This window comes from Furipterus horrens, unplaced genomic scaffold (genome assembly GCF_987537825.1).
Source record: "Furipterus horrens unplaced genomic scaffold, mFurHor1.1.pri manual_scaffold_2, whole genome shotgun sequence".
Taxonomy (NCBI): Eukaryota; Metazoa; Chordata; class Mammalia; order Chiroptera; family Furipteridae; genus Furipterus; species Furipterus horrens.
This window is the reverse complement of record NW_028327172.1, coordinates 210,635,896-210,780,074: the sequence shown is the minus strand read 5'-3', so window position 1 is coordinate 210,780,074 and position 144,179 is coordinate 210,635,896. Positions and strand designations below refer to the sequence as shown.

The following is a 144,179-nucleotide window of genomic DNA, read 5'->3' as shown; positions in this document are numbered from 1 at the left end:
ATGTTGGTTGATTGAATAAATGACATTGAGGCTTAAAATATAAACCATTAGAACTCACCACTTAAGGTCTATGATTCTTACAAGTAAGATGGCATAATAGAGTACTGTGCACCTTTCCTTTGCTGAGAAGGGTTGTCCGCACGGGCTCCAGGCCCTTCAGCCCGCATGGGTTCAGCTGCCCACTACTGCCCACTGCTCTGCAGTCCTGGATGGCACACTCTAACTCACTGCCTCTTTTCCTCCAGCCTTTGAAAGGCCTTGTATGGATAGGACCTTCGATCGTTTGTTGTATGTATGCCTCGCTGTGGAATACTACATAATAATTTTGGAGAGACAAACAGAAGATTGTAAAGGTTTTCAAAAATCCAATTGTAGAATAACATGTTAGTATGATCTCATTTTTGTTAACACACACACGTCCTGGTATACTCATTAAATACAATGAGTGTAGTCATGGGTCAAACCTTTGAGACAAGGTTGCGGTTGTGAAAAATGTTTTCTTTATAAGGCATATGTTCTGTAATGTTTCAATTTTATTTACAGTCATAACATATTACTGTTATAATAATAAAAATAAGAATTATAAAGATTCAAAAGAAAAAAGAAAAACTATTGATTCTGCAAACAGGGACTGGATCCAAGATGCAGACCCAGGGTAGGTTTCCTGGGTACATAACAGAGAAAACATTAGCCTTTATAACAGAATATTACTCTCAATCTAAGTGTGGGCAGAAATGGGGTCAGCCATGTTCTCTTCAAACACAAAAGAGAGCAAAATTTTCCTCCTAATGGCTTTCAAAGTACTCTCTGACAGAAACAGACTAGGAAAAAAAAAACAGACAATGCCCATCAATAAGAAATTTTCACTATTTGATAGGTCGTTCATAGATTACAAGGATCTTAATGCCAGGAGTCCTCATATGAGTCCTGATATGAGGACTTATCAGATAAGTCCTCATATCATTTATGACTCTTGAATGCTTTCTAAGTTTACATAGATATCTGTGTTTAACAAGCTTGCTTTTAAAAGCATTTGTAAAGCATCTGTTAGGTGCCTGATAACCTACTGCTTTCTTTCACGTGCCTATTCTTCTGTTCTTTGTGTGTGTGTGTTGATTAACCTTATTTAGTACCTATCCCCCTCTGACAGCCCTTTTTATTTTTAGATTGGAAAACAGAGGTTCAGAGCAGTTAGGAAACTTGTCATATGTTCAGTCAGTGACCTGATTACCAGTCACCTTGACACAAGGTAAAACAGGAAGCATGTGTAGAACCACAGTCATGAGCAAACACGAGTGTGTAACCTCCTAGAGGACTCACCTTGAACAAACGGCCCCAAGTCTCCCAACTATTTGGAGCTGACCCTTCCTGATACATTTTGGAAATTGAGTTTCCAAACAAAACTCCAGAGGGTCCTTGAAATCCACACCCAGACTCCCTAGGAAACGTTCCTGGCATAGCGGGACTGGGAAATATCTTCCTTTGAGCTCTGATCCATTACGGTGACTATAAACTCGGGGAGTGATATTTAAAAGATGACCAGCTGTACCACAGTGAAATAAGGTGCTTTAACATTGTACCGACTTATCTAAAATAGTCCTCGTTTTACATATTATAACCATTTCCCATTAAGGCCATTCTGTTCATACTTTGGATTTGAAAGGTGGCACCACACTGATAGCTCAATTCCAATACCCCATAACGATGACGTAGTTGACGCCGGAGGAAAACAGAGCTGGAGTGTGGCTATGCTTCATGCTGCCACTGGGGGGCAGGAAAGCGCAAATAACGCCTCCAGCAGCTCCGAGCCTCCCCTGCTCGGGCTGCTTTGGGGGAACGTAGCTCTCATCACCGTACGCTACTCCGGTTTAAAATAAGGATAATGTAATCATTTCGGTCCTGCTCTGGAAACTGTCAGAGCTAATTTATTTCAGATGAAAATATACTGACTATTCACATACGCCTCCCAATCAGTCTTTTCAAAATTCCGGTTCTGCCCATTCAAGCGTGTGTTCCTCCAACGATGACTCAGAACGGGCTGCACGCCAGGCCCTGCGCTGGGACAAGCCCAGCTCCATGGCGGCCGCGGTCCCTGCGGAAACTGACATTTGATACCCACAGCCCCTGCTCGTGGGGCTTTCCCAGCCTTCCCCTCCCCCATCTAAAATCACAACCCTTCCTTCTTTCTCAGGGTTCCATTGACTTCCTTATTTTATATTTTTTTTGGGGGGTGTCTCCCCGCTCCATGAGAGCCGAAATCGGGTCTGCCCTGTTCATTGATGTATGCAACAGTGCCTGGCAAACACAGCGGCTCAAAAACATGCGGGGAATGAATAAATGTAATGTCACTGACCCACGGCAACGGAGGTGGTCGTGTTCGTCTCCAACTGACCCAGATATCCTCAAGTTGTTCCCTCGGGGGGGTTTCCATCTTCTAGTCCCGCAAGCAGTTGATGAGAGTGATGCCCCAAAGTAATATTATTTAACACTGGCACTCAAGGGAACTCGGGACATCCCCTCGACTGTCCTTTCACAGAAAATAGCATTGAAGTCAAAGCGGAGGAGAGAGCTTTGCTCAAGGCAAGGTAGATCTCGGATGGTTGAGTCAGGTTGCAAGCCAGGGCTCCTGACCCCAGCCCAGCCTGCTGTCTCCCTGACCGTTTCATTTTCCCTTCGTATCACCTCCTGAAACAATGAACTCCGTACATCGATCACCTGATCTGTGTAATAATTACATGGCAACTGGTGGAGAAGACCTGGGCATCTGCTTCCAGGATCTGCAAATCGACACTCTCGGCAGCACCTCTGGTCAGTCTCTGTGTGAGATCCACTACTTACCTCCAGCACCTACTTTGTGATCGGTCCTTCGGAAACACCTGAAGGATGTTTCATTTGTCCCTCACAGCAATCTATGTATGTGCTATTACTATCTCCATCTTACTGATAAAAACAAATACTAGTGGCATACATTGAGCCTACATGGTACTTAGCATGGACTCAGGATTATTCTAAGGGTGCCACGTTTACTAGCTCATTTAATTTCCTTAGCGACCTTGGCGGTAAGTACGGTTGTTGTCCCCTATTACAGATGTGGGCACGTAAGTCAAGAAAAGGTAAGACACTTGTCCAAGGCCACTGCTGTTTAATCACTGTGTTCTGCATCCTCGCAAAAGGCAGGGGCTCAGCCCCGGGCAGTGCACCGGCCCTTCTGACTCCACTTTTGTGTGTGGTTCTGCTATAATATCAGGCTGCAGGTTTGGACCAGAAATCCTTTTGTTAGAAAGTCATGGTTCTGGAACACAGCAGAAAAGAGGAGATATTGACATTGCAAACAATATGTCCTCCTCGGTGTATTCTGTTTAATTTGGTGTCACCTGCCAGGATCTTTGCAGGGTGCAGCTTCTGCGACACCAAGCTCTTTAAAAGATCACATTAACGGGCCAAGGGATGAGCTGGATTTTCTGTACCCACCCTTCAATCTGGGCAACCAGACGCTGGCTCTGCTGTGGGTACAGGGACTTCCTGGAACTTGTCCATTCCGGTCCAAACTGGACAGTTAAAAGGAGTTACCTCAAGGCCCCTTGGGAGTGGTGTTTCTGAGGACAAAGCTGGTTCACTCTCTTATCCTGTCAACCAATCTGGGCTCTGAGTCCTTCTGAAAGTCATCCAGAAAACAGTCTAAAAAGACGGACAGAAAGTAGATCTTTTGCTGGTTGGAGGTGATCTTGCTGATTGAACTTTGATATCTGGTATGAAACAAGTAAGCAGAATAGACACGGCTTACTAATCCTAAAACCTTAGTTCATCTCCGTATGTCTGGCCGGAGTTGTGAACCTACTGGTGAATCTCGGAGCCTCTTTCTGGTGGCCTAAAACAATGTGATGAACAAAGGCTTAAGAATTCAATGCACTAGGTGTATGAATCTAAGCAAATAACATTGTCTCTCTGAGCCTCAGTGTCCTCATCTGCTAAATGGGAATACCAATAAAGCCTTCCTCTCGGGGCTGTTGTAAAACCTGGCACTTAGTATATGCTCAGTAAATGATTGCATGCTACAAAAGGCAACAGAGAACCAGGTCTGAGTTCTGGTTGTATCTACTGCTAGTAGGTGGCATTAGACTGCTCACTTCCCTTCTAGCAGGGTGAAATGAGAAGATTAAAATGTCATCCACTCTAGGGTCTCTGACCTCTCTGCGGTGGTTCTCCTATCAGATGACTACACCCTCCCCAACATGCCTACACTGTTTTTCTAGAGGTTTCAGCAGAGATAACACCTCTGTGTGTTATCACCAGGATCTCTGGTGCCCATCACTGGTAGGAAGACAGTATTTACTGAACATCCACTAAGTGTCAGCATCTACTGTTCAAGACACTGTTCCTTTGTTTTCCCATTAACCCTCTCAGTAACGCTTGCTATAGACACTGCTATCACTAATTTCCAAATGAGGAAACAGGATTAGAGACCTTATGTGTCCTCCCCGAAGTCACACTAAGAATGGCAAAGTCTATACTTCTACTCAAGTATTCGTGTGTCTCAACTACCCCTGCCCCCAGATGATCTCATGATATTGGAAAGATGGGAATTCTCTTTCTATAAAGGTCAGGGGCCTTTGGTCTATGAAAAACTGGCAGCAAATACTGCCAGTTTTCCAGCTCCATTGTGAATGCTCAAATAGGAAGCAAATAAAAAGATTATTTCCCGGCCTTTGTGATGAACTGATTTACAATTTAACTTAGCCATATTGATCTTACAGAGTAATAAGCTTTTTAGGAAGAAACCCCATGATAAACAATTTCAAAGAGTCTTTGGCATTCTCCCCAGATGCAGTGGGCTCTGGATTTTTCCAGATTTTAGTGGATTACTCCAGCTGTGGTATCATTGGCCAGCTCATTGCACATGGCAGAAGAAAAGGCAGATATTAATTAGAACACAGAAACACAGAGGACAAAGTGAAATTGTCTTGCCTTGATTTTTCCCGTTATATTCTTTATGATAGCTCTTAGAGAAATGTCCAAAAACAACTGGGAAACAACCTGATGTTTCTCTGGTTTAACATGCCCTGAGCAGGAGCCAATGTGATGGATAAAAATAAAAATAAAAAAATTACCGAAAATGCACGTGGTTGTTAACTAATCAGTGGAAGCTTTTCCTATCTCAAAACTTGGACATGATCTTGCTGGCCACTGTACAAAGCAGAAACCTCTCTGTTCTTTCTTCATTGTTAAATCCCCCTCTAAAAATCCTCTTCGGAGGGAAAACTTGAATTTAGAAAGGTCATAAGTTGGAACCTATACCAAAAACAGGACCGGCCGCGAGAATAGACAATAATATCGCCACAGAGCTAATGGGGACAGCTTCCTTGTCCCCGTTTCTAACATGCTATTTTCCTATTTGGGTCATTTTGGTACCAGATGATTAGACATTAAAGCCAATCTCTTTCCAACACTGAAAGATGTTTTCTCAACCTTGGACACACATACACACACGTGTGCCGAGTAGAAAAAATAGTTAAATGTTTCTGTCTAAACATGTACTTCTTGGTATAATTTTATTTTAGAATCCATCAAATGTTTCCTATGAGAAACACCAGCCTAGGGATTCAAGGAGGCTGGTATGAGGCCTCAAAGTTTGGGGTACAGCCCCCAGGTCTCAGCGTCTGAACACAATAAAGGCTATTTTTTGTTAACGTCGCATTCCTGTGAACGTCAGCGGGCAGGGGGCGCTCTGTTTCGTTCAAGGACCCAGGCTCTTCCATCCAGGGACTCCTCTATCATTTAGGGACTCAGACTCGTTTATCTAGTGTCTCCAACATCCCCGAGGAACTCAGAACCCCCGTCACTGAATACACTGCATTCAAACAGCAACAAAAGGAGAGAACATTGAGGTGAGTGTGGGAGATGTTAGGGACCCGGCCTGGTAGTGGCTTGCGTCTCTGGTACCCACATTCCATCGGCGGGAACTCAGCCACGTGGCCCCACGTACCTGCAAAGGGGGCTGAGAAATGCAGTCCAGCTAGTGCCCCGCTGAGAAAAGGAAACAGAAGCCGATCGATGAGCGCATAGCAGTCCCTCTGTTAGCGAATGTGCTGTGCAACTGCTGTGGCGGGCTGGGCGTGTGACCGTGTCCTGGGAGAAGTTAATTGTGGGTGGCTTTTTGGTGCTGAGGACACTTAGATATTTTAAGCACTTTAATGACCCAGGAAACCAGTGACCTTTCACCTAGGGGTGAAGGAAATGTGGGCGAGGGATGAAGTACATACAGTTCAGAAATGAGACGAGGCTGGAAGGTGCAGGTAGATCCATTTTGCGCGGAACGTGGAGATTTTTGTTAAGGTTTGCTTTCTAGGAGGCCATCTTCAGGGTCGTGTTTGGGGGTGTTGTTTTCCGAAGGCGTAGAGGCAGTGTGTGAAGGCAAACGTCACGGAGGCCAGTTCTGGGGAAGCCGAAGCTGCTGTGAGCTCCAAGGAGAAAATGTGGAACCAGGAACAGAAAATTCAGTCAAAAGGGGTTAAGAGCCAGGAAAATACAGAATCCAAATAGGATTGAAGGCCAGGACCAGGAGGAGCCAGGAAATTCTGCCACAAACATTTATATTCTTCATTTTCTGAAAGATCATTGAGCACTTACGATGTTCCTGTTTCCTTGTTGGAGAATTTGACACTGAAGGGATCTCAGTCCCTGCTTGTGAGAAACCCCACATTGTCTTCGGGTGCATTGGGTGCACCCCCACATTGGGTGCATGGTAGCGTGTGGGCTTGTCTGACCTAAAGTCCGGGTCACGAAGACACTGACAAAACGGCAGCTTCCTTAGACTTCCGAAGTCGCCCCGGAGCCAGCCCACATCATGGAAACACTGAATCAGGGAATTTTGGAGTTGAAGGAGGAGGTCTTATAAATCACCTAGTCTAGCCTTTTTGTTTTGCAGCCGAAAAGGAAATCTGAGGCACTGCAGATCCCATCGGACTGTGTGTAGGTGAGTCCCAAAGACTCACATTCACATCAAGATCACACCGCCTGCCCCATTCCCTGGACGTGCAATCCAGTGCCATGGGAATGACAGAAGCTACTTCATTGCAACAATATCTATTGGTCCCCAACCTATGAGGCCTTTCCACTCCTTTAATGCCTTTTCCTTCAAACATGCTGCTACATTTCACTGACGTTTCCACCCAGGGGTCTTGGGTCCCTTCCCTACTGCTCTATGAAATGTGCATGACCTTTCTTCCACTTAAATATGTGTAATTAAAGTTTATCAAGCAGCTGCTGCATCTATTAGAGTCTCAGCAAGAAGGGAGCACACATCCAGATGGAGCCATTAAGAAAAATTTAATAAAGGACTCACGATTTTCCAAAGGCTTGGATGGGATTAAAAGAAAAAACAAAACAAACAAACAAAAAAAACGGTGCAGTGAATTAACCAGATCTGGCCACAAAGGGGAGCCATTACCATCTCTAGCACCCAGAAGGGGTGGGGCAGGGGGGAGTAGTCAACTCCAGGAGAGAGCCAAAGACGGAATCTGTGACTTTGGGGAGAAGGATTCAACCAACGCACTTGGACCTATCTGGGAGGGAGCAGAGAAGGGAAAACAGACCTCCCTCTTCTCACTTACCCTTGGCAGGACCTGACCAGAAATCAGAGGTCAAGAGAACCTACCTATGCAGCTGATGAAGGTCAGCTTCTTGGCTCGAGAGCAGGATGGAGAAGAGCCAGGTGGAGGGTGGAGGGGAACATGGAGAATACCCAGCCCTCCCACCGCGGCTGGACACTACGCCATCACAGAATTCGCAGGGCAGTGAGGGAGAGAGAAAAGGAACAGGTGCACACACTAATGGACTTCGCTAAGTGTGTGAAGGAAAGAGTGGTCACCATGAGAGGTAATTCTAAGGTCTTTCTGTGGGTCTTATATTCAAGCTTCACCCTGGCTGGTTTGGCTCAGTGGATTGAGCGTCGGCCTGCGAGCTAAGTGTCGCTGGTTCGATCTTCCAGTCAGGGCACATCAGAGAAGGAAAACTCTGACCCCAAAAAACCTCCGCTGCCTTGCGGCTTACCTCTTCAGGGGAAAGGCTAAGGGAGTAAACCCCGACAGAAAATCCGGAGCCGGAGTCCCTAAGGCGGTTCGACGTTGTAGTCAACACCGGCAACTCCTGCGGCGCACCTGAAGCCCAGCTGCATTGACTCCGTCTTTCCCTTGGACCCTTCAGCTGCGAAGAGAGGGGGGGTCTGCTGCATGGGCAACAGCAGACCCTCCATATCACCCTGCCCAGGCTCTGTAGCTTCAGCTTCACTGGAGAGGACACTCCAGCGTCATCGCAAGATGTCGATTCAACACGGGAGGAGACAGATACCGTGTCACTCCCGAGTCGGACTGCACAGCCATTCTCGGCGGTGCAGATAGACTCTTAAGAAGCTACACCATCATCTCTCGAGACGGACGGCTGCCGACGACGACATTCAAGCTGAGACCCGAATACTGAGAAGGAGCCAGCCAGATGAGGAAGAGCCTTGGACACACGGCATCTTTTCAGATGTCAGATTCCTGGAAGTTCATTTGAATTCCTATGCAATACATAGGTGTTAAGTCTTAGGAATTGCCTCCAGAAGGGCCTTGATCAAATGGGAAGAAGAGTGGCCTGAGAGTCAGAGAAGGCCATTTCACCAGCCCTGCCTCTTATCTTCCCTGTCCATGAGGCGTTGCCCAGGTCACCAGGTCACCAGGTCTTGTTTTGCTTTTTATTAACTATATATCTGTAAAATGAAGATGTCAGCTTATTGGCCTCCAAAGTCCCTTTCAATTCAAAAATCTGGCGTTGGGCATGGACTTTCTTCATCTTTTTAAAGATGGTTTTCTGCGCTTTTTCAAAATTCTGTTTTCTTGTAAATGAATGCCCTAGAGCAAATTATATTTTTTATAGATCTTCAGATGAATGACAATTGAGTGAGGTCTGTAGTGACAGGAACTGAGCTCCATGTACAGTTCTACAGGGATTAAATCATATTCTAAGGTATTTGGCCAAAGGACAAACACAAAGTCATAATAGTGAGGTTACAGGCTTTGGGTTTGAGGAAGAACGTGTTTTATAGGATCGAAGAGGATAGGATCACCTCTCTGGCCTCCTTCCAAAGCTCGATTGCCCTGTGGCAACCCCACCCTGCTCACACGCTCCGAGTCAAACACTGGGAAAGGCAATGCTGTCCCTGGTCAGCTCTGGCTTCACTGCATGTCCCCTTACATCAGCATGAAGTCTGTCCCCTGCATGTCCCCTCAGACTCCTGTCGTTCTGCTCTATGTCCTATGGCATGGATGTCTTTCAGAAACTCTAACTGCCATGCTTCCCCTTCCCTCCAGATTTCAAAACACCAATTCGTCGCTCTGGAACACCGTTCACAACTGCTCAGAGAGCCTCCAGCTCTCCCACTGCAGAGTGACCCGCCAGGGTTCAACTGAAACATCTTCTTCGTGGAGCAGCCTTCCCGCCCTCTTTGAACTGCCAGATTTCTTGTTGTCATTCATGCCGTACAGAAGTCTCTCACATGCCTCTGCTTTATTACCTGTCTTATCCCAAGTCTCAGCACCAGGACAGAGCCCAGACCTTGTCTGCTGCCCTTTGCTGGCACCTGCACAGTGAGGGAGATTTGGAGAATTTCCTCTTGAATTAAGGATGTTGAGAATACCTGGGTTTTGCTAAGAATTCTGGAGTTCACAGACTAGAGTAAATGCTAGAAACACCTTGCTATAGAGATTTAGATAAGTAACAGGTGCATCGTGGCCATGGGGTGTCTTTAGATGTCTGTCTCCCATCGCTGAGAGCACTAAATGGTGTGAGGGGAAGAATAGCCTCTCTGCTGACTGTCCGAGTGACTTTCTGTGTGTCACGCATTGTAAACAATGATATATTGTTCTGCCGAAAGCCCAAGCTTCTGTACAGTATCCACTGCAAACCCTATTTCGGTGAGAAAAGACTTCTGCATTCACATAACACACAGAGAGGAAGGTCACAGGTTCTGTGGATCTGTAGTGGTAGGCTATAGAAGTGTGTAGACTCTCATCATAAAATAAAAATAATACAAATCTATTAGAACCTTAAAAAAGCATGGTCAGGAATTAAAGAATGTGGAATCCAGAGGGCTGAATGATTGGTAATCTATGTTTGTGCAGTGTCTGGGGCCCCTCAGCATCCTGGAAGCCGCCTGGCTTTTTGCGCTGACTCGCACATGGGTGATTTCTGGGACCATAATGTTCCCAGTCTGTTGCTCTCTCTTTTTTTAAATTATGTTTATATCCTTAAGCAATGTCAACCAAACTTCCATTAGGCAGTGACGCTGGGATAGGAAAACCTTTCTAAAAGTCAACAATTTTTGGAACTAGATGTTAGATGTAATTAAGTGCAATGAAAAAGGCCATGATATTCCCTGAACGATGCTGCAGGGGGAGTTTTGGAGTGAGAAACACGTGAAATGAGTCATCCCATAACCAGGAAAGAAAAACGAGAAACTTGAGGGGGGGAAAAAGCTGGTTCCTTGGTTACAGGACGCACATGGCCAAGGTGCCCGGAAGACGCCCGCATTCCAAAAGCACACTTCCGGCCACTTTGTATTTAAGTCTGTGACAGAACCAGCCTCACGGGTTGCTATTTTAAAATCAGATGAGCTCATTGGGAACCCACCTCTCAATCAAATGGAACTACACAGATAAAATCTGGGATGATACACTTTAAAATATTAATGTGGGATTTGAGGGAGGGCAAATTATGTGCATCTTGTATTTTGTCTATATACATTTTCTTAGTTTTTAAAAATCAAGATGGCTGTAAATAAATGAGCAAAGTGTTGCATAGTGCGTTTGTGGGAGAGAACTAATGCAGAGGCAGTAGGCCGAGGAAGCCAGCAGCATCAGCACCGTCTGCAATATTTTCTTCATTGCCAGTTGTCATGGCCCTGACGCAGCACAGATGTGCTCGGTGTCCTTATTGTCGAATGGAACCTCATCACCACGAGCAGAGGTTGGCTCCTGAGGGTAAATGCTATTCATTATACACATCATTGAATGGGGACAGAAAAAGTAGAGAGCATTGGAGGGGAAAATAACCTAGGAGCTATGAACTGGGATGAGTAGGCAGTCACTTTACACGCTTACGTTCCCGAATACGTGAGAAGACATTTTATCTCCTTCGGCCAGAAGTGAGGTTCCCCCTCTAAGTCCATTATCTGAGACACGTCTATGACTGAAGCTTTCACATCAATGTCCACCTTTAAGATTAGAGTTTGAGGTATTCTTGTCTACATCTCTAACAGGTATCTCTGACAGCTGTCCAGTCTGTGAGCCTGAACAGAACTGGTTTCTAATTGCAAGAACATTGCTAGTTCTGGAGAGGGATGTGACCCTCTAGAGCAGCAGTTCTCAACCTGTGGGTCGCGACCCCTTCGGGGGTTGAACGACCCTTTCACAGGGGTCACCTAAGACCATCAAAACATATATATAATTACATATTGTTTCTGTGATTAATCACTATGCTTTAATTATGTTCAATTTGTAACAACAAAAATACATTCTGCATATCAGATAGTTACATTACGATTCATAACAGTAGCAAAATTACAGTCATGAAGTAGCCACGAAAATAATTTTATGGTTGGGGGTCCCCACAACATAAGGAACTGTATTAAAGGGTCGCGGCATTAGGATGATTGAGAACCACTGCTCTAGAGAGTCTTGGGGATGAAGAAGAAAACTGAAAGGAAAAAGAAGTCCTCTTGTGGGCAGATGTGTTGGGCATTCGATTTTGTCTACACAACCATTTCTTGAAAGGCTCCTCACTCATTCTTATCCCTAACTCCAGAGGTGAGCAGCTGACCAGCGTGGCCAATCGAAAATGCTTCCACTTTCCGACCACAGTGACAGGCTGGAGGATGGACATCTAAACTGGGCCAGGCCAATCAGTTACTCCACAGGTATTTTACTGAAATTACTTGGAAGGGGGTGCCGTCTTTCCTCTGGGATCGTGGTCCTGGAAAGTGTTACAATCTCAGAGCTGCCTGGAGCCACCTTAGTTTCCCCAGGAAGAGTGAAGCAAAGCCAAGGAAAAGAGAAACGGGCCTCAGAGCATCATCTGAGCACCTGGCTCAGCCTCCACTGGCCAAATGCAACCCTTGAACTTCTCAGTTACTGGACACAACTAATTTTCTTTTATGATGAAAGTCATTTTAATTGACCTTGAAGGTAGACGGAAAGGCTTTCCAGGGATGTGACTCGGGAGCAGCCGTCCATTTAATATTTCATACCCTGGAATCACAAGTAGGCACCATTTGTTTAAAAGAGTATAGCACTCAAGCCCTGGCTGCTGTGGCTCAGTGGACTGAGCGTCGGCCTGCGAGCCAAGTGTCGCTGGTTCGATTCCCAGTCAGGGCACATGACTAGGCTGCACGTCAGGTCCCCAGTTGGGGGCGCGAGTGAGAGGCAACCACACAGTGATGTTTCTCTCCCTTTCTTTCTTCTTTCCCTTCTCTAAAAACAAACAAATAAATACATTATTTAAAAAATAAATAAATAAATAAATAAATAAAAGAGTATAGCACTCAGAATTTTAAAGTCCAATCTGAAGTGGAATCTGATGAATCAGATTCTCATTCATCTCTGTTTTCCCAGCTCCTAGTACAATGCCTCACATATTCAGGACTGGATAAATGTTTCTGTAGTTCGTATGTGAACAAACGTGTTCTCAGCATGGCTCTTTTAGATAGATACTATCGTCCCCATTTTACTGATCACAACTTGCTGCCCTCAGAGCTTGTGTTAACTGGTCATGGCCAAGAGATGGCTCCGTGGGAGCACTAAGATTCAAATCCAGGTCATTAGAGTCCAAAAGTAAAGACCTTTGTACCGCACTCTTCTGCACAAACTGTGTGTTCCAGAATCTTCTTTAAAACCCCCCATTCTACCTCTGTAGTGTCTCACCGTAGAGATCTGGTGCTCTAACATTTCCAGCTTTTCGTTGTTTCTCTCCACGGGCCATTGGCAACAGCTACTCTCCGTCCCAGTTGTTAGCGTGTTTAAAGAATAATCTGCACTCTGCCCATCTCTGCATTTTTCAAAGGCTTTCTAATGCCCCCAGGATATACGCTTTCATGGTGCAGATGGATTACAGGCCTGCGATGAGGGAACAGCCTTATTGGTTCTCTTGTCATGAAGTCGTCTCTGTAGTTGAGAAGGTGCATCATGTTCAGAACAAAATTCCCACATTATGGGCTGCTGATGCAGACAATGCAAGAGCCTGCTTACTGAATAGGGTGTTTGTTTGTGTTTTGCCTTGGCCCTTGCAGGAAACAGATCTTTTTGGTACTTGGAAGCTTGGATTATGTCTTTGATGCAAAATTTACATGAAGAGAAACCTTGGACAATTGAGTTAGCTCAGAGCGTTGGCAATAACAGTTATAACAGCTACTCTCCCGAGGGTTTAGGTGCTGTGCTAGCACCCTCTGAAAATTATTGTATTTAACCCCGCAGGGGTCGTGCCTGCCAATGGAGGGCAAGAGGTCGCATGGGTGACATTGGTCATCCACTTTAAAAGTAGGAATTTAAATGAACAAACAAATTTTTTTAAACATTTTTTATGATAATCATCGAAGTGACTTCCATTAATTCAATTTTTCATACGATTATTTTGCATGGATGACTGTTGTCAGCCACGCGACCACTCGAGGGTTAATCCTCCAACAGCCCCCACAGTAGCTACAGGAATCTTCTGGTTTTACAAATAAGGAAACTGAGTCTCATATGGTAACTTGGCAAAGAAAATACAGCTGACATGCAAATCACAGTGGAACACGATTGAAAACAAGTGCGAGCAGTAAGGGCAGGATTCTAAATTATTCACACTGGTTATGTTTTATATACCGTCAGGGACAGGAGTGCTGCTGACAGTATATTTTTAAGTTTTTCTTAGATTAGTTCGATTCCAGCTCTCAATGGCAACAGGGTGTTAGTCAGCAGGTCACATCATTAGATTATAGGACAGTCTTAGGAAGTTAACCTTCGAAACCTCATTAGCATCCCCTGGCCTCCTACATTTGGAAATCTTTTCCCATATTAGAAGCATCCCATTTGCTGACATGCTAAGTAATTATGCTTTCGTGGGCCTCAATCCCCACGTTTGTTTTAGTTCTTCTTCTAAATCTGCAACATTCTATGACATCTTTGCAAATGTTCTTGAAAAATGTCTCCTCATGAAACAATAGCTCAAACTCCCCTCTTATATTACACTGATGGCAGAATAGCCCCCCTGTGGAGTACAGGTCCTCATTCGTGCTTTCTTCCAACACCCTCAGGCTAGCCACTCCTGCTGCTTCCTTCAATCATTCTTAGAAGAATCGCTTGGTGTGTTAGTATCAATGTACTATCGTGTCATTCTTCATTAAGACTTTTAAAAGATGCATTTATATGTATTTCATTTTTTAATCTCATGCAGAGAATAAAGCAAAACATTTCAATAGGAATTTCTTCAATCCAAAGTACAAGAAAAACTCCTATGGAAATCAACTCCTATTAAATATGGAATCATAGTTTTAAAATTTACAAAGCACCCAAAAATTGCAACTGTTAAAGTAAAGGGCCCGTAGACTCTGTCAATATGATAATTCATGTCTAAACTCGTAGTGATAATAGAAGAGTTTGAAAGGGACTTCAAAATAAGGAAAGCAAGACTTTAAAAATAAAATAGCAGGTATATTTTTAAATGAACCGAAAAAACCTAGAACTCAATCATTATAGTGGGTGAAATAAAAACTCATTAAGTAGTAGACCAGATACAGTGGAAGAGAGAACAAAACTGTAGAATAGATAGGGGGAAATCAATCAGAAAATGGCACAAAGAGATATAAGCAGATGGAAAATGTGAGAGTGAATTCACGAGATATGAAGGAAAGAAGGACAGAAGTGAGAAGAGAGAGGACAAGGAGAGCAATTTTGAAATAAATATTAGAATATTTTTCAAAATTTTAAAAAAAATTGAGTTCTCAAATTAAAACACAAAAGTATTCCCAAAAGAGTATACTTCTGAGCAGGGTAAATTTAAGTACACTCACTAATCACATGAAATTTGAAATTATATGACATCAAGGAAAATGGAAAATATTAGCCTCATAAAAGAGAATAGTCTAGCACCTTTGAAGAAGTGCAATCGTAAGTCAAATCCCCCCAGAAACCAAAGATAACAGAAAGTGCTCAAATAACTTTTACAAAGTGCTGAAGGAGATGAAAATCTCCTCCAATCTAGCTTTTATTCAAGAGTAAGAACAATATTAGTATATTCTCAAACCAAGATGTTCACTGAAAAACTTATAAAAGAATGTAATTCAGTGTATCAGTGAGGAATGCTTTTAAACAAAATTTTAGAACACTAACTGTAAATTAAACATGTAGTTAGTCTTTCTTCTCTAACAAGAAATCTAGAGCTAAACAGCTGCTGATTCACTTATTATTCATTTATGTATTCATAGAATAAAAAACTTACTGGGCACCCATGTATGTCTCCTATGTGCCTACCACATTGAACTTCCTTCTGTCCCGACCACCCTATTTGTAAGGAAATTAACCACTACTTTTGCACTCCCCAAAGCCCTTACCTTATTTTATTTTTATTTTTTTAGGGGGGCATTTATTTCTTCCTCTATAGTTATGTTATTTTATTATGTCTATTGCTTAATGTCTGTCCTTGTCTGCTAAATTATAAGCTTGAGGACAGGAATCTTTTTCTACTTTGCTTACTAGTAAATCCCAAATTGCTAGAGCAGCAACTCACCTTAGTAAGTGCCAGGTGTGCATGCGTGTGTGTGCTTAAAGAGTTGTCAGGTAGACATAAAATAAACCAAGTAAAATTTGATGGGATATCAGAAGTAGTCTCTCTGAGATTCTCTTGGTCTCTCCCTTATGCCTGTTAGTTCATGGTAACAAGCTTATGGCTTCGGGCCTAGACATCAGGCCTCTTTTTAAGACAGAAAAAAAAAAAAAAAGAAAGGTAGATTCTACAAATTTCAACTTATTTATAACTTCCCAGAACTGAGTCAGATTATTATTCTAGCTACAAAGACGGTTGGAAAACCAACTGCTTCACTTTTATGGCCTCTGTAATGGAGACAGCCATAGAAAACGGGTCCAGGTTGGAGCTTCGGTGAGCCAAGCGATGTCAGCCACATTCAACAAGAAGAGGAGGAAACCCAAGAGGAAGGAAAGGAATATAAGAAACAATAAAAAAAAAAAAAATACAGAAATATATCTCAAAAAGGAAATAATGGCAAAAACTATCTGTTTTTACAGTATGTCAAAGGTCATTGTTTATCCCCACAACCACAGTCGGAAGAAAGAGATGATGAACAAAAGGAAAGGAAACAGAAGACCAGAATGTTGGCGATGATAGCATGGCCTGTCTCATGAACACTGGAAAAGTGGTTTTTCTCAAACCTTTCCCCTCCAACCTTGAATTCACGCCCAATAGGACCAAGGCCCTTCATTACCAACAGGCAGAGGAATCCTTCCTCCTGCTTCAGATAAAGTTCCCTTGGCATCGGCAGCATAACAGTGTTAAGACAAGATCAGAAGGAACCAGCAGCTGAGATGGAAGACCATTTGACCACACGCTGGAGTTGACACCATTCTCTGAGCTGTGATCTGGCCTCGTTCAGGAGTGAACAGGCTGCAGCTGGGATTGGGTTTTACTTTTAATGGCTCTTTAAAACAATATTGAGAAGTTTCTACTCCCTACTGACCACTCCTCTCCATGGAGAGAGCCCAGGACAGGACTCTGTAGATGTCACAATTTATCAAGACGCCCTATAAATGTTACTTCCTTAATAGCCCTTATTAAAAGTCTGATTTTTAAAAGAAAGGAGGTTGACCTGTCAGGGAAAAGAAAAAGATGTTAGAGTGATGTTTGAAAAGACTTGAACCAGACCTTGCTCGAACTCCTTCTCTGTCTCTGTCCCAGAGTGTCTCCTGACTTGGTGCAGTGGCTCCCGTAACCTGACCCTGGCCACACCAGGAAAGAATGGAAAAGGGAATGGGAGGGAGAAAAGAAGGCCTGCACCCGACTTAGGACAGATCTATCTGAAGGCAATTTGCGTCAAGACTTAGATAAAAATGGACTGACAAGAGCAAGAAACCCATGTCAAAGCCAGACTGGGAGAAGGCAGAGCCAGGGATCTGCTCAGACGGCCTGCGGGGCCGCCAGCCATCCAGCCATCCAGCCGGAGTTACAGCAAGCCCGGCAAGGGCAGCTTCTCTAGCCATTCCTTTGAGAAACTGGGTCTAGGTAATTTCCTGATCGCCTTCTTTTTCTCATTAAACAGGAAGATGCCCTGCGGCCTCAGACACTGGCTTCTCTTTATCTGAGTGAGAGAATACCGCCCTTCTGCGGGGACACCAGGACCCCTGCCGACCCCCCAGAACGTGCTCTTTCTCAGAGGCAGAGGCCGCCCGCTCCACTGCACTTCCTATCCGGGCAGAGTCTGCTGCTGCCTCCCATGAAATCTACAGAACAGTCATTCCCTTTCCGCACATGCCCCCTCCACAGCAGGGGAAGGAGGAGATATTAGAACACAATGCAGCAGTGAGAGGGGCAAGGCTTTGAGACAACCTGCTTTAAAACCTAGTTTCTGAGTTTCTTCATTCTCAAGGATAATTCCCATCCATTCTGCAGTATTATTATGAGAACTAATGAAAGTGTATATAATATTCCCAGCACCATGCCCTGTGTGGACCAGGTGCCTAATAAATGACTCTTACGTATGTTGATGTCTACTTTACTGGACTGTACTCTTTCTTGTTACCTCACCAGCTTCACACACACACACACACACACACACACACACACACACACACACACACAGAATTCCCGTGTCCCATTAGGAGGACAAATTAAGGAAGTATATTTTGCTATGTTGATTCTGAGTTGCGTCCAAGTTTTACGCAGCAGAAAATGAAGTATGGATGGAAATGTAGTTCTAAGCCACACTGAAGACTGCCCAACCCTGCATAATATACTCATTTGCTTATTCATAGAAGAAAGAATAATGGACTAAGGGTCTGGATTTATGGGCTCATTTCTGCTAACACCATGTACTCTCTTCTTATTAAGAACATACAGTGCCCTGGGCATCAACTCTACATATCACACCTCATTGGAAGGTCCCCTCCCCAAAGGCGAAAAAAATATTTCCTCAGTGGGTGGTATTGAGAGAAAGAATTTAGCAACAGTTCTGTGCCCTTCTGTCGTTAGTGGAAACAGACACTCTCTGATCCTCAATTTCATGAGCTGAACAGGGGAGCACTTTGCCTTTCCTGAGAGGTAAGTCAATCTTAGACTCCACTGGGAACTGACCAAGGAAATGGAATTCAGTGAGGACATTTTAAGAAGCCCATGTGGAAATACAGTCACACACTTCTTTAATTCCACCTTGATGATAATAAAAATGAGGTTTTGCATTCCATCTGTGTAATGCTTGCAGCTATCTTCCAAGGGGTTCCATACGCCTTGGAGATGACAGCAATATTCAATGGTCCTTTCAAGCACCAACAACAGGCATTACCATTCTCATTTTAATATATGAAGAATCACTCTAGCCAGTATGGTTCACTTGGTAGAGCATCGTCCCATAAACCAGAAGGTAGTAGGTTTGGTGATCGATCGGGGTCCATGCGTAGGTTCTGATTCTATCCTATCAGGGTGTGTACGAGAAGCAACCAATCAATGCTTCTCTCTCACACTGATGTCTCCCTCTCTCTCTCTCTCTCTCTCTCTCTTTCTCTCTCTCCCATCCTTCCTCTCTCTCTAAAATCAATAAGCATGTCCTCAGGTGAGAACAAATATATATATATATATAAAATGTAATATTATGTATTACATGTAATATTATGTATATAAGTATAAATTCACGTATAATATATGAAGCATCAAAACTCAGTGAAGTTAAGGAACTTGTCCAGGGTTGCTGAAATAGCACATCATAAAAGTGAAATTGAACCCAGATCCCTTTAGTTTCAAAGCCTATGACTGATTCCCCCCTTCCTATGCTGTCACCCCAGAAAGTAAATGTTCCACCCTTGAGTTAACTTGAACTACTGATTTTTCTCGTCATAGAATAGTCTGGGGAACTAATTTTCCTCTCTGAAATCAAGAGGATAAACTAAACACCAAGTAAGTTCCTCCCCGAAAAAAAGATTTTTTTCTTCCATTCACATTATTTCTGCCTCTGTCTCTTGAGTGCTGTCTACAGGCTTTAAATGCTTGAAGGCAGAGGAAATTGTTTCTTCAAATAGTTTTATAGATAAATATAAAATATATACTCATAAATCTGTAGATTAACTGCTTAAAAAAATAAAAGCAGAACTCGTCTGGTTAACACGGCAGTTGCGAATGTAGAGTCAGAAGCTTTGGGCCGTGGTCAGCCAACATCTCATGAGATTTTGAGACCTCTTAGCACAAATACACAGCACCCTGAAACCCAACTCAGAATTCACTCACGTATCAGAATTATCATGAACTTTGGGGCCAAAAGGCCTGGATTTGAGTCTCAGCCACGATACTGATGAGCTATGTGCTCTGAACAAGTCATTTAATGCTTCTGAATCTCGATTGTGATCTATAATTAGGAATCTTACTACTTTGACAGTAGCTGTGATGCAAATTGTTTTGGAAAATATTAAAACACTGTACAAATGTTAGTCATTGGTATCCATAAGGTAGTATTTTTATTATTAATAAGCCTAGAGTATTTTACAAAAATTACCAGGGAATGCCTTCTTAGAGATGGTATCTCAGAGACCCAAAGAAGCTTTGTGAAAAATCAATGACTCAGGCCAAACAGGGATAAAGGCAAGTGGGGCTGAAGAAGCTGACCCCTGGCACAATGCTGAGATGGGTCTCCCTAAGGCTGAGTTATCAGCAGGGCAGGAACAGACCTTGCAAGCCCAGCATCTTCCCAATGGCTCCATAAAATGCTAATATACTCCCTGCAACTGGGAAACACATGTGTTTTTAATATCACCTTAGAGATGTTATTTTAAACAGCAAAATCACAAGAATTCATAAAGCACGGCCCTAAGCAGGCCATGGAGAAGACACTTGCTCACAGTATGAGACCTGAAACCCAAAGGCAGGGTAACAACTTGTTCCACCTCAGCTGACATTTGTCACTGATCTGTGCGGAGCCATAAATGACCTGGAGATTGCCATGATTTGGGGGTTACACATAAACTTTAGCAAGAAAGCACACTTGTAAATATGGAATCCAAAATAATGAGACACGACTGCATGTCTCTCCTGTACACCTGTTGTCAGTTAAATGACCCAAATGAGGTAAAATGCCTAAAACTTCAGATGTGAACGAATAAAGGACTGTCGAAGGTGACCCTAGATTTCTGACTGATCTGGAAAGACTCTGTTGTCATAATTGAAAGTAAGATGATAGAAAAGACTTAAGTCTGAGGCAGAAGGGAAATCATGAGTCTGCCTGTGGACATGGTAAGTATCAGATGCCTTTGACTCACCCTAATGGGGAGGTCGAGAGAAGAGGTTGGAAGGGAGACCTTGACTGATATAAATGCAAAAGTCATCAGCATATAGATGGTGAAATGGAAGCCACAATGATAATGAAGTTACTTAAGTAGAGACTGAGAAAATGATCTATGGTGGAATTTAATGAGTTCTGATTTGGACAGGACAGAAAGAGGAGAATAAGCCTGCAAAGAACGTCAAAAACAAGAAATGTATCATTAGAAACAGAAGAAAGAGACTGTTTAAGAACATGGAGTTTTTCTGATGTCAAGTGAGGTTGTAATTAAAAAGTACTCCTTGGATTTAGCAGCTTAGGGGCCATTGGTGTCTTTTAGCAAGCACCCTCTGGTCTAAACCAGGTTAAAGTGGCTGATCAAGAAATTGAAATGTTGATTATAGATGACCTGTTTGAGAAGTGTGCCTGAAAAGAAAAGATAGCAATAGGGCCATGGCTGGAGGGGATGAGCAGTAACAATGGCCATGAACCTCATCACTTCACTAGCTCACTTCTCTCAGAACAATGAAAGCATTCTAAATTGTATTGATTACATTGTCCTCAACTTCCAGCTACTTTAAACTGTACATCATTTTGAGTAACCAATCAGTCAGGTTTGGACAATAATCTGACACGTAGTAGGACCTGAATTTGTATTTGTTAAAGGAGAGACTGAGAAAGAGAGAAAGAGAGAAAGAGAGAAAGAAAGAAAGAAAGAAAGAAAGAAAGAAAGAAAGAAGGAAGGAAGGAAGGAAGGAAGGAAGGAAGGAAGGAAGGAAGGAAGGAAGGAAGGAAGGAAGGAAGGAAGGAAGGAAAGGAAGGAAGGAAGGAAGGAAGGAAGGAAGGAAGGAAGGAAGAAAAAGAAAGAAAGAAAGAAAGAAAGAAAGAAAGAAAGAAAGAAAGAGAGAAAGAAAGAAAGAAAGAAAGAAAGAAAGAAAGAAAGAAAGAAAGTAAAGAAAGAAAGAAAGAAAGAAAGAAAGAAAGAAAGAAAGAAAGAAAGAAAGAAGGAAAGAAAGAAAGAAAGAAAGGAGGGAGGGAGGGAGGGAGAGAGGGAAGGAAGGAAGGAAGAAAGAAAGAAAGAAAGGAGGGAGGGAGGGAGGGAGAGAGGGAAGGAAGGAAGGAAGGAAGGAAGAAAGAAAGAAAGAAGGAAACAAGGAAGAAAGGAAGGAAAGAAGGAAGGAAGGAAGGCACATTTAAGAGTTATGTAAGTTATGTACATAAATTTCTTTACTCAAGAGGTAGAGGAAATAGTGAGACAGTCAATTGTCAAAAAGAAACAGAGTGTGTTGAAATCACACTCTTTTTGACAATGATTTTCTCCTCCTAGGGAGAAAAGAATCTTTTGGGGAAAAATACCTCCAAATATTGTTAGTGTGGATAACTATTTTTATGATCATACCAAATAAAGTAAATTTTGCAAAACCAATTTTGGGTGGGACCAGCCTTTTAAAAATTATTTAAGGCAGTTGGAAAGAATTTTGCATCCAAGCCAAGTTCTTCAAAAGGTGCTAAGGTAATTTCTATCTCTTCGTGAGACACACCACTGTCGTAAAGGATCCAGAGGACTTGGTTTCTGCCCTTAATGACATTTCTGTGCTCCCTCAGGCTTTTCCTTCAGCACGAGTCTCCTGATCCCATTCGAGTAACAGATCATCATCTGAATTAGGGAAGAGCTGACTCACTCTGAAATAGCTAACCCGAGTGTGCTCGCCTGATGTTGAAAACTCACACCCTTTAGTTCTTGTTTCAAGAAATACGAGTCTTTGCACACGAACAAAAGATAGAGCAGCCAAGTTTTGTATTTTTGGTTCTGTCACTCTGAGCCTAAACCCCACAGCTTTGTTTAGGCAGAGCTTATCAAAATCGCCTCGGAATACTATGCTGACTTAGCTCAAAACATAAATTATTTTCATTGTGTTTTAACACGAAAATTAGGAAAACATTGTCAACTGGATAGAAGCGCATTCACTGTTTGGCCAGGTGATTTGGGCAGGTTAAAATCATTTTAAGATGTTTCAGTGTCTAATTTCTAGAGAAGGAAAATCAATCAGATTTAATGTCCCAAAAACTTTATTAAGAACTGGTGTGCTCAGGGCAAAGTCCCTTCAAGAGACTGATTTGCTAAGTTTTTAACATACAGTTATTTATCAACTGCCTGAGAAAAATACAATGCAAATGACCTATCTAGTTGTTGTTGTTTTTGCTTTAAGCAAATTTGATATACAATAGGGAAACACACAATGAGGAGATAAAAGAAGAAGCAACCGGTCACCTTAAGAAGAGCCTAGGAACTTAGCATTCTGCCTTTGACAGTCTCACACTGATTTCTGAACAGTTGATCTTTTTTGGTCCTTCATTCTTCATATCTTCTCTTAATTCAAGATGTTTAAACCCCCTCAGATGTGATGATGGAAACCTTTTCTTCAGTCTTGATCTTCATTTTCCCTACTAAATCAGCAACATTTGTGTAGTTCTGTCTCAGCCAACTCCTGGCCATGCTAGGAAAATACCAGAACTCACTAGTAAACCCAGCAACATCCACCTCCCCCTCTACATCTGTCCAATGACCTTCGCACCACTCTGAAAATCCTACAGACTTCTTGATTGCCATTCTTTCCAGGCTATTGCCAAGTAAATTTATGATTTCAAGTTAAATACTATTAATTATGAAGTTTTTGCATAAACTTTAAAAACCAAAACTTTAACATTTTAATAATAATGATAGTTAACATACTCCGTGAATTATAAGAGTCCTGCAAAAACAGGAGGACCCTCCCCAACCCAAATCTTGGGAAGAGATTGGATAGTATGAAAGAAAGCCTGCTCTTTCCCCCAAACCGAGGAAATATGTGAAATATAGACAAAGAACCCAGCACATACCCTCCTTGGAACATGCCTGTGCCCTCCTCTGAGGCACCTACTTTTTGGCTTCTTTTTTTCTAAATTCTAAGTGTCCCCAGAGACTTGCAACCAGGGAAGCAGTGGGCAGTGGCAGAGAACTCTTCTTTTGCCTCTATAACTTCTGTTCCTGGGTCTACACAGGCACCTATAACCTGCCCACTCTCTGCCTCTCTGAGGACATACTATCTCTTTTCACTCTATCAGGCCTTGCCACTCTTGCTTAACATCCTGCTACATATTTGTCCCTAAAATTTTTTTCCTACAACACTGCAGAAGAATCCTACTTCCAGACCATGTCTGGGCTGACCTGCTTTGGTCCCAGTCCTTGTCCTGCTCCTCCACCGCTGACATTATGATTAATTACACCATGCACAAACTCAAACAATATAAAAAGTTTTATTACTTACATAATAAGACTTTCTAGGGAAAGTAGAGCAAGCTTCCAAAGCTGGTTGAAAATGGCTTGAGAGAGCCAGAAAAGGAAACTACCTTGAAATTTTAGAGGTGGGGCCAGCTGAGGATTTCAGGGCTCGCACCAGTTCTCATGAGTTCCAGAAGAGGGACCACTTTGACTTTCTTATCAGTTAGCCTAGATGTGGGGCAGAAGGGGGGAAAAGTAAGGGTAAAACTTGAAAGGGGTTATCAGTCAAATATCAAAAATGGATTCGGATTTTTCTTACACTGTGACAGGTTCTGTGCAGAGGACTTTATGTGCCATCTCATTAGATTCTTTCCTCAACCTTGTGAAGTAGTTGATTATCCCCACTATACAGAGAAGGAAGTCAATGAGCAGAGAAGGAAGTCAATGAGCAGAGAAGGGCAAGTGATTCCCAAGACCAAACAGCGGAAGTACAGAGCCAGGATGTTGATCTGCATCTGTGGAATGACAAAGCCCAGGCATGCCTTGAGGTTCATTTTGACCACACAGCCAGGGCAGCCTAATCCAGCCTGACAATTGACAGGGTGATGACAGTCACAGCTGGCACCCTCAGACCATCAGTTTATGTTCTTGACAGTATGCACACTGAAATCATGCTTTCAGTAATGAACTTGGTGCGCCAGGATTCCACACTTGGGCAAAGAGGTCACAAAGAAAAGCAGAAAGATCTCAAATATTGAAATCAAAGAGCTCTTGGATTGAACCCACGTTTTTCACTTGAGTTCAGGAAAGTTACCTGCTCTGATCTTTAATGTCTTTAACCATGAAATGGGGGCAATAATGTACCTTAAAAATATTTATAAGGATTTTAGGAAATGTCAAATATCTAGTGCCTACTAGATGCTCATTGAAGTAGCTATGATTGTTTTTATTTCTAAGGACCTAAAATTGATTATTTTTAATGTAGCTTGTTAATTAACACAAAGAGCAATATCAGAATCTAGACCTTTCTAGTGTCTTTTTCCAGTGGACTTTGTCAAACATAAGACTTGAAAGTAGATGCTACATATGCCTACACATACATGTTAACAGTTTCTACAGGGTGTCGCAAAAAAATGTATCCATACTTCAATAGCTGGTAACTTGCTGATTTTTTGTTTGTTTTAGATTTAACCATTGAGGAATAATGGCTGAAACCAGATTAAATTTTTAACAAAGAAAGTTTACTTTGAAGTGCTATTGAAAGTACGCAAACGTGGAAGAAGTGCAGAGACAGGACTGACAGTGTGATGCAGTGTGCCCACACATGGGTTCCCTGGCCCTTTCTTTCTTGCAGGTACTGTAACTGGTCCCACTCACTTGAATTTATTGCAGGAGTCAGCCATGGCATGTATTCAACAAGATTCTCAGGATGAAGACTTTTATTTCCAACAAGGTGGAGCACCTCCACATTACCACTGTGATGTAAGGGCCTGTCTCAATGGGAACCTGCCGAACAAATGGATCAGGGGAAGAGGTCCTGTAGGTTACCCTGTGTGTTCACCAGCCCTCATACCACTGCACTTTTTCCTTTGGGAATTTCTCAAGAATAATATTTATGCTAAAAAATCTGAAACCATTGAGGAATTATGAGTAACCATTGAAAGAGAATGTGTCCAAATACCGAATGAAATGATTCTTGATGTTTGTGATTCCGTTGCTTCATGTTGCCAGCAATGTCTAGACCAAAATGGTCATCAGTTTGAAAACAGGCACTAAGTATAAAAAAGTAAATTTATGTAGTTCATTGTGAATGATGAAAGGGAATGGTATGCTAATAAATACAGACCTTGGGCCTAGACAGACACGCTGCATTTCCCTCCACAATTACAAAGGAATACAACTACTTCAAAACTAGAGACAACCAGAACTTCCAGAAAATTGAGCTGCATGGAAGTCCAACAAACAAATATATAAAGAAGAAATACTCATCCGGACAGGTAGGAGGGGCCGAGCTGGGGTGGAGAGGATGAGGTGTGGTAGTGACAGCAGCAGTGGCAGCGGCAGGCTGCTGGAAAGCCCAGTCACACATTTTAAAATTCAGGAGGGACACCTGGGGAGCACTCCCAGCACCAGACCAGACCATGCATCTAACAGTCTCAGCGCCAGGGAAAATAAAGCCTCATTGCTTCTGACTGTGCAGACCAGTGGGGGTTGGGGCAGAGGAAGAAACAGCTAGTCTCTCAGCAGAGTCCACTTGTTTAAAAGGCCCCAACTGTCCTAGAACACCCGCAGACCCACCCACTCTGGGAACTACAGCTAGGGCAACAACTAGAGGGGCGCCAGTTCCATACAAAGTGCGAGAAGTACCTGGAAAAGGGTTGTGTCTCTATCTAAGACACAGAAGCAAACAAACACAGGAGCCTGTAAAGATGAGGAGACAGAGAAGTATGATCCAAAAGGGGGAATGGATCAAGGTTCCAGTGGGAGAACTAAACGATGAGGAGATAGCCAACATAACAAACAAGGAGATAGCCAACCCAACAGATGCAGAGTTCAAAACACTGGTGATAAAGATGCTCACAGGTTTGACAAATATGCTTAACTATGGTAAATGCATAAGGGAAGAAGTGAAGGCTATGCTAAATAAATAGAAGGAAAATCGACACAAAATCAATGGTGAAGGAAAGGAAACCAGGGTTCAAATCAACATTTTGGAACATAAGGAGGAAAACAACAGTCAACCAGTACAGAATGAGGAAACAAGAATTGAAAAAAAATGAGGACAGGCTTAGGAACTTCTGGGACAACTTTAAACACGCCAACATCCAAATCATAAGGGTATCAGAAGGAGATGAGGAAGAGAAAGAAATTGAAAACTTATGTGATAAAATAATGAATGAAAACTTCCCATATTTGGTGAAGGAAATAGACATACAAGTCCAGGAAATACAGAGTCCCAAACAAGCTAGACCCAAAAAGGACATACCAAGACACATCATAATTAAAATGCCAAAGGTCAAAGGTAAAGAGAGAATCTTAAAAGTAGCAAGAGAAAAGCAGAGAGTTACCTACAAAGGTATGCCTATAAGACTAACAGCCGATTTCTCAAAAGAAACTTGCAGGCAAGAAGGGACTGGCAAGAAGTATTCAAGGTGATGAAAAGCAAGGACCTACAACCAGGATTACTCTATCCAGCAAGACTATCATTTAGAATGGAAGGGCAGATGAAGTGCTTCCTAGATAAGGTAAAGCTAAAGGAGCTCATCATTACCAAGCTATTATTATATGAAATGTCAAAGGGACTTACTTAAAAAAAAGAAGATCAAGAGTATGAACATTAAAATGACAACAAACTCACAACTATCAACAACTGAATCTAAAAAATAAAAACAAAATCCAACTAGCAAACCAGAATAGGAACAGAGTCATAGGTATGGGGATCATTTGGAGGGTTATCAGCTGGGAGTGGGGAGGAGGAGAAATGGTGAAATGGTGCAGAAATTAAGAAGCGTAATTGGTAAATACAAACTAGAAAGGGGTAAATTAAGAATAATAATGGAAACCTTGAGGCAGCCAGCCATAGGAGTGGGTTGAAGGGGGTGTGAGGGGCCAGTTAGGAAGATTGCACTGGAACCAGACCATGGAAAGCTTCGAATGGCAAACTGAGAAAAAGCAAAGCCACTTTCAAAGACCTAGGGCTTTATTTTGAGGAGGAGCTTACAGATTTTGAGAAGACTGATTGATAAGAATAACTTTTTTTTTAAGTATATATGTAAATATGAAGTTATATTATTCATCATTGCCCTGGCTGGTTTAGCTCAGTGGATTGAGCATTGGCCTGCGAGCTAAGTGTCGCTGGTTCGATCTTCCAGTCAGGGTACATCAGAGAAGGAAAACTCTGACTCCAAAAAACCTCCGCTGCCTTGCGGCATACCTCTTCAGGGGAAAGGCTAAGGGAGTAAACCCCGACAGAAAATCCGGAGCCGGAGTCCCTAAGGCGGTTTGACGTTGTAGTCAACACTGGCAACTCCTGCGGCGCACCTGAAGCCAAGCTGTATTGACTCCGTCTTTCCCTTGGACCTTTCAGCTGCGAAGAGAGGGGGGGTCTGCTGCATGGGCAACAGCAGACCCTCCATATCACCCTGCCCAGGCTCTGTAGCTTCAGCTTCACTGGAGAGGACACTCCAGCGTCATCGCAAGATGTCGATTCAACACGGGAGGAGACAGATACCGTGTCACTCCCGAGTCGGACTGCACAGCCATTCTCGGCAGTGCAGATAGACTCTTAAGAAGCTACACCATCGTCTCTCGAGACGGACGGCTGCCGACGAATGGAAAGAGTGAAACCAAAGAACGTATATGCATGACCCATGGACATGAACTAAGGGGGGGTGGGATTGCTGGGAGGAAGGGGGGTATTGGACAGAGGGGAGCAAAGAGGAAAAAACTGAAACTACTGTAACAATATAATCAATAAAATATACTTAAATAAATAAATACAGACTTTATAATCATTAAAATTGTGGATACATTTTTTTTTTTTTTTTTGCGACACCCTGTATTTCCAGATTAATGTTTATTAGCCCAAATGCTAGAAAAATGGCATCAGGTAGGCTCTCCAAAAGCTTTATGCTTCTGTTACTAAGCAGACCCTGAAAACTCTCTCCTAATCTAATCTAATTTAATCTAATCCCAATCTGTCCTAATCTAGTTATGGAAGACTGTTAAGAAGGGTTTAGTTCCAAATAATTTCCTCTCCCTCTCACTGGGTAACAACTCCTCAAGACAGATTTTGTGAGGTAGCCCCCATCTAATTTAAGAAGAAAATGTTGCACTTTTTATGAGTTTCCTATGAAGCACAGTCAGATAGGAGTCTCAGGAAGAAAGGTACTGTCAATGTCTGCAAATGAAGCTGGTTTCTCTGCAGGTGCCATATATTCCGAGGTGCACCTCCACTTTGGCAGCCTTGTTTCCATTTCTGTCTGGTCTTTCCAACACATACCACTTTAGTTGAATTTCTTGAGATGAAACTGCAAAATAATGACAAGAGATGACTCAGACAGACACTCTGCTGGGACGGGGAGAACTTAGATACCCTGAGCATGAAATTGCTCGTGGGAACATGGGTGAGGTCTCATCCTTCTCTGGGCTTCTTTAAAATAGGAATGATATTCTCTCATGCTTGTGGGTGCTGTGAGGATTCAGAGAAATGCAGAGAGAAAGACGTCTAGGCGATTGCTTGGCACCTAATCATATCCTGAGGCATGTTCCCTTCGATTGCAAGTCCCAGAAATCTAATCCAGACCCTAATGAAAGGTTCAGAGATGGACGTAGGAGCTAAGTAGGGCAAACTGGGGTCTTTACAGTGATCCCTCACTTATCATGGATATTATTGGCTCTCACGAACCTAACATCATTCCAAGGGTGGGTTCTCTGGAGAGCTTCAGCCCAGTCTTGGCTGATGAAATCAGTATCCAAGAGAGGAGGCCAAGACTGTGCCTTTTTTCCATCCTTCAGCTCTACCTTCCTTTTCCTGGCTTCTTTTCAACACAGGTTCTCTTCACATGGATTATAAGATGGCCGCACAGAGCCTTGGGCTCACAGCTCCCAATTCACTCACAGTACTAGAAGGAGGACTTCTCCTTCCTAATCCTATATATGAATCACAGTACAGTAGTCCCTCTCTGTATCGCAGGAATTTTTAAAATTTTATATTTAATTATTTATCGCGGATTTTTCGCTATATTGCGGGATTTTGCGGTACTGTACAGTAAATACTAAAATAAATGTAAGGTCCCTACTCCGTGGATTTTCACCCATGTGGGTGGGTGTCTAGAACATAATACCCGTGATAAGTGAGGGATCGCTGTAAAGACCCCGATTGGCCCTCCTTAGCTCCTATGTCCATCTCTGAACCAATCATTGTGGACAGGGGAGTATGGCGTTCTCATTGGCAGGAGACAGGTTAGCATCTCTCAGTAGAGGGCAAGGTACCTCAATCATAGAGTGGGGAAGACTGGTTTCCAAAAGGAAAAAAAAAAAAAAAAAACTCTTTACCTGCAAAAGAGAATGAATACACAGCACAGAAAAACTATAAGGCACACCCCCCTCCTTTAACTAGGCGAATGGATCACTAGTTAAGAGTGTTTCCCTTCATCGTCCCTATTGCCTGGATACTTCAAACCCCATCTGGTAGAGTGAGTTCAAGCAGATGCATGGAACGTGAGCCAGTACCCACGGACCAAACATAACGCCGGTATAAAATTTGCTGGTGGATTGCCTTGCAATTTCCTAAGCAGCTAAATACAATTTCTTCAGTGAACGGGATAAATGAAAGAGCAGGTTGCATTCAGCCAGAGAAATTATAGGGTGTTTTATTTAAATTATTTGAAAAGTAGTGCTGGCCTGCAATCTTATGGAAATTCACATAACACTTCTCTTCCTCTCATGAGCCGTTTCCTTCCCAATGGGCTTCAGTGGGTGAGTGATTGCATCCCTGCTGCCTTTCTGAGGAAGAATCTCAGCGAAAAGGGTCTTGGAACCCGTATTGTAATCATAGAACATTGTCTGCTCAGATTGATTGTAATGACTTACATTCAGTCCCTAACGCAAGCCTTTCCAAAAAGAAAAAAAAAAAAAAATTGTAAGGCTCTTTAATCTACAAATCAGCACATGGGTAAAGTTATAACTGAGGCTGAGTGGACAAAGGGGTTCTCAAAATTATTACGATTAACTTTCAAAAAGTTATGTAGCCCATCAGGAAAGCAATGTGACCCGTTGAGGCCCAAGATGGGTGGCTGGGTCTCCCCCGGCGGATAATGGCTGATGATGTTAACGTAAAACAGGAGTGGTGTTCCAGAGGACCTGGCTAGCACTCAACTTCTTACAGCAGGTCTAAGATGAACACAAAGACTGAACCACACTCTCTGTGAGCCACTGGAGTGTGTTGTCAGGAGCACATGTACACGTGTTGTGTAGGAGGGGGGCATTGTGCCAACAAGAGGGATCATGCACCTCGTTATCAGGGAAACATGCAAACACGGAGCCCTGAGACCAGTCCCTCAAAAGGAAAGATCAGGACAGAAAGATGGGAGTATGTGTCTCATGTTGTTCATAGCTTTGTCTTCGATGACAAGTCACAGATTAATTATTCCATGATGTTTTGTATCCCAGCAGCTCTTTGGCATGAGCCGAACTTCACTGAAATGGAAAAATAGGGCTCAGAGAATCAGTCCAGGTTGTCAGCTATGACTGATGGCTTAGAAGACACTTTGTAATATCCAGGTTACAGTTGGAATTGAATAACAAGCAAGAGGCAGCGATGGCGTCATTTGGGACCTTGAATTCCCATCAGCAAGTGAGCGCCAAACAAGAGATTGAGTTAAACATGTTTAAAGTTCTCAAGTTAATGTAAATACAAAAAATAAAATAATAGTAATGAGTCAGTGCCTTCAAAATGTCCTTTTACCTGGTAGGTAACTTGTGAATCTTTGTTACATAAATGAGAAGAATACGAATCTCTTTTCTATCATCCAGTGTCCCAGAATCACAAAATATTTTCAAGTTTAAACTAACTGGCCTTTAATAACATCCTTATGAGCTGCTGAAAAGGGCATATGGCACCTTTTCCTCTTGATAGCTGAGGAAACTGAGGTATAAAAACATTAAGTGATTCGAAGATAATATTCAATAAATCCTAGATAAGATGGAGAGAAAATACATCTCAAATTTCCCGCTTTCCTTGCAGAAAAGATTCCCATTTTCTCACTGTTTCTACCAGTGTGCTGCTTGGAAGATACTCTGGTACAACAGTGCTGTAAGAGCCTTGATTTTCAGTGACCTGGAGCAGACCTGTCTCTTGGCCCATTTAGGGATGTTGCCAAGAGAAATTTCCATTCTTTCTCATAAAATTAAATTTCTCCCTTTTTGGAGATTGTTTCATCTCTGATAAAAGCCCCTGTAAAATTGGCAACTTAGAGTGGATTTCTGGCTCAGCCAGATACTCTGGACAAATGCCAGAGCCCACCAGCCTGGTCCAAGATCAACCACCTCGCCCTCCACACCCTGGATCTGGATTGTCTCAACCTAGAGAACAGCGCCAAGCAGGCATGACCCGAGGGGAAGAGCCATGGGCTTCAAGAAGATCGAAAATAGATGTGACCTTGACCCCCATCTTTCCAACCTTACCTGCTGCAGAGAGAAATAAAGCAACCAGGTACCGTGCCTGAAATCATTGCCCTGACTGTGCTGGCTCACCGAGGACTCTGGACCTCCCCACGTTCACAGAGAGCATTTCTAGGGAGGGGCAGCTCATTCCATCATGGAAATGGTTTTCTTGGGCTGCAGGTTTTATGCTGTTGAACATGTCACTCTCCATCACCTGTATGTGCGATGGACTGGACATCCAGATTTAGTGAAGAGTGCTAATCTGTGATTTAAAATAAAAGCAGTCAATGTGTTTAGTTGTTGAAAGAAATTAACAGAAACAAAAGGAGTCAAGAGGTCAGGAGTTTTTTGGTTTTTTTTTTTTGTTGTTGTTGTTATTGTTATAGAAACACTAATCTAATTTCCTTTTGAGTAATTTTTTTATTATGAGTAGCACAATGGTTGAGCAGATGGTCTCATGCCAAATTATAGTTCTACCTTGGAAATTTGAGAAGCTTTAGACAAAACAGACATTTTCAAAATCCCTTGGTTCAAATACATGTTAACTGCATGAGCTTGGGCAAATGGACTCAGAGTCTGGATTTCTTTATTTGAAATGTAATCATTCAGATTTCCTAGGTTTGTTTGAGGAGTAAGTGAAATCAGGTTGAAAGTCTAACATAGTCCTTGGCACATATAAAGTTTCCAAGAGAAGCTGGTGGCATTTCTCTTCCATGAGCAAATGAATTATTTTTCCTCTGACCTGGTCTGGAGACAGATATGCTCCTGATAACACTCCCCAGAGGCTGTGTGATGAAACCAAGTCAGCCCCTCTCTGAGCCCTCTTTTCCTTCTTCATAATGAGAGAATGAAGTTCGACAATCTCTGTGGACCGTGCCATGTTTTGATTCTCCCCAGAGAAGATGTACCCCATGGCACTGCCCTCGGCAGTTTCTGTTCCCTCCCAGTTCTAGTCCCAGCCCCCCACATGTGAGTTATGGCTGTAGTTTTCTAACGCCTATGGCTATGATGCTGTCTCTTGTCTAAAAGGCACAAGAAGGGACCACACTGGCATCCCTTCATCATACGCCCACACAAGAACTCCAACTGAGACGGAGAACAGGGACTCGGCCTTCAGCTTCCACTTCAATGACTCTTTACTCCAAGGGGCTCAGGGACGAGGAAGAAGCTATATTGCTCTCAAACCAAGTTCAAAAAGCCACCCTCCCATTATTTCATTTATATTTCATGACAAGCATTTACTCTCCATAGACTACCTGGGACCACAGATCAGAACTGCTACCTTCCAGCTGTTCAACTCTGAGCAAGGTACCTAACCTCTCTGTGCCTCAGTGTCCACATCTGTGAAATAGACATTATAAGAGAACTTGCCTCATAGGGCTGTTGTCAAGATTAAGCATGTGATAGATGTAAAGTGTTTGCAGTAGCAGCTGGAATATGGTAAACATGCTCACTGTTAGCCTCGCTATTCTTTCTGTTTTTGTGGGTCTGTGCCCAAGTCTTTGTTGAGTAACCAACAGCTATAAAACAGCCACGCCTCCTACCATTAGAGAAGCTGCAGCCTCACAGGGCAGACGTGCGCCCACTGCACTTCAGTATGTGACCAGTGTGCCGGTCAGTCCTAGATCTCTCACCATGTGCAGAGTGCTGTGCTGGATGCTCGGGGCCCAGAGGTGGAAACCCCGTGGTCTTGACCGTATGGGGTCAGGGGAGGCATGGGAGGCACAGGCGGAGCTGGGCTGCCTCGATTTGAATCTCAAGTGCCAGTTGCTAACTACGTGTGCGGCCCTGAGCAATTATGTAAATCTCCACAACCTTCCATTCCCTCATCTGCAAGATGAAAAGGCCGATGGATGGCACTGACCTTGAGCTTTGGATGAGATACTAGACGTGAAACCCGGGCACAGGACACAATCCCAATCAACCTGAGGGGCTCCTGATGGGTACTTACAGCACAGGGTGGGCAACAGCCTGAGGGTGGTGGAACCCAGGTACCATGGGAGCACAAAGGAGGGACACCCAACTCACACAGGGATGGGAGGAGGTGCCAGTTGAGGTCCTTTGAGAGGAGGTGGTTTTGGAGGTGACTATTGAAGAGCAAGCCAGGGCTGGCTAGGTAGAGCATTGGAGAACATTCCAGGTCGAGAAATAACGAGATCCAGAAAATGTTCTGTGAATGTTCTCTGCAAAGCTTTCTTACTGTGGGGGGCAGGGGGGGGGCTGCAGGGTGAACAGTGTAGTCCAGGTCAAGGGAAATTGAATCTTGACATTGAAAAACTTGATCTTGAGTCAACAGTCTATGAAAGACCAGTCTAGTTCCAACTGCAAAGTCAAATCCTCTAGACTTGTTTATGACACTGGAACTTAGTTGGGGAGGATGGAAGGTCTGTCTTTACAGTGTCGTCATCCCTTGCCATCTGCATTCGGTATGAAGTTTGACATGGAAGAGAGACCTAAGGTAGCAAAGCTAGTTTTGTGTAATTGCAAACAGGACCCATGGAGTACAGAAGATGAAAATGCCCTTTGGATGTTCTTGATTCAATCATTCTGCAAAGTAAGGAGGTCTTGTCAAGAAACTGTTTTACAAATGCTATTAAAAAAAAAGTTTTGTGAAGAAAAGAACAATTGAATTGCTGGAAATGTATATGCATGCTTCTCTTTTAGGGTTTTCTAAATTTTTTAAGATTATTTTATAGTTTTTTTTTAAGTTTATTATTTAGTCAACTGTTCCTACAATAGCTCTAAGCAAGCAGATTGTAAAAATAATATTTTACTCATCCCTTTTTTTTCTGCTATGAAGAATCTGAAATACATTGTTTTACTAAATAGTAAATAAAGAAAGAAATGAACATGATTACTATCAGAGCACATTTGAACATTCAGAGTTCATAAATTTGTCATTCTTCCATCAAATGCTAATAAAAGCCTGCTGTCCCTGAAGCCCTTTCCTGTTCACCCTGAGGGATGCGAGGTGAATGTCACAATCGGAGGCCTATCACTTCACCACGGCGGCCTGGGGGGAAACTTAGGAATCACTTCACTGAGTGAATAGGTCCCTTCTTGCAACAAATATCTACCAACCACTAACAGTGGGCCTGTGAGCTGTGGCTACTCTGAAGAGCCTGGAAGACCATGCTAAGGATTTTAGACCTTATGCCAAGGATGTGTGTAGTCACTGAAGGGCTTTTGCACAGGATGCTAAAGTCAGAACTGAGAGAGAGAGGGATAAAAAAAGGAAGAGAATATGCTGCTATCAAATTCAAAAGTAGCGAATGTCCTCCCATAAATGTTTAGCTGTGCTTGTCTCTGTTGAGTTTTGTTTTATCTTTTAAATATCACAGATAAGAACTCAGTATAACATTACTGCATAGTTGTGAAGAACATGGACTCCGAGGTCAGAGAGACCTGCTTTTGAGTCCTAGCTGCGCCCCTTATTAAGACTGTGATCTTGGACAAGTAACAATCTCTTTGGGCCTCCGAGTTCACACCTGCAAAATGAGAGAGATAATGATACCATTTGCACAGAATTACAGTGTTAATGAAATGATATAATAAAGGTAAAACACTTAGCTTTAGGTATGGCATACGGTAACTACTCAATGAACACCGGATAAGCAGAACGTGATAGACATTGGGGTGCACAGGGCTATCCACTTATTAGGCACTTAATTTAAGACAAGGTCTCACAGGTTGCTGAAGCATGCACTTCCTCAATGAGCTTTATTAAGCCTCTACTAGGAATCAGGCACTAGTGTGAGGACAGGGGTCACAGCAATGACGAAAACAGAAGAACAATGATTTTACCTTCACAGAGCTTCCGTCTAGTGACACTACTTAATCCTCATAAGATGCCTCAGTTTCCTCATCTGTGAGACAGTAATCAGAGCTGGACTTTCGTCACAGGGCTCTAAGACCAATTAGAATATTAAAACAATACATGTAGTGCTTGAAACAGCATCCGGTACAGAGAAGAAGCTGTGGGAGGACTTGCTGTTAAAATAATCATTATTATTATTATTATTATCATGATTATTTTTTGGAAGGGAGGGATTATTATCTACCTTTGTATTTCTGGCACCAACTGCAGAGGAAATTGTAGAAGTCATTGCCCCCTTTTACAAAGAGGTAGACTGGTTTTATTAAAATAGCACAACTAGTAAACGCAGAGCCAGATCTCAAGCAAAATCTGTCTCCAAAATTGACACTTAACTACTACAAACAATCCCCAGATCCCTCTCCACCCATCTTTGAGAAAAAAGTTTATTTCATATATACTGACTTGTATAAACAATTATATCATGTGCTTCCTTTCCCAGAGTCCCTTAAGCTCTTAATAAATGGGTCTTCCTGATTTTGCGGTGATAAGTGAGAGAATTTCTACTCCCAGGCTAAGCTCACCAGCCTTGTTTCCAGATCAGGTAGGGCAGAGGACATTGCATCCTGTAAAACAAGGAAGGCAGCATCATCATAGGACGGGGCAGCTTGCTTTGATTTCCCATTTTGGGCCACAGAAGCCCACACGGTAGTAATTTTTATTTAAATGTTTTAATACAAACCAGTGAAACAAATTTGTAGTGCTAAAATGCAGGCAGGGATTTTTTTTTTTTTTTTTTTTGAAAAGTAACTTTAAAAGTCTGTAAATTTGTTGTTCTTTTTTTCTTCCACTAATGAATATTCTAGACTTTTTCTCTAAAGACAATTGGAATTCCTCTTTCATCTAAAGATTAACCCCTAGTCAGAAATTAAGTTTTTTTTTCTGAGAAAAGGGACAAAGAAGACAACCATCGATATCATGTGTGGCGGTTTCTCCAAGAGCTGAGTTCGAAGTGAGAGCTGAAAACTTCAGGGGCAACACAGAGTCGGGCAAAGGTAGATTTACAGATGTTTGTATGGAAAATAATACGATGATCGATACGCAATAGTATAAGAATGCACTTGGCGTTCTGTGTACTCACAACTCTAAACCTACTTTTGGCCCACCCTGTATATGCAAATGATATGGAAGGAAAGCTGAAAGATAAAGAAAAAAAAAATGGACTTGTATAATCTATGGCAGGGCAGGAAGGCGACCTAGATATACTTCCCTTAAGCCTTTGGAGTTTCTGTTTGAGTTGAATTCTAATGGCTTTGAGCTTTTTCAGAAACACCTAGAGAGATTTCTTCCAGACAGACAGAGCTTAGGATGCATACAGAAATTCAGTGAAAGCCATTAATTATTTCAGTTCCTAAAGTCCTTGTTAAAGTGTCTGGATTATCCTGGTGAGGGAAACTCTCCTGCTGCTTACAATGTGCCTGAAAACATATTAAAACAACAGGTCCCCTGCCCATCCCTGAATCCTATGGAAACAGAAGCCCAGGTGCAGGGGTGGGGCTAGGAAAAAATGTCATATTTCAACAAGACCATGGACAACTTTGAAGAAGACCAGGACATTCTATTTCCATCTTTCCTCACCAATCTAGTGGCCCGTTTCGGGGCAAGAAAACTGAGAAGCAGAGAAGAAGTGTAACTCGCTCTGGAATGTGGTATTTTTTTATTATGGTAAAATAGACATAACGTAAAATTTACTATTTTAACCATTGTCAAGTGCAGCATTAAATGCATTCACAGTGTCATGCAGCCATCACCACTGCCCATCTGCAGAACATCCTCGTCTCCCTAAACTGACGTTGCGTGCCCATGCCTTTCTCCCCCAGCTTAATGATGATGTGTCTTGGTGTGGTCCTTTTTGGGTCTAGTTTGTTTGGGACTCTCTGTGCTTCCTGGACTTGTATGTCTGTTTCCTTCACCAAATTTGGGGAGTTTTCCTTCATTATTTTCTCACATACATTTCTGGCACTACTATGGTTCGGATGTTGGCACATATAGAGTTGTCCCAGAGGTTCCTAAGCCTCTTCTTATTTTTTCAAATCTTATTTCCTCATTCTGTACTGGTTGACTGTTATTTTCCTCCTTATGTTCCAAATCATTGATTCGAACCCCAGTTTCCTTCCCTTCACCATTGGTTTTGTGTGGATTTTCCTTCGTTTCATTTAGCATAGCCTTCACTTCTTCCTTTATGCATTTGCCATACTTAAGCATATCTGTCAAGCCTGTGAGCATCTTTATCACCAGTGTTTTGAACTGTCCATCTGTTAGGTTGGCTATCTCCTCATCCCTTAGTTCTCCCACTGGAATCTTGACCCATTCCCCCTTTTGGGCCACACTTCTCTGTCTCCTCATCTGGACAGGCTCCTGTGTTTGTTTGCTTCTGTGTCTTAGGTAGAGCTGTCACACCTGTTATGTTATAAGGGGCGGAGCCTTAGGTACCGTCAGTACAGGGCGACCCATTTCACCAAGTTGTGGTGCTGTGTGGGGAGAGGGGTCTGAGAGGGAACAATACCACTTGCTCAGCATGTGCCCCTTTTTCAGGCACTTCTCCCACTTCCATATGGGACTGGCACCTCTCTAGTTGTTGCCCTGGCCATCGTTCCCAGAGTTGGTGGGTCTGTGGACGTTTTAGGACCATGGGGTCCTTTAAACAGGTGGACTCTGCTGAGAGACTGGCAGATTCTTCCTCCACCCCAATCCCCACTGGTCTGCTCAGTCAGAAGCAATAAGGCTTGATTTTCCCCGGTGCTGGTACCGTGAGCTGTGCAGTCTGGTCTGGTGCTGAGAGTGCTCCCCAGGTGTCCCTCCCTACTTTTTAAAATGTGTGACTGTGCTTTCCGCCAGCCTGCTGCTGGCCTGCTGCTGCTGCTGCTGCCACCACTGCTGGCACCACACCACATCCTCTCTGCCCCGGCTCCGCCCCTCCTACCTGTCTGGGTGAGTATTTCTTCTTTATACCTTTGTTTTGGGGACTTCCATGCAGCTTGATTTTCTGGAACTTCTGGCTGTCTCTGGTTTTGAGGTAGTTGTATTTCTTCTTAGTTGTCGAGGAAGGTGCAGCGTGTCTGTCTAGGCCTCCATCTTGGTCGGAAGTCCTGAATTTTTATTTTAAATCATCTTGGACCAAGAACATGACATTTCACTTAGAAATCTTTGTTCTCTCATCCCCATCATTGGATTGAGAGATTTAACAAATAAAAATACAGACTTCCCAGTTGAATTTCAGGTTTAAAAATATATATATACTCATTCCCTGCTCCATGTTCAGTGACATCACATTGGTAGCTTAAAATCGACTGCACTGGAAACACCACGGAAATGAGTGAATGCTGCAAAGCCAGGTCTTTGTTTCTTAGTTAAATGTGTGCCAGGATACAGTGTGTTTGTATATATGTAAGCATGCATCCATTTTCTAGCTCTATTTTTATTACTCCAACTTTAAAACTGCAGCCCTAAGGCTTGGTGGACTATAGTGTTTATTCACTTCCCCCTCACGGTCTGCCTCTGTCCTCTGGAATATCCATTTTGGGAGAGCAGAACTTTGTTCATTTTGTGTGTCATCGCTGCAGCCAATGCCTAGGACAGAGTCTGCCATGAGATGAGTGATTCGTAACTGTTTGACAGATGAGTGAAAAGAGAGATAATCATTCCCATTTAAAAGTTCAAAGGGGTTTCTGCTTTGTCTTCGTTCTATCAGGATGTGCCTTCCCAAGAATTCCAAGCTTCTAGCCAGATTCGAGTTTTGCAGACTGTTCTCCCGGGGAGTGTAGACAGAATGCCACGTGGCTTCCCGGACTTCTGCGGACAGGCTGGTGTCTCCCAGCCTCCCTCTCCCTGCTGCCGGGAAACGTCAAGATACAAGAGGCTGTTGTGATCACGGCCAAGTCTCCAGCTCCTAGAACAGTGTGTCAACATAGCAGCCCCTTGATTAATGAAAATGGGGTTTCTTCTGGCAGTTCTTCTCAAAGAATAAACTTGAGTCTTTCTGTGGGCTGGCTCAGCACCTCACTCCCTCCATCAGCACTTCCATGTGTCGTCATCGACATGACTTCAGATAAAGCAAAGGAAGTTATTCTTGGTGGGGCGGAGGCTGGGGGGGGAGGGGGCGGAAAGAAGTTGAGAACCCAAATATTCAAATCCAGTGAATAATACTTTTGAAATAAAAAAGATTATTCACTGGAAGTAAAGGCTGGCCCAAGGGCAGGTCACCTTGAAGAGCCAGCCAGGAGGCCCCACCCTATGATGTTATGGTCCATTATCTGCTTGGGAATTGGGTGTTCAGCCTTCTCTGAACATGGACGTCACTGAAAATCTGTGTAGGTGTGAATAGTTAGCCATTCATGTGGGCTTCCTGCCTGTTTGAGGACAGCTCTGACCTCTGTTATTTTTTCCCTGCTGCTTCCTTTGAAATTCCTTCAAAATCTTATATCCTCCCAAAGATGCTTGAGGACATCATTCACTGACTGGACCTGGACTCCTCCCTGTTTGAGAGGGGACCTGGCTGGGCACATGTTCCCTAACTCTTACTGCACTGGGAGAAGACGGCAGAAGTTCCCATGCTTGTGAGCGTCACAGCCCTGCCTTCAGGCCGTCGGCACAGGAGAAGTGGGGCTGAAATTGACTCCAATGAGTGGACACTGACATCAGTAGACGTTTAAACTCCAAAAATGTTTCAGAAATTGTGTTAAAGTTGCGCAAATTTGGAAACGAGGGGTTGGGGAGCTGAGCGGAGGGGAAGGAGAAGAATCAGGAGCTGAGCCGTTGGTCTGGTTAAGCCTCTTCCCTCTTTGAAACCATAGGGATGATGAGCTTTCCCTGCTTAAGCCTCAGTCCCTTTAGATTCCTTCCTGTGCTGGACAAAATTCTGCAACAATGGCCATCCACTCAATGTCATAGGCTTGTCTCCCTTTCTCACTTAGAAGGGAGGACTGAGCTCCAGCTGGTGTGGTTCCAGAGATAAGGACAGAAAACTATTGTCCTCAGAAACTTGGCTTTCGGGCGTCTTGTTTGGCTGGACTCTCCAGGTCTCCAGCACAGCCTTCATTATTCACTATCCTACACACAGCCAGCTCTCTTACTTAGGTTACTTTCCTGGCCCTTCCAATCATTCGCGTTTGAACCTCTCTGAGATATATAAAATTAAGTGTGCATCATCACCAAGCATAGTTTCTGAGAATTCTTGTCTGCATTGAAAATTCATAATCCTTCTCCTATCATAACTGATCTCATTACTTGAGCATGAATAAACTTAACCTTATTATGCATTTGCTGGTCCTCATCCTCCCTGCCAGTTCTACCCCCCTCCTTCCTATCCAGAGTCAACTTAAAATGGCTCCAACATTGAGGGCCCCATGTTCCAAGAGTTTCTCTCCACTTATTAGGTTGCTCCATTCACCAAAGGAGAGAAGATCACAGAAAAGTTTCTGTTACCCCCGGATGTCAGTGATTTTTTCAACCTGCAGGAATGCGCCATTCACATGGCAAGGTGGCTCTTGCAGAGGAAAAGAAACCGTTCCTAAAACCAGACAGACCCGGGCTTTGCCTTTGGCCTGCTGGGAAAGTTTGCACAGGGCAATGCCAAGTCTTAGCGCCTCCATGCCTTCATATTCAAATAAGGATAGCAATACTCTACTCGTAAATGTTAAATGAGGTAATGGAAATGAAAGCGCTTCACATGCTGCAAAAGCTACACAAATACACAAGACTGCTGCTACTTTCCAGTCTGTGCACCTCCAGTCTCCTCCCACATGAATGATTCTTCGGTCCGCATCCAGAACTGTCAACCAACCCTTGGTTTTTTTGCGAAAGCTGTTGACCAGCCCCTTGGAAGGCAGATGTGGATAATCAGAAACAGGACTTCAAAGGGAAACACCAGCATCATCATCATGATGGTTCTGGTATGATTTCAGGAGAAGGGCTTCCTTCCTTCCCTCCTGCCCTCAGCAACTGCTCTCAGATTCCCTTCACAGAGTGATTATAATGTGATCTCTAATTTGACTGCTTACGTCAATGATAATCATCTCCATCATCTGTAATCATTGAAACCTGCTGGGTCTCCATCACCACCCACCCTTGGAATGGGAAAAAGAATTAAGCACATCACCAACAGATGTGACCAAATAAGGGGATGAATGTGGGAATCCAAAATAAACTCTTCCTGTCTTACAACCCTCCATCTGTTTTACTGCTGCATGGACAGATACAAATTAAAATAGTAAACATTTATTAATGCCTCCAGTCGCCATTATTTCTCTTAACCCCTGTGTATCAGTTGAGTTCTCTGGAGAAATGGAACCGAAAGATATCTATATCTGTATCGATGAACATAAAATTATACAGTTGACCCTTAAATAATGCTGGGGTTAGGGGTTCCCACCAAAAATGTAACTACGTGGTTGTTTCTCCTGACAACAAGCCCCCGTCCTTAGGTGCTTTCCAGAAGTTACTTCATTAACATTAACTCAGGAGTGGTTGGAAGAGGTTTGTTTTTAATACCAAGACACCTTTATCACTTCCATCAATTAAAAATTGTCAAGGGTTTTAGCAGCTCTGTGCTTGAAATGGGGATGAGGGACAAAGACCAAATATATATTTCTTACTATAAATCACAATTATCACAAGGTGGAACACCTTTGAGAGGCTGGGAAGTCATGTTGGAATTCTGCCTACCAGTCCATGATTACCATGCACAATTTTAAAGATTGAGAAGTACTATTTTAGACTGTTTAGAATGGTGAGTCACACTGTCAGTTCTTAAAATGTATGGCACAAAGGGTCGTATATAGCTCATTTTAGATTGCACATGTATTACCTCATTTAATTCTTCAAATAGCTTATTAAGGTAATTGATAGTTCTCTGAGAATATAGAAGCTGAGACTCAGAAAGCCTCAGTGTTTGAACCTGAATTCCTGCTTAAACGTTAAGCCTGATCCCTCCCTCTCTCCTTCCTCTAAATAATACTCTCCTACACTGAGGTTAGTTTTCATCTATTATTAGAAAAGGAGCCCTAGCTGGTGTGTCTCAGTGGATTGAATGCGGACTATGAACCAAAGGGTCGCCAGTTCGATTCCCAGTCAAGGCATATGCTTGGGTTGAGGGCCTGTCCCCGGCTGGGGGCGCACAAGAGGCAACCATACATTGAACTTTCTCTCCCTCTCTTTCTCCCTCCTTTTTCCTCTCTCTAAAAATAAATAAATAACATCTTTTTTAAAAACAGTAACTCTAGTATTAAGCTCGCTTTTGCTGAAGCACAAAAGACTGATGGAATGACTAATTAATTAGTTCAGTATTTAGTGAGTGACTTGCGAGTGTGTGACAGGCTTGTCCTTCAGTGAACAAGGCTGAGTATAATCTCTGTCTTCACTGGAGTGGGATGTCAACAGTTAGCAGACAGGGCACTAACAGGAGCTAATGGCTCAGGGTGATAGTGAGAGGTTCTAGTCTGGTCTAGGAGGCTCAGGAAATCCTTCCAGAGTGTCTTACAAATTCTGATTATGCAACTCAAAAGGAAGGCATCCAAATAGCATTTCGAGGAGATTATTTTTAGATCAGAGACCTTTCCTCCAAAGTCCCTCAGACCACAGTTTGTGGGTGATGCAGGCATACTGCTGATTCTGTGCGTAAGGTAATGAACTTGGGAGGCAAGTCGGTGACCTAGACCATAGGTCGTTAACCTGACATCAGCAGCTGCCATTGGGAATATCATCTACTAGCTCGGAGACTCGGTTTTTGAAACACCTTGATGGTTAAAATAACTCTATGATCCTTCTGTTCAAAGATGCTGCCCTAGGGACAGCAGTGAGGTATAATTGGGAGCTTTTGAAAGGGGCGGGGGGCGCAAATAACTGGAAACCATTTCTTGAAAAGCATCCCAGCCCTGGTGGCTCCAAGCCCTGCTCTCAACCCCTACGGGACTGCGTGGAGAGCTGGATCTAAGTCACTGAGCAAAAGCCAGGGTAGTTGGTGGCATCGTTTAGCCAAGAAGTGTCACCGGAGGAACTCTGCTGTTGACAACTTCCCACAAGATCCCACCTCAGGCCTGGAGGGCAGCTGGGTTCCGTTCCAGCTGCAGGCCTTGAGTCCTGCAAAAAAACACTGAACCAGATCCTCCTGCCCATCATCAGCCACTTTCTCCCTTGGCATTTTAACAGCTCAAATGGAAAATTCTTGGGAACCCAGTTTCTGAAGCAGATGAGTCATGTCATCAAGTTAAGTGATGCCACCCGCATACGTTGTTTCATCTGGAAGACTTTTAAAGTCTGCTCTTTTTTAAAAAAGAGTCTGAACAGCTGGCCACCAGATGCCAGTCCCCACCCCTGGAGTTGTGTTTGCAGCTTAGAGTTGGGATCATTTCATGACCAATCTTTGCCTAAACTCGTTCATAGTTACTTCCAAACTGGACTTTAATGATTACATGGCATTTAAATCTGGGACTATGGGAAGGAAGCTTAATGAAAAGGTGGTCAAGGTGGATTAGGGAAATCATCCCCAAGACATGGTGGCTGAAGCCAACGAAAATGGTGCAAGCTTTAGTTTAGAGCCTGGTGCTTAGATAAGTAAACAAATGGCAATAAATATATAAAAATAAGTTCAGCTTACAGATAACTCAAAACAAGCACCAAATCATAGCACATTTCAGGGCTCTCTGACATTTATCAGACAAATGCCGATGGCACAATGAACTGACAACAACACCAGGCTTGTCTGGACATCCATCGTCACCAGTTTTGCCTTCCTACTGCAGTATTCAATTTTCTAGAAAGGATATGCAAACTGAAGAGAAGAGTCAAAATCCACAGAATAATGATAGAAATTGTTTTTGTATTTTTTAAATCACTTTCATTTAGCTATAATTTACACATAATAAAATGCAACCACTTTATGTGACTAGTACAACAAACTACGAGAATAGTTTTTCATTGTAACTGCCACCCTTATTAAGATTTAGAACATTGCCGTGTTGCCCCAAATCTCCCTTGAGCTCTTCCCTGTAGCCCCTTCATTTTCCGTCTGCACATGGCCCCCCGTCCAGGCAACGACAGGTCTGCTTTGTCACCATAGCTTGGTTTGCGTGCTCTAGAATTTCTTATAAGTGGAATCACATAGTATATTCTCTTTTGCATATTCTCTTCTGTACCTGGTGCCTTTGACTCAGCATCGTGTTTTTGAGATTCTTTCATGTTGTGAAATATATCGGCCCTTCATCCTTTTTTTGTGTGTATTCCATTGTATAAATTCACCACAATTGGTTTCTTCATTCACCTATTGATGAGCACTTGAGTCGGTTCCAGTTTTATTGCTGAGTAGTGTTCTATCATATGGATATACTTCAAATTGTTTATTCACTCACTTATAGATGGATGTTTTGTTTCCAGTTATTGGATAAGCTGCTATAAATATTTTGGTGTTAACTTCTTGTGTGTATATATGCATGTGTGTGTGTATATATATATATATTTTTTTTTTCTCTCCATTTACCTTGGAACGGAATTGCTGGGTTTCATAACAAAGGTATTAACTTCACACGAAGGTGCCAACTTGTTCTCTAAAGAGTTTGTACTGTTTTCCTCTTGCATCTGCATCATACAAGAGCTCTAGTCACTCCACATACATGTTGACTCCTGGCACCATCAGTCTTATACATTTTAGCCGTGATAGGGGGCGTGTAGTGTTTCCTCACTGCATTTTTAATTTTTAATTTCCTGGTGACATGGGCATTTAAGAAACTATTTAAAATAGAAAGAGAAGATACCTGGACCTAAGTGCAAAGAGAGAAGGCTAATGGGTAGAGTTAACATATATATTCCAGTGTGCTTAAGACGGTCCTGGTTTATACCCAGCATTTTTTGTTTGTTTGTTTTATTTTATTTTTGCCTGTTTTTGGTTTTATTTTTTGCCTTTTTAAAAATTTGTTGTTCTTTTACAGTTGTCCCAATTTTTCCCCCATTGCTCTCCCCTGCTCCACCCTCACCCCCACTCCCAGAGTCAATCCCCACCCTGTGGTCCCTGTCCATAGGTCATTTATACCTGTTTCTTGACTAGACCCTTCCCCTTCTTTTCCCTATTATCCCCCTCCCCCCTCTCTCCTCTGGTCACTGTCAGTCTGTTCCTCGTTTTTATGCCTCTGGCTCTATTTTGCTAGTTTGTTTTGTTCATTAGGGTCCTCTTATAGGTGAGATCATACGGTATTTGTCTTTCCCCACCTTATACCCATCATTCTGATTAATTACCAATAGCACCCCTATTTTAGGCAGCGTGGTCTACCATAACAAAATGCCGTAACCTGGGTGGCTTAAACAACAGAAATTTATTTCTCAAAGTTCTGGAGAGTAGGAAGTCCATGATCAAGGTTCTGGCCACCTTAGTTCTCCGGGGTGACCTCTCTTACTGGCTTGTAGATGATCACCTTCTCTCTGTGTCCTTACATGGTGGAAAGAGAGAGAGAAAAAGCATGCTCACTGGTGTCTCTATGAGGGTGCTAATCCCATCAGGAGAGTGCCACCGTCCTGACCTCATCTAAACCTAATTACCTCCTAAAAGCTTCATCTCCAAACACCATCACCTTGAAGTTAGAGTTTCAACATATAAATTTGAGAGAAGGGGGACACTCATACAGCCCTATAATTTGGATTAAATTATTATACTTTTGAGCATGTGATGTACTCCTCTTCCCTGTCTCTTCACAAAAACCACAGTAAATCTCTATTCCTCGAACAAAGCTTTTGAGATTAATTTGTGTTTGTAAGTCAAGTATCAAGAGCAAAATTTACCCAAAGAGACCCCATCACATTCATAAAACAATTATTATTAACTTAGATAACACTAAAATGTCGTCGGCGGCGGCGGCGGCAGCGGCGGCAGCCGTCCGTCTCGAGAGACGATGGTGTAGCTTCTTAAGAGCTGAAGCTACAGAGCCTGGGCAGGGTGATATGGAGGGTCTGCTGTTGCCCATGCAGCAGACCCCCCCTCTCTTCGCAGCTGAAGGATCCAAGGGAAAGACGGAGTCAATACAGCTTGGCTTCAGGTGCGCCGCAGGAGTTGCCGGTATTGACTACAACGTCAAACCGCCTTAGGGACTCCGGCTCCGGATTTTCTGTCGGGGTTTACTCCCTTAGCCTTTCCCCTGAAGAGATATGCTGCAAGGCAGCGGAGGTACACTAAAATGTATGCAGTAAAATATCCATCATATTATTAAACTATTAGCTTTCTTCCAGTCTAGTATGTTGGTTTGCAGAATAAAGCTGAAGAATGAATATTTTAGTGGAAGATACACCACACTGAAACTTTAAAGAACCACTATTATCAATGAAAATATATTATTTCAAGTTCTGGCCAATTCTAAAATAAATTTGAAGAGTTATCATTTAATATTTTATTTTGACCTTTTACAGACTGAAAGAATCACACTTCACAATCACGTACAAGTTTATCCACAAAACAAAATAAAACTTGAGCCAGAGATTCTGTCTATCCCTGAAACCAAATCCAAGCAAAAATGTTTTTTGGACTTTCTCCCCATTTTCCTTTTTTGTCCTGGCAAGAAATGACCATCGGAATATAATAATTTTACATTCACATAGTCTACTCCTTTGTGTTAGGATTCACAGTATGATAACATCACGTTCCCAGCATTATATCGAGTAGCTCTTCACGACTGAAAATGGATGAAATTGTGCATGCATACTTTAATTTGCTTCATAACTCTGAACACATTTTCACAACATAAACTTTCCAGTGGTCTTATCCTTATGTGGTCTTATTTGACAATTATTTTAGTATGTACATAAAAACAAGTTATTCTACAAAGCACCATGGATAATAGAAAGTTACAACGAAGGTTAAGACATAACCTCAGTCTTTAAGAAACTTAAACTTTAGGCTGAAAAAAAGGCGCTCACATGAAGAATGATGACATAAAGGAGAGAGTAATAAGCACCCTATGAGTAACATAATAGATTACAGCTCAAAAGAATTGGAAAGCACTGAATGTCCTTGTAGGCAGGGATTCGCCCTGCCAAGAGAACCATGCATGCAAGAATTAGTAGCAAACTGGGCATAACGGGATGCTTAATAGCTTTGTGAGTGCCCATCCACACCACCCTCTGGCTGGGGAGGAGCATCTTCTGAATCTTAGCGTGGAAGCACAGGTTTATGGCTCCATATGAAATAACCTTTGCTACTCCCCAACCCCACCCCCAAATTCACAAAGTCAACACTGAGCCCACTTACTTAATCCACTGTATGGACCAAAAATCTAAAATAGGGTGAACAAATGATCAACCCACTATGTGGGGAGAGGACTTGCCTGTTATTATACAGAAGTTGGAAGTTATGCACCTCACCTGGCCTCGGGAGGTGAGAGGGTAGACAAAAGAATTGTCCTTGCCCAGCCCTGAGGAGATAGGTCATTCCCTGGTCTACCCTGAAATCAGAAGAAACTCAGCCAGAAAGGTTACATACTGTTAAGACTGTATCTCCGTCGTCGTTGGCTGCCATCCGTCTCGAGAGACGATGGTGTAGCTTCTTAAGAGTCTATCTGCACCACCGAGAATGGCTGTGCAGTCCGACTCGGGAGTGACACGGTATCTGTCTCCTCCCGTGTTGAATCGACATCTTGCGATGACGCTGGAGTGTCCTCTCCAGTGAAGCTGAAGCTACAGAGCCTGGGCATGGTGATATGGAGGGTCTGCTGTTGCCCATGCAGCAGACCAAGACTGTATCTCCACCACTAATGAAACTGTGGCCGGTAAATTTCAGTGTCGGACCAAGCAGATTATAACTCTTTCTCCATCAGAGAAAAACTGGATAAAGAAAGGAAGACTATGGACAGGGGGGAAGGCAGTAGTATTACCTTTTTCTCTCCGATGGGCTGAAGATGAGATGGGAGGAGAAGAAGAGAAGCCTCCTCCCTCTCCCCACAAGGGTCATGACCTTAGAACAGCCTCTTCCTGAATGTCCTTGGTGCAGTATTTGTACCGTATTTGTACCTCAAAGGAAGAATTATTTGAATCAAGTATTCCTTTGGACAACACAGAATATTTTTACCTGTTAGCGGCAGGTTGATTGCACCCACGATGCAGCTCTCCCGTGACTTTTTGCATCCATGCCTCTTGTATCTTACACTGACCCTGGGCTTGGGCGCATGACCTGCTTTAGCCAATAAGTCAATAGCGACTTCATGCAAGCAAAAACCTGAAAACAGCACTTGAATGATTCCACTTTTCTCTGGAACTCTTACAATTGCCTGAGGATATTTCCAGACCCTCCTTATGGAGAATGAGATATTATACATGGCACATAGTCAGCTGCTCCAGCTAAGGCCATCCTAGATCAGCCAAGAGCCAGAAAACTACAGGACATATGAGTCAACCGCTGCCAAGACAAGAAGAACTTCCTAGGCCAGCGCAGCCAAGGTCAGTGGTATTTCCCAGTCAACCCACCGGTTCATGAGGAATAACAAATGGTTGCTATTTTAAACCACCAAGTATTTTTTTTTAACATAGAAATAGCTAAATGATATACCCTTCTTAGAGATTGTTATGGACTGAATGATGTCACCCCAGAATTCATATGTTGAAGCCCTAGCCCCATGTGATGGTATTTGAAGGTGGGGTCTTTGGGAGAGAATTATATATGGATGAGGTCATGAGAGTTGGGCCCTTATGATGGAATTAGGGTCTTTAAGAAGAAGGGGAGAGACCTAAGCTATCTCTTTCCCACCATGTGAGAACACAGTGAGAAGGTAGTCCTCTAAAAGCCAGGAAGGAAGTTTTCACTAGAACTTGACCGTACCAGTACCCAGATCTGAGATGACCAAGACTCCAAGACCATGAGAAAAATAAATGTCTATTGCTTAAGCCACCAGTTTATGGTACTTTGTTATGTCAGCCCAAGCAGAATAAGATTTAAATTTCCATATATAACTAGTATCAGCCAGAATTACTTACTATTATACACTTATTCTCTTTCCATAGAACATTTCAGAATATAATTCCAAAAACAGTCTGGAAAGATGCTGAAAGAAATAAATCATGATAACATCAGTGCCCCAGGATGCCAGAGTTTAGAGATATGATAAAGAAAGGACCATCAAGATTTGATGGCAGAAAGTTTGGGGGGAAGGAGAAGAGGGAGTAAAAAAAAAAATGACATGTTTAAAAGCATGAGAATATGAGAAGACTGTGGGATTAATGACAAAATTAGACAACTCAGGGAAAGAGGCTTTGAGGAAAAATAGTTTTGTCTTAGGAATGTTAAACCTGACGGAAATGTGCTGTCTCTAGAAGTGAAATCCAGCCGACATGAGGGAAACAAGGATGATGCCAGAGAGGAGGGAGAGGTTAGGTTGGTTCTGTAGATTTCATGAGTTGACAACTCATGAAGGAGAATCGTGCAAAAGGATGAGAGTCCAGAGACAAGTGAGGCTCCTCAAAATGCTGTGATATAAGTGGACCCTACATACAGGGGCCAAGAGTTGGAAAATGACTTCTTGAGGCCAATAGCAGAGTTGAAACTCTAACTCAAATTGTTGACTTTTCAGTGACCTTCCCGCAGTGCCCATGAGTCATTTAGCCAATAACTGAAGAGTGGTTCACTGGAGGGCAACCAACCAAGATGGCGATCTAATCTAAATCATGTTGCATGAAGAACAGTTGAAAGAGCCAGAGACATTGAACTTGGAAAAGAGAAAGATAAAGTGCTGGGGGAAGAGGAAGTCTAAGCATTGCCTTCAGATATTGTAAAGGTTCTTATGTGTAAAAAAAAAAATGGAGCAGGAGCATTCACCGTTGCTCAGCAAATTCTTCTGTGTTTTATGGCGGTGTGGCTCCATTTTTCCCTGGGACCCAGCAAATGGGAGTGGAGTAGCCATCTGGCCAAGCTATACAGATAGATCATGAATAGAGTGAGAGAGTGAATGAGAACACTCTCGAGTCTTCTTCCAAATTTATGATCCAGTGTTCTACAAATAAGTTCTCCCCCTTTCTAGTTTTGACTATTTGCAATGAGTTGGTTTGTTACCCTAAATTACCAAAAAAGTAAAAAGGGACCTTCAGATTTGCTCACCAGGACCAAAATCCAAGAAAAATGAGCCAGAACCTGCAAACGCAAAGAAATGGCTTTTCTCCTTTTGTGTCCCTGATATCCAAGATTGATGAGCAGCACACAGTAGGTATCTTTGTACCGTCTGACAATTTAAAAGAAGGTCAGCACCTTCTGAGTGGCTTCACTTTGAAGTTTGGATTGGATTATCTTCTACTGCTCTCAATAAAGACCATTTTATTTGACCTCCAATCTCCATTTTTTTAAATAATTTATTTATTTGTTTGTTTATTTATTTATTTATTTATGTTTTAGAGAGAGGGGAAAGGAGAAAGAGGGAGAGAAACATCACTGTGTTGTTGCCTCTCACTCGCGCCCCCAACTGGGGGCCTGACGTGCAACCTAGTCATGTGCCCTGACTGGGAATCAAACCAGCGACACTTGGCTCGCAGGCCGACACTCAATCCACTGAGCCACAGCAGCCAGGGCTTTCCAAACATTTTTAAATTGAACTATAGTTTACATAAAATACTATCTTAGTTTCAGGTATAAATATAGTGATTTGATGTATTAATATATTTAATAACATCTTCCAATAGAAGGAGGAAGTTTCCAACTAGGTTCATTTCTCCTTTCGCCTCTCCTTGATGTCTTCGTATGTTTGATAGAATCCAGACAAGGCTGTATGATAAAATCCAGATGAAGCCACCTGGGTTTCAGGATATAATTTGAAACTTGGCTGATTTATGCATGCAAAGAAGAAATAAAGTCAACTATATGAATACAAAGCTTAAAAGTGAAAAATGTTCAAACTGTATAATTGCATTCAGAAAGGGGAAGTACATGTTTTCCAAGAAAAACAACTTGCTGTCTATAAAAGTTCAGCGTGTGTCTCAGAAGTAATCTTCAATCATTTCAAATGCAATGGACAATAAGGAAAATACACAGTGTAAGCATACTCTCTTCCTTTAGCGTGAAGAATATATTTCAGCCACTGTTTAAGTGTTCAGGTACTTACAGGCTATGTGACCTTGAGCTAGTCCCTTAACCTCTCTGTGCTTTAGGTTCTCCACCTGTAAAATGAGGATGTTAATGTCTACCTCCCAGGATTGTTGAAAAAAATAATATGAGTTAATGTATTTCCACAGCATATAAAATGCCTGCTACATAGTTCATGCTCAACAAATGTTTGTAATTGTTATTGTTGTTTTAAAATGTTAGAAGAGAAAGGGGGTTGACCCTTTTAAAAGTTTTTGGAATGAAAGAAGCCACATTTCTAGTGAAAAGTGCTCAAAATACCTAAGGTAGAAACAGAATGTGTGAACTAGAACCTTTGGTATCTCTGCTTAGAGCAGTTCAAAGTTGGTAGGGAAAATCATACAGTCTGAGTGGAGGGCAATTTTTAGAAAAATTACCATTCGACTAGCATTAATGAGGTGTTTCCCCCCTTTGCACTGAGGAGCAGCCTAGAAGGGTCGGTGTCAAGACCATGGCCTCCTTCTGTACATACAGTAAAACCAGTGTTTGTGTAAGTGGAGTTCATACTAGTCAAACGCTATGGAGAATACCTGTGCCTTGAAGGTTATGACTTCCTTTATACCTTGCTTTTCAGATTGCTTGTAAAATCTGACAGTAACTCATTGGACAATTTTCTTAATAAATGCCTGCATTTTTATCGATGGGTAATACATTTTGTTTTCTATATTCATTTCTGTCACCAATCTTTCCATGGTTTCCAACTTACTTAGCCCATTAGCACGCAATCTATAAACCTTAAATTTATAGAAGGACTCAGAACTACCATTTAGTTAGATTAGTTTCACTAGAGCAAAAAGGTTGGAATTTATGGTTAGTATAAAAATAACCACAATTTTCAAGCCTTTATGGTATGAGGCCTGTTCTGCATTCCTTACATAAAATTCAATCTTCCAAGAATCGTTGAAGGTAGCTATCTGTATTAGAGCAATTGGCATTAGCTATCTGTGACAAATACACTCCCAAATACACTCAGTGGGAGAACACAACATAGGTTTATATGTTAGTCAACAAAGCCTGATCCTCTAAGGGATTCCTCAGGTTTTGGAGTTCCTTCTGTTAAGGGGCTCAAGCACCTCTACATCTATTTCTTCCTGCCACATGGATGGAAGAGAGAGAAAGAGTATGAAGTGGGTATACTAGTTTCTCTCTGCCTCAGCTTAGAATTAACCCTACACCAGTTTCTCACGACCTCACGACATACCTTCTGCTCACAACTCATTGGTCAGAAATCAGTCATGTGGTCAAATGGAAGGCTAAGTAATGGTGGGCAGTATGTAGACATAAGTTAACACTGAAAAGTACATGTTATGATTTACTCTTCTGTCCACCAAATATCTACCTCCTTCCCTTTTTCCAAATAAAGAGCACACTTATCTCTCCCCAAAGGAAACAATGTCAAATTCCATCCCATCACTGCAAACAGGTCAAAGTCCAGGACTTCAAGGTTATGTGAAATTTTCATTAGAAGCCTAGATGTGGCATCTCTTGATCCAGTGACCTATGAACTAGAAGGAAAGTAATCTAAGCAACAAAGGAAGGTTATTTCTCTCTCTCTCTCATGCATGCACACACAATACAAATGGTGTAATAGTAATAAGATAACCACAATAAAAATTCCTGCTCAGAAGAAGAAAGGCAAGAACAGGAGACACACAGCAGCCATTGAAACCACTAGTGGGCAGATAGACACAGGAGAGGCGCACTGCCTTGTGGGAGGAGGAGGTTCTGAATGCAGCCCTGGCCTCTGCTCGCTGGGAAACTCCCTTGTGCCTTGGCTCAATAGCCACCAGTTTTCTTTCTGAGAGCCCCCCTTGCCCACCTCCGAGGTACGTGTTGACGGACTGGCCCTCCATGCAGCCAATGGTCTGCTTCCTTCTAGTGGAAAAAGTTATTCTCAGCCTTGAAAGACTTTTTTAGCACAGGCTTATATTTATTTTAGCAATGTAAGTCCTGCCAAAACTCAATAAGCTTCTGCAAGCCATCAAATGTATATGCTATCTCTCTATACTCATTTATTTCTGTTTATAATTTAGACATTCCTTTCTGGATGCACCTCGTTCTTAAAAGTCCTTGCCGAATGCTATCGATAGTAACTAATGGCGCACAGCTGTTCCTTCTCCGTCCTCCTCTCCTAGACCTGCAAAGTAACCTGGCATGTATGGCCTTCCAAGTTGTCACAGGGGTCAGTCTCACCAAACATTTCACCGTTGCGAAGCATGGCCTTTCACCTCGGCCGCCCTGTGATCAGTTTCCTTACCGCTCACCTCCTGCTCGGCGCGTGCTAGGTCTGTCAGAGCAGCACTTCACATCCACAACCAGCTTTGTGTTAATCACTGTATCCACCACAGGGACTCATAAATAGGTGTTGCAAAGTACCAGATACACAGCAGCGTGCTTCATTAAGATTTGTTGAATAAATGCAGTATGATGTGTGTGTGTGTGTGTGTGTGTGTGTGTGTGCAGATAGGTTGTTTTAATATACTTGCATTTAATCTTTCACTAGTAAAGAAACCAACACTCAAAGAAATTAAGTAGCGCATCTAAAGTCACATAACTGAGGTGTGGCAGACACAGGTCTAGGAAACCACGTGTGCTCATGTGCTGGTGTCTCTAGACTTTGCCTCAGGAGAAGCCAGAGCAGAAAAAGACTCCTCCTTTTTCTGTTTTCATAGCACAGAAAGTCTGAAGCCTGACCTTTCCATGTAGTCTGAGAGCCTGTCTCTTTTTGTGCTGTTCAATCAGAGGCGTTATCCTCTATCCATGGAATAATAGTTACTTGGGGTGCCTCAGAAAGGAAACACAGTGGGAAATAACATGTAGCTTTTTAATGAATGAATGAGATTTTGTGCTCTAACTTGTTTGCATAAATTTACACAGTGAGCATACTTAATAGATTGCGCCTGTGCTGACATTTCCTTTCCCCGCCAAATGGTTTTGTTTATTTAATGAATGTTGTCTATAGTCATTTAGGGGCTTTCATTATAGCATAACCATTCATTAACCCTAGCAAGGGCACTCATTCTCCGACCTCGGCTCTCTGTACATGCTTCGACATACTAACGGTGCCTAGTCGGAACATCTCTGCAAACCAAGATTGCCAAATTGGTTTGTTGATTGGTCTGCACCTGTGCAATATTTTATTCATTTGGGAAGTATTTTTAAGCACTTCTATTATATATCAGGTACTGAGCCATACCTGCTTTAAGACATAGAAAGACAAATACCATATGATTCCACTTACATGTGGAATCTAAAGCACAAAATAAGCAAAGTAGAAACAGACTCATAGATACAAAGAACAGACTAATGTTTGACAGAGGGGAGGGAGGTTGGGGGACTGGGTGAAAAAGGCGAAGGATTAAGACGTACAGATTGGTAGTTACAGAACAGTCACAGACACGTGAATTCCTGCATAGAGGATATAGTCAATAATATCATAAGGACTATATACAGTGCCAGGTGGGTGCTTGGGAGGTCTAGGGAGACCACACTGTAGAGCGTGTAATTGTCTAGCCACTATGCAGACTGCAAGTGAGACATTTTTTTAAAAGAGAGACTATAAAAAACTTTAAATCACTATTTTCTGTTGAGCACACTTTAAGTTGGCTGTACTTTGAATTCACAAGTGTGTGTGTGTGAGGAGTCAGGGGAGGTTCATGGCAGTAGGGGAAGGATGGTGGAAATAGTAAAATTGGTAACATCCGTCACAGGCTAAATGTCAGAAGACTTATTCAGCTACATGGACAGACTCTGCAAAGCAAGTAACCTTCCTGGAGGTGATGATTTGCAAACAGGAAACAGGTTAAAATAAGACCAACACAAATAACATCCTTTTAGGTATTTTCCCCCTTTAAAAAAATATAACGTACGCTAATTTTAAAATTTTCAAACAGGGAAGAATTACATGAAAATGCTTGCGTTAGCAAAATGCTGTGTAAACGCAATATCCCTAGCATCACCGTTCCCTAACTTGGGACGTAAACTGTCCTGTGCACCTTTTGCTTCAAGGGAGGTGGTGCCTTTTGGTCCCAAGGCATCCCTTGAAAAGGCAAAAGCAACTCAAAGTGACACAGTGGGAAGACCCACGTGTAAAAAAGGGACACAGAAGTGTTTGGAAATCAGCAACCTTGACTTCTGATTTGCCTCCGCCTGAGATTGGTAGAAGAACGGCACCCACTCCTCCTCATTCCTAACGAGAGTATACATTGAGCTCTTTGAAATGTGAGTATTATGGGAAGGATCGCAGTTGCTTTAAATTACAGGAGTTGGCAAGTGCCTGGGAGGAGCAGGAGGTGCTTTAAACTGAGCAAGACAGTTGCAAAACCTCCTACAGCAGCATGAGCTCCAAGCTTCAAACGCGCTCTCATGCGCAGACGAGTGCTTCATGTCTCAAGTTATTTTTTGTAGTGTTTTGAAAGAGCTTCGAATAATAAACACATATTTCTGCCTGACATTTTTTTTTTTTTAACGGTTTCTAACTTCATGGGACAACCAAAGCCAGAAAACCTCATGTTTGGGGGGAAAGTGTGATGTCAGCAATGCCTAAAAAAGGTAAGCTACCATTTCACTGCGTTTCTCTTTTCCTTCCTGTTTGGCCTTCGTCAGAAATATTTCTTGGGGGAACTTAAGGCAGCTACTTGTAAAGAAATCAGGAACTTGTAGAAAGTATATCAACAGATGATATATCAGAGGTTCGAAAACTCAGCGGTGGGGCTTTCTCCTACTTTCTATTCTGCTTGACGGGCAAAGCTCTGTGAAGTATCTTTAGATTATCTGAAAAATGCCATTTCCTTTAGAAAATATGTGCAAGTTTTTAAAATCCCTATCTGATGTGCTTGGCTGTTGCTGGTGTGGTGTTGGGCTAACGTGCCAAGGTCAGAGTATCTACATTTTCTTATTCTGTTATACGCAACTCAACTTCCGGAGCTACGATCTTTCTATTAACTCAGAACCCTTTCCCATGGAAGTTTTTAATAACATTCCAAAAATTCTCTTAAATATGGTTACTATGACTTCTTATAAACTTGTTTTGCAGAGTGTGTTTTTAAAAGTTAAATCAATCCTTTGACTTTTCCTTTGTAGCCACAGGAGATGAAGTTAGTTATTGCGTCTTAGGGGGAAAAGAGTTCCGTGCCAAGTTAGTGAATTCTGGTCTCAGTTGACAATGCTGTTATCTGAGTGGCGGGGCTTTGCGTTCTTGATTGTGCCTCCCAAACAGGTAGGAAGCAGGGAGGCTAGAGTATTCCTTGTTTTTCTCTGCGTGGGCTATATGAGATGTTTGTTTTGGTTTTAGAAGGAAGGGCACTGAAGTATGTGATGTGTTTATCTAATTTCCCTGAAGAAGTCTGTTATCGGCATTCTCATCTTTTTGAGGCAGACTTCCAGGTGCAAAAAAAAAAAAAAAAAAAACCAATAACCTAGATGTTTGTGGAGGTCTGCAAATTCTTCCTGCGCGCTGCGATTTAGCAGGGCCCCACGCTCATTCCTCCGTGCTCACAGATGTACTCACAGGCAGAAATTAAAAAGCCCTGTGGGTTCGACCCAGCTTTTGAGTGGTTTGGGATATCTAAGCAACCTCCGTCTGCAAATACTAGCACACACGCCGTGAGGCCTGGGTGAGAATGTGGGGTGCTACCCCCGGGGCACCATGCTTGAGCTGAGAAGGGCTCTACCTGTTTGGGGGGTACCAACTGTTGCTCTGTGTCTGGGCTATTTTTCCTTTCTGTGTCAAATTCTGATGGCATGACGTGGGTTCTAGAGGCTTCCTCTGGCTTTTGTGGTCTCAGTGAAAGTCAAGGGATTCAGATCGGAGGAAGGACGTTTGTTGTAGAAAAGGGAGAAGACAGTTCAATTAGCTCGTTGCAAAGTGGTCAAGAGAAACGGTTAGTTTCTTCCCCTGCCCATCATGATCGTTAATGGAAGAAATGAGGGGCTGTGCCTGCCAGCTCCCTGTCCTCCTCCTTCCCGCGTGTTCTCCCCTTTTCCTCTCTCTCTCCCTCTCTGCCCACGCCGCCCCGCGGTGGGCTGGACATTCAGGAGTATTATCGTCTCCTCCTTTTCATCCACTCGGCCATTCCCGGCCGTGGAGGCAGCCCCCACCCTGTTGACCTCATCGCAGGCAGCTAGAGAGCTGGGGTGGCCAGCGGTTACGTGGCGCCGGAGTGCGCCCTGGGGACGGGTGCGGCCGGGAAAAGCGCCGCGTGGCGTGACAGGCCTGCTGGGGAGCAGGGCGAGGACTTTCCATCCCCGGCTCCCACGGAGGCGGGCGCCATCTCTGCAAGCCAGACCGCCAGGCGCCGCGTCTGGGCCCGGAGGAGGCCCCAGTGGGGATGAAAACAAAAGGCAATCAGAGTCGCTAATGAAGCCCAAGCCCGCTGACTCATCCGAGGGGCAGCCGCCGAGGGGCTTTGTAATGAAACCTGGACAGCGCCCTGGAAAGGACAGGTCAGGGTTGACCCAAAAAGGACGATGATGAGAGGCCCCGTGTGACCTCATCACGCCTGCTCACCTCGGAGAGGCTGGAAGGGAGGATGGAGGGAGGCGTGTGTCAACTCATGAACTGCTAGGGAGGGCGGGAGCCCTGCCGTCTGAACCCGAGCAGGACTTGAATTTAAACCAGACCTAGCCCAGGTTCCCGGCTACGGTCACACATCCCAAGTCCCTGAACCAGGGCTCAAAAAGCCCCAGGCTCAGGAATCAAACCCGTGAGAGACTAGGAAAGAGGTATCCTTGAGTGAGCGTCCACTCTGTGCCAGGAACTTTCCCAAGGCTCTTTAAATGTGGATCTTGACACAGAGAACATGTGTGACAGTGTCGTGTAGAACAGCGTTCAGAGGGGCTTTGGAAAGCAGTCTGATGAGGTCAAAGAAAGCTTCTCATAGAGCTGCACTTGAACTAGACCTTGGAGGAGGATTAAAATACCATGAAAGAAGCAACAGGAACAAAAACGCCCAGGCAGAGGCCGGTGAGCAAAAGCACAGAGGTGGGAAGACCATGGCTGCTCCCATGAACCCCAGAGATTGGGGGTAGTGAGGCTCTCTTCCCCAAACTGCGTCCCAAGGCACACCAGTTTCCTGGGTGATTAGTGAGAGGGTAACCAAATGCGAAACATGGACAGCTCTGCACCATGGCGGACCAGAACTAGGGTTCTGGAGAAGCAAGCATCTGCCTTCACATACAGCTCCACCCCGTAAGTGTCCTGTAAACTCAAACCCATTCAAGCATCAGTTTCTTCAGCTGTTGAATGAGGCTAATGATTATATCTACTCTTATAGGGGTGTGTTGAGGATTAAGTTAGGAGTTTACGTGAAGGGTCTGCTATCAAAGTACCTGACATATAAGAGCTTAATGAATGTGAGCTTTTATTAACTATTAAATGCTGGTTTCTTCACTGCAGGACTCCTTACATGTTTTCATTTTTTATTTTTTTGAATACTGCATTTGCACTTATTTCTACTAATGAAAACATACTGATTTGTGACGTTTTATCGACCACTTATCTTTTATCAAGCACTATTCTAAGTGCTTTTATTTTGAATAGTGTGGGGACTAAGAGGAGGTGCGCAAAGGGGGTCAAAAGGGGACACCTATAACAGTGTCAACAATAAAAATGAAGTGAAATAAAATGAAAAAATAAATAAATCACAGTCAAAAATAAAGTTTCATTTAAAACTCACAACTTACTTGGAATATTATTAGTAGAATTCTACTATAATCTTTACTTCATAATTTGAGAAAATGATAGCCCAGAAAGGTTCAGTAACTTGCTCAAATTTATCTATTAATAACTTTGGATGGGGCACCAATAATCAAAACTTTCTGATCATCATTCATGCTAGAAAGTTACCTATTTTTACATGGTTTTGGTTCTTAATGTGTCCTCTGTCTCTCCATGAGGGGGTCATTAGAATTGATCTTTTCTACACTCATTAGAACATAAGACTACTTGTTCCCAAGGACTATCACACAAACCATGGGATGTGGAATGTGCGCTGGAAAATGGTGAGGTTGAGTTGCCCCATGACCTTCAAGCACGTGACGTTCCCCAAGGTTTAATTAAAATGTATCAGTCCCCACCAGCCACTTCATGAACTGATTTCCCACATCTCTATGAAACAGAAGTGCAACAACTGGGATTTTCATATCTAAGGCAATTGTTTATTTTTTTTAATATTGTCAACTTTTAGATGGAAAAGTGACAGCGAAGCAGATTCTCGTTAGCAATTTCCCAACCGAGAGGGCAGCCTTTGCCTGTGGTTTTGGGGACCTGCTGTATAGAGGGTACTGCAAAGGACACCAGCTAGAATAAAACAGGACCCCACCTGGAAGGAGTTATCGATCATATGGGAAAAATAAAATGTGTGTTCCAACATGTAAAATGCAAAGTTAGATTTACAAGAAAGATATCAGAGAGGCTCAAAGTGAGTGGAAATTCAGAGAAAAGACCTCAGGCCCCTGGAAACATCAGAATAATGTATAACACTCTTTGACATTTACCATGTACAAGGAACTGTGCTGAGTACTTTACAATACTACTAACTCATGTGTACTTTGTAAGGCTACCAGATGGCTTTTAACTTGCCCATTTGACAGATGAGAAAACTGAGCCCTAGAGAAATTCAGTAACCACCTGAAGTCTTCTAAGAAGTGGCAGAGGATGATCCCAAACTCAGTTCCATCTGATGCTCAGGGAAGACTCCTCAGAGGAGGCAACATGCAATTTGGCCTTGAAGGATGGATAAGGATTGGTGGTAAGAGCATTCCAAGCAGTGAGAAGAATATTAGGAAAACCATAAAATAGACTAGTGTGGGAAGTAACAAGAGACCTGCCCTGGCAGAACAAAGTACAAGCATAGAGAACAAAGGGAAATTAGCTCAAAAGACTTAGCTGGGGGGGAGGGAGGAACTTGATTCCAATCAAGAGTTTCATAAGAAAGCCTTGAATGCCAAACCACAGAGTTTGGAATTTTTTCATGAAGTAATCATTAAAAGTTTTTAAACGAGTAACTCCCTAGCAGTTCATTGGAACAATGATTTAAGATGATCAATCAGCATACAAGAGGGGCAAAGACTAAACCCCCAGTTAGGAAGCAATATTTGTCCAGGCCAGAGATAACAGTGGCCATTGTTCACACAGTAGTCAAGGGGAGGAGATGAACATTGAGCCGAGTCTCCTAAACCTGCTACACCAAGGCTGTGACCATCACAGTGGTCTTTCAAATAACAACCTTGAGGCCTCTCTAAATCCAAGTAGACCCTGTGAAATAGGAGGGGGTGGGAAATGGAACGGACAGGGACAGCTAGCTGACCTCTGGGGGCTTTCTCATCCCTCAGGCTCCATAGAGATAAATCTCTGAGCACTTTTATGGAAATCATTAACTCTACAGTTCCTTAGCCTGTCACCAGTTTCTGGACTTCTTCCTATCAAGTGGGCATACTTCCAAAAGAACATTAGGGTCTAGAAGATTTTATGAGTTTACAGCTGTGGCAATTACATAATGTGGTATTGGCATGCAAAGATTAGGAGAGTGTATTTTAATATATCCCTTCAAGAGAAACTCTTAGCCATCATCCTGGCCGTCTGCCTTTAACAAAATTCAACTGTCTGCCTCTTATGACCAATAATTTTTACTATAGTTCATACCACGTCAGGATCCTGCAATGTTCTAAATAATAGTTATTCACCAGGTGTCATATGACCTCCTCCAGCTTCCAAATAGATGGTAATCTTCCAAAGAGTAGGAATTAATTCATCTTTAAATTATCCAATGCCTCATAACTATAGCAGGTATCAATCAATCTGAAAACAGAGCTCTATAAGAAATGTCACATTCCTTTATTTTCTTTCATTCAACTTGAATCTAATCCCAAGAGTCCATGCCTGCAGGAACTTCAGTTTAGATATCAGCTTCCTACCCACTTTCACCTCCAATACCAGGACAGTGTTCCTTCTCAACAGTTATGCCCATTCTTATAAATTGCCTGTCCCTGATGTCTGTGGATTCTTCTTTCAACCCCTGTCTGGGATCTGAGGATCCCTGTTCAGGCCAAGCACCCACAGAGTGAGCATTTCTACTTCTCACAGATGCGCTGACCCCAACCCCCACCTCTCCAGGTCTGGGGAAATGTTCCATCAGAGGTGTCCTGTTCCTCTTCCTGTAACATATACTCAGAAAAGAAAGGAAAAAATATTTTCAAGAAATGTCTGCTTCCCATTCTGCACAACCTTAAAACAAACACACGCAAAGGACTAAGCAATATTCTTGGAATCAGTTGGGGATGAAGACCACACAAAGTTACTCTATCATCCACCCAATAGGAATGCAATAATCCTCAGTGAAATGAGGGCCCTAAAAACTGATGAAATGACCCCTTCAAAGTTGCTGAGTCTGCCACCAGAGGAGGTGTTACGATCAGCTCAATAGAATCTTTTTGTCAAGAACATAGCCTGACCCAGTACTTTACATATACTGTCTCCATATCCCCATTTTTGCAGATGAGGGGTGGTGAGTAGCTTACCTAAGATCCTACAAGCACTAAGAGATGGAACATGAATTTAAACTCAAGGTGTTCCCACTCTCCATAACCCACACCATCTCCACCCTGCCACATGGACCCTGGAAGGATTCCTTATTTTCTACCTGGCAGTCCAGAGGTCTGCTCTTGACTAACCCTTCATTTGCCGTGTCTAATTAAAATTCATTTTAAATAGAGATTTATTTTTTCACTATGAACATAATGTGACTTTGCTTTATATCATAATAATCCCATAGGTTGGTTTATTACCCTACCTTATTGTTCATCTGGGAGGCATCAGGGAAAGGGGTTTAATCCTATTTGAAAGATGAGAGCAAGGTAGAGTGACTTGTCCAAGGCTACAGAGCTAGAGGAGAGCTCAGACTCCAATGCACATTTATCTGTCTCTGCCTCCAGGTCAAGGAGAGGAAGTCCGTGTTAATTAATGAAAGACAGATTATAGAATAGTGTTAAATACAATCATTGCAGTTTGGGGGCTTTTTCTACCAATAACAGCAAGGCGTAATTCATGTTCCCTTAAAACGCATCCTACCGGACGCCAACATTTGAGAGCTGTCATTAAGACATTCCTTGGTGGCCTTGCCAATTATTATCATCCCCGAAACAGCTTACTCTCTTCAGTTGGCTGTGGTTTTTTCAGTTTCTTTCATAACCCTTAATTTTTTTTTCAGAAAAGACTTTTTATGATGTCATTGTCATCCCATCCCACTATAATATCTACCTGGATGTTAGCAGGATCTTAGCGAAGGGATTCTTTGAATCCATTGGGCTTACCGACCCATTTTACCATAGGCATTTATATCAGTTTCTCAGGTCATCAGTATCTCCTCTTTTCCTTCACAATTAAGACCACTTTCCTTGGATGATCTTCAGGGGTCTTTGAAAACCTATCTCTTCACAGCCCTCCTTTTCCACCTTCACCGTGCAGTCATCCTCCATATATTCATATATACCAAATACCATGGACTGTGTGGCTTAAATAACAGAAAATTAATTTTCTCAGTTCTAGAGGCTAGCCATCCAAGATGGCTTCCTTCCTGCTGTGGACTTGCATGGTCTTTCTTCTGTGCAGAGTACTGCTGGTTACCCTTTGCGTGTCAAAATGTCCTTTTCTTATAAGGACACTTGAATTAGGGCCTACCCATAGGGCCTCACTTTAACGGCATAACCCCTTTAAAGGTCTTCAAATACAGTCATATTCTGAAGTACTTAAACAATAAATTTGGGAGGGACACAATTCTACACAGAACAATATAATACCTATGCACAGTGAACTCCTCAGTGTTTCATGGGCATCTCTTTTGCCTGTGTAACGTAGGTCTAAAGAATCAAGTCTATTCCTCTGCCTTTGTATGAATTATGTTGAACTACATAAAACTGCTGACCTTCAACCATTTTATTACCTACCAAAAAAATAGCAATTTTATATGATTCCAATATAGTGTGAAGAGTTAACAAAAACTCATTTCTTGAAGGCAATTTATGTGCCAGGTCCTTAAAATGTCACAGAAATTGTTGATCATCTTCCTGTTTGTCCCTGAGGCTGATGCGGAATGCTATTTAAACAGACTTTTAGAATTTATCTACAGTACGATCTCACATTCAGCCTCAATGCCAACAGTACCAAAAATCTCATATTTATTAAGGCAGCTCCTTCCATTAAAACACCACTGGCTGCCAGAATGTTCTTTATTATACCAGAATCTGACCATTTTTAATGTCTCTCTATTGCTCCTTGCTCTGCTTTCAAGAGAGAAGTCCGCCTCTTTTTTTCTGGCCTTATAAACACTTGAAACTATCCGCAACTGCCTTTCCAAAGCTCTCCAGGGTCTCCCTGCACTTACAGGGAGGAAATTCCCCTGGACACCATGTAGTTCACCAAGAATAGCCATGCCCCTCTTGAAATTACTGCCCAGACCTGGACCCAGGCTCCCGATGACTTCACCCCTATTGCTCACTCCATATCACCTTCCTGGGGTGGATAATGAAACCCTGTCCTGAGAAAGAATCAGAACCCAACCTCAGGTTAGTGTGGAAGAAGGCGGAGTTCAATGAGTGGGGTCTCAAGGAGAACCAGGTGCTTTCCAGAGTGGCTCTCACTGCTCATCAGATGTTGTCCTTACACTGTGCTCTCTGCTCTTCCCTGTCACCCTCACCTTCCCTCTGAGGCTTGCAGAGAAACCCGCATCTCCATCTCTGGTTCCTCCTTTTCAGTGAGAACCTAGTCCTCTATTTGCAACACCTTCTCCTGAACACAGAAATTTAACCACCATCACATAGTTTCTGTTTTGTAACTGACCCAGCCATTCCCCCAGAATGCAACTGATCACTGGTCAGTGCCTAAAACTCTCTCTGTGATCTCACTCTGGACACTGAATGGCAATAAGGCTATTGTCAAGCTGAACTAGAGGTGGCTTGAGTACCCAGAAGATGAGAAGCGTTAAAACCAAAGCACAGGAAGAAAGATTGCAGAGCCCTGCCCTGAAGAGGGGAACACTAAAGGCAGGCATGTGACTGATGTTGTGTATTTGAATATCTCTTTCAGACAAGACTTCTGGAGCAATTCTCCCACATTTGGCATCAATTACTTAAGATTCTAATCCAGAGAGGGTCTGACCTGAGTTAAAACCACAGCTCTGTCATTTTCTAGGCTTGTGTCCTTGGAAAACTAACTCTTCCCATCTCTGTTTTTGTACTGTGAAATGAGGCTAATCCATCTCATCAAAGTTATAATCCATGCATGTTATAGATCCATGTGAGGATCTAATATGGTGCTCAATCAACCATTGCTAAGGCTAATATCCCTGATACTTCTGTTGAAATACAATAGAAGAAAAACCATTAGATATACAAGGTTATTAAGTCATTTGGGTCAGAAAACATAAGATCCTTTCTTCCTTCCTTCCTTCCTTCCTTCCTTCCTTTGTTCCTGCTTTCCTTCCTTCCTTCCCTCCTTCCTTCCTTCCTTCTCCCTTTTCCCATACCCATCCAATCATACCTTGAAACTGCTGCATTCATAAGCTTTCTGATTAACCAAGAACTGCAGAATTCTTTTAACAATACCATAGCAGCAGCAACTCCGACTGTAAGTTAGCTTAATTACAACACTTGCATCCTTTACTACATGAAGTCACATTCTAAATGCGAGTTGAATGAGACCCCCAAAAGAGATCCGGAAGTGTTTGGCAAGTGGGAGAAACAGAGCCTTGCAATATTATATGAATCAAGGAGAGGAGTCTTAGCAGTGGTTCTCAGCCTTAGCTGCGTCTTAAATCAGCAAGCAACAAGAGAGCTTTGAAAAATCCCAGAGCTCAGGCTGCACCCAAGACCATTACAGCAGATTCTCTGGTGGGGGGATCCAGGGAAAAAGAATTTTTTAAGACACCCTAGGTAATTCTAATATGCAGCCAATGTTCAGAACTTCCGTTTTAGAGGAAGTGGTAGTTAATGGGGTGAAAAGCCACGGAGTCTCCGGGGCTGTATGCCATATGCGCAGTGGGGGTGCATCAGTGACTTTCTGAACTCTAGAGCAGCAATTTTCAACTTTCCCATTTCAGGGCACTCATAAACTAATTACTAAAACTCTGTGGCACATCAGAAACATGTTATATTCTTGCCGATCTGACAAAAAATAGAAATAATTTTGATTCATTCACACCAAACAGCTGTTGTTTTGTTGACTGTTGTCTTTTTTTTTTTTTTTTTATTTGACAGTCTAAGGGAAAAGAGGTCAGTGCCCCTGACTAAATAGTCATGTGTTGCATGTTTTAAACATTCTTGTGTCACGCTGGTTGAAAATCACTGCACTAGAGGAACCTTCAGGAGACTTCTAGAATCAGAAACCAGGCTGTGAAAGGAAGGACTGAATGGCTGGGAAGAGTCCACAAGAGGCATGGCTCAGTCCTTCAGCAAGTGTGGGACCTGAAGGGAAGAGGGAGGGAAGTACCTTGGGGATTGGTTAAAGCACAATAATATATTTTCAGAATGTGGGAGACCTACCCATACTTGAACCAAAGATGAGTCTACCATATCTTGGACATTTGCAATCTGAATTTTGGAAAATAGTAAGAAAATGTTTCATTGGTGCAGGAAATTTCATCTTGATGATGTCAGATCCATGACAGTATCTTGACCAACCATGCCTTCTGTTTAACACGTCGCTGCCCTGTTTATTTGAACTGTCATTTGTTAAATTTTCTCTGCGTGTCCAATATTACCTCTCGTAACCTTCACAAAATCTTATAAAATGGCTGCCTCCGTTGTACAGACAGGGAAACCTTTCGGATGAGATGAGAGTCCCCGAGTTTTGACGGTTTGCTCAGAGTCAGTAGCAGTGAAACCAGGATTCTGACCTGGATCTGCATGACCCTGAAACCCGTGGTCTTTTCACCCTGCCACTGAGACCTCAGACAAAGCACAAATGGAATCCTTGGAGAGCTGCCTGTTTCCATCGAAACCTGACAAAGGACAAACACTCTGCCCTGAAAGGTATGTCCCAGCCCCAGGGCCTCTGAATGAAATGAATGAAAAAGTAAAAATGTATCAAAGGCTGCAGCTCCTACTTTGGGTTGCACAAGGGCTTAAAGCAAGGTGCAAAGCATTTTTTGAAAGGAGTGGGCATGAGATCTTTGTTATCTTTGACACCGATGCCCAGGAAGGTGGTGGAGGGGCAGCTGGAATTGGGGTTGCCCACTCCTGACCCCAACTGCATGCTCAGGTGCATCGACAGGAACGGTCACTCTCCGCATTGTCCCTCTCCGCCATTGACCCTCTCCTTCCTCCTTCCTTGGACACGCAGTCACCCAACCAGTTTCAGTTCATTTGACTGTCTTTGCTTCCTGAAACTGATTCTGCACATCCCTTGATTACCCCAGAAGACTGATCAGTGTCTATATGCAAGCATATTTTCCTCTGAGGAGATCCAGGTATATATAGTCCAGAGGGCTGCATTGATTTCTGGAATATTAGCTTAGAGGAGAATGAAATTTAATAAAAACATTGAGATTAGTTCCAAATAGCTACATAAGCTGTGTCAAAGAGATGACTTCCATTTGGGCTGCCCTCTGCAGATGTTCTTACTTGTTATACTTTGCACTCAGATAAGGGAGTGAGCAAAACATCGTTTTCCCTCCCAATCAAAAGGCTTGGAAATTGCTGATGCAATGTCTGCATGAAAGAGCCAGTGACATTCTGTGTTGCCTCTTGAAAAAACTATTTTAATAATGTATCTTAAAAGAAACTGGCCAGCAAGTTCATTCCAGGACAAGCTTTAGATTCTCTGGGAATGAAGTTGGTTAAGAGCATAAGAGAGACTCTTTCGTCTGGGCAGGCAAACTGCCATCGTGTCCGCAGAAAGGAGGCTCAGCTGAGAGTTCTTCTTGTGGCTCTTATTTTCAGATTTTCTTCAGAAGTTAGTGAAACAAAAATGTGAAAGGAGCCATGTGATGTGCTCACAAAACATGAGCACCTCAGAATTTGTGTCTCAGACCAAAACAGTCCAGGGAGTCTCTGGTGCCTCGGACAAGATTCCTATCCATGGTGGCTCTAACTGATTATAAGAGTCATCAGAAGAAAGGGAAGGGGAGGCATTTGCCGAGTTCCCACTGTGCCTGGCATATGCCGTCCGTCCTAAGTCTGGGATGACAGACATGACCTCCTTCGGTCCTCCAGTCACCCCTTGAGGTGGGTATTATTTCCACTTACCAAGGACAGAAAAGAAGTTGAGGACAATGAATGAAAGGGATAATGTGACAAGGGTAGGGATGATCCATGAGTGGGAGAATAGGTCGAGACTACTCTTTGTCCACAATGTGTTTGAGTCCATGAATACGTGGATCTTGGAACATAACAAAAGAAGAAAGAAATTACACACGGCATCTATGGGCTCTGTATCTATTCCAACTGCTGGAAATTGGAAGCTGATGTTTCGTGTGAGTCTAAAGCTTTAGTCAAGGTACATCCCAATATTCATGGATCTCGAGAAGAAATGTCATCATCTCTTCCTGCTCCACAGCTGTTTTGTGGAAGGCTGGTTATGTGCACTTAATCCTCATCAAAATCCCTCTTCCAACCAGGAAAAATGAGGCCCCAAGTTTCAAACTTCAAAGCAGAGAAGCTTGGACAGGGTCTCAAAAGTTGAGAGGACCCATCTATTCAGTGGAGAATACAGGAAAAACAAGACTAGCATATGGACTCCTCCGTGAAGGCCAAGTATCCCTGTTGCTCAGAGAAGAATGTTCTGGAAGGAAAGCAGTGAAATAGAAGTTCGATGAGGGTTGGATAAGGGTTCAAACTGTAAAGAATGCAGAATACAAGAGAGGTCACTGTGACTTTTTTCTCAAGGAAAGGAGAAGCCACTAAAGGCCTTTGAGAGAGAGAGCCATGTGACTAGCAGAGTTTCAGAAGGATTTTTCTGGCCACACTGTGGGGGAGGGACTGGAAATGAGGAGGCCAGATGAAGGACTTTCCTCAGAGAAATTGCAGGACATCCCAAAGGCCACAGCTGGTTGGCTGGTTGGAGATTCTGTGTGCCACTTGGGCTCTGCTGAGTCGTGTTTGGATGGAGCAGGCATCTTCAGGCTGCCTGTGCTCTGCCTAATGGGTTCATTTTGAATGGTGTAAATCTTGTAGTGACCTTTGATGTGAAAATGTCATCCAGACAGTGAGTGAATTCTAGGAGCTCTTTCAGGAGAGAATGAGCCCTCCCCAAAGAAGGAGTATCCCCCCAACAAGCATATTGACCTGAGGAAGCAGGACATGAGGGGAAGGCCATGTGGGGAATGAATGTGTTCTCCTTGTAAGGAGCTGTTCTCCGTGCTGTGAGACCCGAATTTAAATGATAGCTCCCAAGCAGAAATGTCAGAATGTGAAGGGCTCTCTTGGACTCTGTTAGTACTTAGAGGAAGATTTTCCATATAAATGGTGTCACCTCTCCCTGCCCCTGTTCTGCAAGCCTGCCCTTCCTGCACCACTGCATTCTTGCTTTTATCGGAGCAATCTTCACAGATCAGTGCCTGAGGAAAGTCCTAACCAGCCCTTGCTTTGTGGGGGCAACAGTTCACAGGTTGTAAAAATTCCAGGAGGCTGTGTGGCGAGAGCAGCTGGAGAACTCAATTGAATCTCAGTTCATTTAGCCATTTGATCTTGAGTAAATTCATTCAGCTGCAGAATAGTAACAAAACCATGAGGAGCAGATGAAATTATATAGATGACAGGATCATACTCGAGGTAAGGAGCTGACACAGTGGAGAACAAGGTCAAGTTAGGGTCAACAGAACAGGGGGAGCCCAGGAATGCAGCAGGCTGGGTGAGGCCCTGAGAAACTGGAGCCTCCGTGCCCCACCCAGGCAGGGCACCAGCTCCTCAGGTTATGTTCCGATTTTTAAATAATGGCAACTAATTCAGATCATTGGTTAAACCCTAAAGAAAGCAGTGGATCAAATTTGACTGCCGATTTACCAACAAAGACCGGCAGCTTGCACATTGTTATGCAGGAACCCCACTGCTGCCATGTTTAAACATGGCCCGTGCCTTCTCTAAAGTTCACTCTCCTCCTCAAAAGAATGTGGGTAATAAGGGCAATGCACAGAGCCGTGGTAGAGATGAACTGAGGTCAAGGGCACAGGGCCTCCGCCATCAGAAGGGAGCTGGGGCAGGTGATGGCAGGAGCCCCTACCCATCCGTCACTGTGCCAGACACGAAGCCTTTGGTTTCTGGTTTGCTGGGAGGTCTGGTGAGGAGACATTGACACAACAGCTTTGACCAAAGCCCTTCATCCAGTTTCCAGTCCCCCGTAATGCTCAATAAGTTACGACAGTTACTTTTAAGGCTCAATTAAAGTTTCTATCTTGTGCCTTGCTCCTCATCATTCAGAACAGTTTTCATGCTGCTCAAAATTGCACTCTGTGTTAAGGGGGATAAAATATAAGACATTGGCAGGCCCTAATTATTAGAAGATATATGACATTTAAATGACACATCGCAGGACAGGCTGATGTGGTTAGACATGTCTTGTCTCTGCCTTCAATGGAACGCTAACATGCTTGGGTTGGGCTTTGTGCATCACAGGTCTGGTTGGTAGAAGCAATAGTCTGACCCTCTGTAAAGGCCTTCAGGAGGCCCCCACTCGGACTGCCAGCCATCATCCGAATAATCAGGACTTTGGGATCAAGGTGGGTGAGGAGGCATTTGAGAGTTGAGTTCCATGGACAAAAGTAATTCATCGGTCGTTTAAAAACATACGGTCAGTTCTTGCTATTCGAAGTAGTTGTGTTCTATTTAAAGTCACTCCAAAGACTGAAAAAACAAGTTCTGAAATATTGTTCCAGGGAAAATATAGGATTAAGGTTCTACAAGCCTTTGGTGACAGCATTTTCAACAATCGATCAATATATAACCTTGTTTTACATGTGTTCCTGTTTAAAGACACTCTACTTAATGCATATTTTTGACTCATTAACAGGACTATAACTCATATCTGAATGAAGCTTACCTAACACATGCAGTTTTCCCCATAAGGCACATCACATAGCCTTCTTACACTTAGAAATTGTAGACACCATTTCTGTGAAGGCCATTTTAAACAGCAAAATCACCAACAAAAATAAAACAATGTGAACAGGTGGCACTAAATGGACTGTAAAAAGAATACTTGTTTATACCATGAGAGCTGAAAGAAGAAGACAAAGCACCGCCTTGTTTGACTTCAGCTGGGTTTGCGCACATTGAAGATTCGGATTTTTTTGCAGTTCTGTGCATGTCCTCAAATGACTAAGAAAACACCATGAGTATTGATATGGAGGTTGCAAATAAATTTCAGAACATGGGTGGATTTGCAAATACAGAATCAGCAAATGGCAAGTGCTGACTGTATGTGAAAGCCGTTCACTCACTTAAGTATCAGACATCACATTTGCACTTAAACTTGGTCTGTAAGGACTCTGGTCAATTCATATCAACCTGATTTATATCTAAAAACTACAAGTATTAACTAGCCAGCATGGTTGTTAAAAGAAGATAAAATGTTCCATTGTAGAGCTGGGTTTTTTCCCTACAGAAGGTCACAGATCCCAAATTAGAGACATCTTTCCAAGATTGGTCGCTTCCATATTTTAACATTAAATTGATAGAAAATCTTCCTAAGAAAGCAGGCTCTGTTTCTGGAACTGATATTAATAGTTGTGTCCTTGGGGACTACGCAGAACAAGGTCAGCACATCTTTCACATGGTGGTCTCTTGAATATTTGAAGATACTATCAGTCCCCACCTCCGAGAGGACGATTGGCCATGTTAGACATCCCTGTTTCTCATAATTTCATCATCTTTGTCACTTTCTTGGAGCAATGTTCTAATCTATCAGAAATTAACTGCCATCTCCTGCTTAGGTTCTAGAATAAAGTAAGTAGCTTTGAAATCAGATGATAGGACAGTTAATTTACATAACTTTACTGAAGACTAATTTAGCAATGTACATGAAATTCCTTAAAATCAGCATATCTTTTCATGTCCGAAAGTTGATTCTGAGGAAATAATCATGCTAAGATTTAGTTCGGAGAATGTTCATTGCAGGGTTCTTTATAATTAAAAATCCCAAGAATGGAACACTATTAAAGAAATGATGACACATCTGAATAGTGATCACTATGTAGCCATTAAAATGATTATGTGCACAAATCTACACTGACTTACATTGGTATTTACACAATCGTAACATGAAAGAAGATTCTGAAAGAGTGGGTACAATCTGATTAGGTTTTTCATCAAGACAACCTCTACAATAAAGAACAACATTCTCAGGAGTTTAACAAAAGTTCTCTTCTTTATGCACTTTGTTCTACAATAAGCCATTACATTAGTAATAAGGAAAAATAATTATGTTTAGTGCTTAAACACTAAAATTGAAACAACCCTTTGGTAGTTCCCTATTGCTTTCAGGGAAGAGTCCAAACACTCTGGCTTGGGACACAAGACATTTTATGATCTTCTCCTCTTAGGCTTCCTTACAAGCACTTGCCACTTGGATCACAATGAGCCATAGGACATTCCCCAGATTGGTGGCCCTGTTTCCCCCATCTGCTTGAGATGCCCTCTCGACTTCGAAACTGGGTTGCGGAGATTGTCTGAAATTACACAACTCACAAAATGAGAAAACCAGTCCAGGACTGTCTGTCCCTGAAGCCTATGTTGTCTTCCGGTGATCACAATGGCAAACTGGGACTATCACTGCAATATCTTTGTATCATATTTAATCTCAGCACAAGCAAGCAAATCCCTTATGCTGTTCACAATGCTATCTGGGTGAGAACAAACCCTGAACTATAGTCCTTCCCATTGTCACACATACAGAGAGGGTCAGGGATCCCAGGATGGCTTTTTCCCTTTTGAAAGGAATGATCCAGGGTGTTGGGAGCAATATTTTAGCCAGGCATTAAAGCTCAGTTTGCAAACATATGCCCTGTGTAGTCAGATTTTATTAATATGATCTACTCTGACTTCTTCGTCTCTTTCATTATAAAAATTTAATATTGAATTGTAAAACTCAAATGACATAAATAGTTCCAGATGTCTTCCCAAATCCCTAAACGTCCCATTAGAATAAGGAGAGACATTGTTATTTATGAGTAGATGGTTACATTTTGATTCACTGAAAAACCAAAAGGATCTCTGGGCAGTTCTTCAGCCTTTCTTCCATGAAGGAAACACACGAACTCTTCTGAGTTTCTTAAGGAGCTGAGACGTCAAGATTCACAGCCCAGCTGTCTGCCACATGTTCTGCTTTATTTATTTCTCATCTCGAAGGGTAAAGTCGCATCCTTGTGAATGCAGGTCCCTGGGGCCAGGCTGCCTCAATTCCAGTCCAATTGGATGACTGTGGGCAAGCCACTTAACCTCTCTCTTCCTCAGTTTTCTCATCTGTAGAATGGGGATAACCATAGTACCTACTTAGCATTGTTGTGAGAGATGAATGAGTTAATGATTTGAAGTGTTCAGTACCATGCCAGCCATACAGCAGAATGTTTGCACTCATTGTTACCTGAGAGGTGATGGAGGAGGTCTCAATGGCTGGCTAGAAATTCCATTCCCTTTTTTCTTTCCAGATAAACAGAGCTAAGTCTCCTTAACCTTAAATTAAGAAGACTCTATCCTTCTGAGAGTGACTAATAAGCTAATTCCGTGGATAGCCTTCATTGCTAACCTTCAGCAAAGAACTTAGCTCGTATATCCCTCAGCCTCTCAGTTCCACGTCTCTAGACCGTGCATCCGGGCCAGAAGGCCACCAGACAAACTCGGCTCTATTTCACACTTGACTTACCTTTTCACTTCTCAATAGCAATGAAAGCTTGTGCCATATTTAAATGTTTACAGATCTCTTATGCCTATGTCACCTTACTTACTCTTCATATCAACTCTGTAAGTAGGTATTGTTATTATTGTTGCTATTATCATCGTCATCATTTTGCAGTGTGGGAAACTAAAGCCTGAACAGATCAAAAGGCTTACCCCCAAATTATGCGACCATGGTGAGTGACTCAGTGGGGATTTGAATCTGCATTCTCTGCCTTGAAATTCTGTTGGGGGGGCGGTTACCCAATGTCGCTGCTAACGCTATAGAATTAGAGTGCAGACCTTATAAGAGGCCTCATCAATTCTTTGCTTGAATCACTTCTGTTGGATTTTTTTTTTTTTTCATTTTAAGCTTTGATTTTTCTGTTTCCTTTCATGTTGCCATGTTTGGTAGGATAGAACGCAACACAGCCATCTCGCCAGGTCGAAGCTATTTCTGTAGACAGCAGTGATTATGTGTTCGGTGCTAAGTTTAAGAAAAAAAGACATGTCTGATTGGTGTTTTCTTTCAAACAGAACTTTGTTATATCATGGCCAAATAATGCCTCATGTCGTAAGAAAAATGAACTATTTTAGAAAGTTCATTCAGAAAGAAGCCAAATCTTTTGCAACAATGAAGTATTATATACAAACCTGAAAGTCTTTCATATTGAGACTAGGAGGAAAATGGGGGGTGGAGCTGTGTCAGTTAGGGAAGGTGTTTGATTCATGTGGCAGAAACCCAGCTTCAGTGAGGTGTCCAAACCAAGGTGGGTGTTTCTCATTTCAAAAAAGTTAGTTTAGAGATACGCAGTCAAGGGTAGGTGTGACGGCATCACTGTGTTATCAGAGACCCAGGTTCCTTCTGCCTTCCTGTTCTTCAATCTTGGCATGTAGCTCTCTTTCCGGTGATCACAAGATGCCTACACTACATTATGTCAGGACTGCATTCTGGGAAAACAGCAAAATATAAAGAACAAAATCTGAACAGGTGACACCAGCTGTCTTTCCCCCACAGAAAGTTTTCCCAGCTGCCTCTTCATTTGACCTCTGCTTAAACAGTATTTTCCAGACTGGGTGGGTCACATGGTCTTCCCTGGCCACTGGGAATCCGGGAAGGTGGGTATTTACCTGGTCACATTGGCTCCCCAAATAAACAAGACCTCTGTTAGTAAGAAAAAAAAGGACTAAATGGAAGATAGACATCAGAAAGCAACTAACAGAATCTGCTGAGAGCACTACCACTCACTGAGGGCCCACAATGTGTTAGGCACAAGCTAAGAAAGAACTAACACCATCCTCGCATTAGTCATAAAGAAAATGCTATCCAGAGTCTCGTAAAGTATGAAATGAGATGAACTTTCCTCAGAAGAACATGTGGATTCGTCTTATGTGACAAGACATGGCACAGAGAAGGCTCCCCAAAATGGCTTCAAAGGTTTCCACTCTCCTTCTCCTCTCTCTCAAATGAAATTAGAGACACACCAGCTTCCTCTTAGGATACCTTTGTATTTACATTGTCTAAATAATCTTGTTATGATCTAAATATGGCTGCTTCTCTGATCCATAGCCTTCCAACCCAGGGCAAACACAGCATTGCTGGCTTTATTAAGATCCTGTCAAATCTTTCCTGCTTGATATGTTCTTTCTTTTTGATTGACTCTCCAGAGCTATGATAAAATTATTTTCACTTTTACCTTCATCATCTAAGACATCAATAGCCTTTGGTTTGGTGGTTTATCAGCCTTTTTATAATGCTTGTAGTGGGAGCTCAGTGATATCTGTTGAGGCATGAATCTCACCTTTATCATTCACCAGCTGTGTGATCTTGGGAAAGTTTCATAACCTGTCCTGAGAGAGAAAAAAATTAATCTTTGGCATTATAAGCCACTGGGATTTCAGAGTTGTTTATTATTATAGTTCAGTATTATACCTGCAATAACTGATTACTATAGCCTGTCACCCTGTCGTGGGGGGAGGAAAATTCATGGAAATGAGATGCTGAGCAAAGAATACCAATAAAATTGACTAGAGAAGAGCATCCATGCTGTAAGAAGACATTGTTTTTCTAGCATTCACTAAAATTAACAATCTTAAATGTTAATAACCTCACATATTTTTTAGAAGACACACAAACCTCCAAATCATACCCTGAGGGTTTTAGAGCATGTATAGAATACAGGATTTCCTCACTATCATGGGTATTACATTCTACACCGCCCCCCACCCCCCGCCGCGAAGTAGGAAGCTTACATTTATTCTACACTCTTAAACCTGCGTAACTTTAACAACATACATCTACAGTACCACGAAATCCCACGATATAGTGAAAAATCTGGGATAAATAATTAAAGATAATATTTTTTTAAATCCCGCGATACAGTGAGACCGCGATAAGTGAACCGCAATATAGAGAGGGACCGCTGTACTACCAAGGAAAAGAAATGTTTTCTGGCCACACATCATTTGGTTTCATCGGTGGGCAAGCACATGGGATAGCGATAATAACAGGAAATAACCCAAATGCTATTAATGTGTTTGGTTTCAGTTATGGGAAACAAACAATTTTCCTATACCAGGAGGAGGACGGGTAAAGGTTCCTTCTCTTGTGAGGCAAGAATCACATCTTTTGATAGTCAATGAAGACCAAAGCTGGTGTAAACTTGGAAATCTGGCATTTAATCACCTGAGCTCTATCCATCCCTACCAAAATGTAAATACTCACAGAGTAGAGGGTTGTTCCCCATCTTGCTTGACTCATGCATGTGTCTGACTTCTTTTCATGAAACATCCAGTGAAACAGGAATTTAGGGAACAACAAGCAGGTGTTTGGAACCACATCTAAGTCCGTACATAGGGTGTGAGTCACATTCTAGTGTCTTTTCAAGGCATGTGTCAGATAAAAAAAGAGCTCTCAAGAGCTTCCTTTCTTCAGGCAGCATAAACAACTGGAAATGTATTTGTGTTCCTTGGAATACAACAGACATGGATTTGATTCCCACGTCTACTAGCTGATAAATGTGCAACATTAGGCATACTGCTTATCACCACTGAGTTTTCCCCTCATCTGTAAAATGGAAATAATACTTAAATTGAACCAAGTAAAACTGCCATAGAAAAAAAAAAGACAATGCATTAGCTCATGTCGGTCTACGAATGGTTCTAGCTTCCTGTGGCAGCAGCCAGGGGCTCAAATGATGCTTCTCTGTGTCTCTGACTCTCTCCCTCCTGCCCCATTTCCTTCTGAGTCTGTTGACTTGGCCGTACATGATGAACAAGATGACCAATGACAGTCTCCAGTAGAAGCAAAATAGACATTTCTCTCCCAAATCCTATCTTTCTTAGGCTACATGTTCAGTCCCAAAATAACCACTGTTTCCAAATCCATCAGATGACCTGCTATGCTTGGCTGAGCCTGGTTGACTTTCTCACCTAAAGGGAGGTAGCAGAAAATAAAGGGCATTGCATGTGATAGACTAAGAAGAACCATGTAAGATAGGGAAAGACTTACCCAAAAAATATAAGGGTGTTAGGCAGGCAGAAAAAAAAAAATTACTACTCCATTGTGTACAGCACTGAGCATAGATTCTGGCCCACTGAAAATATGCCAAAATTAGCTGGTTTCTTACACTCTACTAAAAGAGGTCAGAATTACTGTTTTGCCCAAAGATAACATAACCAACTTTTCTCACTTTGCCCAAGACTTTCCTGGTGTTAACCCTGTAAGTCTTAAGCCCTGGAAAAATCCTCAGTCGTAAGCAAAACATCTTGGTTTGTCTGAACTGTCCCCGTTTTAACACTGAAAGTTCCACATCTGGGGAATGCCCTCTATCACAGACAAATCAGGACAACTGGTCACCTTGCCTAAAGACGGCACTTAGAAGTGTAAATCTCAGCTGCAGTTGAAGCCTCATTAAGTCATTCTGAGTGGCTGCATCAGTGGGAGAAAGGTACATCCCAAACCATGGGGTCCCACGGGGAAAAGGCACAGGCTGTGTCCATTTCATTTGGGGTGACAGCATCTGTCCCTTTGCTTTGCCTTTCCCCTACTTCTTTGCTTTTCCTTCAGTGCGTCTTTCTGTTTCCCCTTTTCTCTTCCCTCCCTCCCTCCCTTCCTCCATTCCTTCCTTCCTTCCTTCCTTCCTTCCTTCCTTCCTTCCTTCCTTCCTTCCTTCCTTCCTTCTTTCCTTCTGATCTTCTTTCCTTCTCTGTATTTTCTTTTTTCTTTTCTCCTTTCTTCTTTGGCAACATATTTACCTTTCAAATAGCAGCTGACTTAGATCTGGTTTGCGATCTTCCAAGGAACTGTTACGTGTTGTTTGACTAAAACAAGCCGGCTTCAGTTAATACATTTATCATAGATAACCCACCAAGTAGGTGGGAACTTCATTGTTGATTAAGACAAGAAATGTATGTGCAGTTCCTGTGATGTTACTGAGACAGCGTGGTTATGATGATGAGGATAGAGAAGGAAAAAATGGGGGTGGGGGGTTGCGTTGAAAAAGACAGTGATTGTGAAATGAGGAGATTGGAGACTGGAAGGTCTTGAGATTGAACTCTTTCAAAGGACATTTCAGTTTAACTGTTTACAGAGAGGTTGCATCTCCTAAAAATGAAAATTCTTGCAATTTGGAAACTTCTTCTTCTTTTGAATCAACATCATCATTAATTTAGCAATGTAAACCAGAAAATCCTCTTTGGTTACAAACTATGCTTTGAAGCCGGGCATCCATTTGGATGTTTTCAATCAAAAATCTTAACATACAAGTTGAAAGAAAACAATGTCTAGCCGTCAAGGGAGAACCACCATTGGGGAAAGCAGAGTCTTCTGAATACCGCTTTGAGAGTGTTGTGAATTTTATTGCCCTTATTAAAAGTGCTAAATAATTAACTCCACTTTGGAGACAAATCCAAATGCTTCCTCATGGCAGGGCTCCCATCAACGAGGCAGGGTCATTACTCGGTACTGCTACTACATTTGCATTTTCCAAATATCGGCATTCACATCACTTTCCCATTTTCTGTCATTACACAGTATCACCTGTGTCATGTAGTTACTTAATGTTTTTCTATAAAGTTTTTTTTTTTATTAGATAGACTAAGCTGATGCAGGCAATGCAGCTCAGTGGGGCTGTTGTTTAATCCCTGAGTCTGTATTTCGTTACTAGCCACCCAACCCGACTACAACAAGGCTCAATTGAGAAATTGCTCTTATAGATAATAAAGTGCAAATCTTAATTGCAGTGACATTTAAAGAAAGGATTTATAAAAGGGCAAAGGAAGTGAATAGAATCATTAAATATGGGCTGGGTTCAAAGCCTGAGTATTTTCAAAAGAGAGGCTGATTTTGATTCAGTTGGTCTTTGGTGGTAAAGACAGCCCGCCTAAGTTGAAAGTCTACAGATGCTTTTCTATGTGGTGGAGCAAATGTTTTCTCCCCTTTGTCCTTCTTATGGTTACATGTCCAACAGAAGGACATTTAAACTCTAAGAAAGAAAACCAGCAGTCAGAGACTAGTGCTGAGAGAAGGGATGATGGGGAAGACAACTGAACTATACTCCTTAAAAGGAGGGGAAAAGGGCCAAGAAACCAGGAGCCCTGGTGCTAAGGGGTGTAAGCCAATGTCACAGAAATGGAAAATGATCACGGCCCATCCCATCAATGAGGTTTTCTGTGTGAAATTCTGTGCTGGACGCTGGAAAATACTACTTTACACGTCCAAAGCCTGCTGTTGCTGAGAAGCATTGTGTCAAAGAAGACCTCAGTGGACTCGCGCTCCATCAGAATGAATTAGGCACAGCAGGCAGGGATTGCATCTGGTGTTAGAAGCAGCGGGAGCCCCGATTTTCTGATTTCAGACCCAGTGTTCTTTCCACGGCAAATGTCAAAACAGATCTTTTCATCTGACCTTGATCTGGTTTTCCAAGGTCAAAGTTTTATCCATGTTCAATGCCATTCCCTGATCAATATTCTTCTTCTCCCCCCAAAATCACCTGCTGGCTTCTTGCAGCATAAAACCATATTAAATGGAACATGAACATTTAAAGGAGCAGAGAAGCATGTCAATTGGGACTTGTTGAAAAAATTCCTATACCTGACATCATTGATTTCATCCTCAATGAAGGTCTTTCCCAGCAGTCACCACAATGCACGACCAAGCAAGGGTAACTACTATTTAAATCCCCATTTTGCAACTGTGAGAACTAAAACATTAAGGACGTCATCTAGTGACATGTAACCTAAAGACCAAGGCCCAGATCTCAGACCTTTGCATCTGTGTCCACCTCTCTGTCGGGGACAGAGCTCTGAAGGCTCTGTGGTCCCCATCCTTCCTCTCACTTCCTGTGTGACCTGGTCAGGGCAGGTAACCCTGGGCTTCATCTCTACATTACAAACTTAAGGGGCGAACCTGCAGGGTCGCCAGGAACATTCCATACGGTGGCTGGTAACAAAGCCGTCACAATGTGTCTCAAAGTCCAAAGGTGCTCTGGTTTCCCCCAACAAGAAAAATGAGAAAATGCTCCATTTGAATTTTATACTTAACAACAAATATGGTCCAGACTACTGGTGCTATTTTTTCAAATATGATTTGGGGAGCAAGCCAACAGATAGAGGAGGATATTTATTTATGTTTGTGAGGTCCAAATATTTCTTTGGGATTCCATCAAAGAAATAGGAGATCTGTGAAGACCATGGCATCATGGCACGCCACGGGCCTTGTGTGTTCCCTGTATCCCTGCCACTGCTCCAAGCCTGGGAGAATGCTTTTGAAAGAAATCAGGAAATTACTTATCAGGCTGAAGCCCTAAAGGGTTATGAGCTTGCCTTGCTGCCAAAGGGAAGGGGATTTCAAGTGAATGCTCCACAGCTGTTCACAGACTCCAGCTGTGGAAGGTCTTGCAAGCAATGGAAGTAAGGAGCCCGCCGTCCCTATTGAAATGAATTTCTTCAGGCTCCTTTTCCTCCCGGAGATCAGTCTTTTGGCTCAGGTTGGTGTTACTCTTTCTGTGTTCTTCTCTGAGGTTTGGGGGTGTTTACTGACTGGGGCTTACTCAATGAAACATCTCCTCTGAGGAGGCCTCTCCTGAACAGAAGAGAGAAAGCAAAAGTCGTCAGAGCCGGCTTTGCTTAAAGTTGTCAGAGTTGGCTTTGCTAGGGGAGAGTTGGTTTTGAAAGTAGCCCTTGTCTTGGCAATCACGCTCCTGAATGGCTATAAATCCGTATGCAAGAGACTGTGAGGCTGACAGGGTCCCTTGTGGGAGCTTCACCTATAAAAACAGAACTGTCATCAAGTCTGCGCCTCCATAATTCAAGCTTAAGGTGTTTCTTTCATTTTGATATACTGTAGGATTTTCAAAGGACATAATAAAGCTCATATTGTTCTGTGGAGATTTCCCTGTTGCAGTCTAAATCTTGCACTCAATTTATTTTTGGTTAGGGGGTGTGTATTTATTTACTGTTTATTTTTTAAAACAAATGCACTCATCACTCTGCATGGCTTCGTGGGTGATAATGCATTCCTTGCAATGTAGGACTGTAAACACCTAGACTGTGTTGGTAAAACAAAGGGTTTGTATTAATAGTAATTATATGAATGAATTGCATAATATTATAAGTAATATATTGTACTAGAGTGTGTTTCTTTTGTGGGTATTTCTAATCTCGTTTGGCTAAGGACTGGGAAGTGATTGTGGGGACATAGCTAATTTATAGGAAATGGTTTGGTTTTGGTCAGCCTGTATTCGGTGAAACCCTAAATCTTGCCTTGAGTGCCCTCTGACTGCTGGAGACTTGTGCCCCAGGATCTCACACTCCGCCCATCATCACACTATGCCAACAGGGCCTGGTTCCTGATTTGAACAAGAAGACTTCGCCCCCTCAGCCTGGGTTGTACTATCCTCGTGCCCTAGAAAGCTTCTAAAATGATAAGAATATTGTCCTTCCATCTAGTTGCTATTTGGCTTTCTTTCTTCTTTTTGAATAATTTGGTTCACACTTTGACATTCTGTGAGGATAAGACTGGCCTTGTTCCTGATATGTTAGTGATGGTTACCCACGTGTAAGACACTTGTGAGGGTCAGGAGGCTTCAGGCAGAAAGGGACATGAGTGACCAGCCTGTTTTCTATGGAGCCCTCCATTATTAATCAACTCACCTCTACTTTTATAGATTTTATTTATTTGTTTTAGCGAGGGGGAAGGGAAGGAGAAAGAGAGGCAGAGAAACATCAATGCACACAAGAGATACATTGATCGGTTGCCCTTACATACACCCCCAAATGGGGACCCAGCGGCAACCCAGGCATGTGCCCTGACTGGGAATCCAACCAGAGACCTTCAAGTACGCAAGTTGGCACTCAATCCACTGATCCACACCAGCCATGGCTCACCTCTGCCTTTAGGCTCAGGTGATCTCTAACTTTTATTTAACAAATATATATGTCCAGTGTTCTGAAAGCAATAAGAACCAATGTGACAGAATGCTCCCCTTCCAGTGTAACTGTTCATAGCATTCCTTTCCGTGGGCAATATGTCCATGAGTCTGGGCACTGGCTCTCGGACGTGTGCAGTGCGATGGATGATAAGATGGAGGGATGCATGGTTGGAGTGTGAAAGAAATAGTCACATATTAGGAAACGTTATTGAGCATTGGCCATAGGCTTGACTCTCTACTCCCGGGGTCCCATAGGGTCTTCAGAACTAGTGACTCACTGGTCAGAGTGGTTGGCTCTGTACCCAGAACACCTGGGACACATCCCAAGTGGGACATCGTGCGGTTCAGGATTGATGACTTAACTCCTGTGTGCCTTGGTTCGTTACTATGAAACAAAGGAAATAGCAGCCACATTCATGAGAAACTTGAGAGTTAATGTAGGTAAGGGGTTGTTTTTGTCTATCTCGTGTATGAGAAACCAAGGCTGGCGATAACTAAGATACTTCCTCGTGGTCACACCGGTGACGGCTGGCTGGCAGGGTGGGATTTGGGAGTTAAAGATCTGGCCTTATCATAACGAAGAAAGTCCACATTTTTAACCACCACCTCCTTCCCTGTGTTATTGAGCTCTTTCACTTGCATTCCTTTATCCAGTCCTCATGATGGTCTCCTAGGTAGACGTTACTGACCAGTGACCATGAAGGTTTCAGGCCAGAACACTGGAGCTCAAAGATAGGAGGTAACTCGCCCAAGGTCACACACCTGGAAATTAGCAGTGCTAAGAGCTAAAACCCAATGCCTGTGCTCTTTTCCTGACCCCATGCTCTTGAGAGGGTCAGGTCCACACCGCCCCTGCAGGGCACAGTGAGCTAGTGAAGGCTGATCATGCTCATTGTCAATTAAGCCCTCAGTGCCTGGCTGCTGCCTCATTAGAGCAGGTACCAGAGCCCCTTTGTTAATAATTTTCCAGAAGATTTGGGTGTGCATGAAAGTTTGATGCTCACTCTCTCTGCAGCCTATTCTGTAATCCAAGAAAAAGTGGATTGCTGGGTCTCCTATGACCTTCACCTGAACAAGATGAAAATGTTAAAGGCAAGAGACTGGGCATTTTCCCTCATCTCAATTTTTGGGCTACACTGTGGTCAGAACCCACAACATTTCAGAGATATTTACTGTCTTGTTTACATTCCAGTGCTTTCTTCATCTGTTGGCACATGTCACTTTCTAAGCTCTCTGACCATATTAACTTTCTATCATCAGCCCCTTGAATTGCATCATGCTTCAATGATCAGAAGATGGGTAGATTTCTTTCCCTTGGTAGGCTTTTTATTGTAAATCAGTACAACAGCATGGAATTCAGCACCGTATTAGAATAATGTGAGTGATATCTATAACATGAGGAATGTACTCAAAAAACTTTACACAGAGAAACCAACAATGCAATCTTTACTATGCTGAATAAAGTATAATCAAATTGATTTCTCTAAAAATTACTGCAACAGAGATAGATTATGAGCCAAAAGGAGGATGCCAAAACATGTACTGGGAACTTTAGATGCCTTGGAAAGAAGTCATGGAGGGCATAGTGGAATAAGAACTGTCAAACATTGGAAATATTTCTTGCGGTGTCAAATATCAAGATTTGAAGGGGAACATCCCTGGCTCTGAGTTCTGGCCTCACCACTTTCTAACTGCAAGACTCCAGTACGTTGCTTACCTCTCAAGCATATGTAACAGACATAAACAACTCAGCATTCAATCCACAAATATTTACTGAGCACCTACTCTGTGCTGAGCATTATCCTAGGTATAGCAGTGAACAGGAGCCAAAGTCATTGCCTTCACACCTTTAAAGGGGGAGAAAACACAATCATAAACCAAAATGTAACTTTAGAGACTAGTAAGTGTCCCAAAGAAAATAAAATATAGTAATGAGACAGAGTGACTTGCAGGTGTGAAGGTTACTTCTTCAGCTAAGATAGTCAGGGACCACCTCATCAAGGAAGTAGTATTTGTCACAGACTTGAATCGGAAGACAACCACAAAAGCTATGGTTCGGTCGCTAACTAAACACAAGACATGAGACACGCCATTGATACTCCTTAGGTCTCAGTTTTACTAACTCAAAACTACAGAGCTGGAGTAAATCTGCAGGGCTCCTTCTATCCCTAAAACTGTCATTTGCTTTCCTTGAATTAGTACCATATGCCATGCATAATGGTATGAAAAGAAGAAAAAACATCTCTGAACCAAACTATGCTACAGTTGTATCTTCTATTCCATTTTCTGGATTGTTTTCAAAATGTTCTTCCTCATTAAAGATAAATTAGTAAGTCCTAAGTAAATGGAGATTAACTTAATAGTTCTTCTTTAAACACACAAATCATCACAACTCCTAGAGATGACACTGTTGGAGAAGACAAGATCCACCACATGGCAGATGTTTAGGGATGAACCACGCAGCTTCACAATGACTTCATGTGTGGCTGCAAGTCTGAACTTGTTACAGAAGTTAGTGGAGCCAACAGCAAAGCTGCCAGAAGTCGGTTTATCCAACACTCTATTACTAGCCAAGATTCACGTGTATGACTTTAAAAAACAATCCGTGGCCTGAAATGCTTCCTTTCTTAAAACGGTGCAGGAGACCTCACTTGTGTCTGAGACAACATCTATCCAACATTAATGTCATAATGCAGATACCTTGTACTGAGGAGTCATTGTCTTTCAATCAGCCACATATTTGTGGTTAGAATATTTTGGGCTCTAACCATCCAGAAAATGGTCTTATTCCTCCATTTTGCCTTTATCATAATAATGTATATCTCAGAGATGGATCCACGACCCAGAACAAGAACTTTGTGTGCACTGCTGCAGAAAATGTACAGGTCAACATTTTTTTATTTTCAAACACTGATATTTTTTGCTTCATTTTTAAAAATGTAAACTCTCCAAAGTGCAGGCATGTTTTTAAAAATTGTTTTTAAAATAAAGTTCAAAGTTGAGATCCATGGACTGAAAACTCAAAGCACAGAGGGTGAGATTAGAACATTGGAGTTCTTTAACCTATAGAAGAGTGAGCTGCGAGTGAATCGTGACGATCCTTATGGCTCTGAAGCAATTTCACCCAGTGGGGAGATTAGGGGTTAAGATACTACTATTCTTCACTTGCTTTTATGGCAAATAGCATTCCCAGCCTTTTGAAGACATTAGCTTCTCATCTGAGTGTAGTATAGCTATTACTCTGCTTATGTTACAGATGAACAACAGAGCCTTGGTGCAGTTGAGTAACAATGAAGTTCTCCAGCTGGGAAATGCCAGAACTATACCTTGAATTCAGGACTGCCCTGCTCCACGACCCACAGATATTCTACCGTCCCACTCTACATTAAAAAGAAAATAGGCTTTTTTTTTCACAAGCAAGAGATATTCTATTTAAGTTGGAAACAAAGAACCTACTGCAAGTTTTTAAATGTTGGAATGGCCTTCTGAGAGAAGAGTCTGAGAAATGTCTTCACTGGAGGTCTATTAAAACCAGATTGGTTATTATATATGCCTAGTATGACTTCAGTGTGGTCCTCCCCAAGGTGAAAAGATAGACACAATAATTCCTCAAGTTCCTTTCTAGTTTTTCCAACCAAAGGCCAAGTCTACATCCAGGCAAGGCAAAATGGTGGTGGCACATTGAGTCCAGCTGTTGCACTCTTCCTCCCCAGCTCTGTGCCATCACTCTGGCCAAAGGGATGTCCAGACTTTCTGGAAGAACCATAGACACTCAGGTCACAAGCTCTGCTGGTCATTTTTCCTACTACCGGGAAGGGGATCCCACTATGTTCCAGTTTGTGCCCAACCAAATGAACACTATTCCAATGACTCTATTATCTAATTTGATACCGTACTTCCAGAGTTTGGGACCAAAAGAGCATAAAAATAGAAAATGTTATTTTTTTCGATACTGGCTATTGTGTGTATCAGTAAGGATTGCATTTGTCCGTATGAGAAAGCCTAGTTTCTTTAACATGTAAGAAGTCTATTTTAGCCCAGAGGTAGATGATGCAAAGATGGTGTAGCTATTCAAAAATGTCACTAGGAAGCTAGGCTTTTTCCTTCTCCCTGCTTCACCAGCATTAGCACGTGGCTTTCATCCTTATTATGACAAAGCAGCTGCTGCACCTCTAGCTGTTGAATTCATATTCCAGCCAGGAAGGCAAATTTTTCCTTCTTGTCAAACTTGAGGTTTCAAGGGAGGAAAGGAAGCCCTGTTCTGGTACTTTCCATGTGCATCTTACTGGCCAAACTGTGTCACATGGTTACCCCTAGCTGCAAGGGAATCTGAAAGTTTGGATATTCTGGTTTCCAGACTTTAATATAGAAAAGGGGAGGGGAGAAGTGGGTTGGGATGGGTTTTGAGTGAGCCAACCTACAGTATTTATCAAAATATGTCATGTATCCCAATATTAAAATAATATATTTGGAATTTCATACATGCAAAAGACTACTTTACATAAACATTTGCTAGCTGCCTCTATCTTAATACTTAATTGTGAGCAGAAAAATATTTTTATATCAAATAATAAGAGATAGGTCGGAGAGCATTCTACTTGTAGTACCATAGGGTAATGGAGAGAAATGGATCGGGATGTCAGTGCAAGGTATTAATTCCAACTCTATACCTAATTAGGTGCAGGATGTCTCTGGCCCTCAATTTCTTTATATTTAAAATAGGAACACTAGAGCTACCCATGAAATTGCTTTAGAATTAAATACCATAGAAAGTGTCTGACATGTCATATGCATTCAAGAAATAGTAGTTCTTTTCTCTCTTGCTTTGCATCTTTTAGTCAGTGAGTGCATAAACCTTCATGAAACCCAATTCAGCTGGAGTTAAGGGTCAAAGAATCTACTCTTTGATTCAAAAAAAAAAAAAAAAATTAGAGCCAACCGTCTGAATGGGGTGTCGCCCTTCTCTGTCAGCCAAGAACCTCTCATTTGGGGCTTCAGCATATTATCTCACCGAGCCAGACCAAAATGTCTAAGTGATTTTGTTTTCCAAACTGCATCGTGTGCTTCAAAGCGCCATCTGCTTGTGACTTGTTACAAAACAGAATCAACAGAGCCATTTGGTGACATTTTATAAAGTGACTTCAGGGTTTGTTACCAAGGGATGTCATTCCTAGAATCTGTGCACTTTGCTGTGTCGTTGAGATGTGAAATGAAGCCTGCACAGAGACTTTCCGCTGTTTCAATGTATTATCCTCAGCTGAACCCGTGAAGCCAGGTTTTAAATTGGTTTTCTTCCTGTTTTAATCATCTCCCCAGGCCCTCTGACCTTTTCAGTCAAAGATGGATGTTTAAAGTTTACCGCTTCATAGTCACTGTTGCAAAATTAAAAAGAGAAAACAAACAAACCAAAAAGAGTCCACAGATTTGCAATCTAAATCTATCCATCAGCCAAAATTTCATTTCTGCACAATGGTAAGTTAGGGGAAAATGGTGGAATGCATTGCAAAGCCGTGAGTTTTTGTATACATATGAATTCTGTGATCTTCAGTAAACACTTGAACCTCATTCTCTCCATCCTCACCGGGACGAAGGAATGCACATTCCTTGTCTCCCAATTCACCTGACTGATATAAAGATGACTGAGGTAATGGACAAGCCACACCATTCATAAGAATGCATAATATACTCAAGCCTATTTAGTTATTTCCCGTTGATTAGAGTACAGTTTGTACCGTATCGTACCACCTAGTGAATCCCACAACCTTCTCAGACTTCCATCTGACCTCTCACTTTATTTTTACAGCCCAGCTTTCTTGACAAAGACTCCACTGCACTTCCTTCACTCTTTATTTATATCCTTCATCTGAATGTAGCCAGTTCTTTCTGGGTTCTGCCTAATTCTAGCTGTTCGGACTAAATATTCAGTTCTCCACAGGCTGATCACCTTTTCTTGACCCGAGTGCAGCATCTCAAGAACATTGAATATACATTTTTTATTGGATCAGAAGTGATCGATACAGACAAAAATCTCTGCCCTCCTGGAGATTACATTTCTGCCCCCTGGTCTCACCAGCCTGGCCATACTGATGAGGATACCCAGCCATCAACAATCCAATGTCATTCTGTCTCCTGTCACTAAAATCCACTAAGTGTTTCCATGCTATGTCCACATGTGTTTATGAATTTCTATGCAACAGTCATTGTAAATCATAGTCCTCTAAGCAAATCACAGACCTAATTGTGTCCATCTTGAGAATAGTAACATTCACACGAAGGATGTAATCTCCTGCTTTCCCCAAAGTTAATCTCCTTTAAGCAGCCAGAGTGTTGCTAATTTCCAGGCAGAGATGGAGAGAAAGCCATTTCCCCATATTGAGTCACCTTGCCCCAAAGTAGTTGTGTTCTTTCCAGAGACTCAAGTTTTAACTTAAAAGGTCTTCCTGAAAAGTTTTCCTGGAAAAATTCCTTTGATCATCTGACATTAACAATTCTCTTTCTAAAGCCTTAAAACCAGTCCCTGGCCAGAGTTTAGAAATTAGTTACACTCCCTACTGACAGTTCCTTATCTATCCCACCCCGTTCATATACTTGTGCGTACACATCCCCCACACCTCTCCCTGTAATGGTCAATCTCCAACTTTTAGCTGGTTTTAGATGGAACACTGTAGAAACCAATAAAATTTAGCAAATCTGCCTAAAGTTTAGTCCCTTTTATGGTCAATTAATATTTAACTGCCCTGGCTGGTTTGGCTCAGTGGATTGAGCGTCGGCCTGCGAGCTAAGTGTCGCTGGTTCGATCTTCCAGTCAGGGCACATCAGAGAAGGAAAACTCTGACTCCAAAAAACCTCCGCTGCCTTGCGGCATACCTCTTCAGGGGAAAGGCTAAGGGAGTAAACCCCGACAGAAAATCCGGAGCCGGAGTCCCTAAGGCGGTTTGACGTTGTAGTCAACACCGGCAACTCCTGCGGCGCACCTGAAGCCAAGCTGTATTGACTTCGTCTTTCCCTTGGACCCTTCAGCTGCGAAGAGAGGGGGGGTCTGCTGCATGGGCAACAGCAGACCCTCCATATCACCCTGCCCAGGCTCTGTAGCTTCAGCTTCACTGGAGAGGACACTCCAGCGTCATCGCAAGATGTTGATTCAACACGGGAGGAGACAGATACCCTGTCACTCCCAAGTCGGACTGCACAACCATTCTCGGCGGTGCAGATAGACTCTTAAGAAGCTACACCATCGTCTCTCGAGACGGACGGCTGCCGACGACGAATATTTAACAAAGGAGGCAAGAACACACAATGAGGTAAAAATAATCTATTTAATAAATGGTGTTGGGAATATTGGACAGATACATGCCAAAAAAAAAAAAAAAAAAAAAAACCCGAGGCTAGACCACCTTCTCACACTATACACAAGAATAACATCAAAGTGGGTTAAAGACTGAAATGTTAGGCTCGAACCATAAAAATCTTAGAAGAAAACATAAGCTGTAAAATCTCAGACATTTCTTGTACCAATATTTTTTCTCATGTATCACCTTGGGCAAGAGAAGCAAAAGAAAAAATAAATAAACAGATTGGACTACATCAAACTGAAAAGTTTTTTCAAAGGAAAGGAAACCGTCAACAAAATAAAAAGTCAGTCTACTGAATGGGAGAACACATTTATTAGTGATGCATCTGCAAGGGCGTTAATATCCAAAATGTAAAAAAAAAACAATCCAATTAAAAAAAGCAAAGGACCTGAATAGACACTTCCTCAAAGAGGATACACAGATGGACAATAGACGTATGAAAAGATGCTCAATGTCACTAATGATCAGAGAAATGCTAATTAAAACCACAATGAGATATCACCACACACCTGTCAGCGTGCTATTATCAATGAACCAAAAAACAAGTGCTGGCAAGGATGTGGAGAAAAGGGAACCCTCATGAGCTGATAAAATGTGCGCCCCAAGCACCCAGCCCAGTTCCTGTCATAGAGCAAGCACTAGAAAAAATTATATTCACCTCTCTCCCTTGACAGGTTGAAATTTATAGCAAGTGCTTATCTCCCAGAAATCTCATCTAAAATTAGCCATGACACCAACCATACATTTTGTGTGAATAAAACATGTGAGCCTTCCTGAAACTTTTATTTTTAAACCCTGAATTATGACCTCTCTAAACTCATCTTAGTTTTGAAAATAACTTGACCCAGGTGCATACTGTCAGAGAAGCCCTCTAACTACACAGCTCCTTCCGTGACCCAAGAGCCCGGAGAATGTTCTGGAGCCTTGCCAGCAAAGAGGTGTGTGCAGGAAGAACACTGCACTCTTGGAGCTTTTGATTTCAATGTTGTAAAAATGGTTCCAGACACGACAAATGTTAGGAAGATAATCTAAAACATGGATTGTTTGTGACTCCCTTTGAAGATTTTTAATAACCATCAGCTTTCCTGGGCTAACTCAGGATCTTAGCTTCCAAATGTTTCAGATTTAGATTGTCTTCTTTTGTTTGTTTGAAATCATTTGGGTCAGTGTGGAGACATTTTATGCTCGGATTTGAGGACAGCTGACAGACAGAGCACAGCAGGTAGCGGCTTGTGCGGGAACCTCAGGCCTCTCCTTGTCCTTGACACAAACATGGATGGACCCTGCAGGCTCGGCCAGTGCTTTGGGGCTCCAAAGAGGAGAGTTCTCCTGTAAGAACAAGGGTTTCGAGTTTGGGATTTAGCAAACACTGATATATATAAAATGGTCTGTCCAGTAAGTATCTATCCATGTACTTCGAAAAATGGAGACATTTATTGAAGAAGATACTAGATACAAGAAACATTGTCCATAGGACAATGACGCCTCAGTCCCCTTCAAAGTAGGCACCTTGGGACCTCACCCAGTTCTCCCGGCATCTCTTCCACTGTTCAAAATGCTTTGTAAAGTCCTTTGTGGAAACTGCCATCAGTTGCCCCATCGTATTTTCCTGACTCTCATCAACAGTCTGAAATCTCTTCCCTTTCAAAGGCGATTTTAGTTCTGGGAAAAGCCAGCAGTTGCAGGACGCCAGATCTGGGCTGTAAGGGGGCTGAGTCATCTGGGCGATTTGATGTTTCCCTGAAAATGGCACCAGACATGATGCCTGAGCGGGAGTGTTGTTGTGACGAAGCTGCCAATCACCAGTTGCCCAGAGCTGCGGCCTCTGAATCATCTGAGTAGTTTCCATGGAGGAATGTTCAGAATTCCCATCTGTTAGAATGAATTGAGATAAGAGTAGTGGGAGTTATAGATGTGTTTCTTACTAGTTGTGTGGCTTTGGGCAAGTTATTTAACCCCTCCCTGTCTAGGTTTCCCTGGGTGTAGAGTGGGATAGGAGCGGTACCCGCCTCCCAGGGTCATGACAAGGATTAAATGTATTAATATAGGTAAGGCACTGGTCGTACGCTAAATGGTCTATAAATATTAACCATTGTTATTGGGCTTCCAGCTCATCTGGATTTGTAGGTGTTTTTACCCCCGTTTTTTTCTGGACTAAAAAACATACGTGAAGGAATTAAACAGGTAAAGTAGGGACCTACTGATTCGAAATCTCATGTTTTTCTGTTGCAACAAGGACCTCATAAAAACAGACAGACAGAGAGGGAGATGAGGAGACAGAGAAAGAAAAAGGGAGAGGGAAAAACTCATTCATGAGCATACAGGTCCTTAACCTAAATTTACTTTAAACTGGAATTAACCATGTGTTCTAAAATATTCCTTTAGCATTAGACTCAGTGACAGTAATTTGAATGGCTTTGTTCGAGGAAGTTTTAGGCAGCACTAAAAAAAATGAAGATGTTAGAAGTGGGCTATGCTGGATTCGTGTGTGCTTCCCCCAAATCCCTGAGCTCCTCACTTCCTCAGACATCAAGAAACTTGACTCCAGGAGACTGAGACGGGGCATCATCCCATCATGGTCCATGCCTGTGTATATCGAGAGGCGCTTACCTTGGAGAATCTCACCTGCTCCTCACCACAACCCCAGAGTGGAAGGGACCTGCCACTCAGCCCCACAGTGCAAACAAGACAGGATGGCAGAGCCTGTATGTCCACCAAACCCTGTCCCCCCCAAGCCCAGTGCTCAGTCAGCTTCATCACAGGCATCTCCAGCCGAGCAGTCCCCATCCAAAGGCGTAAGCCCTGCAGAACATTCATGTCTGTCCGGCCCTGGCTCAGCCTCTCCGGAGATGCCCACTTCCAGCCCTGCTTGGACGGAGACCTCGAGGCCCCCCAGTGCCTCCAGGAAAGTGGAGGGTGCAGGAGGAGAGGCCGGGAGCCAGTACTTCCCTGTGAGTCTGCTTTCCCTCTCTGCAGGCCTATTTCCTTTCTCTGTCTCTAGCAATAAACAGCAGGAAGGAAGGAAGGAAGGAAGGAAGGAAGGAAGGAAGGAAGGAAGGAAGGAAGGAAGGAAGGAAGGAAGGAAGGGCGCACCAGGGAGGTTTTCAAAAGGGATTTGAGTGAAATGAAAGTGTTGGGGTGAAAGGAATCAGGAAAACAGGTGAATGCAAAGCCCGGGAGCTCGCTCTCCTCCAGTGACGACTCATCATAGCAGTGGCAGTAGGAGCCCAGAAGCAGACTGTGAGCCCACCTGGGAGATACAGTCCCCCCAAGGCGCGCAACACTCCTCCCTAAGGGAAATTCTGCAGGACTTCCCGGCTGGCCTGGAGGCTGATACTCAGAGGGGAGAGGGAGCAGACCCTCCAGAACTAAAACACATTCCAGGCCAGCAGTTCCCAGTCCCGGCCTTCCTCACCGTCTCCTACGATCTTGTTAAAATGCAGACTCTCAGGGCCTCCACCTAAAGACCCTGATTATGAACATGTAGCGTGGGGTCTGGGCATCTGTGGTTTTAAGAGGGTCCCCTGGAAATTCTGAGGACTAAGTGGGATTAAGAACTGCCATTCCAGGTAACTTCCCTGCTGTATGACCTGGAGCAAGGAAGGTTATCTCTCTGAGCCTGCTTCCTCGACTTTAAAATGATGCAAACCTAGCCCTGGCCAGATGGCTCAGTTGGTTGGACCACTGTCCCATACACCAAAAATCCTACAGGTTCGATTCCCAGTCAGGGCACATACCTGGGTCAGGGCATGTTCAGAAGGCAACCCATCAATGTTTCTCTCTCTCTCTCTCTCTCTCTCTCTCTCTCTCTCTCTCTCTCTCTCTCTCACTAAAACAAATATAAACCTATCCTCGGGTAAGGATTAAAACCTTATAATAAAATGATGCAAACATGCCATTTCTACAGGGGGGTTGCAACAGCTAGACTATGTGAGACTACTAGGCAACAGTGCAAGGATGTTCAGAGTCAACACGTGCTTTTTGAGGACCTACTATGTGCCAGGCCCTGTTCTAGACATCAGGGTACACAGAAATGAACAAGACAGAACCTCTGTACCCACCTGGGCCATTCCCTATTTCAGATGATGACAACACCTAGTGAAAAAATAGGTCAAGGTAAGGGGGTATGCAGGACCAACATGGGGAGGGTTTTGTTTCATATGGGGGGAGGGGCAAAAGGACTCACGGCAATGCTATGCTTGAGCAGGGCCCTGAGCAGGCAAGGTAAGGAAGCGAGCTTGTTAAGGTCTAGAATATAAGCATGCTAGGCCCAGGAAAAGTCCCATGCAAAAGCCCTGGGTTCAGCGTGTGCTTGGAACATTTGAGGAAAGTAAGTAGATAGTGTGGCTGGGGCAGGGGAAGACAAGGGGTGATGAGAGGGGCTGAGGTTGGAGAGGAACCCAAGGACAGATGGCAGAAGGTCTCGCCAGCCACCGCAGCCAGAGAGAGAGCTCTCAGGAAGTAGCAGTAGAATGGACACAGAACGACAGAGAGACTGAATGCCCATCGGTAGGAAAATGCCTAAGAAACTCAAATCCACTCATACTACAGAAAGAACCCGGAGCAGACTGACATTTACCAAATACTGTTGAGGGGGGAAAGCATGCTGCAGAAAATACTGATGCTTGGACCTCATTTTATAGGAAACTTGATCGCAGCACATGTTTATACATGTGGGTCCAGAGTAAAAGAGCGTGGAAGGGTGTGCCCGCGGGATGCTCAGTAGAAATCTTTGAGGATCAGGATTTGAAAGAGGAGATTTGCAGAGAGGGATTCATTGTACTTCATATACTTCTCTATCATTTTTGGTTTTTTTACAACAAATATATCTATTTTATCATTTTCAAAAAATACAAAATGTGTGTTGATCCAAGTTGAATAGGAATCTGCTTTTCATAGTTCAGGGATGACAAGTGAGGTGGTGTGGAGGCTCAGAGATCATGAGCCATAGGACCTGGCTCTGGCACATTCTTGCCCAATGTACCCCAAATGCCTTAGCTAAGAAATCTGCACCCAAGTATACATTAGATTCATGCTGACCGTCTACCATTGGTCCCAGCTCCTTTATTTGGCATCTAAACCTCTGGATCAGATTCAGGCCTTGCTCTCAAACCTTGACCTCACAGACTCTACACCTGCAGCATTTCTGTTCCATGGTGACCTTTGCTCATACCCAGGTCTCCTACAAAGGGAACCTCCTACTCAGACCTCAGGGCTGAGCTCAAGTATCCTTTCCTGCAAAAGGCCTTTTTCAACCATCCATCCCAAAACAGCTCCAACTCGGAGCTCCATGATCTGGGCCAGTTTCTTCATAGCTCAAAGCCTGTTTCTTTCTCTTTACAATGGGGATAATGCTAGAAATACAAGGTCTGTCCATAAAGTATCTGGTCACATACTATAAAAAATTGAGACATTTATTGAGGAAGATACAAGAAGCATTGTACGTAGGACAATGATGCCTCAGTCCCCTTCAAAGTAGGCACCTTGGAACCTCACATAGTCCTCCCAGTGTCTCTTCCATGGTTCAAAATGCTCTGCAAAATCCTTTGTTGAAATCACCATCAGCTGCCCCATTGTGTTTTCCTGAATCTCATCAATGGTCTGAATCTCTTCCCTTTCAAAGGTGATTTTAGTTTTGGGAAAAGCCAGAAGTCACAGGGCGCCAAGTCTGGGCTGTAGGGGGGCTGAATCACCTGGGTGATTTGATGTTCTGCCAAAAAACTGCACAAATGTGATGCATGAGCAGGTGCATTGTGGTGATGAAGCTGCCAATCACCAGTTGCCCATAGCTGCGGCCCTCTGAATCATCCGAATAGGTTCCATGGAGGAATGTTCAAGCTTGATGCAAAATTTGATGCAGACTCGCTGCTCTACTTGCTCAGTCATTTTGAATGTGACAGCCACACAGCACACATGCTCACTCAACAGCGTCTACTGACTCTGTTGATTAGTAGAGTGAAGTCATTGTTCACGGATGCGCATTCTAGTCCACTCTCCTTGGCTGCCAGTTTACATCAATGTCGTGCAAACCGTTTTTTATATATATATATATATTAACAACAGTTGGACTTTTTCTGGATAGACCTCATATACAGAGAGTTGTTGTACAGATTAAATGAGATGAGCCATTTAAAAACATATCCCAGTGCTTGAGCACGTAGTTAAGCCCTCAAATGTAATCTCAGAATAGGTGTGACACTTGGCTACAATTGCTACCTTAATCTGACCATCACCTCATTATATGTGTCTTGCATAAGTATAGTAACTGGATACGTGTTAAGTACATGAGCAAATGAACTGATATGTCACTTGCAAAATTTACACAGGGCTTATGTGTAAAATGTTCTGAGTGTCCCTTGGGACCTGACACTGGCCCAGAGGCTTTCCCATATATTAGCTCCTCTGCTCTTCTCGATATCCCTGTGGGACTTAAAAGTCTACTGCTATCATCACATTTTTACGGATGAGAAAATGAGCTCCAAAAGTTTATGCAATTTTTTTCCCAGGGCCATTGTCATTCAGGAATGGCAAGGGAAGGATTGGAGCCTGGAGTGTTGGGTTCTGGGAAAGAAGTGCCTCTGGTGCTCCTGGGCGTGAGGGATTTTAGGGAAACAAGACTAGAGCTAAGATATCTTCAATTGTCTCTAGGTCAAATGGGAATTCAAAGGTGCAAGGTTTTATTCTCAGAAAACATCTAAGATCGTAACACATTTTTTTTTTAATTATAGAGAGGAGAAATAACTCAATTTTAAAAAGAGAGAAAGAAAGAGAGAAAAAACATATTTGAGCTGTAAATTGCAAGAAGACCTGAAGGCAGCAGCCCCCATGGCTCTTTGAGGGGTAGATGATCAGTGAAACTCATCAGAAATAAGCCGAGTTTGCTCAGAGGCGGTAAACGATGCTGTCAACAGCACTGAACTTGGTGCACACGATGTATGAAAGGAAACAGAGAGAAGCAGAAGAGGATGAAGCTCCATTGTTTTATTTCCTAGTGAACACGAGAAATCTGAAACCCTCTGCAACCAGAGGCCTTCACTTGGCAAAGTCTACAGAATTTCCCCCCCAGTGTTCAAGGGAGCCATTGCCTCTAGTCAGTTTCCTGGACAGGTGAGGAATGCACGCCTTCCAGCCAGCCCTCTGGGTCGCCTCAATGTCCAGGCGTCCTTGTGTTCTCTTCAAAAAGGGTTGGCTTTTCTTGCCTTGTACTAGTCAAAGAGGCTAGGCAGGAGGAACAAGCAACTCCTGACCCTCAGTGGCTTAAAACAGCAAAGGTTTATGCATTGTTTATCATTATGATTGCTACGTACTGTTGCTGCAATGTTGTTATGGCAACAGGTTCAGCACGGGACAACAGAGCAGGCACTCAGCCACCCGGCCAACTTCACTAGCTTCCTATGCCACCATCATTATGTGAGGCTTCCTCGTTCCTCATGGAAAGGGAAGAAACTATGTAGGTAACTCACGTCACTTCCACTCACGTTTTGCTGCCCAAGCTATTCATTGGGCCGTGCTAGCGTTGAGGGATGAGGAAAGTGAGGCAAGTCTCAGAAGAGAATAGAACCAGAAATACCGGTGGGCACCACTGCGTGTACCTCCCATAGGATAAATCAGAATAGCCCCATAAAAATCTATTTCCACATCGCAGATCGCCAGGAGGGGGGCAGGGAAAGGGGGAGTGACAAATAAATGAGGAGGAACCACGAGGACACATCATGTTTGCTTTTTAGGAACAGTCTCTGGTTGGGAAAGACTGTCTGGAGGGAAAAGGGATGAACAGGGCCGCAAAGGGACAACCCGTAACTTTATGGGTTTGAGCCACACTGGTCCCCTGGAGACCAAAGCCTGGAGAAGACATTTCATGGTTGAATAGGAGTGCAGAGACCACGACCTATTGTAATCTGGAGCCCACTTAAGGAGCGCATGAAATCTCTGCCCGCTCTGCCCCGTGGTTGGTCAAACAGCTAGATGCACCCGTTCATACGGGAACAATACCACCACCAAGGTAACCAGGCTGCGAGGGCCACCGCGTGCATTATTGCAAGAGGGGGAAATAGGAAAATAAACAAATGCCCATGGTAGACTACAACAATATAGATTATAAATAAGCGATTCCCCAGAACATAGGATTAATATCTTCAGTCTTAAATAATCAACAACATGGTTTTTCAGAAAAGTTCAAAGAAGGCATAAGGTATCAAAGGAGAAGTAAGAAGAAAACCCTTCAGAAAACAAACTGACAGAGCTCAGGAAATAAACAGAAGATTTCTAAAAAAAGCAATTATAAAGATGAAAATCAACTCAGAAGCAACAGAGGAAAGATAAATACTGTTGAAAGCACAGGCCAGGCTTAAGAAATCGCACAAAATGAAATAGAAAGGAACCATGAGCTAAAAGGGATAGCAGACAAGGAGACGCAAACTGAAGAACAGGAGGCTGACATACACGAATTGGTATCCTGAACAGTGGAACAAAAAGGAACAAGAAAAAAAAAAAAAAACCTTCAGAAAATTCAAAGATTTCTCCAAGTAAGGGAAGCTGGATACCTCTCAATTTAAAGGACACAGGTGTCCCAGGAACAAATAAGCAAAAATTGCAACATCAGTGATATACTATGAAGATACTGAAATTCAAGGGGAAACGTCCAGTCCATTTTTGTGCGGAGAACATGGATCACAAGGTCCCTCCTGATTGCAATACTTAGCACTAGAAAACAACAGAATAACACTGACCAAGGGCCAAGGGAGAAGAGGGTGACCCACGAGTTTTCTACTCAGCCAGAATTGTCCTGCGACTCTGAAAGAACAGGCAAACATTCTGAATGATGCTAAAAGTAACAGAACCCCTATTGTAAAATACTTTCTGTAAAATCCAGCATAAGAAGACATGAATCGAAATTCAACACCCAGCAATGGAGAAGTCACCAGAAAAAACAATAGTAGGCATTGGATCCAACTGAGACGAAGTAACAGTGGGAGTGAGTTGACAGAACAGAATATAAATGTTATAATTTCAGACAATCCAAAAATAATAACGTAACTAGCAAAAGTTGAGAGGCTGGGGGTAGAAGGGGAAAAGAAATGAATGAAACCCTCTTTCATGACAGAAAGAAAATGCATATTGTATTAAGCTAAAACATACAGAGTTTTAAAAAGTGAAATACTGTCAAACTCTTAATATTTTTTTTTCATAATTGCCTTTTAACCTTAAAAACATCACTTAGGAACTAACATCTCTTGTTATGAACAAATATTTATCCTTCAGTTTGATTATAATTTATGTATACAAATTCCTCACTTTGATTCTCATTTATGTTTAATAATTCTTATAAAAACAATGTGCATAGTCTGGATCTATTTTTGTAAAATTATATCTACCAAAGTTTTTGGCTAAATATGTGCCCAGAGAGAAGTTGGAGATTACGTTCATGTTGATGAACAAAATAGTTTCTAAGAGACGGCGTTTTGGTTTGGTTTTGCTTTTTTCTTTGCTCTTTTCTGAAATTCTTTGAAATGTTTAAAATAAGCTGACACATCTTCATGAATATTACCACAGTCGCAACCAAGTAAGAACTCATTCACAGACATCACTTACCTAACCGCTGCCTGAGCTGCAGGAGCGCCCCAAACTCTACCCAAGGCCAGCAGCCCTCTCTGCTCAGGGAGGACGTGCGTCGCCAGCAGAGCCCTTCCTCACTGCAGGCAGCAACGACTCAGCTCTGTCTTCCTCCTTTCAGACACAGACTATCCGTCTCATCCTGTCTCTCCCTTTGACACGAGCAATGTGGTATTAGTCTCCTGGGGCTGCCATAACAGATGATCACAAACATGGTGCTTAAAACAACAGAAATTTATTCTCTCACAGCTCTGGAGGCCAGATGTCCAAAGTCCAGGTTTTGGCTGGATTTGGTTCCTCCCGCAGGCTCAGAGGGAGACTCCATTCTCTGCCTCTCTCCTGGCTAGTGGCCGTCAGCAATCCTTAGCTTGCGGGCACATCCCTCCGATTTCTGCCTCCATCTGCACTTCATCTTCCCCTCCTTCTCTTCTAAGGACACTTTGGATTTCAGGACCACCCTAATCCAGAACAATCTCATCTGAAGACTTAATTTAATTACATTTGCAAAATCCCTTTTCCACACTTACAGATTTTGAGTGAACATGTCTTTTGGGACCCACCATTCAATCCCCTATAAAGACTTTCAGAATGATGTAAAAACCAAGACTGTGGGCTGCTGCTTCTGTGATTCATGCAAGTAGCTAGCAAGCAATCCTGTAGATAAGGATTTCACACAACACATAGGGCCCAAGGATCACTCAAGAGCGCAGGTTTTGGAACCAGGTATATCTGAGTTCATGCTTTTTGTCCACTTAGCTGTATGAGTTTGGGTAAATGACTTACCTTTTCTGAGTCTTGATTTTTATCAAGAAAATAATCTCCATCTATAAATCATGCTGAAGATTAAATGAGAATTAGAGCTAATGTTTATAAAGTGCCTAGAATATAGTAAGTGTATATTATGTTCATGTCATAAGTTATTCTTTAGAGGGATGGTGCCAGGGAGACCCATGGAAGATGGGATGGTTCAGACTCAAAGGTATTTGAATGAATCAGTGACCAGGATCACTTAAACGGTGTATTCTCTGATCTCAGATACACACTTGGGACTTTAAAGTGGCACAGTCAGAGCAAGGGTGTCATTTCATCTTTCATGGGAGCCAAGATAATGGGAACCAAACAACCTGAGAGAGAAAGAAAACCCAGTCATCTTTGCTGCAAAGTCTTTGGCAGGATGCACCTCTCAGGTAAAGGATGTCTGCAGAGCACTATAGAAATCGTTCTGATGTGGATGTGTATTGCAATGTTAATGACAAAAGCAAAAATTAAAAACAGCCCAACCACTTAATAGCACACCACCGTATCATTGAGACCATGAGCCCTAATCCACAACACACACACTTCCCAAGTGGGGTTTGGTAATCATTTCAACTTAAATATATACTGAGATGTTGAGAGTTTTTATGATTTTCCTAATAGTCTGTGGAATTATGAATGGAGTCAGTTCCCACTTTTCCTTGGTGATAAACTTACCAGTTAGAAATACTTTGGCTGCAATCAACAGAATGCCTCAGTAACAGCAGTTTAAACTACTCAGGTTTTTTATTTCCTCACATAACAGAACGTCAGGGGTGGGTCACTGGTGTTGGCTGAGCTGCTCATTAGAGCCATGAGAGACCCAGGCTGCCCCTCTCTTCCCACTATTTCATCCTTAACATGTAGTCTTTCATCCTCACACTTGTCGTCAAATGATAGCAAGATGGCCATGTACTTTGAAACATCACCTCTGTGTTAGTCAATTGCGTCCATGACTTTTCGTCGGGAAAGCAAGAGCCTTTCCTGAATTCACCACACAGTGTTTTCTTATACCTGACCGGCTAGAATTACGTCGCATGCCTCCCAAGACCACCTGCAAAGGAGGCTGGGAACTGGGCATATACAGCCATGTGAAAAAATAGGAATTCTGGTAGCAAAGGCAAAAAGGGAATGGATGTCGATTTAATAATGGTATCTGCCGCATAAAAAAACTTAAAAGCTCGGGAAACTAAAATTCAGAAAACCGTGTTCCTCCCTCCTAGCCAATATCTGTTGAGAAGCTATCACTTTCTCTGATGAGGGTTTATCATCTGGATGACTTTGGTTTAGTATAAAATTTGAGCAGAGTGGTTTGTTTTTTTTTTTTTTAAATGAAAACCAGAGTTTCCCATTGAACTTCAAATTGCATTTAAGCTCTTCTCCGTGGCTTCCGGGTCCCAGCAGGATCTAGCCCCTCTCCAACCCTTTGGGGTCCGTCTCTAACACCCTCACCCTGCCTCGTGGCTGACTTGTCTCCTTCTTGCTGCTTTGGAAACAGCCCGATCGTTCCTGCTGCAGCGTCCTTACAGGGGCCACTGCTCTGCGGCGAGCTCTCAGCCCTGCCCACGCATGCCTCCTGTCAGAAACCTTCTCTGATCTCCTCCCCAGGACGGGCCTTCCTCTTCCCAACTGTTTCCCGTCTTCCTGGCACTTCTCTTCACGTGTGATGATCAGTGCGTTTGTTCCCTTGGCGGGAGTCTGCCTGCCACTCTACAACACCACCCCGTGAGGGCGGGGCCCCTTTCCGTCTTACTTCCTCTCAGTTTCCCCAGTGCCTGGGTCCGTGCTTTGCATGTCACAGGTGCTCAGTAGGTCTCTGTGAAGTGACTGAGGTGTGGACCAGAGTCAGGAAACCAGACATCAAATGTCCAAGCAGCACGAGCAACAGGGGTGCGAGTTCAGGCTGAAAGCAGAAACACACAGAGGGCCCCCGACAGTGATATGTATTCAAGAGAAGATGAAGATGAGCAACATGCTCACTGCCCTCCGAGGAGCACACAGGCCCTCCGGGAACGTGGGCATGTGCAAACGACACAGGGTTTCTGGAAGGAGAAGGAGGGGGGAAAGAGCGTGTGGGCAGGCCATGACAGCTGCCAGCTTGAAACTTCAAAATTGGAGAGTGGTTCACAAAGATTTCACTAGAGGGATGTGTATTGCAATGTTATTGGCAAAAGCAAAAATTAGAAACAGCCCACCCATCCAACAATAGGGAATTAATTAAGATCACTTCAATACATATATATATATATAAAATACAATTACATTTTATGACATGGAAATATGACCATCTATATATAGTAATGACAATAAGATTTTAAAAGAAAGTAATGCATAGAATAGAGCGATTTCAGAAAGAAGAGAGAAGATATGCATCTCTCCAGGTGTAGATCCCAAAATGATAACAAGGTTATTTCTGGGTGGTCTGATTGCTGCTGGTTTTTATTTTATTCTTTTTGTCATCCATATAGTTTAATTTTTCTATGAATAGCATATATCAATAGTGCAACCTTTTTTTCCCAACTTGGAACAACTGAATTATGATGCATGTTTTAAATTCCATCTCAACAGTATGATCAAAACACTAGATATCAGAGGGTCTTCCTTGGAGCAGAAGAACAAGTTGCTGTTCAGTATTACTCCAGGTGCATAAAAATGTTTAAAGGGCTCAACTGGGCATGAGATGAGTGTATTGGGGGGCCCAGTACCAATGATACGGTCATGGGGTGACCTAAGGATCCCTTCACTTGTGGGTCAGTGACACCATATGGACCTGGGAAATAGTCACCATAGCCAAAATGCAAAATTCACCTTCTGTCAAACACCCTATATCTTCAGAATGTGCACATTAGATATTACTCTCCCATTTCACAGATGAGAATCCTGAAATTTAGGGAGGTTCAGTGACTTGCCTGATACCCTCCTGAGAGCAAAAGTTAGACCAGCCTGCCTGAATCTAAAGACCTTGATCATCCCCTGGCAGTGCAGTTAATTCTCATATATGTCATCAGCCTCAAGCCCAAACAAGTGAAAGATATCAAACAAGCAGTTCATCTAGTGAATATCAAGCACATATTCGTGTTGTTCTGGAATCATTGGTTGGAACAAAATTTTAATCAGAGGCAAAAATCAAATAATAAAAATGCTAAATTCAATGTGGTATCCTGCATTTGGTCCTGGAAAAGGCAAAGAGCATTAATGGAAAAGCTGATACATCTGGAGTTAATACTAAAAACATGATGGATAGATGATAGATCAATAGATCAATAGATAGATCGATAGATAGATAGGAGCTTCTCTTGTAGAATGAGGATGGTGAGGAGAGGGCTGGCCTATTGAGGTAGAAACCTGCTTGCTCAGTCACCAATACCTCACTCCATCTCAGCCCCACGGAGAGCTCTAGGTTCTCCTGTGGGACACTTTGGATACCCTTGAGCTGATCCCAACTCCTTACCTGATAGATAAGAAATTAAAGCCCGGCAATTGAATTACCCAATAGCACTCATCTGGACAAAGGACAAGAAGCCCAGTGTTATGGGCTGAATGTGTTCCCCTCAAATCCATGTGTTGCAGCTCTAACCCACAACGTGATGGTATTAGAAGATAGAGCCTTGAAAGAGGTAGTTAGGTTTAGACGAGTAATGTTGGTGGCCAACTATGGGACTAGTGGCTGTATAAGGACAGGAAGAGACACCAGAGATGTGTTTCTCCAGTATGTGACAATATAACAAGAAGGAAGCCATCTGAAAGCCAGGAGGGGCGCTCTCACCAGAAACCCACGTCTGCCCCTTGACCTTAGACTTTCCGGCCTCCAGAACTGTGAGAAATAACTGTGGTTTGTTTCCACTGCCTAGTCCATGGTGTTTTGTTATAGCAGCCCAACCTGAGATACCCAATCCTCTCCAGGCTACCACAAGCACTCCTTCCAGCCCACCAGTTGGGGCCCAAGGACACATGGAATTTTCAGATTCATTTTCAGTTCCACTTCTGCTTATAAACATTTTTAACTAAAATGTACAGCTTTCCAAAATTGCTTGAGTTTTGCAAAAAATCATAAACTTATTTTAAGCAGAAAAGCTGCAAGTGAAACACTGTTCATATAAACAGAACAAATTGCTATTTTTTTAAAATTCAGTTGGGCATCACTTTATCACTGGAACAGTGGTCCTCAGTCCCACACCCTGCCCCCAAATTATCTGGGAAGCCTGTTAAAAGCCCAAGTTCTTGGGAAAACCTAGGAGATTCTAATTCATTAAAACTTGAGCATGTATAGTGGTTCCCTAAGGGAAGACAAACTGGGGAGTAAGGGATGTACCTGGAAGGAAGATTTATGTAGTAATACAGTTTTCATTATATGAAGTTTGCAAACCTAAAAATTCCCCATGCACAGCCATAAGAAGGAGCTACAATTATAGTGATACATCGCTGGATCTTTTTTTCTTTTTAAGTATATTTTATTAATTATGCTGTTACAGTTGTCCCATTTTTTTTCCTTTGCTCCTCTCCACTCAGTACCCTCCTTCCCTCCGGTAATCCCTCCCTGCTTAGTTCATGTCTCTGGGTCATGCATGTAAGTTCTTTGGCTTTACCCTTTTCTATATTATTCTTAACATCCCCTTGTCTATTTTGTACCTACCAGTTATGCTTCTTAACCCCTGCACCATCTTCCCATTCCCCCTTCCCCCTCCCAGGTGATAACTCTCCAAATGATCCCATACCTATGATTTCGTTTCTATTCTGGTTGTTTGCTTAGTTTGTTTTTGTTTTTATTTTTCAGGTTCTGTTAATAGTTGTGAGTTTGTTGTCATTTTAATGTTCATAGTTTTGATCTTCTTTCTCTTAAATAAATTCCTGTAACATTTTATATAATAATGGCCTGGTGATGATGAACTCCTTTAGCTTTACCTTGTCTGAGAGGCACTTCCTCTGCCCTTCCATTCTAAGTGATAGCTTTGCTGGGTAGAGTAACATTGGTTGTAGGTCCTTGTTTTTCATCACTTTGAATACTTCTTGCCAGTTCCTACTTGCCTGCAAAGTTTCTTCTGAGAAATCAGCTGATAGTCTTATGTGAACGCCTTTGTAGGTAATTCTCTTCTTTTCTCTTGCTGCTTTTAAGGTTCTCTCTTTATATTTAATCTTTGTCATTTTAATTAGACGTGTCTTGGTGTGATCCTCTTTGGGTCCAACTTGTTTGGGACTCTCTGTGCTTCCCGGACTTGTATGTCTATTTCCTTTGCCAAATTAGGGAATTTTTCCTTCATTATTTTTTTAAATAAGCGTTCAATTTCTTGCTTTTCCTCTTCTCCTTCTAGCACCCTTATGAGACAGATGTTGGTATGTTTTATGTTGTCCCAAAGGTTCCCAAGCCTCTCCTCATTTTTTTTCAATTCTTGTTTTTTCATTCTTTACTGGTCAACTATTTATTTCTTCCTTGTGTTCCAAGTTGCTGATTTGAACCCCGGCTTCCTTCCCTTCACCATTGGTTTCATGTGGATTTTTCTCCATTTTGTTTAGGATAGCCTTCACTTCTTCCCTTGCATTTGCCATACTCAATGATGTTTGTCAAGTCTGTGAGCATTGTTCACCAATGTTTTGAACTCTGCATCTATTGGATTGGCCGTCTCCCCATCGCTTAGCTCTCCCCCTGGAACCTTTATCTGCTCCCTCTTTTGGGCCATACTTCTCTGTCTCCTCAACTTGGCCATGTCCTGGGTTTGCCTCTATGTCTTAGGTAGAGCTGTCACACCTGTTACACTGTAAGGGGTGGACCCTTAGGTATTCATCAGTGCAAGGCAATCCATTTCAGCACGTTTTAGTGCTGTATGTGGGAGAGGGGTCATAAAAGAAACAATGCCACTTGCTCAGCACTTGCCTCTTTTCCAGGCACTTCATTCATTTCCCATATTCAACTGGTTCCCCTCTAGCTGTTGCCCTACTTGTAGTTCCCTGGGTGGGTAGGTCTGTGGACATTCTAGGACTATGGGGGCCATCTAAACAAACAGATTCTGGTGAGAGACCAGCAGTTTCTTCTGCCACCCCAGCCCCTCACAGTCTGAAGCTATGAGGCTTTATTTTCCCCAGCGCTGGAGCCATGAACTGCACAGTCTCATCTGGGGCAGGGATCGCTCCTCAGGTGTCCCTACTGACTTTTATAATGTGTGACTGAACTTTCCACCAGCCAGCCACAGCCACTGCCTTGCTGCTGCTGCTGCTGCTGCCATTGCCACTGCCATTGCCACTGCCATGGCCACACAGTGCCCTCTCTGCCCCTCCTACCTTTCTGGATGAGTATTACTTCTTTACATCTTTGTTTGTTGAACTTCCATGCAGTTTGATTTTCTGGTATTTCTGGTTGTTTTTAGTTTTGAGGTAGTTGTATTCCTTCTTATGATTGTGGAGGGAGGTGAAGCATGTCTACGTATGCCTCCATCTTGGCCAGGAGTCCCTGGGTCTCTTAAAAGGTGAGCATTACAGAGAACCAGCTGAGGGTGTCAGGGAGCCTGGTGAGCTAGAGCTCTGGTTGAACTCCTGATTAGGGGAGTCCGATAGCCTGGGGTCTAAAGCTGCCTCTGCCCAACAGTTAGTGTTCGCCCTTCTGAGCACCTATCATCTGTAAAACTCAGACAATAGGACCTGCCTAACAGACCTGTGAGGACAAATCCAGACAATCAATGTGAAAAGCACTTAGCACAGAGCTTGGCCCATAGCAAGCCTTCCACAAACAATAACTATTCTTTGGGGATTTTTTTTCCCCTCCGTAAGTCCCTGTGCTGGAATGGAGGCTCCTGATATAGTCAGAACTGAATTATTTAAGGAAGCAAAACTCTTCATTGTTTTATGAAACCAAACAGTTGACTTAAAGCAAGAAAGTATATATGCCAAAAATGCCTCCGCATGCCCTGCTAAGTGCTAATGGCCAAGATATCTCAGTCTGGTTCTTCTGCCACGAGCACCAATCTAGGAAATCAGAACTCCTTAGGTATTTTCATTGAAGTTGTAAATGTGTGCATTCATAATTTTCTTGGACTTCTTTCACACTATTTTGAAGCTCTGGCTTATTACTTTATGTGTTTTTTTTTTTTTAACTCTATTTTCCTTAGAGATAAAAATCACAATCATATATTACAAAATATTTGGAAAATAGAGAGGAAAAAATTCATAATTCCACCACCTTACCACAATGGATGGCAGTATTTTGGTATATTTCCTACTGGATTGTTTAACATGTGAGTTTTAATCGTTATAAGCATTATATTTACACTGAACATGATTTTGTCTCTCAATTTTTCTCTTACAAGTATATTGCAAATATTTTCCCTATTATGGTAAAGTCATTATAACCACTGAGTGTTCTGCAATATATTTAATAATTTCCCTATTGTCTAACTTTTCGGTGTATTCCAATATTTTTCTTTTTTTCTTTCTTTTCTTTTTTTCTGCTGTTTTTAATAATGCTGCAATGCACATCTTTGTATACAGATATTTTTGTTAAATTAAAAACTATTTTTTTAGGCCAAATTCACACAAATGACAAGTCTTCTGGTTTTCAAATGTGGAATTCCATTAGAGAACAGTATTGCCCTAACTAAATAAACTTAGAAAAATCACAATGATTTCATGTGAACGTGCTTTCTCCCTGGTTTTCAGAATTATCAGGGGAATAACTTTTAGCAAAATAGAAATAAGGCAGCTTGTGATGGACCAGAGACAAACAATTGCAAAAAGTCCAAATGACACCATCTATTTGGCTGCTACAGCTGCAACATCTATCTTGAATTATAACTGAAAGTCAAAACAGAGTTTTGAGAAGCATCAGCTCCTGTCATCCAATGTGCATCTCTTTCTCCACATGTGAACAGGGAGGGAAAGAAACTACCATTGGCTCCCATGGAAATCAATTCTCTATAGAAATATGTATGACCAACTAAAATAGTCCTTTGATATCATCATTGACCACCTGGTAAGTTTCTACCAGCACTTAATGGCAACAATTCACTCATGTCCCACTGTTCCAGGGAGCTGGTAATTCATTTCAGCAAGACTTCATTTCTATAATTACAACTTACATGTCTTGAGCACTTACTACATGCCAATTTCCTAATATATACCCTAAGCACATGCAAACTTTCATCCCGATTTATATAAGACACACTGAGGCCCTGAGAGATTGTCATTTTCTCAACATCAACAGTTGGGCTGCAAACCCAGAAATCATTATGTTAACCTGCCAGAGATATCCACCCACCCCTTTTTTTATTGTTGCCTGGGGCTCAGGTAGGGTCTTCTGGTTTCTCCTGTATAAGTTTCCTATTGCTACTGTAACAAATTACTACAAACACAGTGGCGTACCAATACACAGTTTTTATCCAACAGTTCTGGAGGTCAGAAGTCTAAAGTGGGTGCACAGGGCTGGGTTCCCTTAGGAGAAGCTGTTTCCTTGATTTTCCTGTTTTGTAGAGAGGCTGCCTACATTTTTTGTCTCATTCCCATTCCTCCATATTCAAAGCCATCAGCACCTTCTCTCTGATTCCATTTCCCTCTGCTTCCGCCCTCACATCACTTTCTATAATTCTGACCCTCCTGCCTCTTCCTTATAAGATCAGTGTGCCTCTTGGATAACCCAGGACAATCTCTTCTATCCCATGGATCTTTACCTTAATCACCTCTGCAAAGCCTCTTTGTTGTGTAAAGTAACATATTCACAGATGCTGGGGGTCAGGAGGTGGACATTATGCAGCTTGCCTGGGAAGTAACTAAAGCTAAAGGACGACTTGGAAAGAAGCAGTGTAGCTGCATAGCTTCTTCTCAGGAGATAATACAGAAGGAGAAAGCTGTTACATTTAGAATCCCAGCAATCCCCACAGAGCCAGCAACAGGAAATGGAGATAGGATTTTTTTTTTTTAACATACCAACACCCCTCAGTTTTGAGCACCTAATATGTTCCTCATACTTCATCCACCTGAACTCATCTCATCAATACAACAAATCCAGCAAGGGGCATGCTCGCCCCAGACAGAGGTAAGAAAACAGAGGCTCTGATTAGTTACATAACTGTCCTGCGGTCCCACAGCCATGCTGGCGAGTGCCAGGCCTGTGACTAGTACCCAGGTGGCTCTGATTCTAAAGCCCGGGTGTCCGCCCTGCCTAGACAACTGGCATCAAAACCGATCAAAATGAACAGCACCGACACTGGGGGTGTGCAGGCAAAGGAGGCAGGCAGCCCTCCACCTCCCACCCCTGTCATCGCTGCTTTCACAGCCTTTTGTCACTGATCTCCTTAGTTAGGTGTTTGTCTGTCTCTTCATGAAGAAGAAGATCTTGTCTGTTGCTGACTGTTATGCCCCCAGCTCTGAGAATAGGCCAGGCACATAGTAGATACTAAATAAATGTTTGTGTAATAAATGAAGAACACGCCTTTCACCCTGACATAACCCATGTGAGCAAATTCAACCACTTACATGGATGAAACACTGAAAATAAACAAACACCCCCAAAACACTTCTCTACAGCCAAAATAAACAACTCTAAGTCCAAGTGAATGCACTGTCTCTTTGGAAAAACCCTGGAGACCTAGTTCAGATCCTTCTTCTCTTTTCTAAACAATTTGTTGTGCTCCTTATCACTCAACTTCCTGCTAAAAGGGATGAGCTTCAGCTATAGCTAAAATTATAAAGGAAGATTGCCTAAAACACATGATCCAAGGGAGCAAGGCAAATGTACATCAAAGTCATAGAACTCAGGAAAGGTGTCGGTAAAGTTATAGCTGCTGCAGGCAGAGACAAGGGGACAGAGAAACTGATGGATTACATTTCTGAAACTGATGAGTTGCAAAGCCCTATCACTCATGTGCCCATCATTCAACCCCCTACAAAATGGATCATCTGCCATCTTAGGTCCCATCTTCTGAAACACACATAACTAAAAAGAACAACAGAGACTCCAAGAGAATATATTCTTTCAGGCATGCAGGAAACTTATCATTATGGTCATGTGTACTTAATTATTTTAAAATTTTGACTGCACCCTTAATTGTAATGGCCAATGGTTTGTGATTCACACTTTGACCTCAAATATAGCTGCCCCAGGGCAACCATTCACTTCTTATCTTTTGTCTCTCTCCTCTTGAGTGCTAAAAGTTCCTAGTGGCAGCTAAGTGGCTTACTCATCTTTGAATCTCTAACCTTCATGATAAGCTTGTGCATGTTGGATGAATGAATGAGTTATTATAGAAATAGGGCATGAGTATTACAATTTCAGAATATCAAGAAAGATAGAGAGCAACAAATATTTTTTATGATCATAAACAAAACATTTTATTATATTTCTCTTTGTTTTTTTGTTTGTTTGTTTTTTACTGTTGAGTGTTTTTTTTTCTTTCTTTGTATTTTTCTCCTTACAAAATCCTATGCACACATTTGTGTGTTAGGATATTTTCACTAAAGACTTAACATCAGCGTTGCCCCATCTCATAGTTCTGAAACTGATTAAAGATGGAGAATGTTCTCGCGTGACTCTTGGGGGTGCAAACCAATTTTATGCCCTTCTGTGCATGATCCACCTCAACTCCGGTGTAATCTGAAGAGAATCCCACCCGCGTCTCAGCTGTTATTAATCAGGCTGCAGCTCCCTGATGCTACTTTGTGTTTCCTGCTTCACCTTTCAGAGTCTGCGACCTAAATGGAGACATCTCCATCTCTTCCAAGCAGCAGCAGCAGCATCTAAATCCATCCCTAAAACCCCTCGGTAGGAGTCTTTTGGCAGAACACGGTGTCAGACATTCTGATTCTAATAGTGTTCTATTAGGGTGTTTTTTTTCTTATTAAAATAAATATTTTCATGAACTCACGAGATGTGTTAGTCATAACCATCACAGAGTTCCAACTCATGATTAAAAAACAAAGTTCGGGAAGAAAAATCAAGATGCCTTCCATACTCTAACTTCATTCCCCATCAACAAAAAACAGGGGCCAATGCCTTAAATCCCAACATTTTTATGAAACCAAACATCATAAAACATGAGCGAGCAGACCCTTACCTCACTCAGGCCGTGAAGGTTAACAGACACGCTGAAAGCATTTGCTTCACACGCGCTCAGATGAACAAATACATCTTTTCTCAAAACAAATCCAAAGTCTTGGTCATTCCCAGATGTCAAAAATCCAAGACTCTTTGCTTTCAAATTCCTTCATGAGAAGGTAGAGATGAAGAAAACTTGAGACTCTAACCAAATGCTTAAATCTTGCGCCGAGAGGAGAAGCAGCTAAAACTGTACATTGAAGAACAAACGAACAAAGTAAAGGAGAAATGCACTGAGATAAATAGCCACAAATAATCTTTTATATTACCAATGTTTTATTTTTGGAGGAAAAGAACTTTTTTTTTTCTTTTAAATTTACACAGGATATTGGGTAGGTAGAGTGAGGGTTTTTTCTTTTGTTTTTACGTAGCATTTATTGACTTTTTAAAAGCAAAAGAAATATGCTTATTGCCCCTTGCAGAAAATTGAAAAACAATGGAAATGGAAGGAGAAAATACAAATGATCCATAGCCCTTCATAGGGTGACGCAGCCAACATTCATATTCTGGTATTGAGGCTTCTCGTCTTTTTAATACATGTATTATTTTTTAAGCCAGAATGAATGTTCCAACACAGGGGACACTATCTGGTAGCTTATTTTTTCCCTTAATCTATCATAAACATTTGCCTTTGTCATTAAGTGTTCCTCTAGAATATAAATTTTAAAGGCGGCAAAATCGTCCTTTTGTTGATGTGCCATTAACTTAACCAGCCTAGAACTGTAGAACAAATCATTTATAGTGGCAACAATGTCAGTTGTGCTGTGATCATTACCGTTGTACATACAGCTTTGCCTACATTTTCTTTTTATTTTCTTCAAATTAAATCCTAAGAGTGGAAGTATTGAGACAAAGGGTTGTGCCATTTTCAGACTCTTCCTCTATATCTGTCAATATAAATGTTGCACCCCCAAGACTGTGTCGCTTTGTATTTGCACAGATAACCTGGGAACAGCCTGCCCCCTACCTGGTTTGAATTCTGTGCGTCTTTACCCAACTCCTATGCTATTAACAAATAATTTCATTCTGCTGCCATTCGTTTATTCATTGAACAAGGGCTCACGCAGCACGTTCTGTGTGCTGGGGTCTGTCCTCGGGCTGGAAGCTTCGCAGTGCTTGGCACCGGGCCGACCAGGTTGAAACCCCAGCTCTGTCTTGGGCGCCCTGTGACCTTGGGCATGTTTCTCACCTGACCTCCATTTTCTCAGCTACAAAATCACCCCCCCAAGAAGTGATTCTGAAAGTCAGCCATGCTGACGTGTGGAGAGCGATGGGGCCAGGGCCTCTCAGGAACTGTGGGTGCCCGACCTCCGCTTCCTTACAAACCTGGGCAACTACCCCAGCCAGGCGCCAGCGCTTTCCATGACATCCAGTAAGGTCTCAATTGAGAAGACTCAGCCCTCCTCCCCGATGTGCGCTGGTGTCGCAGACAACTTCTTTTCCATCTGAGGGAAGAGAGATTAGTTATGAGCAGCTGATTTCTGCAGCTTGTTAGAGCTCACATGGACACGACATTCATTCGGAGATAGGAAGTGTGGCCCTAACACAGAGCATCTGGTCTCGTGTCTTTGAAGTCCCTCCTTTAAAACATCACAGGCTTTAGTGGAAAGAAAATTAGGCTGACACGTGGCCAACTTGGATGTCTCGCTCAGCGATTGCGCTCTGTTCTGCATTAGCTACCTTTCTCTATATTAAGAATTTCAAGCTTTCCGCTTCAGATGTTTTATAAAGACTTTCTTAATTTGTATTTCCTTATTTATAAAGAAATAGAAAATTATAGGTATGACTATCGCTCCATTTTGATCCTTTTCTTGCTCCTCAACCACGCCTCTGAAACTAGTGCACTTCGTTCTGACGTTTTATGTTTTTACTGAGGTGAAACTTACAGAACACAAAATTCACCATCTTAAAGTGAACAATTCCATGTATTCCGTATATTAACAATGTTGAACAACCACCTCCTCTATCAAGTTCCAAAATATTTCTATCGCCCCAAAAGGAAACCCGGTACCCATTAAGCAATCATTCCTCATTCCTCACTTCCGCTGCCAGGTCTTGGCCACCAGCAATCTGCTTTCTGTCTCTATGAATTTACCTGTGTGGATATTTCAGACAAGCGGACTCATACAGTTTGTGGCTTTTCATGCCTGACTTCTTTCATTCAGAATGTTTTCGAGGTTCATGAACATTGGAACACGTAGCAGTACCCTGTTTGTTTTTATGGCTAAACAATATTCCGTTAAAAGTCTCTGCTGTCTGATTAAGTCTGGTTGCGTGCCAGGCACACCTACTTGCTGCCTACTCCTTTGTTCCAGGGTGTTCGGTTCAGTGTTGATCCAAACTAAGACCCTGCGCCTCCGATGTGCAAGCTGGTGGAAGGTGCAGACAGAAAGCATAGCTGGGTGTCATTGCCTGTGATGTTTTGTCATCAGCAGACCTGGATTTGAGTCATGGCTCTAGCACATTATAGTTACCTGAGTGCCTTAATGGCAACTGGCCCTTCATGCCTTTGCTTCTTCATCTGTAAAATGCTTTTTACATTTGGGGTTGCTGAGTGTAGCACACAAGACGAGGCACATAATACGTGACCAATGCAACAAAATCTGAAAACATTGATCGAGCACCTACCAAGGGGCAGGCACTGTTCACGTGGGAGAGGCAGCGGTGAGCAAAATGATAAACAGTAGCTGGCTCACGGTCCAGAGAGAAAGCAGACGAGGTAGCATGGAAATCATCACCCATGAGACAGATAACAGGGTCGGGTACCACGGAACAAGAAGCAGGTGCTCTGGAGCTAGCTGGTGCTGATGAGCGCAGGAGGAGCTTCCCATAGAGTACTAAGTCTGGTCCATCCGAACTTAAACAAAAATATGTTCAAAATCTCTTTAGTTCTCTCTTTATCTTCTGCCAGCATAGTGACCAACCGTGATCACCTCTTGCCGGCTTGGCTGCATAAGACTCCCCAACCCTCTCTAATCCATTCTCCACACAACAGCCAGAACACCACTCTAAGCATAACAAAGATGGGGGTTTCCTTCCCCCTTGCTATTAAGGTAAAGTCCGCACTCATTTTTTTTATTACAGTTGTCCTATTTCCCCCCATTTCTCTCCCTTGCCCTTACAACCCAGCCCCTCTCCCACAGTCAATCCCCCACCCTATTGTCCCTGTCCATGGAGCATTTATATTAGTTCCTTGACTAAACCTTTCCCCTTCTTGCCCTCCCTCTCCCCCTCCCCTTCCCCTCTGGTCATTGTCATTCTGTCCCTTGTTTCCATGCCTCTGGCTCTATTTTGCTCATTTGTTTGTGTTGTTCATTAGGTTCCTGTATTAGGTGAGATCATATCGTATTTGTCTTTCATTATCTGGCTTATTTCATTAAGCATAACACTCTCCAGTTCCATCCATGCTGTCACAAAGCCCTGAAATGATTTGACCTTGTCTAACTTCTCTGACCACCTCTGTTATAAGCAACTTTCTGCTAGAATTGCCAACCCACTGCCTTTCATTTTGTAGAATTCCCAAAGCCCTGTCCTGTCCCAGGACCTTTACACATGCTGTGCTGTCGCTCCTTCCTAGAGAGCTCCTCTGCTGTCTTCTCCTGTCTAAGTCATCCCCGGGAATCCCTCTAAATGCCCCTTCCTTGGAGTGGCCTTCTCTAATCCTTAGAATTAAACTAGGTCCCTCTTTTTAGTCTCTTTCTACAACTGCTCTTCTCTTTCTGTGTAGCACTTTGCTATCTTTAGTGTGTAGAAAGTTGCTAAAAAGAGGTCATAAAATGTAGTGGTTAGGAGTCTAAGACTGTGTAATCTCAGGCAAGATACTACTTATGCCTCCGTTTTTTCCATGTATAAAATGAAAACAAGAGTGGAAGCTCTGACTGCTCTCTGGCTCCTCACCCATTATACACTCGGAGGCCTGCTTCAGGGTGTTGGCTGGGCACATAGTTGAAAATTAATGGTGATTTTTAAAAATGATCTTGGGACTGAACCCAGTGAAAAAACAGAGAGAAAGATCTTGCCGGTTGAAAGAGAGTAACAACATACAAAGTCATAGAGCTCCTAAATAGTGGAGCATGTATAAAGACCAGAATGGTCTTGTCTAACTCTGGACTGCAACATATGATCAGTGGCTGGGACAGGCGGATCCTGGAAAAAGCTGGGTAGAATGAATAAACCACCTAGAGATAGCAGAACTGGCTTTCAGCTAGCTGGACCTGGAAAAGTGGTAGGTTCTAGACAGCCCAAGAAACAAAGGTCGTCGCCTATATCCAATCTGACACGGCAGCTTGAGCACCTTGCGGACTAATCCCATGAACGTACTAACGAACAAGGCCTAACCTGTGGCTGAGGGTGCATAGGGAACTTGGAGGCACCCAACCCAGAGACAGAACAATGGCAACACTGCTGGGGAACAAGCTTTGATGTTCTGTCCACAGAACACACATCTGGTCAAGCATCAGTGGAGGGCAGCTTCGCCGACCTCGGCGGTTTCTTTCAGATCGACATTCTGTGCTTCTGTCTGTGTTGCAGTGTCTCGCGGGGTCTGACTGCTGCGGGGCTTACATCCCGCTGGATTTTGTCTTCCAACAGTGATGGACAGCGTAAACGCAGCCTTTTGGGAAGCAGTTTGGTAGATTGTACCAAGAGAGACATAAAATATCCACGTCTTTGACCTCGTCATTCCATTTCTGGGAATTTCTCTTAAGGAGATAACTCTAAGTGGGGATAAAGGTTTATGCATGAACATTTTCAATGCCGTCTCACTTGTAACAAGGAAAAATGGAAACAGCTTAATTGTCCAATAATCGGGAGAAGGAGATTAAATAAATTATGGTACAATTACTTGATATTTATTGTTTGGCTGCTAATGGTTCCAAAAAAATAACAGTAAAAACGCTTATGATATAATATTAGGTTAAAGAAAAAGCAAGCAGATGATCCAACAATTCCACTTCTGGGTCTATAGCCAAAGGAAATGAAAAGAAGATATTGAAGAGATCGCTGCACTGCTATGTTTATTGCAGCATATTTCACACTAGCCGAGATATGGAAACAACGTAAGTGTCCAGCAACCGCTGAAGGGTAAAGAAGATGTGGTCTATACAATGGAAGAGTATTCAGCCTTGAGAAGGAAGGAAATCCTGCCATTTGTGACTTGAAGGCACTACGCTAAGTGGGATAAGTCAGACAGAGAAAAACAAATACTTCATTTTATCACTTACATGTGGCATCTGAAGAAAAGCCAAACAGATACAAACAGAGAGTAGAAAGCTCATTCCCAGTGTCTGGGGTGGGGAAGAGGGGAGATGGTGTCTAACGGTACAAACTTACAACTAACAGTAAATAAGTCCTGCAGATACAACACCCAGCGCAGTGAATAGAGGCAACAATACTGTATTATAATCATCGAGCTTGCTGAGAGACTAGACCTTCATTATTCTCACCACAAAAAAGGAATAGTTAAGATTATTATTATTAATATTATTACTAATATTACTACAATGGCAATCATATTATAATACATAAATATCACCACATTATATGCTTTAAATTATAAACTTATATATCAAATATATTTTTTTAAGAAAAGAAAGAAAGGAAAAGCAATCAGCAACCATATATGAGTAATATTACAAATCTTTGAACAGAAGATCTATGCACATACATACACACAACAGAACTAACTGAAAAAAATAAAGTAAAATGGTAACAGTGGTTATCTGAGAGAGAGAACTTTAAGATTTTTTACTTTTATTTTTCTACCCTTTCTCCTCTACAGATTTTTCTTAATGGACACATATTTAAAATATAATATGAAAAAGTCCATTTGACCATTATGCTCAGCATATAGAGCATAGAAAATAAATTTTGAGGTAAACAACAGTATATATTTTTTACATGACATTCGGAATAGGTAAAATTATTGGGACAGGAATAAGATCCGTGGCTGGGGTGAGAGAGAGTTCTGACTACCAGGTGCAGGAAGAAACGTTTTGGAGAGAATGGGAAAGCTTTGTGTCTCTATACTGTGATGGCCACACAACTGACTATGTTGGTCCATACTCATCAAATTTTACCGAAAGTGAATTTTATGCTTTGTAAATTAAGAAACTATTGCTTAGGTGTGGTGGGAAATGGGCTTCTTAATCCAGATTTCATGGAATTGGGCAGATTTTCATCTGAGCTGAACATGCCTCGTTGTTCTTCCCAAATTTCTCACATTCATCCAATCCAACCTTCCCTAAGGTAGAATAAATAAAGTGGGGGGATGCTTAGAAAAATCCTTTCTCTAACAGTTTTCTGTCTAGTCCAGGATGACCTTCCAAATAACACATGTTGTTTTCCATGCTCATTGCCATGAAGTGTCATGAAGACAGACCCTGAAGCCAAAATTTGAAATAGCCCTTGGATTTTACCCAGTGGCTAAGGTGGTCACTTGCGAACAGCAGGGTTTTGGAGCCCAGCTCTGCCCTTAGCCCTGGTGCCAATCTGTCTCTAACCTCAGCCTCCTCACTTACCATGGAGGAGTCATAGCCGCTACCTCACAGGTTCATGGTAAAGAATAAATGAGAAATGCACAGAAAGCACTTAGGACAGTGCCGGGCCGTAATAAACTCTTGATGAATGGTAACGATTTTCTATTTTTTATCATTCAAAGATGTGGCATCTCAGAAACAACCTTAAGTGTCCATCAGTGAATGTGTAGGTAAAGAAAATGTTATATATATATATATATATATATATATATATATATATATATATATACATACACACACACACATATACATATATAATATATATACATATATATAATATATATATGACTCAGCCACAAAAATGAATAAAATCTTGCCATTTGTGACAACATGGATGGATCAGAGGACACTATACTCTGTGAAATATCAGACAAAGGCAAATACAATATGATCTCACTTGAATGTAAAATCTTTTTTTAAAAATCAAAAATCGAGTTCATGGATACAGAAATAAGATAGGTGGTTGCCAGAGGCAGAGTTGGGGAAGTGGGATAAAGTGGGTGAAGATGGGCAAAAGAAACAAATTTCCAAGTATAAAAAACAAATGAATCCTGGGATGTAATGTACAGCATGGTAACTCTAGTTAATAATGCTGTGTTATATATTTGAAAGTTGTGTAGAGGGTAAATCCTAAAAGTCCTCATCATAAGAATAGAAAGAATGTAATTGTTAGGTTTCAGGGGGCTCCGTGGCAATAGAGAAGGCCAGCAGTCAATTGCTGAACAAGATGGTTTACTGAGTATGTGACGCAGCGGGCTGGGGTCAGGCAGACAAGGCAGAGTGAGTTTTTAATGAATTCTGAGGCTTGGAATATGTAAGCAACACAGGATAGGCTGGTTGCCACCTTGTAGAGACAGCAGGTTGGCGGTTGGACAGTTGCCATGCCCTGATGGTCACCTGAGTCTAGGGCAGCTCGAAGCAGGGGGAGTTGAAGGGACTTTCTGCAGATAACTCGGATGAGAGAGCAGGAGTTGATTCTGAGAACAGAGAAGTCGCTAAATTCCTTTCTGTAGTTAAGGATACCTCTGAAGGACACAGGCAGTCACTGGTGCCGGGGACAGCAGATTTACTGGGGCTCAGGCAGTCCCTGACACCAGCAGTTACTGTGGGGCTTGCTAAACCAGGTTCCCAGAACCCAGGTCTTACTCCTAAGAGTAACTATGTGAGGTGTTAACTACATCTTTTAAGTACATCTGTTAGCTACACTTACTGTAGTGATCATTTTGCAGTATATACATATATTGACCCAAGAGGTTGTACACCTGAAACTATATCTCAATTTTAGAAACAGAACACATACATGCAAGACGAAGTTATCTCTCAAATGGCAAACATTTCAGGAAAATGTTACTGTTAGCCTTCTGATTCCAAGACTCTAAGATTACCTAATATTTTAAAGACAGTCCTTGTTCTCTAGTGTTTCCAAAACAGTCCTGACGGTGTGGCAGGTTTTGTTAGTGAGGGCCCACAATTGGGAGGCCTGACCCCAGCACGACCCACTCTCCACGTTAGCAGCATTTGAGGACCGCGCTGCAGTATCCTTTTCCAGAACCCAAGTCTTCCGGAGGTGTCTGTAACAAGCCATCGGAGAGCTCCCCTTGCTCTCTGCAACCATCACTGAAAAGTCTTGACAGCCACATAAAATTACATTTTGGAACGTTCAGTGCAAAATATAGTAGTTTGTGTTAAAGTGCTTTGAAGACATTTTTTACTGATCAGAAGTATGCTCGTTTTTTGTTAAAAGGCCTCAAGGGCCGCTGGAGATGCACAGTGCCAACTACTCTGTTACTGTCCAAGATGATAAAAATGGTTTTCCCAAAATAGCAATGGAGTAAGTGATATGATGTGTGGAATTTGGGAGGGGAGAAGGGAGAACTAATGACTGGGTGTGTCCATGAAACATGATCCCCTGTGGGTGGTGGGTTCATGGGAACTCCTTGTCCATCTGATCTCTATTTTCATATATGTTTGACATTTTCTGAATTTTAGAACATTTTCTTATGATTTAAAATATGAGAAGTGATGTTTTGGGTATAAAGACGAGGATCAAATATGATCTGGGATAATGCGTCGTCGTCGTCGGAAGCCGTCAGTCTCGAGAGACGATGGTGTAGCTTCTTAAGAGTCTATCTGCACCGCCGAGAATGGCTGTGCAGTCCGACTCGGGAGTGACACGGTATCTGTCTCCTCCCGTGTTGAATCGACATCTTGCGATGACGCTGGAGTGTCCTCTCCAGTGAAGCTGAAGCTACAGAGCCTGGGCAGGGTGATATGGAGGGTCTGCTGTTGCCCATGCAGCAGACCCCCCCTCTCTTCGCAGCTGAAGGGCCCAAGGGAAAGACGGAGTCAATACAGCTTGGCTTCAGGTGCGCCGCAGGAGTGGCCGGTGTTGACTACAACGTCAAACCGCCTTAGGGACTCCGGCTCCGGATTTTCTGTCGGGGTTTACTCCCTTAGCCTTTCCCCTGAAGAGGTATGCCGCAAGGCAGCGGAGGTTTTTTGGAGTCAGAGTTTTCCTTCTCTGATGTGCCCTGACTGGAAGATCGAACCAGCGACACTTAGCTCGCAGGCCGACGCTCAATCCACTGAGCCAAACAAGCCAGGGGGGATCTGGGATAATACTATCCTGTTAATTCCCAATTGTCTACAATAATGGATATTTACATCATTAAAAAAATTCTGCAGCATCTTTTTCCATGTGAAGTTAGGAATCAGGTCTTGGTGAGAAGCTCTGCTATGCAGAAGAATCTTAGAGATAATACAAGAGCCCCAGGATCTAATTACGATGTTGTGTATAAAAGTGACCTCAGGGCAAATCCCATCTCACGGCATCTATTTTCCCATCTACAAAATGGGAAGATCAGGCTGATGACCTCTGAGGCTCCCTCCTTCCCTAATGATATGAAACTCCCCCTAGAATGTGAGCCCCTGGTGCGTGGGGTGTCTGTGTTCCTCTGGAGTTCCTATCTCCAGGGCCTGGGGCAGCACCTGGCACATGGTAGGGATTTATGACATTTGTTCATTTGATGAATGGGTGAATTTTCTTTTCTTTTCTTTTTTATATGCAAACTACTGTTCTCACAAGGACTCACATCTTTCCATTCAGACACCAAACTGAGTCTTTATAGCTTGTTGAGCTCACTTTGATAAGCCAGGAAAGTGGAAACAGGCAATGTCCCTACTTATATCATCTTCATTATTGAAACTGCACTAGGGTTGAGGGGGAGTTGACCGTGTGACCCATGCAACCCCACTTACAGCCTTTCAGGAGCTCTGACTCACCCCAGGATCAAGGCAAGAACCTGCCATGGCCAGCAGAGCCTCGCCTAGGCCAGGCACATCCTCCCTCCGGCACATGTTTTCTTCTGTTCCTGTCAGTGGTCTTCTTTCAAAACCATCCTCTTCTACCTCGGAGCCTTGGCACATGGCATTCACTCAGCCTGGAGGTCTTTTCCTACCCCTCTTCCTGTTTCCTATTTCAGGTCAGATATTCTTTCTTTAGGCAAACCTAACCCATAGTCTCGACTGAGTCACCATGCTTTTTCATTCTTCCCCCATCTCCTACCCTTTCTTCCACTTGGGCATGTCTAGAATCAGATCGGGGGGTAAGAGAATTTGAGAAACGTGACCAAAGTACTTTTACTTAATAGGGGCTGTCTGCATGGTTCTCTCCTGGCTGCCAGTGCGAGCTGTGTGCCCCGGATCTTTAAATGCTTCCTCTCTCTGGTTGAACATATTTCTGCGGTCATTGGAGGCTTTCTGAGGGACCTCCATCCTGAACAGTTCTCTGATGTGGGTGAATCACTCCTTGATACCTTGCATCAGCCCACACCAGCTTCAGCTTCTGTACTCAGTAATATACTCAATGGCTTCCTGCTGGCTTTCCTACCCTAGAAGGACTCCCTCCTAGCTCAACAGATCCCATAAATGGCCCAATCCCAGCTGCCATCCTCAGTACCTCTGCCTCTTGGGGAAACTCAGATATCCTTGCCTCTCCAATAGCTACCCCTACACTGCTCTCTCTCCTTCAGAGAGCCTTCAGAATTCTCAAGTTTCTGCAATCGCATAAGACATCCACCTCCAGGGGTGAACTTTTCATGCCAATGGCACCGAAAATGAAGAAGGAAGCCACTGTTCCTCCCAAAGCCAAAGCCAACGCAAAGGATTTGAAGACAAAGCAGGCAGTACTAAAAGGCATCCACAGCCATTCATTAATTTGTTAATTAAGCATTCTGCATGTCACTCACCTTCCAATGTCCCAAAACACTGCAGTTCCGAAGGTAACTCAAATATCCTGAGAGGGGCACCCCACGGAGAAACAAGCTTGACCGCTATGTCATCGCCAGCGCCCTCTGACTACTGAGACAGCCGTGAGGAAGACAGAAGACAACAGTACACTTGGGCTCACTGTGGAGGTCAAGGCCAGCAAACACCAGATCAAACAGGCTGGGAAGCTCTATGGCATTGACATGGCCAAGGTCAACACCCTGATCGAGCCTCATGGAGAGAAGAAGACTTATGTTCCATTGGCTCTCAACTACGATGTTTTGGATGCTACCAACAAAATCTGGATCATCTGAACTGAGCTCAGCTGGCTAATTCTAACTACAATTTCTTTTCCCTGTAATACAAAGAAGAAAATCCTCCAGAAGTGGGTCAAGCTCTCCCACAACTTGTTTACCACGTTTCTCTGGTCCCATGATAGCTGCAAGGCTTTCTGTTTTGGAGCTCAGTTAACAACCAAGTAGAGTACAAAACAAATAGTTTCTTTCTTGCAGATGCCTCTAATACTATCAGTGATCTCTTGGGGTCCTGGCCGCTAGGCTAGGGGCTGGGTGTCATTCCTCATGCCCTCCCTCATAGGAAGAGAGGGGAGGGGGAGATCCCCAGCACACTCTCAGCAGCTAAGAGCTCTCTACCTGGATGGCTCTCTTCAACCACTTATCTTTTTGAACTTCTAGTTTTCTATTAGGTAGCTTCAAAGTGGCTGATGGTCAGTGTCAGATTCAGCTGGGTTTCGGCCAGTCTTAAATGACTGTGGGCACTGATTGCCCGTTTTTCTCTGCTTTGAGTTGATGAATGTCCGTCCTCCTCACTCTAATTTTCCTCTCCAAGGGCTATATATATGCTTTCCACTGAACACCAAGACTGAGCATTCAGCATCTGGACTACAATGGCAGCTCAATAAATACATAATCAACTAATGAGTAAAAAGAACAGGATGCAAGAGAAGACCAGAGTCTGTACCATTGAAACCTCTGGTTTGGAAGAACTAAAAGAAGAAGCATCATTTGAGCAGGAGTAGATAAGGCCAAATTCCCAAAGATGAGCTGCCCTTCTAAATGACCCATAGAACTTTTGAACAATATAACATTAAGACCTGATTCAGTGGTGTGCTGATTCAATAGATCTAGCTAAAAGTCAGTGAGCTAAGGTACATGAGAGAGTCCAAATAATGTGCCAGGAGGATGAACAGAAGGCAAGGCTATAACTGGATGGGAGTATCAGGGAGACTTTCCAGAGAAAGGAGGACACATGTGAACAGGTAAAGAAAAAGGCATGGGAAAAATGAGGCTGGTAGAGACTTGCAAGCCAGGGATGATATAAACAAGGCACTTAGGCTAGAAAGAGGTTAGATTCCAGACAGAACTTACTGCTATGGGAAGGAGAAGTCAGTATGCAATTCACCTGACCACAAGCTGTCTGGATGCAGACACCTAGACTTGTAGCAACACTCTAGGGAGGTATACGAGATAGTGGTTTGGTGGGCCAGCTGTGGATCAGACTGCCTAACTCCTTACCTGTGAAAGGAAAATGATAACATTACTCACCTCAAGAGGTTACAGTGAGAATTAAAGGAGATAATAATGTAATGTCTTAGCCCATAAGTGTTCATTATATATCAGCTAGAACCTTCTATTTTTACTCATTATAGTATCTAGAATTGGCATATGTACCAATGGTGTGCTGAGTCAGCTTAGGCCAGCTAGGAAGGGCCAATTCCGCACATATCTTCCCAACTTGGCATTCAGTGAAGGTCATGTTCATAGCTTAACATTTGTCCATGATGGAAGTATTTACACCAAGGAAACTGACAAAGCTATAAATCTGAATCTTTTTTTTTTTATGGGTGCTAGCTTACCAGCACACTGTTAGATCCTCTGTGGACATGAATTGAAATTAGTCTGTATTGAACTAAATTCAATTGAAAAGTGAGTTAAAGCTACAGGAAAACAAAGCATAAGCTAAGAGGAAAAAAATTATCTGCCTCAAAAAACAGAACAGAACCCCAGTCTGGGTGTGAGTCACAGGTGAAAATGGAATCTCACATTTTACTCTAAGCCAATATTCCCTTCAGCATCTTCTTCTACCCATCACTTTTCACCACTGTCTCTAAAGTAAGTGTGAAAATAACAGAGTGAAATAGTCACAAGCAAGCTTTAGCTACATCTGAAGTCCGAATGCTCTAGGAGACTATTCTGTGAAGAAGAAAAATAAGTCTAGGAATATGTAGCTTATAATAAATTATCTGTTATTTAAAAAATAAAGAAATCAAATATTTTGGAATAAAAACATACCATGATACTTTAATAATACAAGAAACCTTATCATTAAACACTAGAGGAAAATTAAGGAAGTTGTGAATAGCATAGAAAAAGCAAATGTAATATGAATACCCAAGTTAAGGCAGAAAAATTAGAATATATCTAACTCCTGGAGGTCAAAATGCAGCTCGTCCATTTTTAAGCTCTTTGACAGAGATTGTGCTATTCTAAAGAAAGTAAATAGAAAAGCTCTTTATGAAGAACTCATCACTTGTATACAAGTAACTGAACATATCCAAAAGCTAGAGCATCTGACATTGAACTTGGAGGGACTGGTGTCTAGGTCAGCCTTGTACAAGACTTCAGTGTGGAGTACGAGGGGATTTTTTACAGTCAGATAGTCAGGGCTCTCTTACAGATGACAATAAGTTGTTCTGCGATTTTATGTTAAGAGTGAACTATGAAAGCATTTAGCCTCTGTGACCTGCTTTGTTAGTTTAAGTTCAAATAGAGTCACGTCATTCTTTTTTCAATTAGTTCTAGAATCCCCCTTGCCTTTATGACAGGTTGACTAATCAAGATTTAAATCCTCCCCTCCGTGAATGATCTGAGAATTCGAGGGGCTTGCTTCATCCCAAAAGGGTCATTTCTACATTCAACCCAGCTAGAAAATAGAAAGCAAAACCTTTGATCATCTACTGTTCTTGTTGCTTTAGCTGCCACCAAACGGCGACACTAATGCACAATCTAATAGGTGCTTGTTCATTTGTAGGGGATGCTCTTGACGATCTCAGTATTAACTCCTTATTACTCCATTACTAATATATAGTGTTCCCTCACTTATCACGGATATTACATTCTAAACCCCCTCACAATAGGTGAAGATCCACGCAGTAGGAACCTTACATTTATTTTAGTATTTATATATATTTTAAGGTTTTATAAACCCCCTCCCACACACTTATAAACTGTTCCCAGTCCCTTATTAACCTTTCCCACTCCCTTATTAGCCTTTCCACACTTTTATAAACACTACTTATGTTCTTAAACATATTCTACACTCTTAAACCTACGTAACTTTAACAACATACGTATACAGTACCGCAAATCCCACGATATAGCGAAAAATCCGCGACAAATAATTAAATATAATATTTTTAAAACTCCCACGATACAGTGAGGCCATGATAAGTGAGCTGCGATATAGAGAGGGACCACTGTAATGACTTTAAATTCACCATCATCTGTTCAACTGTTCCTCAGACGAGAGCTGCTATGGCAGAGAGCCTGAAAGCAGTCAGTTTCAGGCTCATTCACCTACTGTACCCAAACTGGCCACCCGGAAATCCATTAGGTCTTTTTACCCAGACTCCCACTTACCTCCTGGTCAATTCCATCCTGAGGTCTATAGTGTTTTACTTCACAGCAGGCCTTGAAACAGGTCAACCCTATTGTTTATTTCTAATTTCACGGAGAGAAAAGGTTGGACCCTTGGTTCCTTTCTCTGAAGGCCCTAGACACTTTAAGCAAATAAGTTCAAAACCTCTCTAGCCAAGGGTTCCTGAGAGGAGAAACCTTCACTGAGCAACTACCAAGTTCCTCCTTCTGTGTACAACACGGACAGAGTCATCTGGGTGACTCCTCCCAATAACCACAAAAATCTCCCTTCCAGGAGACTTGTATCTCCACCTTTACGCATAGAAGTGGCTCATACCAGTTGCTTAAATTCCATCTCATGAGGCATAAGCACTCCGTTAGAGAATATTAAGAAATCTAGAAATAATCAAGGACAACCATTTTATTTTGAGAATGAGAAAAACCCAGGGACACTCTCTGATGAAGATCCTACTCTGTAAAATGGTGGTTACTAGGGGACAAGGGGGCCAAGGATAACAGGGACTGTGTTTAAGGGTCCAAACTTGTAATGACTAGTAAATAAACCATAAAGATTTAGTGCACAATAGGATGAGTACAGACAATAATATTGTACTATAATTATGTAACGTGACAAAGAGCACTACAGTGGAAATCATATGACAATACGTAAATTTGTTCAAGATACACCTTTAACTTATACAGTGTTACATGTCAAATTTATTTAATTTTTAAAAAGAACTTATTCTATTTTGTAAAAACCTGCGCCACGCTTTTGTGTTCAGGGAACTGTTTTTGCCACCCTATGATGGCCAACGAATTCAGAAAACTGTTTCCTCCAGATGGGAGGGTGGATACCAAAGGTAAATTAGGTTTCTGGGAATGAGGAGCCAACCAAGCTTCTAGGTCACATTTGTGGTCAGTGTTCACTCCTTTACTTTGGAAATATTTCTCCCAATTAATGTTCTCAATTGCTTGAGAAGAAGAGTGGGGAAAGCAAGATAATAAGATTTTTCAGTCACTTAATTTCTATAAATGGCATCATGGATAATATAGTGCTGTTGCTAAGGAGATACCTAAGTACTTATCAGAGAGAAACAAAAAAATTGATTGCATCAAAGATGAGTCATAATAGGATTTGAAGAACCATTCTGCCTTTTGAGTTGTTAAGATCAGTTCTCTACAGGAACAAAGACATATGCGTCTGCTAAGAATATCCAATTATTTATCCATTCAGCAGAGAACAAAGAAAACATCACTGCTTTATTCATAACTTTGTTTCATTTTAGAGCATGTAGAACAAGAGGCCATTTTCCTGACATTTATCAGGTTAAGGATCTCTCTCCTTGTTATTCCCCAAGACAGCACCCAATGTGCAGAATCTGAAGTCTCTACCTTGAAAATTCTCGAATAAGAAGTAACTCTTTTTTGGCTAATTTCCAGTCAGTGAGTAATTTTTTTCCCGAAACATCCACTCAGTGGAAAACAAATGAAGAGAGGGAACAAAATTAAGTAAACAAGTCTGTAAAAGAGGACACACCACACACAGATGGAGGTGCCTGTAAACCTTGTCAGCGAAAGCAGACACTTAAGGCTTATGTCAAACAAAAGCATAATTTTAACCAACCCCTGGCTGTGCCTCACTCGATAAATGACTTCCAGGGCCTCTGACTCTTTGGGACTAAAGGAGAAAATTATTTTTAGCTCAACTATTTGGAAACCTCTGAGAACTTGGATTTGTTTTTCTGTCTGGTACCAAAGCAAGTTTTTCACTGCGCTCTCATGAAAGACTCCCGGTCTCTTGTGGATTTAGAATCCTGGAGCAACCTACCAGCCCAGAGCAAGGTATGGTGTTTACTCTTTTTGTTGAGTATTTTGGCAAATGTGGGTACCATGCCCGTATTATTATGGTAGCTTTGGGGTGTATTACACAGACAGGTCTGTAAGAGGAATCCATGAAACTGAAGTCCTGGGTTCAAATCCTTGGTCTGACACTGGCTTTGTGACCATCAAGAAGCTACCTGACTTCTCTTGGCACCAGCTCCCTGTTCAGACTACTACAAAAGGGTCTTTGGGGAGAAGATAGGGATTTAACATTGCTCTGTTGACTACAATATGTTGGACAAATGTCAATATGTCTCACTGTCATGCCATCATGGCCCTTTGCCTAAAGCAGCCAAGGCTGTTGATAAAAATGAATATTGATGAACAAATATTTTTCTTCATTCGACTTTTGTTGAGCCTCTTCTGCAGACCAGCCTTTGTCATCAATGTTGGTGATACAGAGATTATATGTTGCTCGAGAAAAAGCAAATAAATACCCATAACACAGTGCGGTGTGTGGTCTCGTGGGAGGCGGTAGGGAGGTCATTCATGGCCCACGGGAGGAGCAGTTCTGAGGAGGGAAATTGGAGCCCCACAGTAAGAGATGAGGAGCCGCAAAACAGAAGGACCTGGGGCACCAACGCCGAAGGTCCCCATCCTGCATCACTCACTGTGTCCCTCTTCATGCAGCCTGAGAAGGAAAAACCTGCGATTGGGAAATGTGTTCCTCTGCAGGCCAAGGATCTGTCTCGTTTTGGCTGCCTCTGGTTACCTAGCCTCTTCCTAATCATTTCCAGACAAAACACATTTTCAACTTGAATTAATAATCAAGTCCAGCCCTTTGTCATGAAGTAATGTTACAGTTCCCCCCACATGATATAAAAGGGGAGCACTGAAGTCTTGGGGAACAAAAAGAGCTCAGTTCCAATCCTGCAGAGCCATTTTTATGGCTGTGTGGACTTGGGCCCTCAGGCTCAGCTTTCTGATTTGTAAAATAAAATGTTTTTAAAACACCTAGCACAGAAATAAGAAAAGGAATATGTTTCCTTCATCCCAATACTTTTCATTTAGTATTTTTAATTGTGGTAAACTACATATAATGTAAAATTTACCAGTTTTAAGTGTACACTTCTGTGGCATTAAGTACGTTCATACTGTTTTACAGCCATCTCTACTGCCATCATCTCCAGAACTTTTCGTCTTACCCAACTAAACCTTGGTGCTCATTAAACACTGACTCCCCTTTTCCCCTCTCCCCAGCTCCAGGCAATCATTGTTCTATTTTCTGTCTCTACAGTTTTGGCCATCTTAGTTAAATGATATAAGTAGAACTATCCAACCTTAGTCTTAGCATAAAGTCATTAGGATTCTTTCATGTTGTAGTATGTTTCAAAACGTCCTTCCTTTTAAAGGTGGAGTGATATTCCGTTGTATGTCTATGCCATGTTGTGTTTATCCGCTCATCTGTTGATGGGCACTCGGGTTGCTTCTACCTTTTGGCTAGTGGGACTCATGCTGCTGTGAACATGGATGTACAAACATTTTTTGAGTCCCTTTTTCACTTCTTTTGGGTATGTACCCAGAAGTGCAATTGTTGGATCTTCGGGCAATTCTGTATGAAATTTTTGGAGGAATCACCATACTGTTTTGCACAGCAGGTGCGCCATTGTACATTGCTACCAACTACAGTTTTTTCCCAGTTTTCCTAAGATGTAATTGACATGCAGCATTGTGTAAGTGAAAGGGGTACAGTGCGAAGATTTGATACCCAGTCTCTTGTGGATTAATAACCCTGGTCATCCTGAACTGATTACCACAGTCAGATTAGTTAACACATTCATCACCTCCCATAATTACAATTTTGGGTGTTTAGTGAGAACATTTAAGATGTAGTCTTTTAGCAACTTTAAAGGATGTAATACATTATTGTTAATTAAAATACCATGTTGTATATTAAATCCCCAAAACATATTCATTTTATAACTGGAAATTTGACCATTTGACCAGCCCCTGACAATACACCATTTTACTATATGTTTCTGTGATTTCAGCTTTTTAGATTCCACATATAAGTGATATTATACAGTCTCTTTCTTTCTGATATATTTTACTTTGTATAATGACTTCAAATTTCATCTACTTTGTCACAAATGGCAGAATTTCCTTTTTTTTAATGGATGAACGGTATTCCTTTGTATTTATATAACTACATTTTTTATCCGTTCATCTGTCAATAGACACTTAGGTTGTTTTCACATCTGGGCTATTGTGAATAATGCTGTTATGAACACAGGAGCACAGATATCTCTTCAATATTCTGTTTTCATTTCCTTTGGCTATAAACCCAGAAGTGCAATTGCAGGATCACATGATAGTCCTATTTTTAACCTTTTTGGCTGTTTTGTTAGCAGTCATACTGTTTTCCTTAGTGGCTGTACGGACGCACGAGGGTTCCATTTTCCCCACGTCCTCGCCAACGTTTGTTACCTCTTTTTTGTCACAGCCATCCCGATAGGAAGGAGGGGATACCGCGCTGTGGTTTTGATCTGCGTTTACTTGGTCATTACTGATGTCGAGCATCTTTTCATGCTCCTGTTGGCCGTTTGCATGTCTTCTTTGGGACAATGTCTGTTCAGATCTTCTGCCCACCTTCAATCAGATTATTTACTTTTTGCTAGTGAGTTGTGCATGTCTTATGTTTTGGATAGTAATGCCCATCTCTAGTATATGATTTGCAAATATGTTCCCCCGATCTGTAGGGGGCCCTTTCCTTTTACTGAAGGTTTCCTTTGCTGGGCAGAAACTTGTAAGTTTGCTGTATTCCCACTTGTTTATTTTTGCTTTTGCGGCTGGGCTTTTTGTGTCGTATCCAAAAAAACATTGTTGCCAAAACCAATGTGAAGATTTTTTTTTTTCCTGTTTTCATCTAGAGGTTTTATGGTTTCAGGTCTTACTTTTAAGTCCTTAATCCATTTCAAGTTAATTTTGCGAGCGGTGGGAGTTAGGGTCCAGTTTCATTCTTTTGCATGTGGAGATCCAGTTTTCCCAGCACCGTTTACTGAAGACGCCGTGCATTTCCCATTGAGTGCTCTGGGCTCCTTGGCCAAATAACATTTGACCGTGCATGTGAGGCTTTGTTTAATTTTTTAAATAAAGGGGGAAATTCTATTTACAAAGGGATCTCAATCTGCGGACCAATTTTCCTAGAAGTTCCATTTTAACACTGATTTATTCAGCATTGCTAGTTTAGCAAGAACAATGGGTTACATACACATGCACCTGTATGTAACACATGCACGTGTATGTAACATACACACACACACCTTACACAGCACTACATACTACATTCTTGCCCTTCAAATTCAAAAGACACATTACCATGAAGGTTCTGACACAAAGTAAATGTTTTCAGTATGTGTTTAAAAAACTAAATACCTATTACTTTGTAATCCCTACTGAAAAATAGAATAGAGGGTTATTTACAATTAACATCCAACACAAATCTGTTCAAGGGTACCAATATTTCCAGAGCTTTGATTTTCTAACTCTAAAGAAGCATAATGGTGGGGGGGAAATACATTTTAGCACATATTCTATAAATTTGCATAATTCGATGTAATCCTTCGAAGCATTTTGTATGAGAAGTGACTGCTAATGTGTATAAAGATCGTTCTGAAGTTTTGATTGTGTTCTAAAATTAGATTGTGGTGTACATTGAGTTTTATACTTTAAGTTAATCAATTTTATGCTGTGTATATTACATTTCAATAAAATTGTTAAAAAACATTGTACTTTTTATAAAGCTGTGACACACACAGGTCATTCCCAGCCAAAATAACCAATTAATTGCAAACCAGTGGGGCAATGAGTGCAGGATGAATAATTCAGTATAAGTTGTTGAAATATAAAGTTGGGTAAAGAAGTTTTTCTAAACAGAATAAATTGAACCTTAAAAATATGTTTTCATGATAAAACTATTTTTTTAAAATACATGAACAAGATAAAAAGGCAAATTGGAAAAAGCTTTTTACTGCTCATGTCATAAACCATGTGCAAAAATTATATATATGGAGATATTCACTGCACTGTGTGAAGATATTCATCACACTATTATTAATAATAGTGCAAGGATGAAAATATCCCAAACATCCATTCTTATAAGACTGGTTAAACACAACACATCCATTTGATGACTATTTTACAGCCTCTAAAAAAAAATGAGGCAACTCTATATACACTGATCAGAAAAAGATCTCCAAGCTACGTGAAAAGAAGCAAGGTACAGAAAGAGGCATACAATGTGCCAAGATGGGGATGGGGAACCCATAAGACGAGAACAGCAGTGGTTACCTCTAGAAAAGGAAACTGCATGTCTGGGAGGCTGGGAAGAAGAAATTTACCTTTCTTTTTTTTTCTTTTTTGCATACTATAGTTCTTAAATTTATGAGTGTGCATGTTCTACCTATGCAGAAAATACATATTTAAAATACTTTTAACTGCTATAAGCTGTGAAAAATTAAAACAACCCACATCTGTTATTTGTATTTCTCAAACTCTGCAAAAGAAATATTTCTTTTTTTAAAAGTATATTTTATTGATTATGTTGTTACAATAGTTCCAATTTTCTCCCCTTTTCTCCCCCTTCCCAGTAACCCCCTTCCCCCAGCAATCATACCCCCCTTAGTTCATGTCCATGGGTCATGCATATAAGTTCTTTGGTTTCACCCTTTCCTATATATTTTTTTAATTAATTAATTAATTAATTTTTTATAACAATAAAAAATAACAATTCCTCCCTCTCAGACTTAAGACCCTTTGTAATCTTATAAAGGACAATGGGTGAAGGTCTCATGCTTCTCTAGCTGCTTCAAGCTGGACATGGTCGTCGTCCTACCTACCCTTGGGTCCAGAAATCCCTAGTAAGAGTGGGAGTGTAGAGGAGAGGGTGGCCTTTTCACATGGGAAAGGATCTTGCAGACTCCAGGTCAGTTGGCTGTCCCCAGACCATAGCATGCTTGGTTTAACAGGCTGGCAACCTTGTTGTATTCTGGGGGCAACAGAGTTGACAACAGGGTTAAAAGGCATCATTAAATTCATAACCACTAGGTGTCAAAAGGCAGGGATTAATTTTTCAATGTCCCACATTAGGGAAAAAAAAAGGCTTCTTTGAAGGAAGGTGTGCAAGGCATGTCACGCCTGTCCAAAGCCCTTTTGCCCACTATACTTAGTTTGGACTGAGGGGAATATTTTAGGTTTCCCCCCTCTCAGACCTCTGGGTCTTTTCTGTCCAAGCCATTAGAATAGAAAAGAGAAAATAGTTTTAAAGTGAAGCCCACAGACCACCCCATTCTTCAACAACCCAACCACTTAGTTCAGCCAAACCATTGAGTCTCGGGAGGCAGCAATGCAGACAGGATTAAGTGAGGCCTATACATACAGACAATCACCCAGGTAATGAGATCATAAGCTTATGCCCTATGAAAACAGGACACACATGTTAATTTATGCAACATAACCCACAAACCAGTCTCTAAATCTGCGAGACTGTCTTATTGGAAAGACATCCAGTTGCAAGGACTTTGACATTCTTCTTGTCTGTAAATTAAGCATCTTTGATGATGTCACATATCTAGTTTAACTTTCAAGTGAAAACAAACTTTAAATGAAAATAAACTGTAAAGACAGTTAGCTGCACTACTTTATAGTCTACCACTGAGCATTTGTGATTTTCCTTGAATCACGATTTTTCTCCTTAAGGTTACCCTCCTTCTCATTAAAGGGACCACATTAAGTCCAGTTTTAATTTATCCTGTTTGTTTGCATAAACACAACAAGAGCAGCAAATGATCACATATGATCTTTAAGCCTGCTTTGCTGAACTTACACAAGAAACCTTTAGGGTGACTTTCAGTCTGTCCTTCAGGGCACAGGAGCTGAGTCACATACCTGCCATTCAGCCTTGCCTGTAAACACCTGTCTTTTCCAAGTCCTTCAGGTTTTCCATTGTGCCTTAAGGTCCCTTCCAGCCATCTTTCAGGAAATCAACCTTTGTTCCCTCCGTGGAAAGATTGCCATGGACCACACAACCAAAGAAGGTACCAGGCCTTTTTTCTCATGGGCTTGTATTACCTTTGAAAGTCAATCCCAGTTCCTCAGGGCTTTTTGGTAACAACCAGAGCCCAAGCATGCCTCCTTTAGGCATGCCATTCCAGTCAAAGTCACGGTCAATAAAACCTCTATTAACAAATGGTCTTATTAGTTTTCTGCAAAGAACCTTCTGTCATTACTTCTTTAAAATGCCAAATTCTGGAGGGATCGGGGAGGGAGAAAAATATACAGTGTGAAGGAAAATCCTTGTCCTTCTAATATTTACTAAAATTGTATTTCTATACTTTACATTTTCTTTTGTTCACTTTCCTATCTGTGAGGTTTTCTTTTGGGGGAAAATTTTCTGGCTCATTTATTAATTTATTTTGCTTTAATATTTTTCCCCCACTAAAAATTTTTGTTTCTTTGTTTTTCTATTACAGTTGTCCCACTATTTTTCCTATTACTTCCCTGCACACTGCCCACCTCTCCCTTCCCACAGTCAATCCCCACCCAGTTGTCCATGTCCATGGGTTATTTATACATATTTCCTTGGGGAATATTTCTTTAAACCCTCTCTTTCCTCTTTCTCTTGTGATACTATCATATTCCATTTTCTCTAGGTTTTTTTTTCCACAAAACTCACATCTTCCACACACAAAAAGAAAAAAAGAAAAAAAAAATCTCTGCCCTCAGCCTGAGTTAAGGTTTGTGCTAAACATTGGTCTAGACAGTTGAAGACATCAGTGACTCAAAGATCCTGCCTCACAGAGCTTACTTTCTAGCAGATAGAGATAGCCAATATAAAAAAGAACAATAAGGAGAAGAATAATCTAGTAAGTTACAGGGTGAAAAGAACATTAGAGAATAGAAAAAAATCAACAGGAAGGGGGAGGGTCAGAAGGTAGGAGAAGGTCAGTTGCAATGTTCAATAAGGTGGTAAACCTTGGCTTCAATGAGGAGGCGGCTTTTCAGCAAAGAGTTAAAGAAGGAGATGAGGGAGAGACAAGTAGACATCTGGGAAACAGAGTACGAGAGAGAGAGAGAGGACAGAGTGCAGACACGAAGGCAGAGCACCCTTAGTGTGTTTGATGAACACCAAGAAATTGAGTGTGACTGGACCTGAGAAGATGGGAAGAAGAAGAATAGAAGTTGATTTAAGGAAGAAGGAGGCTTGGTGTTCAGCCAAGTGGGGCCTTAGAGACCATCCACAATGAGACTTTTGACTTTTAAGTGAAATAAAGAACTATTACAGGATGATGCCCCTGCAGTTTTCCATCATAATCCATACCCATTTGTCATCCTGATGAACTGAGTCCCCAGACTCAACTAGCCACTCACAGCCACACCATCATCACTCATCACGCACCACAACACATTGTTCCTCAATTGTGATGAGGATTGTTAACAGATAAACTTTTTGAATGCCTTTCAAAAGATTACAACTGAGGATGCTTCCAGCACTTAGACTACTGTACAGAAAATATTCTAGTGCACTTGTCCATGAAAAGCAAACTCTGTTCTATGAATACATTTGTTTCCATTCCTCCTTTGAGCACCTTGTTGCCTGGCTATTGGAAATATTAATACGCTTCATTCCAAGTACATCTAAAATCTCTGCTTTCTCCTTCCACCATAACCTAGACCCTCACCAAATGCTTCTTCATAGACTGCTCCCCGAATTGCCTTTTTGTCAGAGGGTCTGGGACATCACTGCCCAAAGTGACTTCTTTCCAGATAATTTCAAGTCCCTCTTAGAACCAACTCCTGGCCTGAACTACAGCATCCTGTCCTATCGCTGAGCGAAAGCCTTTTTATGACTCTCTTGTATGTGCATCTTTTCAAATCCCTTCACAAAGCCTCCTCTGATTAGTTTTTTACAAGAAAGAAGAACTAACAATGCAATTATTGAACCTTTTTTACTTGTGGCAGGGGGTGTAGATAGAATGCTCTTTCCATTTCCTTCATCTGAGATGCATCTGAAATGGCTGTGTTTTGATCAGATCCACTAGACTTTTCAGAAAGTGCCTTACTCCCTGTTGAACCGTAGAATCAGTAATTTTGAATATTTCTTACTGCATTTCTTGGAGTGACATTGGCTAATAAAATGATACAGGTTCCAGGTGTGCAGTTCTAGTTGAGAATGTGCCATATAAGAACCCAAACAGACACAGCACAGTAAAAATGTTCTCGATTTTGGAGGAAGGGCCCACTGGTAACATGAAGATTTGGCCAAGGACACAGAGCATATATTTGGATAAGTTGCTTCAGTTTTTCACTAACAAGATTTCTAGAAATCAGATCTGTTTCAACCCACATGTGTACACTGTTTTTCTCAGTTTGTCATTTCTCTGCTCTGGCAAATTTCTGGGTCTGATTCCAAGATGTCGCAATTTCCCCATGGGTACCATAAAAGGCGTACAGCGTGTCTGGTTAGTCTTCTGAAGTGACTGTCAAAAAAAAAAAAGTAACTTTATCTGATTGCTTTTCCCACATTTTATAATTTTTTTTCCTTTGGATAAGTATATATCAGGCATAATATCAAGCATTGCACAGATTTCCTATTAAAGCAGAGGTCCAACTATTTAAAAACTACTCATTCACGTGGCCCCAGAACAACGTGTGTGCATTCTTCCCTCCAAGACTCTGCTAACGCTACGGGCCAGTTAGTGTAGAACTGCATGTGTTCCTACCCGACTCTGCCCACCCTTCAGCCCGTATGCCAAACACCACGGCAGTAAATGATCCGTCATTCTCAGCTGCCAGGCTTAACAGGGAAAAAACAAGTCCCATCAGATTAGAGCAGAAGAGACCGTTGCCCGCCTCACTCGGGGCACGTGGTGTCGTGCGCGCTTTGATTTTGCTCGGCTCTTTAATGGCGCTCCAATGCAGATGGCTTAATGGGACGGCAGGGCAATATGTCCTGCAGATTTTAACTGAGAGTTTGAGACCCCCCCTCCGGACATGCAGAGGTCTCCAGTTAACACTAACTGACATGACACATGATTGTTTAGTGAAAACCATGGTTTTCCTGAAAATGCCACTTTCTTTATCCTGCTTTAAAAAGCCCAGAAATTCTAGGAAAGCAACCGGGGATGCATGCAAAGATTATAGACATACGGATTGTAGCATGGTGTCTGTAGTGGGGAATTCTGTACATAACGGAGAGCAGAGACAAGTCCAATAATTTTTTAATGTTATGAATAAGTTTTGGCATGTGCAGAAGCTCCTGATATATTGTTAAGGGGAAAAAATTGAAGAATAACATGAATGACATGTTATCACTTTTCTCTATGGCATAGAAAAAAGACAGGAAGGATGTAGATATCAAAATGTAAAGACTAATTATCCTCAGGGGGTGAGAATAATGTTGTTTATCTTATGTATTTGCATCCCTAATTTTCAAAAAAAATATGCATTACTTTGGCCCAAAGAAAACATTGTTTAGCAAAAATCATCGTTGGTTCCTACAGAAAAACAAAGGGCTTCAGTTTGAAACGTTTTAAGTCAGTCCTTCATCTCCACCAGCGCTGTGTGGGGCACCGAGCGCTCCCTACCAATAATGTGTTAATAGTTTCCAATGGAATGATGAGGGAGGACGGCGAGCACTGAAGAGACTTGTTGCAAATGCCATTCTTCTGTTCATTTGCACAAAAAGCCCCATGTGAGAGGGTGCATTTATATCTGTGTGTTTTTCTTGCAGAGCCAAAGATGTTTGTCTTGCTCTATGTTACAAGTTTTGCCATTTGTGCAAGTGGACAACCTCCGGGTAATCAGTTCAAAGGCGAGAACTACTCCCCGAGATATATCTGTAGCATCCCTGGCTTACCCGGACCTCCGGGCCCTCCTGGAGCAAATGGTCCTCCGGGACCCCATGGTCGGATCGGCCTCCCAGGACGAGATGGGAGAGACGGCAGGAAAGGAGAGAAAGGTGAAAAAGGGGCTGCAGGTAATGAATGACGAGCTTCTGCAAAACATCTTCTCATTCACCCCACCTGGAAACTTCCTTTCTTTGTTGCTTTTTCTAATGGGACATTGGTCCTTAAATCCCTCCTCTGCTTCATCATGATTAATCATAACAGTGGCTGGCACCTTGACTCTACGTCAGACACTGCCCTCAACTCTTCGCGTGCATTCTTGTTTTATTGTAGCGACAGCTCTTTTAGGTGGAAGCCACCCAATTTTGTAGGTGAGAATACTGGGCGGTGCCACTGTCCACTGAGTTACTGAAGATGGAAGAGCATTGCTAGTGACTGGCAGAGCTGGGTTCCAACATCGGATGCCAGTGACCACTGGGCTGTGACAGCCAGCAGGCAGTGGCTGCACGGGAGAGCGCACCATGGATGGGGAGACAGATGGATAGGAAGGGAGAGGAAACAGAGGCAAAATGAGGAGCCAAAAGCCTGGGTACCGTCCTGCTCTGCACTGACATCCCAAGCAAAGGGACGCTAAGGGCTTCTTTTTCAAAGAGAAAATGACAGTAGTATAGGATAGCCTACCTTTCCTAGTTTATCACTTTCTCACCTGTCCTGTAGCAAAACAAAAAAAAAAAAAAGATGTCTTATAGCTCTTTAGAGCGATGCAATGCCCCCTATAGCCTTACAGTAATTTTCACTTTTTCTTGCAAAAAAAAAAGTTGGCCCAGGAAGCATGCCAATTTCTGCAATCCTTCAGAGTGGAACAAATTAAAATTCTAGGTGGCCATATTAACCCTAAAAGAGGAAGTGATTTGGAATGAATCTTTAAAAATCTATTTCTGAGTGTAAATGTGAGGACAAAAGACAGGCAGAAAATGTCAACAGATCTAAGAAATGTGTCTCTCTGTAGTTGCTGCACCTCATTTAGTGCTGTTATACGAAACAACATAATATATATTCAAATTATTGGCTAATAATTCATTTCTTCACTTGTCATGCAGAGAATACTTGGTAAATCAGTAGCTATAAATGCATAAATATTGTTCAATATTAAATAAAGAATCTTTACATAAAAGTTCAATATCACATAAAAAAACATTAATTTGGAGATTAAATCCTGTCTTTCAAAACTTCTATGAGCAGCGCCTATGAATACAACTTTTATGCATGATCATAATATCCTTGAAATACTGTAGTAACACGAGGATCATAATTAGGTATTACCAACCCTCTTAGTTTACTATGCCTGGAAGCAATAATATAGTGATTACATAATCATGCTTTGGAGTCAGAAAGACAGACTAAAATCTTGGCTCCTTCAATTGCTGCTTAGCATCATTGGGCAAATAGCCTCTTTGAGCCTTGGTTTCCTCATTTATAAATGAGGGGTTATAAGGGTATTGTGACGATTAAAGACAATAAGACATGTAAAACACGCCATAGAATAAGGACCATGTGGTAAGCGTTTAGTAAATGTTAGCTGCTATTACTTAAGACTTTGTGATCTCCAAATATGAGTCATAGCTCAGTTCATGAATATTCAAAGCTGCATAATAAACTAGAAATGAGTGATCTGCATTATGAAGTCGTTCTAGTGTTAAAGACATATTTATGGATATATATTCAGATGAAATCAAATGTTCATAATTACTACAATTTTAACTATGTATGAGGCCATCCACACCCTCATATTTATTAATCCATTTATTGATTTGTCCACTCATGTATTACTCATTCCACAAGTCTTTTGCACACCTATTGCTACCCAAGATTGTTCTAGCCCAGTGTTTTGTGACCTCCACACTAATGACATTTTGGACTGAATAATTATTCACTGTGAAGTGACTATCCAGTGCATTGTAAGACACTTAGCAGCGTCCCACTATGTACCAGTGACTCCCCACCAATTGAGATAACAAAAATGTCTTCAGACGTTGTCAGCTCTCCCTCAGTGAACAATGCAAAATTGCTCCTGGTTGAAAACATGGTTCTGGACACTGAGAACACAAATCTGAGTAAGATGTTGTGCTTGCCTTAATAAGCAAACATTTGGGTATGAGAGGTCAGTCCAGAAAATCATAATCACAATAGTATGTCATCATCATCATCATCATCATCATCATCATCATCATCACTGTTTATTAAGAACTTAATACAACTTTGTGTCAGAAATTTCACCTTTAACACTTATTGTCCACCATAATTCTATTAGCAATTATTATAATCAATAATGCTAATAATGTTACAAACGAAAAAGATGGAGATTTAAAAATAAAATGACTTTCCCAACCTGAGATTATTTAAATCCACTATCCACATATACATTCATAAGAATATGTAATGGCTAAGAAAGGAAAAGTAAGAATGCCTGCCTTTGTGATCGATGAAGAGAAGCCTGCCTCACTTAGAAACAGCAGGACCAGAGTCCTGGGGCTTTGGGGACATGGTTTCAATGTGGCCAGAAGGGGACACAACATAACTGGGAACTTCTCTTCCCTCTCCCCTCTTCAGTGACAGCACAAAGATCATTTCATTCATGTAACCTTGGTGAACATCCCCACCCCATTTACCCAACCAAGTTCAAGCACAATCAGCATATTTTTGTTTAATTTTCCTATTCTAAAGTAAAAATACAGAGCTTATTATATTGAATTATAAATTTTCTGTTAAAATATTTATCTCTTTCACTAGTCTATAGCAATTACTGTTGTATCATAGTATTAACATTTAATTTAATCTGAATGTGCATCCACATAAATATCTTCAAATTACAACAGAACCCCCTCATGAAATAGGTAATTCTAGTCTATTACATGCTTTGGATATTTGTGAACTTAGCTCAGATCCATATTTCCAGGTCACAACAGAATGCACAGGAGCAGTAACTTGAGGGTGGAGCAGGTGTCATTCATGCCAATGTCTCACTTAGCCCCTGGTACACTGCCTGGTGTGTAGTGGATGGTCAATCAACATGAGATGGCTTACATGGATGCATGCATACATGCATAAATCCATGGATGGACAGGTGGGTGGATGGATGGATGGAAGAAAGAAATAGCACTGAAAAAAGAAATATTTGTAAGCCCATATCACAGAGAGTTAAGAAGAGATCCTTTCTCTCCAAGCTTCAGTACTTAAGCATAGATAATATGTTCTCCATAATTCTCCTCTCTACACAATCATGTCTGACTGAGTAGGGACAGGGAGAATAATCTATCCCTTCTTTCGATTCTTCATTAATTGATCCTGAGCACAGGGGCAAACCTGTCAGGCAAACAGGAAGAATTACTGTAAATTATTATAGCTAGTCCCTGATTCTCTAACTCCCAGCAGTTCAGAACAGTCAACTACAGAAATTGTGAAGATCTTTTCATTATAAAATCACATCTTGGTATTTATAGTTTGATCTCAAAGAATTTTCAATAGGATGACACCTCAAGTGATCTAGTCCAATATTTTCATTTCAAGGTCTGGGAAACTAAAGTCAGAAGGATGAAACCCCTTTGTCAATTTCACCCCACTCATGTCTGAACCAGGGTTTATCGCTACTCTGTTGAATCACTATTTACTGCTTTTCCCACCAGGTTTGAAATGGATTTGGATCTAATTCATTCATATTACAAATGGAGCATTTGGAACTCAGACAAGAAATGACTTGCCCAAAGTTATAGAGAAAAAAGAATTTGAACTCAGACAAGAAATGACTTGCCCAAAGTTATAGAGAAAAAAGAATTTGAGTACATAATAAAATTTAATGGTCAAATTGTAACTGATGCCAAAATGTTTTTTTAATTAATGCATCAAAAGTCACTGATGAAGACCGCAAAAGTTAAGCTCCTATTGAAGATAAAATAATGATTTAGAAGTTGTTGTCTTTGATTCAAAAGTTAATTTATTAGCAAAAAAAATTTATATTCTACTTCTACAAAAAAGAAAAGCAAATATTGAGAGGGCAAACTATTATAATCATATTTCAAGAAATAAATACCAGATTGTGTTCTGGCTACAGTCAGTGGAATTTCAATTTAAAAACAAATGTCATCTACAGCTAGAGAACAGTTCTATGATCAGTAATTATGCAGATCTTAGTCACAAAAAAAAACATTGCTTTGATTATTAGCATCCTGTGTGCACCATAAATTGTCAAACATCATCTTTCCAAAATTATAGAAACAAAATATTTAATGTTGTAAGAGTAAACTTTTCATTCTTTTCAAATTTACGTTATCCAGAATGCTTATTGCTAAATTTTCCAAATCAATGAAAAATAATCAAACTCATACACTGATGCATATGCAATGTTGAAATAAATGATATCAAAGCCCTATCAGGCTAAAAAGTCTTAGCTTAATAACAAAAGTTCCTGAGAATAAACTACACAAGTTATCAACAGCATATTTGCCCTGACTACAAAAGTACATTACAAATTACCAATAATGTGGATATTTTTGAGAAAGTATTACACAGGCATTATTTGTGGAATGGGTTTGGCCATAAAATTTAATGACTTTTTTATGCTAATTTAGTCATTACTATTACACATATGAATTAAAAATTAAATAGATGTGGCTTATCACTTTCAAGCCATGATCACTGTTTCTCTCCACTTAGCCTATGGTTGATCTGTAGACATAAAAAATTAGACAAACAGAAAATATTTCACTGTGGTGATTTTGAATTTGTTAAAATCTCTTCACAGCTACTATGTCTTTTCTATATGTAAGGAGACCCAGAGAAATTAAGGGATTTGCCTAAAACGATACAACCCTTAGCTGCAGAGCCAAACAGAATTTAGGATTCTTGATGCCAGCCCCAAAGGTAAGAGGCATTTTGAAGAAGGGGAAGCATCACTAAGCTACGACTTGGATTCCAGTCATAGCCTTGCTTCACCTCTCTGGGACTCAGCTTTCTCCTCCAAAACAAGACTTAGTGCAGAGTGGTGGCATTCACTGTTGTTAGGTGACTGTAGTATATTGAGCCCTGACCGTGTGGGGGGCAACCTTTACAGCTTACACTAGCCACTGCCCGGAAAGGCTCAGGCTGCAGGCAGGCAGGCGTGAGTTCGGAGCGCAGCTTCGTCATTCACTAGCTCCGTTTCCTTGAGCAGACTGACTTCTCCATGGCTCGGTTTCTTCCTCTACAGTGGAAGTGATAATGACTCCTAGTTCATAAAACTGTTGCAGAACTTAAAGAAGATAATGCATGTAAATAAAAGGCTGTTCCTGGTGCATAGGAAATGTTCAGTAAATACGAGCTAATCTCATTTTGATTAGTTCTTTTGTTATTAAGACTCGAAGTAGAATGGGGCATGAGACTGAAGAGCCTCTAAAGATCTGCCTGGTTCTGTCTGCCCCCAAGACCCCACCCTGGGGAATAATGTCATCTGCGTTCTCCTTAAATTCCTCCTGCAGTGATGAGTATGTGGTTAATTTAGTGACAGGTGATCCATCATCAGAACAATAGTTAATTATTTAACATTAGGATTTAAATCATTTCTCACATATTCAGGAAAATTTACTTGAAATTCTAATGGAAATTTTTCATTTGCATTTTAGTGTCTCACGATTCTTTAAAAGATTAATTGTTTAGTAGTATGCAGTTGAAAGTTTCTGAAAAGACCAATTCGGGGCATGCTGGGGCTATGTGGACATGCTGTTTGTCACTCTATATTTAGAGGTCGTATTAATTAAACTGAAAACTCTTTTTAAAGGTTTAAGAGGAAAGACTGGACCGTTGGGCCCTGCTGGGGAGAAAGGAGACCAAGGAGAGACTGGGAAGAAAGGACCCATGGGACCGGAGGGAGAGAAAGGAGAAGTAGGTCCGGCTGGACCTCTTGGACCAAAGGGAGACAGAGGAGAGCAAGGGGACCCAGGGCTTCCTGGAGTTTGTAGATGTGGAAGCATCGTGCTCAAATCTGCCTTTTCTGTTGGCATCACGACCAGCTACCCAGAAGAAAGGCTACCAATTGTATTTAACAAGGTCCTCTTCAATGAGGGAGAACACTACAACCCTGCAACGGGGAAGTTCATCTGTGCTTTCCCAGGGATCTATTACTTTTCTTACGATATCACATTGGCAAATAAGCATCTGGCAATTGGGCTGGTACACAACGGGCAGTACCGGATAAAGACGTTTGATGCCAACACAGGGAACCATGACGTGGCTTCCGGGTCCACGGTCATCTATCTACAGCCAGAAGATGAAGTCTGGCTGGAGATCTTCTTCACCGACCAGAACGGCCTCTTCTCAGACCCAGGCTGGGCAGACAGCTTGTTCTCCGGGTTTCTTCTATATGTTGACACAGATTATCTAGATTCTATATCAGAAGATGACGAGCTGTGATCAGGACTGCTGACCAGAATGTTCCAAAATCCTTGGGGGAGACACTTTGACTTAATTTGGGGCCCTGGAAGGTGGCAAAAAACAGAACTGAGATCCAAAGAGACTCCCACTAAGATTCCAGAGTATTTACAAACAGTTCTAGCAAAATTTATTAAAACAAGATGAACTACCCAACTGTTGAAACCAAACCAAAATGAATTCTATAAAACAATAATCCCAGATATGAATTCTCTTGAAAACAGTGTTTATAAATATTTAAACAAATTCAAGACAATGTTAATAAAATTTTTATTAAATTCCCTGAGTGATGATAAAACCACCTGGAAATGATATTGTTTCATTAAATCTTTATAAAATTACATGTTTGCCTGTTATTTAAAAGAATCATAACATCTCAAAGTCTTTAATAATTCTCAAAAGGCTACAGTTAGTCAAAAACCGAAGATAAGCAATGCTGAGTAATTTCAAGCAAGTTAAAATGAAGTCATTATTTCCTTTTTTATTATTTCTTCTGTCAT

The 144,179-nt window shown here is 42.1% G+C and overlaps 1 protein-coding gene across 6 annotated transcripts; it reads left to right on the top strand.

Annotated features, from left to right (window-relative positions):
- The first annotated feature begins 56,112 nt into the window (after positions 1 to 56,112).
- C1QTNF7 (C1q and TNF related 7) lies at positions 56,113 to 143,964 on the top strand. Of its 6 annotated transcripts, none has more exons than XM_090268211.1 (4): positions 56,309 to 56,464; positions 100,203 to 100,354; positions 137,106 to 137,351; positions 143,030 to 143,964. In XM_090268211.1, exons 2-4 carry the CDS (start codon positions 100,261 to 100,263, stop codon positions 143,659 to 143,661), a joined length of 972 nt encoding a protein of 323 aa, XP_090124337.1. In that variant the 5' UTR covers positions 56,309 to 56,464; positions 100,203 to 100,260; the 3' UTR covers positions 143,662 to 143,964. The 6 variants fall into 6 exon arrangements, with proteins under 6 accessions (XP_090124341.1, XP_090124337.1, XP_090124338.1 ...); XM_090268210.1 differs by lacking the exon at positions 56,309 to 56,464 and adding an exon at positions 80,653 to 80,760; XM_090268215.1 differs by lacking the exons at positions 56,309 to 56,464; positions 100,203 to 100,354 and adding an exon at positions 56,113 to 56,134.
- The last annotated feature ends 215 nt before the right edge of the window (positions 143,965 to 144,179 follow it).

Coding starts and splice junctions, on each gene's coding strand:
- C1QTNF7 (XM_090268211.1), top strand. CDS start 100,261: ATGGGAGCCAAGATAATGGGAACCAAACAACCTGAGAGAGAAAGAAAA. Junction 100,355..137,105: donor TGGCAGGATGCACCTCTCAG/GTAAAGGATGTC, acceptor TTTTTCTTGCAG/AGCCAAAGATGTTTGTCTTG. Junction 137,352..143,029: donor AGGTGAAAAAGGGGCTGCAG/GTAATGAATGAC, acceptor CTCTTTTTAAAG/GTTTAAGAGGAAAGACTGGA.